We start from the raw sequence: 140,502 nt of genomic DNA, 5'->3' as shown, positions 1-140,502 counted from the left end.
GCTGCTTCTCCTACTGCTACCTGTCGAGAATGCCCCTCCGTCCCACCCTCTCTGAGGCCGGGGCTGGGGCTGGCCTCCCTAAGCCTGGTACCTCCTCACTGCCCAGCAATAGGGCTGGAGCCCCTCCCAGGAGACAGCTCAACTAAGACCCAGCCAGAGGCTCTCTGCCTACCCCCCTGCCTCCAGCCAGTCCCCAGAGAGGCCCGTCTTGGGCTCCAGGTGTCCAGCCTGGGATCCCAGCCCCACTGTGGGGAAGCTCTGGGGAAACCTGCTCACTACATGGGCTCAAGGAGAGACCAGGGCAGAGGCACCAGTGGCCCAGGCTAGGGCAGGCCCCCGTCTGCAGAAAGCAGGGAGAGGGCAGGGCAAGGGTGGCGAGTGGGCAGGTAGCTAAGGGAACCAACTGCCTGCCCATCCAGGGAGCAGCAGTACCTGCAGCCTCTCCTGCTGGCCTGCCTGGAGGCTGGCATTCTACCCACAGACACTGGACTTATTCTGTTTTACCCTGGTCATCCCAAAGCAAGGGCTGCGGGACCACCCTGGGGTGGGCTGACCCCCAAGTGCACTTCTTGGTGACCAGTCCGCCAGGTGGCCAGATTCGTTCCTCCTGGCCTCTCCAGGCCTCTGCTCCCATGTTCCCCTTTCCAACAGTCCCAGCTACTCCTCTTTCAAGGTCACTGCTCTACAGAGAGAGGACCCCGCATGTCTGGAGGCAGAGGAGCTTCAGATGGTGGAGGTCGGTGTGCCTGCCTTTCCCACTCCCAACCTGGGGTGCACCCTCCCCCTCCTTCCACACTCTCCCCCTCACCCCCGCTAAGCCAGTCCAAGAATCCCAGAAAAGCAGAGTTGGAGGCCTCACATGTGATACTTCTGGGGACTCAGAGAAGCCAGGTTGGGTCCTGAGGACACATGCAAGGGGTGGGACCTGTTTACTGGGAAACCTCCTACCAGTAGGCCTCCATCGTGACAGGAATGCCTCCCAGTCCTGAGAGGGGCCCAGGGGCCTCTGGGGAGCTGCCCACTCAGGGCCCAGTGAATCCCAGTCCCTGAGAGTTCCCACCCCAGGCCTCTAGCCCTGAGTCCCCTGCCAGGAGCTACCCACCCCACCACCCCCAGGAGCTTAAAGGGACCACCCTGCCTGGGTGCAGCTGCAGCAGCTAGGAGACCTAGCCCAGTGGGCAGGCAGGCAGCCTCACTCGCAGCAGGGCCTGGAGGTCAGGGAAGGGCTGGGCCCCTATAGGAATGCGCATCTATCCATGCTTAGTGGGCTGTAGGCCTGGGAGGGTCAGGGGGTGAACTCCAGGATCACCCCCACCCAGACTCCAGACCCTTCTCAGGTGCAGATCCCTACAGTCTTTCCAGGGAGCGAGACTTCCCCTCCCGGCTATGGTCCTGCCAGAGATCAACAACACATCCCGTCCACACCCTGGACCACCTCGCATCTGTGCTAATGGAGGGGCAGGAGCAGAAGGGAAGGTCACTCTCCCCCTCCCTCCTTGGGTATTGAATTATTAAAGGAGCCAGGCAGCTGGATGAAGGGGGGGGGGCAGAGAAGCCTCTGCTGTGCCCCACCAAAGGCAGCTCAGATGGGCCCACTCCCAGCCTCCTTCCTTCTGCATGTCTGGGAAAAGCAGGAAACAGACAGCCCGGAGCATCGCAGGTGTCTACCCCGGAACTGTCTGGAGCAAGGGGTCTGGCCTCCCTCCCCTGACCACTGCGGGTCAGCCGAATTCAGGGTGGGGGTATCACCATCCCTACCAAGGAGCTCCTAGGTGGCTGTACAAGGAATGAATTCTTCTCTCCCTGTCCCCCAGCTCCAGCTGTTACTAAACATGACTTGCTATCACTACCAGATATGCAGGTCCAGGAGGAGAAAGGGGCCGGGTTGGGCTGTGGGGCCCTGCTTTCTGTGTCTCCCACCATGGCTGTCTGGACAAGCACAATCCTAGATGACGCAAAGGACAAACAGGGTCAAATGTGGAAAGTCAAGAGCAAGCCTCAGGGAGACAGGGGGTTACCACCCACAAGCCGTGGGCCTAGGTTTTCTAACAGACCCAGCACAGGCCTCAGGAACTGTCCTAAATACCTGGTCAGGGACAGGGCAGGGCCTAAGTGGCTGGGAGGGAGCAGGTGGCCAGGAAGGAGGGAAGACGAAAAGGCCAACCTCCAGCCCTAGGGACTAGGTCATGGACTGCTATTTGCAGAGGACCTACTGTGTGCAGTGGGCCCTGGGCTAAAAGCTCCACCTGCAAAGCTCATTTAATCTAGACAGCTGGGCTCCCAGGGACAGCCTGTTCCAGCCCAGTGAGGAACCTCAGTTCGGTCCAAATGCTCTGGCGGCTACCTGATTGCCCTGGAAGCCAGGCCACTGGCCTTCGTATTCCCACAAGGAAAGCACTGGCAATTGGGGCCCCAGGGACACCACGTGGATTATACAGGACAGGCCCATCACAGCCCAAGGACAACCCAGACCGGCCTTCTCAGAGCCCACAGTTCATCACCTGAGACCGAAGGAGGGGACAGGCCAGGCTCGGGCTGACGGCAGCTGAGGCAGGTGGGGATGGGCAGAGTATGCGGGTTCAGTAGACAGCACAGCACACGGCCTGAGAGCTGAGGTCTCTTCCTGTCTCCATGTCCTGTCTTAGTAAGACCAATCGGAATGCCTCTCTGGCATCGGCCTCGCTTTCTCCAATCCCCTGTCGGCTGTGGTTGTGAGATAATTGAGTTTGCTACTTGGAGCCAGAAATCTGAAAGCTGACCTCTTTTGCACATGCACTTCTCAATCTAGAATCCTCCACCAAGACGCTCCATCTTTCCCAGGAGCCACGGGATCCATCTAGAAGGTGGGACGAAGGGATGGGTCCATTTATGGTCCAGCCTCTCCCAAGACGGGAAGAAGCCCAGCCCAGACCAAGGAAATGTGTCCTTAAACACGGGGGTGAAAAGACCGGGGGGCTATGAAAAATCATCGCAGAAATAACCCCCACCCACCCACCACCAAATCGGGGCAACTCTGAATCCGAGCACGGAAATCCTGTATCTGAAGCCAGTGGGGGCTGCAGACAACAGGACACAGTTAACAGAATGAAAGTTCATGGAAAACTCTGCTCCAGTGAGTCAGAATGCCAGCACCAAGTTTCCTGGCAATTTGGAAGAAGGCTCACCTACTCGGGCAGATTTTGGGAAAAAAAAAAAAAAAAAAAAAACAAAGAAAAGAAAAAAAAATATTTATGATTGACTTAATCGTGGTCTGATTTAGGTACAATGCAGTGAACCCGTTTAAGGTACAGTGGACAATCTGAGACACATGTAGGTATGCTCACGTCCTCACCAAACCAGTACGTGGAATGTCGGCGTCCTCCCCCAAAGAAGAATTCTATCACCCCCCCACACAAGAATTTCGTAGTGCCCCTCCCCCCCAGAGCACCCAGGACCTCACCCCCAGCCCTGCCTGCAGCCTTGGAGACCACTCCTCTCGGCTTCAGCCACTCCAGGTTACGCAGGACAGACAGCTTCCTGGGCCCATTCCTACACCATGTCAGCCAGGACTCTGAGGGACAAGCAGCAGAAACCCAGTCTAATCCAGTTTGGCCTGGGGGTGGGGAGGGGGTGGGTGTTGCAGCAAGTTCACAGCTTCACCTACCAGGGAAGCGCCACAAGCCATTTCCAGCACACGCACCTCTTTCCCACGGACAATTCTCAATGCTCCCACCTGAACGGGTACTTGTATTACACACTCTCCTCTCCCCCACAGGACTGAGCCCAGGACCCGTGGGCTGCTCGCATCTCCGTCCATCCGACCCAGAGATACGTCGCCCAGAACCGGTTCCCTATGACCAGGGATGGCCGCTGTCAAGACTCACCATTCACAGTGGAATAATCGTGGTTCCGTAAAAATCCCGCGTGGGAAAGGAGAGCACGGCAAGCACTTGGACGCGGCCCACGGCATCTTCCATCCTGGGCGGGAGGCGGCGAGGACCAGCTGTGCACGGCGGGTGTGGCTCAGCCGGTCCACCTGGCAGCCGGAACCCAAGACGCTGCCCCGGCCTCCACCTCCCGGCGATCACAGCCGCCTGCCTAGTCCCGGACCGCAGGCTGGCCTGGACCAGGACGCGGGCTTCTACCCACAGAAAGGAGAAGCACTGAGGCTGCACGAGACCGGGATTCCACAGTGCCACCGACGGTCCCGCTCGCGGGCTTTCCTGAACCAGCTGCCACGCTGAGATGCCAATCCAGAGCCGCCCCGAGGGCAAGGAGCTGAGGGCGGCTTCTGGCCACAGCCTGCAGGGAACGCAAGCCCTCGGGCCGCGGTCTGGAGGAGCCCAATCCTGCCAACACCGCCCTGAGCCGTGGGAGCGCAAGCAGAGCCGACCTGCCTCCTGACGCCCGCGGCCTGAGGCGGCGAGTGGGGTCGGCCGGTCCTCGCCGAGTCCCCACCCGGACCCAGCAGGCGCACGCGTGCGCGCAGCGTTCCCTACTCCTCTCTTCCGGGGACCAGGCGCCCCTGTGGTTAGGCTTCCGGGCTGCAGGTGGCGGAATCCCCACGGAAGCGCACACGCGCAAAACTCATGCACGTACCACGCAGGCGCACGCAGGAACTCACGCACGGACGAGCACGATCTCACGTGCGCACGTGACCAGCCAGCAAGTACACACTAACAAACGCTCGCACGTAGGCACCCACACGTACTAACACACGCACGCACACGCACCAACTCGCGCACACACGTACACACAAGAAGTCACACTGTAACAGGGCTGGCTCGTGTCACCGAGAAGTCCACGTGTGGAAGGGGTCCGGGAACAGCTGGACCTGGGCCCCTGGATCCAGAGACTGTCAATCAACTGTGATTAGTCAGGAAATGTGAGCATCTGGACCTGCCAGGCCCCGTACTAGGCACAGAAGGTACAAGAATGTGAGAATTCCTACTTCTGGAAGCTCGTGCCTTTCTGGGTCGCTTGTCTGTATCTCTGGGCCTGAGGCCGAGTCTGTGTCCCTGCCCTTTTCGGACTCAGTGTTACCTCCCAGAGGTAAGCCCTCCACCACCTCCCAGCTCAGCAAGCCCAGAATGAGAGCCTGGGACAGTCAGAGCTGCTCCTGTGAAATGGGGACTGCCCGTGTCCCCTGGGACATCCATGAGCACAATGGAGTCTCTGTGCTAAGTCATCTGTTACTGACATAGGGCGTTGGAGACACTTTCAGCAGCGGAATCCATGCCTCTCCTCTCCTCACTCACATTTCCTTGCAAAGCTGAGGCCCGAAGTCTCCCACACCGAGCTCTCCTTCTCCTCCAGGGCGTGGCAGCGAGGGTTAGCACCACAGCGCCAGACCCCAGCCAACAGCCAACGTGTGCAGGCCCTGGAGCAGCCACCAAGTCCAGTGGGCGCCTGGCACGCCAGTCTGCACCGGTATGAGGTCGGCCTCCACCTGAGTCTGTCCTAGAGGGGACTCAGTTTTAGGGTGATTCTTCACTTACCGGACAGGAAACTGTGTACAGCCAACGTGGGGAAAGGTCACCAATCAGGGCCGAGATGATCCCCTGTCTCTTGCCTTGGGTAGAATATGCAATTTACTGAGAGAGGCCAGAAGAGATTCCATGAATTTCAGTAAACATTTGGATGCTCAGAGGGGTCACCTAAACCACATAGTTCCTGAGCTAATAAGCGGCAAAACTCAGACTTGAAATGGGGTCCTCGACTCCAAGTCCGTGCTCCTTCCTTTCCACCCCTCAGCATGCAGATCCCCGGGCAGGTCCATTAGCCAGAGCGTCTCTCCATGCACAGGGTCAGGTGGACATAATGGCCTCTCCCAAACCCACAAGAGCCCCTATTCCATGCACAGCCCAACATTAACTTCGAGATGATGGGGTCTACTAATGTTCTGAGGTCTCCTTGGCTGTCCCCAAAGGCCTTCAGGAAGGGAAGCATTGCCAAGATGGCACAGGAGAGGTGTGAACAGCCCCACACCTCCTCAGGGCCCTAACATTATTCTCATTTCCCTGAAAGGCATCCCCCACCCTGAATGGGCAGCCAAAGAGGCTACATCCAGCCAGGCCCATTAGCCCCTAGCCAGCTTGTCTGCAGGTCTCCCAGTGGATAGGGCGGGGACCTTCCTGTACTTATGCCTCAAGCTCCCCTTCCAGCATCTCAAAGGGAGCAGAGTGAAGGTTCCTGGGGCATTCCAGGGACAGGACTCCTATGAAGCCAGGGTGGAAACCAGACAAAGAGAACTCAGAGCAGCCCCGCAGAGCCAGGAGCAGGGACGGGGCAGAAGCAGCTCCAGGGCCTGGGCCACGTGGAGCTGCCTCCAGGCATCAGAACGACACACCAGAACCTGGGCAACCTTCCCTGAAGAACTCAGCACCGCGCCGAGAGCAGGTGAGAGCCTCACGATTGTACTCTCTGGGTGGAGGAGAGCATGCTGGTGACGGGCGATGCCTTGCAACTGCCCGGGGCGAGAGTTCCCATTCTGCCAGGCGCAGCTGGATGGCCAGGGCAAGTGCGACTTCATGAGATGGCATCTTCCAAATAGAAAAGACTACTGAAGCCTAGCTCACAAGCATATTTAAAGGGGTTCATATCAGCCCCGGGGGCCGTCCACATGAGGAGCCCCCATCAGTGGTGACAGCCAGGGCCAGGACACAGGGGCCCTGCAGGTGTCAGGTGAGCACAATGGAAGAAGACATACAGTTTGTTGTGGAAAAAGCACGGGTAATAGGTTTTCATTTCTGTAAAAGCATTATATGGAAATGCACAGAAAAACCCTTCAAGGGTGTAATCCCACCGTGAACAGTGAGACACAGGGGGAGGGCACAGCAAAACCTACGTCCTCTGCCCCTCAGGTCTTTCAAAGTAACACCGTTTTACTATCTCAGGAGGTGACTTTTTAATGTTCAAAGTACAAGGAGAAATGGGCATATTTAGTGCGAAATGACCCATTTCCCTAAGTCTTCAGTGGGGTAGACAAAAATTCAAACAAGGCTTCAGAGGACAGGAATACTAAAGCTAACTCAGCAGATACTTTGTTCTGAACCATCACCATCCTCGAGTCAGCACTGAGCCGTGGCCGCAAGCAGGCATGGGCCAGAGGCTGGGAGGGCAGGGAGGGCATGGAGGGCCTCAAGTCGGAGGCAGGTCTGCCTGAGGGGCTCACAGGCCCAGCGAAACACCAAACAAGCTCAGAGCTCAGGGGCGAGCCCAGAAGAGGGAAGGCAGCTGTGGAGGAGGGGGCTCCAAGTATGTGTTCTCAGAAGGACACTAATCTTACCAGATGAAGCCCCACCCTCCTGAACTCACGTCACCTTAATTACCTCCTACAGACCCATCTCTTAGCATCACACTACTGCTTGGGGCTTCACCAGATCTTTTCAGGGGGACACAATTGCATCCACAGCTGTCAGGAGGAGGTCCCCCCTCCAACCCCCAAATCCCTCCTCTGTTTCCTCAATCCCAATATCTCACCCACTTCTTTCACCAGAAAGAAGGAACCTTCCCGCTTGGGGTCCTGCACCCTTGGCGGGTCCCTGCTTCTCAGTCTCTCCTGGGTGATGCTCAGCTGCCAGCCACCTGCCTGCCCTACCGCCTCTGACCACAGGAGACCCCCTGCAAACGTGGCTTCCCCTGTGCCCTCAGGTTTCCCTCTGCTGAATGGCTGCAGTCCTCAGCCTCCTGGTCCCATTTCTTGACCCACCCCACCAACCTGCCCGTTACAACACCCTTCTAAAGGTCACCCACATCCCTGCCTCCACAGCTGCCTCCTCAAAACATTTTTTGTCTCTACTGCTGAGATCCACCCCTTTGAAAGGGTCTAGGGAGCCACCGCACCTACAACACGCCCCTCCTACCCGGGCGCTCCGTCCCTCCCGCCGGCTCTGCCAGCTGTGAGCATTGGCTACTAAAGCTCCTATCCCAGCAGCTATCAGCACCTCTGCGAGTTACCACACCTGAAGCTGCATATTCGTGCTTGTGCACTGTCTCCCTGAGAGCAGCATCCCCGCGAGGGTCTGGTAGCCCAGGACCCAGAATAGCACTGCCCTGGTCGGCCCTCCGTCCCCTCAGTGGGGTATTTAGTGACTGCTGGGAAGAGCACAGGTGCACTGAGGGCCTCTGGATCCTCGACCAGAGCAGGAGGGACTGGGGTGGGGGGGCTCTACATGCACTCGGAGGTGGGGTGGATCCCGCCCCGACCACACAACAGGTGCATTCCGAGTCCTCCCTCCCTGGGAGCCACACACTCCTTACATAGCATGGGGTTGCCTGGACTCCGCTTCGATGAGCCCAGCACCAGGCAGGGACCAATCACTAGTGACTGAGGAGGGCGGTGTGTACAGGGTTCCTGGCTGGGGAGGGACTAGGGGAGCAGGGTCCCACCCCCTCACAGGGACGCCTCCACCTGGCCTCTCCCAGCCGCCCTCCGACCTCAGTACCTTCCAACCCACCGTCTTGGTTCCCACCTTGTTACACACCCCCCTGGGGGGTAGGGGATAATTGTGTCTACTGTGTATTTCCCGGGCTGGACTGTGAGTTCTGTGAAGATCGGCTGTCTGTCCTGGCCAGTGACGTACATACATCGTGTCTGTATGCACACAGGCTGTGTGCGTGTGAGCACATGTACTGTGTTTCTGTATGTGTCTGTGCTATGTGCACGTGCACCTGTGCTACCACGCGTGGGTGTGTATTTTGTACGTACACAATGCTGCTCTCTGCCCGTGTGCTACATACAAACAGCACTATGCATGTATCTGGCACATAGCATAAGTGAGAAATAGTACTCAACCCTCTGTGGATCCTCAGGGAGGGACTCCTGACTTTGGAGAGCGCAGGGTACCTATGGAGGCTGTGTGGGTCACGGTACCACAGTCCCACTGTGGACGCAGAAATGCGGCATGAAACATAATCCCCCCCACCCGGCCCAGGAGAGGTGGGGAGGGAAATCTCCGGGTGCTGCAAATGAACCTGCAACTAGAGCACGGCCGATGGCCCAGAGAACGTCAGATGGGTACAGGCCCCAGCGGCCAGGTCTTAGGTGGGGCTGGGGTGCGGAAGGGCTGTGGGGCTAGAAAGTACCTTGGAGTTGGAGCGTGAGCAGAGGGAGCTCCCCGAGCCCAGAGCCCAGGAGGTCCCCGCCGCTTAGAGAAGCAGCTTCCTGCACAGAATGCCACAGGAGCTTCTCCCCGTCTGAGACTCTGGGGGGAGGGTGTGTGAGCAGAGTCGGGCATCGACTTCACTAAGTGCAGCCCCAGATTTGCAGTGTCCACAGGTAGAGCCGGAATTTACAAATACCTGCGTGATGCCAACTCTCCAAGCCACGAGCCCCATCACACACCTGCTCCCGCCCCAGTGAAATCTGGTCCTGGCACCTGGACCACACGCCTGCTGACAAATCTAAGTGCTGCAAGTGAAGAGGCCGGGGCCCTGGGTGGCTCAGTCAGTTAAGTGTCTGCCTTTGGCTCAGGTCATGATCCCAGGGCCCTGCGATCCAGCCCCGGATTGGGCTCCGGGCTCAGTGGGGAGTCTGCGTCTCCCCCTCCGTTTGCCTCTCCCCCTAGCAGCTTGTGCTCTATCACTCTCTCTCTCTCACTCACTCTCTCAAATAAATAAATAAATATTAAAAAATAAAATAAAAATGAAGAGGGCCACAACATAAAAGGGACAGTTGATTGGGACACCATGATCCTCTTGGATTTGTACCCACTTAACAAAGATTCAAAAAGCGGAAGAGAAAATGACAAAACTTATTTGTGGCAGATAAAAATATCTGTGTGTTATGAAACGTTATTCTAATTTATTGAAATTTAAATTTTAAATATTTTGAGTGGTTTTCGGTTTTAAAATATTTAGCCATGAACAGCAATGAAGACACTACAACCAAAGGTCATGAAACATCTAAAGAAATACTTAGGAGCACATCTGCAGCCCCAAACACCGGTTAGAAAAAGAACATTTGACAGTTGCCTAAGCGTTCAACACAAGCTGAAAAAACCGTCACAAGGTAAATTCAAAGATACAGACGTAGTGAAGAGAAGGGCCATATGCACCCCAATGTTCATAGCAGCAATATCCACAATAGGTTAACTGTGGAAGTAGCCAAGATGCCCTTCGACAGACAAATGGATAAAGAAAATGTGGTCCATATACACAGTGGAACATTACTCAGCCATCAGAAAGAACGATTACCCAACATTTGCAGCAACATGGACGGGACTGGAGGAGATTATGCCAAGTGAAATAAGTCAAGCAGAGAGAGACAATGATCATATGGTTTCACTCGTTTGTGGAACATAGGGAGTAGCAGGAAGATCAGTAGGAAAAGGAAGGGAAGAATGAAGGGGGAGTAAACAGAAGGGGGAATGAGCCACGAGGGACTATGGACTCTGGGAAACATACTGATGGTTTCAGAGGGGAGTGGTGGGGGATGGGCTAGCCCTGTGATGGGTAGTAAGGAGGGCACGAATTGCATGGTGCACTGGGTGTTCTACGCAAGCAATGAATCATGGAACACGACATCAATAACTAATGATGTACTGTATGGTGACTAACATAACATGATAAAAACGTTAGAAAAGAAAAAAGACAAGGTAAATTCAAACAAAGCAGATGAAGTAAAAGCAACAATCAATGACATTGGCATCAAAGAAACAACAGGGATGGTTAAAAAAAAAACTACTCGAAAAAGCAAACCTCTAGCAAACTGATTTTTTGAAAAGAAGTGAATGCACATATTTATTTTTTTCAAGATTATTTATTTAGTTAGTTAGTTCTCAGAGAGAGAGAAAAAGCACACAAGTAGGGGAGAGGCAGGCATAGGGAGAGAGAGAGAAGCAGACTCCCCTGTGAGCAACGAATCCAATGGGACTCAAGCCCAATGTGGGATCATGACCTCAGTCAAAGGCAAGGGCTTAACCTATTAAGCCAACCAGGCATCCCGGAATGCACAAATTTAAAACGGCAGACTGAATTAGGGCTTTAAAATTATAAGAGAATACTGTGTAGAGTATTTTGAGTATTATACCAATAAAGGTGAAACCAGAAAGCATGAATAATATTCCAGAAAAATAATATCCCTTACTATAACTCAAGAAGAGATTCAAAATCTGAATAAACCTCAAACATTAAATAAATTGCAGTTGTAACTCTCTTTTTACAAAGCCATGCATGTCCACTAACGCTCACATAAAAATTACCAGACGAGATGGTTTTACCTTCTGCCAAATCTTCAAAGAAAGATAATCCTCACATTTTACAAATTGTTCCAGAGGGTAGAGAAAAAATGCAATCTCTCCAAGTCATTTTATGAAACCAGTGTAATCTTACAGCTTTGAAATAAAACACAAACAACAATAGTACCAGAGGGGAATAGTATGGGCTAATTTCACTTATGAACATGGGTCAAAATTTTCTAAGTAATATCAGGACACTGCGTGGGGGTAGGGGGGTTGACCACAGCAAACTAGAAATGGTCTATTCCAAAAATATAAGGATGAATAAAACCCAGAAAACTTACCAGTATATGCACCACATAAATAGACAAAGAAAGAGAAAAAAGAAACTGATTAAGTAGATACAGAAAAAAATTTTTTATAAATTCCATCATTTATGATAAAAACTCTCAGACAACCAGAAAGGGAACTTTCCACCTTAATAAAACATAATACCATGAACGCAGGGTAACTATCACATCCAATAGAGAAACTTTAACATTAGGGAGAAGATAAACATGCCTGATTCCAACCACTGTTCAGCAGACTACTAGATGTGCTGGGCTGTGCTATAGGACATGAAAAAGAAATTAGAGGCATGAGGATAGCACCATAGGAAATCAAAATAGTCCAGAGAAACTAATAGGCATGGTGAAATAAATCAGGACATTTTCATGATTAAGAGAAACTACAAGAATCAACAGTGTTCCTCCACACCAGCAATGATCAAGAGGAAAATACACTAGAGGCATTTCTGTCTCTAGCCACAAGGGAGGTACTGGTACTGGACCAGCACTCACACTGTCAACAACCAGAAAACTGAAAAAAAGAGAAGACTCAACTGTGTTCAGATATTGGGCAAGAGGCATCCAGGAGTGTGAGCTCTAAGAGAAGGGAGATAGACGAGGTGAACCCAGTGATCACCCCGACTTTCCACCTGGAAGTGCTCTCTGGACAGTGCCACGGAAGTGGGGAAAGCCAGGCAGAGCTCGGTGGTCTCGCTGAAGGATGAAACTTCATGAAAGGAGCACAGAACAAGTACTGAGTGGCTGTCAGCCACACAACAACCAGATTCACACAAAACCACATACATATTTTAAATACACACGCACATGAAAACAGTGTGTAGCAACAGAGAAACCAGAACAGAGGGTTTTAAGAGTCCCATATGTAAATGGGAACTTGATAAGTCAACAGGGAAGACTGACTGCGAGACAGTATGGGGAAAACTGGCTCATTATTGTTGGAAAACTCGAGCTGTCTCCTGTCTTTATCTCACATAAAAATAGTTCCAGCTGGACTGAAGACCAAATTCTGGAAGGGAAAAAGTATAAAAGTAATAGAAGAAAATAACAGGGGATATCTTTTTCGTGCAGGGACATGAAATGATCCGAAAGCCACAACATTTCAGGGTGAAAATGTGTGGGAGTTGATTATACCAAGTTGAGCACATCGGTGCACTCAAGTTCACAACAGAGAAAGCGACCGTACTTACGAGCGCTCGCAGAGATGACACCCGCAGTGTCTAAAACCTGCAAGGATTCAGGCGCCAGCAAACCAAGAAGGAACAGACAGGACACCCACATGAAAAGGGGGCAGCCACTGTGAGCAGGTGGTCCAAGAAGGGGAGCCCTGGGGGTGGCGGGTAAATGAACTGATATCAAGCTCGCTGTCAGTGAAATGCAAGTTCAAACATCAGCACAATCCACTCTGCAACCATGAGGTTGGCCAACGTGAGGAGAGTGCATGACAGCAATCATCAGTGAGGGAATGAGGAACGTGACCCTTCCTGTCCCACAGCAGAAGTGAGGCCTGACGCAGCCATCCAGGGAGGGAAGCAGATGAGGGTTAGCGGAGCTAAGCATGCACATGTCCTAGGACCCAGCAATCCCACTCCTGGAACATCCCAGAAAAATCCTGAGCCGAGTCCAATGGGAAAAGGCATGAGGATGTTGGACACAGCATTTCTACAATCCTGGGACTGAAGAACCACTTATGTACATTGTAAAATTGAGACCAACAAACTACTTTTCCATACAGCCACCTGCAAATATCCTTTAAGAAAAACCACACGTTGAGTGAAGAAAAACAGCATCAATTTTAAACCACAACATTTGTGTAAATTAAAAACACTTCTGGGCACCCACCTGTCTGGAGACATGGCTAGATGCCCAAGGATATACGTTAGACAGGCTTGGACAGATGGCGGCAGCGGGGATGGGGATGGAGACGGAAACACACATCCGTGTTTAATCTGGTTTTATTTTTTTTTATTTTTTTTTTTAATGATTTTTTATTATATTATGTTAGTCACCATACAGTACATCCCCGGTTTCCGATGTAAGGCTCGATGATTCATTAGTTGTGTATAACACCCAGTGCACCATGCAATACGTGCCCTCCTTACTACCCATCACCGGTCTATCCCATTCCCCCACCCCCCTCCCCTCTGAAGTCCTCAGTTTGTTTCTCATAGTCCATAGTCTCTCATGTTTCATTCCCCCTTCTGATTACCCCCCCTTTCTTTATCCCTTTCTTCCCCTACTGATCATCCTAGTTCTTATGTTCCATAGATGAGAGAAATCATATGATAGTTGTCTTTCTCTGCTTGACTTATTTCACTTAGCATTATCTCCTCCAGTGCTGTCCATGTTGTAGCAAATGTTGAGAACTCGTTCTTTCTGATAGCTGAGTAATATTCCATTGTATATATGGACCACAACTTCTTAATCCAGTCATCTGTTGAAGGGCATCTCGGCTCCTTCCACGTTAATCTGGTTTTAAACGGCCTGATGGGGGCGCCTGGGTGGCTCAGACCTTAAGCATCTGCCTTTGGCTCAGGGCGTAATCCCGGAGTTCTGGGATCGAGCCCCGCATCAGGATCCTCTGCTGGGAGCCTGCTTCTTCCTCTCCCACTCCCCCTGCTTGTGTTCCCTCTCTCGCTGGCTGTCTTTCTCTCTGTCAAATAAATAAATAAAATCTTTGATAAAATAAAAAAATAAATGCCCTGATGGTCATCGTGGGCTGCAAAGTAAGGGCTGGAGTTAAACCTATTTGCACCCACAGTGCCATTCTAAAAAGTTAATTCACAGGATTTGAGCAGTATCGGAATTGATGCAATGAATACATGTACAGAAAGCCTTTGATGAGAGTCAATACTTCTTCATGATTAAAAAAATAAAACACAAGAGAACCTCTTAACTTGACAAAGGGCACTTAGAACAATGTCAGGTATGTCATGGTGGGGGTGGCAGAGTCAGCAGGCTGTGAGCAAGGGGAGCGGGTCAAGCCTGGTGGTCATGTTTCTTGCAAACAAAACCCAGGTAAGAGCACCAAAGCAGGAGGATTGCAGTGTGGGACCCCAGAACTTCCTCAGGGCCCCAGAAACACAGAATCTTATGCTGATCTATCTTCCCTCCACAGGATGAACAAGACTCTGATACCTAGATGGTTCCGGACATCCACTCAAAAAAGCCCGACAGCAGACACAACAGACACAGCTGCCGAGGTGCTGAGCTCCCTTGCCACGTTCACCTGCGTGTGCGGCATGATGGGCAATGGCCTGGTGATCTGGCTGCTGAGCTGCCGGGGGCAGAGGACCCCGTTCTGCATGTACGTCCTCCACCTGGCCGTAGCTGACTTCCTCTTCCTCCTCTGCACGGCCGTCACGCTCTATCTAGAAACGCCCATGCTGGCCTATGAAGTGATGGAGAGAGTGAGGTCCTTCACCTACACCGCGAGTCTGAGCCTGCTGACGGCCATCAGCTCGCAGCGCTGCCTGTCTGTCCTCTTCCCCATCTGGTACAAGTGTCACCAGCCCCAGTATCTGTCAGCCGTGGTGTGTGCCCTGCTCTGGGCGCTGTCCCTCCTGATGAGCGTGGTGGCCGCACTCTTCTGCAGCGAGTTCTGGCTCGGCGTGGAAAGTCAGTGTTTAACGGTGGACTCCATCTTCAGCTTCCTCGTTATGGGGATCTTCACCCCAGTGATGGTTCTGTCCAGCGTGACCCTCTTCGTGCGTGTGCGGAGGAGCTCACGGCAGTGGGGGCGGCGGCCCACAAGGCTGTACGTGGTTGTCCTGGCCTCCGTCGTGGTGTTCCTTCTCTGCGCCCTGCCCCTCGGCATCAGCTGGTTCTTCCTCTACTGGCTGGACCTGCCCCAGGAGCAGAAGACTCTATTCCGTTACGTGGCATGCCTCTCCTCGGCTCTGAGCAGTAGTGCCAATCCCGTCATCTACTTCGTCGTGGGAAGCCAGGGTCGACGGGGCCTGTGGGAGCCCCTGGGGGCCGTGCTCCACCGGGCGCTGAGGGAGGAGCCTGAGGGGGAGGGGAGGGAGACACCCTCCACCGGCACCAAGGACCTGGGGGCCTGAGAGCTGGGACACCCCCCGGATCTGCATGCCCGCCCTGCCCGGTGCCTGTCTGGCCTGCTCTAACAGCCCCAAAGGCTTACCTCTCTCACTGTCAGGGTCCCTTTCATCTATGGCAAAGGGCCCCCCACCCCCATGGCTCCATGTTACCTGGTTCTCATGATGGGACTCAGCTGGGAAGACAAAATGGAATTTGCTCGTGCATATCAGAGGGCTCCCGTTGGCTTTGAGGCCTGGCCTGTGGAAAGCTGATTCTCTTCCCAGTCCCTGCAGGAGGGTAGCCTGCTTCCATTTGAATGGGAAAGCACCTGCTCCCAGCCTCCTTCTCTCCCTCAGGGACATCTCTGTGCAGAAGGCAAGGTGTGGTTCCTGTGACCTTGTGGCCTGATGCTGGTCCTTGGTCACGTGCCATCAGCTGACCGCCAGGGGGATGCCCCTGGTCTGCCTTTCAGCAGGTGTCCTCTGACCCCCTTCGTGACTGCAGTCCTGGGCCAGCCAACTGTGTCCATCACTGACCAAACTCTCACTGGCTGTATGGCCGTCAGCCAGGAGACTGCCTCGTCCTCCACGTGGCCCAGGACAGCACCTGACCCCTGGCCCATACCCCTTGGGTCGCCGTGCACCACCACACCCGGCAACCATGGCGGGTCTGTTCGCTCTCCTCAGGAGGCTGCCCTGGAACCAGGAGACCCCCACCTGGCATCCTGGAGATGCACAACGGACCTTGATGGGACTGTGCCCGGGAGGCGGGGGCAGCCTGGAGGCAGCTTTGTCCCAGAGACCCGTGTGGCTGACGGAGCAAGTGTCTGCACCCAGATGGATTGCCCCTTCCTCGACTTGCTGGAAACACTTCTCCCCGCCGGGGCCAGAGCCCAACGAGGGAAAATTGGGACATACGTCAGCACGCCTTACTCCCCTCACCTCTCTTTTCTTCCCGCAGTCTCCTGGGTCCAGAGCTAGGAACCATTGGTTTGAAAATGAGAACTGAATTTAACCAGAAGTAATTCATCAAGAGGAAGAGATCATCGTGCAACAAACAGAAGAAATCAAGAGCCTGCTGGATTTCTGATAACCCAGTTAATGAAGAGGGACACATCCCATAACACACTGGGAAATATTCACATTTCGTGCCCATTTGACATCACGGAAGGTAGTTTAAAATCCTAAGTCACCCCGGGCGGCAAGTCCAGTGACAACAAAACAGTTAAGGAACGTCATCAATATGAAGACTATTTCAGATCAATCGCTGTACAAGAAAACTGGACATGGGGCCCCGGGTGGGTCAGTCGGTTAACCGTCTGCCTTTGGCTCAGGTCACGATCCCAGGGTCCTGGGATCAAGCCCACATTGGTCTTTCTGCTCAGCAGGGAGCCCACTTCTCCCTATCTCTCTGCCTGCCATTCCCCCTGCTTGCGTTCACGCGCTTTCTCTGTCAAAAAAATAAAATCTTTTGTAATAGTAAGAAAAAAAAAACTGAACATAACCTTGAAACTTTTCTATCCAGGTATGAAAAACTGCATAGAGATCTTCCCAGAGTAGATAGCAGCCCTAAATAATGTAGGTCATTACCTAGAATGGGTTGTGAAGGGCGCCTGGGTGGCTCAGTCACTTAAGCATCTGCCTTAGGCTCAGGTCTGAGTCCAGAATCCTGAAATCCAGTCCTGCTCAGAGGGGAGTCTGCTTCACCCCCTGACTCTCCCCACTGCTTGTGTGCTCTCTCTCTTGCTCTCTCTCAAATAAATATTTTTTAAAAATGGGATATGAGGCTAAGAAATATCTTTAAACTATTAACAATACAAAACAATTTTTTGAGGCGTGCCTGGTGGCTCAGTCATTAAGCGTCTGCCTTCGGCTCAGGGCGTGAGGATCCAGCCCTGCACCGAGCTCCCTGCTCCACTGGGAGCCTGCTTCTTCCTCTCCCAGTCCCCCTGCTTGTGTTCCCTCTCTCGCTGGCTGTCTCTCTCTCTCTGTGAAATGAATTTAAAAAATTAAACACAATTTTTGATCAACCATGCTAAATAAAGATTGCATGATCTCACGGTTCGATTTATGGATAATATTCAAAACTGTTAACATATGAAAGCTATCAAACAGTGAGCAGCCAGAATGGTACAAAAAATACTGCAGGTACTTTCCTGTATTTTGCATTATTTGTGGTATTTGTCTCTTCTAAAAATCTACAACTTGCTGCGACTTCTTCTCCCGTTCTAAATAAATATTCATCGGTGTATCTAACTTTGTATTTATGATTTTCCTCTTGTTGATAAGCTTTGGTCCCCATAGACTCTGTCCTTCGATGGAGGACAGAGGAATTCCCCAACTCCAGGACGGTCAGCAGGACCTGGGGGGGTGACCACAGGGCTAGTGCCATAGACATCCACGAGGAGCCGGAAGAGCCCCAGGACCACAGGGCAGGGGCTGCTCCCGACAGCCCAGGGTGCCTCACGACAACAGAATGACAACTCAAATCTCTAATCTCTTGTTTTGAGAGTAGGACTGAAATTCAGGGACTCTATGCCACTGTGGAAAGAAATTTTTTTTTTCCTTTGGTAGCCTGGGGCTGAGACTGATTTGGGGAAAAAAAAAAAGAAACTCACAATGGACTTGTGCAATTTGCTCTATGAGGACACCTGTTGAATTCACTTCATTGGTCTGTTATTCATTCGACAAACACTGACGAACACTTACCTTGAGCCAGGCAGTGCTCACAAGACGCTGCACATTCTTCCTTGAAAATGAGACAGGAACAGAGTTCCAAAAGCCAAAGGGCTGTTCTTGGCCCTGAAAAGCCAAACTTGCTGAAACCACCCATGGGCTTCTCCTGCCAACCCTGTGGTGAGCTCCTACCCTTACAGGAAACTATAATCCCCCTGCCCCCACCCACATGGTCACCCCTGCTTGGATCAGATCCCCACCTGAGCCAGGTGGCTGCAGAGAAAAGCAGGAATTCCATTCTATTAGTCAACATCCAGTGACTTCCATGGGAATGCGTTCTGGGGAGCGCTACACCGAGGAGGGCACAAAGTCACTTAAGACCCAGTGGAAGGCGTCCCTGTGCACGCGTTTCTAGAAAACAGACCCTGGCCCACACCTGAGGCCGGGTGTGGTCCTGAGTCTGGGGTGCCACCTAACATGACCCTGAAACTCTCCCAGGCCACCGGTCCGGAGGACACACCGCCCTCTGCTTCATGGAGGTGGGAAGGACCCAAAAGACCTCAAAAACAAAAGGAAGGACTCGAGCATCCCTCCCTCCAGCTGCCACAGCCCCCAGAGAGGACCCAGTGGCGTTCAGACACACTCGGAAAACGCAGCAGCTGGACAACCCAAAATGCTCCACCAGGAGGGGAGGGAGGTTTTGGAAATGTGTGAGTTGGGAAAAGGGCACAGGCAGACCGGCTTGTAGCTGGGGCTGGTCCAACACCCGCTCCCCTTTCGAAAGGAAGCAGAACGTCCTCTGTAGGAATAGCCCCCCAGGCTTCTCTTAGAGGGCGTCCGCCTCGGCTTCCTTAGTGAACATACAACATAGTGACTTGTCCCACACATCGTGAAATGCTTACCACAAGCGAGTCGACACATCTGTCACCTCCCCATAACTACCGCGTGTGGGCACACGTGCGTGTGTGTGTGTGTGTGTGTTGTAACAACACTTGAGAGCTACTCTCTTACAACTTCAAGGACACGATACAGTCCGTTAACTCTATCAGCACGCTGGGCATCCACCCCCTCCCAGAACTTACTCACCTTACAACTGGCCGCGTGGGCCCTCTGACTCCCCCAGCCGCACCTACCACCAGTCCACTCTCTGGTGCTACGCGTTCAACATTCTTGGATTCCACGTGTCGGTGAGACCACACGGCTCTCGTCTTTCTGTGACTGACTTGCTTCACCTGGCGTAATGTCTTCCAGGGTGCAACATGTCACACACGGCAGGATTGCCTTCTTTTCATGGCTGAACCATATTCCCCTGTATGCATATACCTCTCACTTTACCCCCATTCGTCCATCCACGGACACTGGCGCTATCTCCACGTCTCGGCTGCTGTGGGTAACGTGGCAGTGAGCATGGATGCAGATACTGTTTGTCCTTTGGGTGCGTTCCCAGACGTGGCCTTGCTGTGCCTTATGGAAGCTCTATTTTTAATTATTTGAGGAAGTTGCTCGCTGTTTCCCTCAGTGGCTGCCCCAGGCTCCCAGTCCTGGTGGGGGTGGGGTAAATGTGGCATCTTCTGCCCCAGGAACCAAAGGGGCCCCTGCCTGGAAACCCTTCTTTCCATTACCTCACACGACTAAGGGGTGTAGACATGGCCTGCACTGGGTTAAACAGTGTCACCCCAAACAGCTGGGTGCGCCCAGAACGTCAAAACGTAACCTGATGTGAAAATGGCGTCTGCAGACGTCATTACGTAGGATGGGTCATGCCAGACTGGGGTGGGCCCTCAATCCAGTCACTGGTGTCCTTGTAAGAAGGTTGTGTGAGAGTCAAGAGAGACACAGAGAGCAGAGGCCAGGTGACTGTGGAGATAGAGGTGACATGACCACAGCCACAGACGCCAAGGGATGCCTGGGTGCAGGGGGGTCAGCGGCAGCAGGGGGAGGCATCCAGTCGATTCTTCCCCAGCGCCTCCAGAGGGAACCAACCTGACCACACCTTGATTTTGGACTTCTGGCCTCCAGAACCACGAGAAAATGAATTCCTAGCATTTAAAGTCTTGGATTTGTGGTCTTTGCTGTGGTCGTCCCAGGGCACTCACGTGGCCCCACGACGCCCATCACACTCTCGCTCCCGCAGGACTGAGTCTTGAGGTAAGTAACCCTGGGAAGAAGGCGTCCTCGGACACTTCCGCCCTGAGTGGTTCCCAGGCTCTTCCAGCCTGCCTGCCACCTGCCAATAATTCAGCGGTTCCCAGACATGCGTCTAACCAGTGAGTTTCTGTTTCTGTTTTCTCCTTTCTTCCTTAAGTCAGGTGGAGTTGATTATGGCTGTCTCAACCCTAGAACCTCAACAGGCTCATCTTCTTCTTCTTCTTTTCCCCTTTCAAAGGTATCTTTCTAATTTAAATTCAATTAATTAACATATGATGTACTATTTGTTTCAGGGGTAAGGTCTGTGATTCATCAGTCTTACATAATACCCGTGCTCATTACAACACATACCCTCCCCTACTGTTCAGCGCCCAGTTATCCGTCCCCCACCCCCCTCCCCTCCAGCAACCTTCAGTTTGTTTCCTAAGATTGGGAGTCTCTTAAGGTTTGTCTCCCTCTCGTTTTGTCTTGTTTTATTTTTTCCTCTTCCCCTAGGATCCTCTGCTCTGTTTCCTAAATTCCACAAATCAGTGAGATCATATGATAATTGATGACTGGGTAATATTCCGGTGTGTGTCGGTGTGTGTGTGTCGGTGTGTGTGTGTGTCTGTGTCGGTGTGTGTGCGTGTGTGTAGAACATCTTTATCCACTGCTGCTTTAAACATGGGGTGCAGGGGCCCCTTCCAGGAAGGAGTGCAATTGCTGGGTCGGACGGTAGCTCTATTTTCACCTTTTTAAGGAATCTTCATACTATTTCCCAGAGTGGCTGCAGCAGCTTGCATTCCCACCGAGAGTGTAGGAGGGCTCCCCTTTCTCCGCATCCTCGCCAACATCTGCTGTTTCCCGACTTGTTAATTTCAGCCATTGTCATCGGAGTGAGGTGGTAGCTCATTGTGGTTTTGATTTGTATTTGCCGGATACCAAGTGACGTTGAGCATTTTTTCACGTGTCTGTTGCCATTTGAATGTCTCCTTTGGAGAAAGTCTGTTCACATCTGCTGCCCATTTCTTGATTGGATTATTTGTTCTTTGGGTGTTGAGTTTGATAAGTTCTTTATAGATCTTGGATACTAGCCCTTTACCTGATATATCATTGGCTGTAATTGTCTCCCATTCTGACGGTTGTCTTTTGGTTTTGTCGACCGTTTCCTTTGCTGTGCAAAACCTTTTGTCTTGATGAAGTCCCAATACTTCACATTTGCCTTTGTTTCCCTTGTCTTTGCGGACGTGTCTACCAAGAAGTCGCTGTGGCCGAAGTCAAAGAGGTTGCTGCCTGTGTTCTCCTCTAGGATTTTGATGGATTCGTGCCTCACATTTTGGTCTTTCATCCATTTTGATTCTGTTTTTGTGTATAGTGTAAGGAAATGGTCCAGTTTCATTCTTCTGCATGTGGCCGTCAAATTTTCCCAACACCATTTGCTGAAGAGATGTCTATTTTTTCCATAGGCTATTCTCTCCTGCTTCGTTGAAGAGTAGTTGACCATGGAGTTGAGGGTCCATTTCTGGGTTCTCTATTCTGTTCCACTGATCTATGTGTCTGTTTTTGTGCCAGTACCATGCTGTCTTGATGATGACAGCTTTCTAATAGCGCTTGAAGTCCAGAATTGTGATGCCACCTGTTTGGGTTTTCAACATTCCTTTGGCTATTCGGGGTCTTTTCTGGTTCCATACAAATTTGAGGATTCTTTGTTCCAGCTCTGTGAAAAAAAGTTGATGGTATTTTGATAGGGATCGCATTGAATGTGTAGATTGCTCTAGGTAGCATAGACATTTTAACAATATTTGTTCTTCCAATCCGTGAGCATGGAACTGTTTTCCATTTCTTTGCATCTCCCTCAAATTCTTTCATGAGTGTTCTCTAGCCTTCTGAGTACACATCCTTTGCCTCTTTGGTTAGGTTTCTTCCTAGGTATCTTACGGTTTTGGGTGCAATTCTAAATGGATCGACTCCTTAACTTCTCCTTCTTCTGTCCCATTGTTGGTTTATAAACATGCAACTGATTTCTGTGCATTGATTTTATATTCTGCCACTTTACTGAATACTTTTATGAGTTCGAACAATTTTGGGGTGGAGTCTTGGGTTTTCCACATAGAGCATCATGTCATCTGTAAGGAGTGAGCGTTTGACTTCCACTTTGCTGATTCAGATGCCTTTTATTTCTTTTTGTCATCTGATGGCCGAGGCTAGGACTTCTAGTACCATCTTAAACTGCAGTGGTGATAGTGGACATCCCTGAAAAGCTCAGAGCTTTTCCCCGTTCAGAATGGTACTCGCTTTGGGCTCTTCACAGATGGCTTTTAGGATATTGAGGTAAGGACCCTCTATCCTACACTGTGAAGAGTTTTAATCAGGAAAAGATGTTATACTTTGTCAAATGCTTTTTCTGCATCCACTGAGAGGATCCCGTGGTTCTCATTCTTTCTTTTATTTATGTAGTGTATCATATTGTTTGATTTGCAGGTGTTGAACCAACCTTGCAGCGCAGGAATAAATCCTACTTGGTCGTGTTGAATAATCTTTTTAATTTACTATTGGATCCTATCGGCTAGTATTTTGGTGAGAATTTTGCTATCATGTCTCTTCCTGTCTTCATGTCCTGTCTTAGTAAAACCGATCGGAATGCCTCTCTGGCATCGGCCTCGCTTTCTCCAATCCCCTGTCAGCTGTGGTTGTGAGATAATTGAGTTTTCTACTTGGGGCCAGAAATCTGAAACCTGAGAACCTTTTGCACATTCGCTTTTCAGTCTAGAATCCTTCACGAAGATGCTCCATCTTTCCCAGGAGTCACAGGATCCATCTAGAAGGTGGGATGAAGAAATCGGTCCATTTATGCTCCAGCCTCTCCCAAGACGGGAAGAAGCCCAGCCCAGACCAAGGAAATGTGTCCTTAAAAACAGCGGTGAAAAGACCAGGGAGCTATGAAAAATCATCACAGAAATAACCCCCCACCACCCACCACCGAATCGGGGCAATTCCGAATCTGAGCACGGAAATCCTGTATCTGAAGCCAGTGGGGGCTGCAGACAACAACAGGGCACAGTTCACAGAATGAAAGTTCATGGAAAACTCTGCTCCAGTGAGTCAGAATGCCAGCACCAAGTTTCCTGGCAATTTGGAAGAAGGCTCACCTACTCGGGCAGATTTTGTAAAAGCAACAACAACCACAACAACAACAACAAAACAACTTTGTGATTGACTTAATTGTGGTCTGATTTAAGTACAATACAGTGAACCCGTCGATAATCTGAGACACATGTAGGTATGCTCACGTCCTCACCAAACCAGTAGCTAAAATGTCTTCCTCCTCCCTTAAAGAACATTTCCATCACCCCCCCACAAGAATTTCCTAGTGTCACCCCCCCCCCCAGCACCCAGGACCTCACCCCCAGCCCTGCCTGCAGCCTTGGAGACCACTCCTCTCGGCTTCAGCCACTCCAGGTTACACAGACAGACAGCTTCCTGGGCCCATTCCTACACCATGTCAGACAGGACTCTCAGGGACAAGGAGCAGAAACCCAGTCTGATCCAGTTTGGCCTGGGGGTGGGGAGGGGGTGAAGTTCACAGCTACCAGGGAAGCGTCACAAGCCATTTCCAGCACACGCACCTCTTTCCCACGGACGATTCTCAATGCTCCCACCTGAACGGGTACTTGTATTACACACTCTCCTCTCCCCCACAGGACTGAGCCCAGGACCCGTGGGCTGCTCGCATCTCCGTCCATCCGACCCAGAGATTCGTCGCCCAGAACCGGTTCTCTATGACCAGGGATGGCCGCTGTCAAGACTCACCATTCACAGTGGAATAACCGTGGTTCCGTAAAAATCCCGCGTGGGAAAGGAGAGCACGGCAAGCACTCGGGCGCGGCCCACGGCATCTTCCATCCTGGGCGGGAGGCGGCGAGGACCAGCTGTGCACGGCGGGTGTGGCTCAGCCCGTCCACCTGGCAGCCGGAACCCAAGACGCTGCCCCGGCCTCCACCTCCCGGCGCTCACAGCCGCCTGCCTAGTCCCGGACCGCAGGCTGGCCTGGACCAGGACGCGGGCTTCTACCCACAGAAAGGAGAAGCACTGAGGCTGCACGAGACCGGGATTCCACAGTGCCACCGAAGGTCCCGCTCGCGGGCTTTCCTGAACCAGCTGCCACGCCGAGATGCCAATCCAGCGCCGCCCCGAGGGCAAGGAGCTGAGGGCGGCTTCTGGCCACAGCCTGCAGGGAACGCAAGCCCTCGGGCCACGGTCTGGAGGAGCCCAATCCTGCCAACACCGCCCTGAGCCGTGGGAGCGCAAGCAGAGCCGACCTGCCTCCTGACGCCCGCGGCCTGAGGCAGCGAGTGGGGTCGGCCCGTCCTCGCCGAGTCCCCACCCGGACCCAGCAGGCGCGCGCGTGCGCGCAGCGTTCCCTACTCCTCTCTTCCGGGAACCAGGCGCCCCTGTGGTTAGGCTTCCGGGCTGCAGGTGGCAGAATCCCCACGGAAGCGTGCACGCGCAAAACTCATGCACGTACCACGCAGGCGCACGCAGGAACTCACGCACGGACGTGCACGATCTCACGTGCGCACGTGACCAACCAACAAATGCACACTAACAAACGCTCGCACACAGGAACACAGCACGCACGTAACGAACTCACACACACGCACGCACGAAGTCACACTGTAACAGGGCTGGCTCGTGTCACTGAGAAGTCCACGTGTGGAAGGGGTCCGGGAACGCTGGATCTGGGCACCTGGATCCAGAGACTGTCAATCAACTGTGATTAGTCAGGAAATGTGAGCATCTGGACCTGCCAGGCCCCGTACTAGGCACAGAAGATACGAGAATGTGAGAATTCCTACTTCTGGAAGCTCGTGCCTTCCTGCATCGCTTGTCTGTGGCTCTGGGCCTGAGGTCGAGTCTGTGTCCCTGCTCTTTTCAGACTCAGTGTTACCTCCTGGAGGTAAGCCGTCCACCACCTCCCAGCTCAGCAAGCCCAGAATGAGAGCCTGGGACAGTCAGAGCTGTTCCTGTAAAATGGGGATGGTCCGTGTCCCCTGGGACATCCATGAGCACAATGGAGTCTCTGCTAAGTCACCTGTTACTGACATAGGGCGTTGGAGACACTTTCAGCAGCGGAATCCGTGCCTCTCCTCTCCTCACTCACATTTCCTTGCAAAGCTGAGGCCCGAAGTCTCCCACACCGAGCTCTCCTTCTCCTCCAGGGCGTGGCAGCGAGGGTTAGCACCACAGCGCCAGACCCCAGCCAACAGCCAACGTGTGCAGGCCCTGGAGCAGCCACCAAGTCCGGTGGGCGCCTGGCACGCCAGTCTGCACCGGTATGAGGTCTGCCTCCATCTGCCCTGGAGGGGACTCGATTTTAGGGTGATTCTTCACTTACCAGGCAAGAAGGTGTGTACACCCAACGTGGGGAAAGGTCACCAATCAGGGCCGAGATGATCCCCTGTCTCTTGCCTTGGGTAGTATTCGCAATTTACTGAGAGAGGCCAGAAGAGATTCCATGAATTTCAGTGAACACTTGGATGCTCAGAAGGGTCATCTAAACCACATAGTTCCTGAGCTAATAAGCGGCAAAACTCAGACTTGAAATGGGGTCCTCGACTCCAAGTCCGTGCTCCTTCCTTTCCACCTCTCAGCATGCAGATCCCCGGGCAGGTCCATTAGCCAGAGCGTCTCTCCATGCACAGGGTTGGGTGGATATAATGGCCTCTCCCAACTCACAAGAGCCCCATTTCTATGCACAGCCCAACATTAACTCCAAGATGATGGGGCCTGCTAATGCTCGGAGGTCTCCTTGGCTGTCCCCAAAGGCCTTCAGGAAGGGAGGCATTGCCAGGATGGCACAGGAGAGGTGTGAAAGCCCCACACTTCCTCAGGGCCCCAGCCTTATTCTCATTTCCCTGAAAGGCATCCCCCACCCTGAATGGGCAGCCAAAGAGGCTACATCCAGCCAGGCCCATTAGCCCCTAGCCAGCTTGTCTGCAGGCCTCCCCGTGGATGGGGCGTGGCCTTCCTGTACTTATCCCTCAAGCACCCCTTCCAGCATCTCAAAGGGAGCAGAGTGAAGGTGCTTGGGGCATCCCAGGGACAGGACTCCTATGAGATCTGGGTGAGGACCAGCCAAGGAAAGCTCAGAGCAGCCCTAGACAGCCGGGAGCAGGGACGGAGCAGGAGCAGCTCCAGGGCCTGGGCCACGTGGAGCTGCCTCTGGGCATCAGAACTACACACCAGAACCTTGGCACTCTTTCCTGAAGAACTCAGCACCACGCCGAGAGCAGGTGAGAGCCTCATGATTGCACTCTGGGTGGAGGAGAGCATGCTGGTGACGGACAATGCCTTGCAACTGCCCGGGGCGAGAGTCCCCGTTCTGCCAGGCGCAGCTGGATGGCCGGGGCAAGTGCCTCGACTTCATGAGCTGGCATCTTCCAAATAGAAAAGACTACTGAAACCTAGCTCACAAGCATATTTAAAGGGGTTCATATCAGCCCCGGGGGCCGTCCACATGAGGAGCCCCCATCAGTGGTGACAGCCAGGGCCAGGACACAGGGGCCCTGTAGGTGTCAGGTGAGCACAATGGAAGAAGACATACAGTTCGTTGTGGGAAAAGCACGGGTAATAGGTTTTCATTTCTGTAAAAGCATTATATGGAAATGCACAGAAAAACCCTTCAAGGGTGTAATCCTACCGTGAACAGTGAGACACAGGGGGAGGGCACAGCAAAACCTACGTCCTCTTGCCCCTCAGGTCTTTCAAAGTAACACCGTTTTACTATCTCAGGAGGTGACTTTTTAATGTTTAAAGTACAAGGAGAAATGGGCATATTTAGTGCGAAATGACTCATTTCCCTAAGTCTTCAGTGGGGTAGACAAAAATTCAAACAAGGCTTCAGAGGACAGGAATACTAAAGCTAACTCAGCAGATACTTTGTTCTGAACCATCACCATCCTCGAGTCAGCACTGAGCCGTGGCCGCGAGCAGGCATGGGCCAGAGGCTGGGAGGGCAGGGAGGGCATGGAGGGCCTCAAGTCGGAGGCAGGTCTGCCCGAGGGGCTCACAGGCCCAGCGACACACCAACGGAGCTTGGAGCTCGGGGCGAGCCCAGAAGAGGGAAGGCAGCTGTGGAGGAGGGGGCTCCAAGTATGTGTTCTCAGAAGGACACTAATCTTACCAGATGAAGCCCCACCCTCCTGAACTCACGTCACCTTAATTACCTCCTACAGACCCATCTCTTAGCATCACACTACTGCTTGGGGCTTCACCAGATCTTTTCAGGGGGACACAATTGCATCCACAGCTGTCAGGAGGAGGTCCCCCCTCCACCCCCCAAATCCCTCCTCTGTTTCCTCAATCCCAATATCTCACCCACTTCTTCTTTCACCAGAAAGAAGAAACCTTCCCACCTGGGCTAACGCATCCTTGGTGGGTTCCCCACTTCTAGCTTCTCTCCTGGGTGATGCCCAGCTCCCAGCCGCCTGCCTGCCCTCCTGCCTCTGACCCCAGGAGTACCCTTGCAGCCGAGGCCTCACCTGTGCCCTCAGGTTTCCCTCTGCTGAGTGCCTCATGTCCTCAGCCTCCCGGTCCCATTTCTCTACCTTCCCCACCAACCTGCCCATTACAACACTCCTTCAAAAGGTCACCCACTCTCCCTATTTCCACAGCTGCCTCCTCAACCCATTTGGGGTCTCTACTGCTGAGATCCACCCCTTTGAAGGCGTCTAGGGAGCCACCGCACCTACAACACGCCCCTCCTACCCGGGCGCTCTGTCCCTCCCGCCGGCTCTGCCAGCTGTGAGCATTGGCTACTAAAGCTCCTATCCCAGCAGCTATCAGCACCTCTGCGAGTTACCACACCTGAAGCTGCATATTCGTGCTTGTGCACTGTCTCCCTGAGAGCAGCATCCCCGCGAGGGTCTGGTAGCCCAGGACCCAGAATAGCACTGGCCTGGTCGGCCCTCCGCCCCTCAGCGGGGTATCTAGTGACTGCTGGGAAGAGCACAGGTGCACTGAAGGCCCCTGGATCCCGACGAGAGCAGGATGGACTGGGGTGGGGGGACTCTACATGCACTCGGAGGTGGGGTGGGGCACTGGACTGGGGGCCCAGTCGGCCTGCAGGGCGGCCTTGTGCATCCCGCCCCGCCCACACAACAGGTGCATTCCGAGTCCTCCCTCCCTGGGAGCCACACACTCCTTACATAGCATGGGGTTGCCTGGACTCCGCTTCGATGAGCCCAGCACCAGGCAGGGACCAATCACTAGTGACTGAGGAGGGCGGTGTGTACAGGGTTCCTGGCTGGGGAGGGGCCAGGGGAGCAGGGTCCCACCCCCTCGCAGGGACGCTTCCACCTGGCCTCTCCCAGCCGCCCTCCAACCTCAATACCTTCCAACCCACCGTCTTGGTTCCCACCTTGTTACACACCCCCCTGGGGGGTAGGGGATAATTGTGTCTACTGTGTATTTCCCGGGCTGGACTGTGAGTTCTGTGAGGATCGGCTGTTTGTCCTGGCCAGTGATGTACATACATCGTGTCTATATGCACGCGGGCTGTGTGCGTGTGAGCACATGTACTGTGTTTCTGTATGTGTCTGTGCTATGTGCACGTGCACCTGTGCTACCACGCGTGGGTGTGTATTTTGTACGTGTACAATGCTGCTCTCTGCCCGTGTGCTACATACATACAGCACTATGCAGGTATCTGGCACATAGCATAAGTGAGAAATAGTACTCAACCCTCTGTGGATCCCAGGGAGGGACCCCTGACTTTGGAGAGCGCAGGGTACCTATGGAGGCTGTGTGGGTCACGGTACCACAGTCCCACTGTGGACGCAGAAATGCGGCATGAAACATAATCCCCCCCCACCCGGCCCAGGAGAGGTGGGGAGGGAAATCTCCGGGTGCTGCAAATGAACCTGCAACTAGAGCACGGCCGATGGCCCAGAGAACGTCAGATGGGTACAGGCCCCAGCGGCCAGGTCTTAGGTGGGGCTGGGGTGCGGAAGGGCTGTGGGGCTAGAAAGTACCTTGGAGTTGGAGCGTGAGCAGAGGGAGCTCCCCGAGCCCAGAGCCCAGGAGGTCCCCGCCGCTTAGAGAAGCAGCTTCCTGCACAGAATGCCACAGGAGCTTCTCCCCGTCTGAGACTCTGGGGGGAGGGTGTGTGAGCAGAGTCGGGCATCGACTTCACTAAGTGCAGCCCCAGATTTGCAGCGTCCACAGGTAGAGCCGGAATTTACAAATACCTGCGTGATGCCAACTCTCCAAGCCACGAGCCCCATCACACACCTGCTCCCGCCCCAGTGAAATCTGGTCCTGGCACCTGGACCACACGCCTGCTGACAAATCTAAGTGCTGCAAGTGAAGAGGCCGGGGTCCTGGGTGGCTCAGTCAGTTAAGTGTCTGCCTTTGGCTCAGGTCATGATCCCAGGGCCCTGGGATCCAGCCCCGGATTGGGCTCTGGGCTCAGTGGGGAGTCTGCATCTCCCCTCTGTTTGCCTCTCCCCCCAGCAGCTTGTGCTCTCTCTCTCTCTCTCTCACTCACTCAAATAAATAAAGATTAAAAAATAAAATAAAAATGAAGAGGGCCACAACATAAAAGGGACAGTTGATGGGGACACCATGATCCTCTTGGATTTGTACCCACTTAACAAAGATTCAAAAAGCGGAAGAGAAAATGACAAAACTTATTTGTGGCAGATAAAAATATCTGTGTGTTATGAAATGTTATTCTAATTTATTGAAATTTAAATTTTAAATATTTTGAGTGGTTTTCGATTTTAAAAGATTTAGCCATGAACAGCAATGAAGACACTACAACCAAAGGTCATGAAACATCTAAAGAAATACTTAGGAGCACATCTGCAGCCCCAAATACCGGTTAGAAAAAGAACGTCTGACAGTTGCCTAAGCGTTCAACACAAGAAGCTGAAAAAACAATCACAAGGTAAATCCAAAGAAAGTGGAAGAAGTAAAAGCACCACCTAAGAAAACTGGAAGCAAGAAACAATAGAGATGATTAAAAAAAAAAAAAATGGGTACTCCAAAAAGCAAACCTCTGGCAAACTGATCTTTTAAAGAAGAACTGAACACACAAATTTAAAATGGCAGATTGAATTAGGGTTTTAAAAATTATAAGAGAGGGGCGCCTGCGTGGCACAGCGGTTGGGCGTCTGCCTTCGGCTCAGGGCGTGATCCCGGCGTTACGGGATCGAGCCCCACGTCAGGCTCCTCCACTATGAGCCTGCTTCTCCCTCTCCCACTCCCCCTGCTTGTGTTCCCTCTCTCGCTGGCTGTCTCTATCTCTGTCGAATAAATAAATAAAATCTTTAAAAAATATAAAATAAAATTATAAGAGAATAGCATGTAGAGTATTTAGAGTATTGACCAATAAATGTGAAACCACAAAGCATGAATAATTTTCTAGAAAAATATTATTCCCTGCTCTAACTCAAGAACAGAGTCAAACTCTAAGTAAAACTAAAACATTAAATAAATTGCAGTTGTAATTCTCTCTTTACAAACCCATGCATGTCCACTAACGATCATATAAAAATTACCAGACCAGATGGTTTTACCTTCTGCCAAATCTTCAAAGAAAGATAACCCTTACGTGCCACAAATTGTTCCAGAGGGTAGAGAAAAAAGGCAATCTCTCCAAGTCATTTTATGAAACCAGTGTAATCTTACAGCTTTGAAATAAAAACAGACAAGGGTAGTACCAAAGGGGAAAAACATGTGCTGATTTCATTTATGAACATGGGTGAAAATTTTCTAAATAATATCAGGACACCCGGGCGGGGGCGGGGGGAGGGGGTGAGGACCAGAGCAAACTTACCACTATATATCCACCATGTAAATAACAAACAGAGGGGAAAAGAGAAAGTGATTAAGTAGATGCAGGAAAAAAAATTGTGATGAATTCCATCATTTATGATAAAAATTCTCAGGGGGGCCTTGGTGGCTCAGTCCTTAATCCTCTGCCTTCAGCTAGGGGCATGATAGCAGGGTCCTGGGATCGAGCCCCGTATCGGGCTCCCTGCTCCACTGGAAGCCTGCTTCTTCCTCTCCCATTCCCCCTGCTTGTGTTCCCTTTCTCGCTGGCTGTCTCTCTCTCCGACAAATAAATAAAATATTTTTAAAAAAACCTCTCAGACAACCAGAAAGGGAACTTTCTAACCTTAATAAAACATAATACCACGAACGCAGGGTAACCATCACATCCAATAGAGAAACTTTAACATTAGGGAGAAGATAAACATGCCTGATTCCAACCACTGTTCAGCAGACTACTAGATGTGCTGGGCTGTGCTACAGGACATGAAAAAGAAATTAGAGGCATGAGGATAGCACCATAGGAAATCAAAATAGTCCAGAGAAACTAATAGGCATGGTGAAATAAATCAGGACATTTCATGATTAAGAAAAACTACAAGAATCAACAGTGTTCCTCCACACCAGTAATGATCAAGAGGAAAATACACTAGAGGCATTTCTGACTCTAGCCACAAGGGAGGAACTGGTACTGGACCAGCGCTCCCACTGTCAACAACCAGAAAACTGAAGAAAAGAGAAGACTCAACTGTGTTCAGATATTGGGCAAGAGGCATCCTGGGAGTGTGAGCTCTGAGAGAAGGGAGATAGAAGACTTGAGCCCAGTGATCACCCGGCTTTCCACATGGAGGTGCTCTCCGGACAGTGGCACGGAGGTGAGGAAAGCCAGGCAGAGCCTAGTGGTCTCCCTGAAGGATGAAACTTCATGAAAGGAGCACAGAACAAGTACTGAGTGGCTGTCAGCCACACCACACCAGATTCACATGAAGCCATATATATATTTTAAACACACACACACATGAAAACAGCGTGTAGCAACAGAGAAACCAGAACAGAGGGCTTTAAGAGTCCCATATGTAAATGGGAACTTGATAAGTCAACAGGGAAAAGACAGGCTATCTTGGAGACAATTTGGGAAAAAATGGCTCATAATATGGAGGAAAACGCAAGCTGTATCCTGTCTTTATCTCACATAAAAACAGTTCTAGCTGGACTCGAGACCAAATTCTGGAAGGGAATAAGTATAAAAGTAACAGAAGAAAATAAGAGGGGATATGTTTTTCACCCAGGGATGTGGAATGATCCGAAAGCCACATTTCAGGGTGAAAATGTGTGGGAGTTGATTATAGCAAGTTGAGCATATCTGTGCACTCAAGTTCACAACACAGAAAGTGACCGTACTTACAAGCGCTCGCAGAGATGACACCCGCAGTGTCTAAAACCTGCAAGGATTCAGGCGCCAGCAAACCAAGAAGGAACAGACAGGAGACATGAAAAGGGGGCAGCCACTGTGAGCAGGTGGTCCAAGAAGGGGAGCCCTGGGGGTTGTGGGTAAATGAACTGATATCAAGCTCGCTGTCATCAGTGAAATGCAAGTTCAAACATCAGCACAATCCACTCTGCAACCATGAGGTTGGCCAACGTGAGGAGAGTGCATGACAGCAATCATCAGTGAGGGAATGAGGAACGTGACCCTTCCTGTCCCACAGCAGAAGTGAGGCCTGACACAGCCATCCAGGAGGGAAGCAGATGAGGGTTAGTGGAGCTAAGCATGCACATGTCCTAGCACCCAGCAATCCCACTCCTGGAACATCCCAGAAAAATCCTGAGCCGAGTCCAGTGAGGACAGGCATGAGGATGTTGGACACAGCATTTCTACGATCCTGGGACTGAAGAACCACTTATGTACATTGTAAAATTAAGACCAACAAACTACTTTTCCATACAGCCACCTGCAAATATCCTTTAAGAAAAACCACACGCTGAGTGAAGAAAAATAGCATAAATTCTAAATCACAACATTTGTGTAAATTAAAAACACTTCTGAGAAGCCACCTGTTTGGAGAGAGGGCTAGTTAGACAGGGTAGTACAGCTGGCGGGGGGGCTGGGATGGGGATGGAGATGGAAACACACACCCGTGTTTAATCTGGTTTTAAATGGCCTGATGGTCATCGTGGCTGTAAAGTGAGGGATGGAGTTAAACCGATTTGCACCCACCGTGCCATCCTAAAAAGTTTATTCACAGGATTTGAGCAGTATCAGGGAATTGATGCAATGAATATATGTACAGAAAACCTTTGCTGACAGTCAATACTTCTTCAAGATTAAAAAAAAAAAAATTAGGGGGCACCTGGGTGGCTCAATCGTTAAGCATCTGCCTTAGGCTCAGGGCGTGTTCCTGGTGTTCTGGGATTGAGCCCCACACCAGGCTCCTCCACTGGAATCCTGCTTCTTCCTCTCCCACTCCCCCTGCTTGTGATCCCTGTCTCGCTGCTGTCTCTCTCTCTGTCAAATAAATAAATAAAAACTTTAAAAAAATTAAAAAAAAATTAACTTAGAACACAAGAGAACCTCTCAACTTGACAAAGGGCGCTTAGAACATCAGGTATGTCATGGTGGGGGTGACCGAGTCAGCAGGCTGGGAACCAGGGGAGCAGGGCACTGGTATAGTCTGGTGGTCATGTTTCTTGCAAACAAAACCCCGGTCAGACCCCTAAAGCAGGAAAGTCAGGGGGTGGGTCCCCCAAAAGTCACACTGGTCCATCTCTCTTCCACAGGATGAATGAGAGTAATAATAGCTGGAACCGGTTTTCCGCCCCAAACAGCTTCACAGTAGACAAGCTAGGCACAGCTGCTGAGGTGCTGAGCTCCCTTGCCACATTCACCTGCATGTGCGGCATGATGGGCAATGGCCTGGTGATCTGGCTGCTGAGCTGCCGGGGGCAGAGGACCCCCTTCTGCACGTACGTCCTCCACCTGGCCGTAGCTGACTTCCTCTTCCTCCTCTGCACGGCTGTCACGCTCTATCTAGAAACGCCCATGCTGGCCTACGAGGTGATGCAGAGAGTGAAGTTCTTCGCCTACACCGCGAGTCTGAGCCTGCTGACAGCCATCAGCACGCAGCGCTGCCTGTCTGTACTCTTCCCCATCTGGTACAAGTGTCACCAGCCCCAGTACCTGTCAGCCGTGGTGTGTGCCCTGCTCTGGGCGCTGTCCCTCCTGATGAGCGTGGTGGCCGCACTCTTCTGCAGCGAGTTCTGGCTCGGCATGGAAAGTCAGTGTTTCATGGTGGACTCCGTCTTCAGCTTCCTCATTATGGGGATCTTCACCCCAGTGATGGTTCTGTCCAGCGTGACCCTCTTCGTGCGTGTGCGGAGGAGCTCACGGCAGTGGGGGCGGCGGCCCACAAGGCTGTACGTGGTCGTCCTGGCCTCCGTCGTGGTGTTCCTCATTTGTGCGCTGCCCCTCGGCATCAGCTGGTACTTCCTCTACTGGCTGGACCTGCCCAAGAGGCAGAAGACTCTAGCCCTCCACGTGGCGTACCTCTCCTCGGCTCTGAGCAGTAGTGCCAATCCCGTCATCTACTTCGTTGTGGGGAGCCAGGGTCTCCGGAGCCTGTGGGAGCCCCTGGGGGCCATGCTCCGCAGGGCGCTGAGGGAGGAGCCTGAGGGGGAGGGGAGGGAGACACCCTCCACCGGCACCAATGACCTGGGGGCCTGAGAGCTGGGACACCCCTTGGATCTGCATGCCCGCCCTGCCCGGTGCCTGTCTGGCCTGCTGTTAACAGCCCCAAAGACTCACCTCTCGATCTATGGGGGTCCCTTTCTTCTATGCCAAAGTTCCCCAGGGTTCAGTGTGTCCTGGTTCTCACAATGGGACTCAGCTGGGAAGACGAAATACAGTTTTTCTGCTCCTGTTTGTCAGAGGGCTCCCCTTGGCTTTGAGGCCTTGGCCTGTGGAAAGCTGATTCTCTTCCCAGTCTCTGTAGGAGGGTAGCCTACTTGCATTTGAATGGGAAAGCACCTGCTCCCAGCCTCCTTCTCTCCCTCCAAGGACATCTTTGTGGAGGAGGCAGGGTGTGGTTCCTGTGACCTTGTGGCCTGATGCTGGTCTTTGGGCACGTGCTGGTGCCATCAGCTGACTGCCGCGGGGGCGCCACTGGTCTGCCCTTCAGCAGGTGTCCTGCTGACCCCTCCGTGACTGCTGTCCTCGTCCATCCATCTATGTCCATCACTGACCAAACTCTCACTGGCTATATGGCCCTCAGCAATGACACTCCCTCGTCCTCCACGCAGCCCAGGACAACACTTGACCCCTGGCCCATACCCTTGGGTCGCCGTGCACCACCATACCCAGCAACCATGGCAGGTCTGTTTACTTTCCTTGGGAAGCCACCCTGAAACCAGGAGACCCCTACCTGGCCTACTGGAGATGCACAACGGACCTTGATGGGACTGTGCCCAGGAGGCAGGGGCAGCCTGGAGGCAGCTTTGTCCCAGAGACCCGTGTGGCTGACGGAGCAAGCGTCTGTACCCAGATGGATTGCCCTTTCCTCGACTTGCTAGAAACACTTCTCCCCGCCGGGGCCAGTGCCCAACGAGGGAAAATTGGGACATACGTCAGCACGCCTTCCTCCCCTCACCTCTCTTTTCTTCCCACAGTCTCCTGGGTCCAGAGCTAGGAACCATTGGTTTGAAAATGAGAACTGAATTTAACCAGAAGTAATTCATCAAGAGGAAGAGATCATCGTGCAACAAACAGAAGAAATCAAGAGCCTGCTGGATTTCTGATAACCCAGTTAATGAAGAGGGACACATCCCGTAACACACTGGGAAATATTTACATTTCGTGCCCATTTGACATCACGGAAGGTAGTTTAAAATCCTAAGCCAACACAGCGGCAAGGCCAGTGACAACAAAAAAGTTAAGGAACGTCATCAATATGAAGACTATTTCAGATTAATCGCTATACAAGAAAACTGGACATGAGGCCCCGGGTGGGTCAGTCGGTTAAGCGTCTGCCTTCAGCTCAGGTCACGATCCCAGGGTTCTGGGATCAAGCCCTGCTCCCTAGGGAGTCTGCTTTTCCTTCCCTCTGCCCCTCCCCGCTGTTTGTGAGTGCTCTCTTTTTTTCTCTCTCTGAAATAAATAAAATTTTTTTAAAAATGGGATATGAAGCTAAGAAATACTTTGAACTATTAATACAATTTGTGATCAATCTTGCTAAAAAAGATGGCATTATTTCTCAGTTCTCTTTATGGTAAATATTAAAACTCTTGACATATGAAAATGGTATCAAAGAGCGAGCAGCCAGAATGGTAGAAAAAATATTGCAGATGTTTTCCTGTATTTTGCATTAATTGTGGCATTTGTCTCTTCTAAAAATCTACAAATTGCTGCGATTTCTTGTCCCGTTCCAAATGAATATTCATCAGTGTATCTAACTTTGTGTTTATGATTTTGTGTTCTGATCCTTAAGGAGCATCCCCCTCTTGTTGATAAGCTTTGGTCCCCACGGAATCTGTCCTTGGATGGAGGACAGAGGAGTTCCCCAACTCCAGGACGGTCAGCAGGACCCGGGGGGGTGACCACAGGGCTAGTGCCATAGACATCCATGAGGAGCTGGAGGAGCCCCAGGACCACAGGGCAGGGGCTGCTCCCGACAGCCCAGGGTGCCTCACGACAACAGAATGACAAATCTCTAATCTCTTGTTTTGAGAGTAGGACTGAAATTCAGGGACTCAATGCCACTGTGGAAAGAAATTTTTTTTTTCCTTTGGTAGGCTGGGGCTGAGACTGATTTGGGGGGAAAAAAAAAAAGAAACTCACAATGGACTTGTGCAATTTGCTCTATGAGGACACCTGTTGAATTCACTTCATTGGTCTGTTGTTCATTCGACAAACACTGACGAACACTTACCTTGAGCCAGGCATTGCTCACAAGACGCTGCACATTTTCCCTTGAAAATGAGACAGGAAGAGGGTTCCAAAAGCCAAAGGGCTGTTCTTGACCCTGAAAAGCCAAACTTGCTGAAACCACCCATGGGCTTCTCCTGCCAACCCTGTGGTGAGCTCCTACCCTTACAGGAAACTATAATCCCCCTGCCCCACCCACATGGTCACCCCTGCTTGGATCAGATCCCCACCTGAGCCAGGTGGCTGCAGAGAAAAGCAGGAATTCCATTCTATTAGTCAACATCCAGTGACTTCCATGGGAATGCGTTCTGGGGAGCGCTACACCGAGGACGGCAAAAAGTCACTTAAGACCCAGTGGAAGGCGTCCCTGTGCACGCGTTTCTAGAAAACAGACCCTGGCCCACACCTGAGGCCGGGTGTGGTCCTGAGTCTGGGGTGCCACCTAACATGACCCTGAAACTCTCCCAGGCCACCGGTCCGGAGGACACACCGCCCTCTGCTTCATGGAGGTGGGAAGGACCCAAAAGACCTCAAAAACAAAAGGAAGGACTCGAGCATCCCTCCCTCCAGCTGCCACAGCCCCCAGAGAGGACCCAGTGGCGTTCAGACACACTCGGAAAACGCAGCAGCTGGACAACCCAAAATGCTCCACCAGGAGGGGAGGGAGGTTTTGGAAATGTGTGAGTTGGGAAAAGGGCACAGGCAGACCGGCTTGTAGCTGGGGCTGGTCCAACACCCGCTCCCCTTTCGAAAGGAAGCAGAACGTCCTCTGTAGGAATAGCCCCCCAGGCTTCTCTTAGAGGGCGTCCGCCTCGGCTTCCTTAGTGAACATACAACATAGTGACTTGTCCCACACATCGTGAAATGCTTACCACAAGCGAGTCGACACATCTGTCACCTCCCCATAACTACCGCGTGTGGGCACACGTGCGTGTGTGTGTGTGTGTGTGTGTGTGTTGTAACAACACTTGAGAGCTACTCTCTTACAACTTCAAGGACACGATACAGTCCGTTAACTCTATCAGCACGCTGGGCATCCACCCCCTCCCAGAACTTACTCACCTTACAACTGGCCGCGTGGGCCCTCTGACTCCCCCAGCCGCACCTACCACCAGTCCACTCTCTGGTGCTACGCGTTCAACATTCTTGGATTCCACGTGTCGGTGAGACCACACGGCTCTCGTCTTTCTGTGACTGACTTGCTTCACCTGGCGTAATGTCTTCCAGGGTGCAACATGTCACACACGGCAGGATTGCCTTCTTTTCATGGCTGAACCATATTCCCCTGTATGCATATACCTCTCACTTTACCCCCATTCGTCCATCCACGGACACTGGCGCTATCTCCACGTCTCGGCTGCTGTGGGTAACGTGGCAGTGAGCATGGATGCAGATACTGTTTGTCCTTTGGGTGCGTTCCCAGACGTGGCCTTGCTGTGCCTTATGGAAGCTCTATTTTTAATTATTTGAGGAAGTTGCTCGCTGTTTCCCTCAGTGGCTGCCCCAGGCTCCCAGTCCTGGTGGGGGTGGGGTAAATGTGGCATCTTCTGCCCCAGGAACCAAAGGGGCCCCTGCCTGGAAACCCTTCTTTCCATTACCTCACACGACTAAGGGGTGTAGACATGGCCTGCACTGGGTTAAACAGTGTCACCCCAAACAGCTGGGTGCGCCCAGAACGTCAAAACGTAACCTGATGTGAAAATGGCGTCTGCAGACGTCATTACGTAGGATGGGTCATGCCAGACTGGGGTGGGCCCTCAATCCAGTCACTGGTGTCCTTGTAAGAAGGTTGTGTGAGAGTCAAGAGAGACACAGAGAGCAGAGGCCAGGTGACTGTGGAGATAGAGGTGACATGACCACAGCCACAGACGCCAAGGGATGCCTGGGTGCAGGGGGGTCAGCGGCAGCAGGGGGAGGCATCCAGTCGATTCTTCCCCAGCGCCTCCAGAGGGAACCAACCTGACCACACCTTGATTTTGGACTTCTGGCCTCCAGAACCACGAGAAAATGAATTCCTAGCATTTAAAGTCTTGGATTTGTGGTCTTTGCTGTGGTCGTCCCAGGGCACTCACGTGGCCCCACGACGCCCATCACACTCTCGCTCCCGCAGGACTGAGTCTTGAGGTAAGTAACCCTGGGAAGAAGGCGTCCTCGGACACTTCCGCCCTGAGTGGTTCCCAGGCTCTTCCAGCCTGCCTGCCACCTGCCAATAATTCAGCGGTTCCCAGACATGCGTCTAACCAGTGAGTTTCTGTTTCTGTTTTCTCCTTTCTTCCTTAAGTCAGGTGGAGTTGATTATGGCTGTCTCAACCCTAGAACCTCAACAGGCTCATCTTCTTCTTCTTCTTTTCCCCTTTCAAAGGTATCTTTCTAATTTAAATTCAATTAATTAACATATAATGTACTATTTGTTTCAGGGGTAAGGTCTGTGATTCATCAGTCTTACATAATACCCGTGCTCATTACAACACATACCCTCCCCTACTGTTCAGCGCCCAGTTATCCGTCCCCCACCCCCCTCCCCTCCAGCAACCTTCAGTTTGTTTCCTAAGATTGGGAGTCTCTTAAGGTTTGTCTCCCTCTCGTTTTGTCTTGTTTTATTTTTTCCTCTTCCCCTAGGATCCTCTGCTCTGTTTCCTAAATTCCACAAATCAGTGAGATCATATGATAATTGATGACTGGGTAATATTCCGGTGTGTGTCGGTGTGTGTGTGTCGGTGTGTGTGTGTGTCTGTGTCGGTGTGTGTGTGTCGGTGTGTGTGTGTGTGTGTAGAACATCTTTATCCACTGCTGCTTTAAACATGGGGTGCAGGGGCCCCTTCCAGGAAGGAGTGCAATTGCTGGGTCGGACGGTAGCTCTATTTTCACCTTTTTAAGGAATCTTCATACTATTTCCCAGAGTGGCTGCAGCAGCTTGCATTCCCACCGAGAGTGTAGGAGGGCTCCCCTTTCTCCGCATCCTCGCCAACATCTGCTGTTTCCCGACTTGTTAATTTCAGCCATTGTCATCGGAGTGAGGTGGTAGCTCATTGTGGTTTTGATTTGTATTTGCCGGATACCAAGTGACGTTGAGCATTTTTTCACGTGTCTGTTGCCATTTGAATGTCTCCTTTGGAGAAAGTCTGTTCACATCTGCTGCCCATTTCTTGATTGGATTATTTGTTCTTTGGGTGTTGAGTTTGATAAGTTCTTTATAGATCTTGGATACTAGCCCTTTACCTGATATATCATTGGCTGTAATTGTCTCCCATTCTGACGGTTGTCTTTTGGTTTTGTCGACCGTTTCCTTTGCTGTGCAAAACCTTTTGTCTTGATGAAGTCCCAATACTTCACATTTGCCTTTGTTTCCCTTGTCTTTGCGGACGTGTCTACCAAGAAGTCGCTGTGGCCGAAGTCAAAGAGGTTGCTGCCTGTGTTCTCCTCTAGGATTTTGATGGATTCGTGCCTCACATTTTGGTCTTTCATCCATTTTGATTCTGTTTTTGTGTATAGTGTAAGGAAATGGTCCAGTTTCATTCTTCTGCATGTGGCCGTCAAATTTTCCCAACACCATTTGCTGAAGAGATGTCTATTTTTTCCATAGGCTATTCTCTCCTGCTTCGTTGAAGAGTAGTTGACCATGGAGTTGAGGGTCCATTTCTGGGTTCTCTATTCTGTTCCACTGATCTATGTGTCTGTTTTTGTGCCAGTACCATGCTGTCTTGATGATGACAGCTTTCTAATAGCGCTTGAAGTCCAGAATTGTGATGCCACCTGTTTGGGTTTTCAACATTCCTTTGGCTATTCGGGGTCTTTTCTGGTTCCATACAAATTTGAGGATTCTTTGTTCCAGCTCTGTGAAAAAAAGTTGATGGTATTTTGATAGGGATCGCATTGAATGTGTAGATTGCTCTAGGTAGCATAGACATTTTAACAATATTTGTTCTTCCAATCCGTGAGCATGGAACTGTTTTCCATTTCTTTGCATCTCCCTCAAATTCTTTCATGAGTGTTCTCTAGCCTTCTGAGTACACATCCTTTGCCTCTTTGGTTAGGTTTCTTCCTAGGTATCTTACGGTTTTGGGTGCAATTCTAAATGGATCGACTCCTTAACTTCTCCTTCTTCTGTCCCATTGTTGGTTTATAAACATGCAACTGATTTCTGTGCATTGATTTTATATTCTGCCACTTTACTGAATACTTTTATGAGTTCGAACAATTTTGGGGTGGAGTCTTGGGTTTTCCACATAGAGCATCATGTCATCTGTAAGGAGTGAGCGTTTGACTTCCACTTTGCTGATTCAGATGCCTTTTATTTCTTTTTGTCATCTGATGGCCGAGGCTAGGACTTCTAGTACCATCTTAAACTGCAGTGGTGATAGTGGACATCCCTGAAAAGCTCAGAGCTTTTCCCCGTTCAGAATGGTACTCGCTTTGGGCTCTTCACAGATGGCTTTTAGGATATTGAGGTAAGGACCCTCTATCCTACACTGTGAAGAGTTTTAATCAGGAAAAGATGTTATACTTTGTCAAATGCTTTTTCTGCATCCACTGAGAGGATCCCGTGGTTCTCATTCTTTCTTTTATTTATGTAGTGTATCATATTGTTTGATTTGCAGGTGTTGAACCAACCTTGCAGCGCAGGAATAAATCCTACTTGGTCGTGTTGAATAATCTTTTTAATTTACTATTGGATCCTATCGGCTAGTATTTTGGTGAGAATTTTGGCATCGACGTTGGTCTGTAACTCTCCCTTTTGGTATGGTCTTACTCTGGTTTTAGGATCAAGGTAATGCTGGCCTCATAGAAAGAATTTAGAAGTTTTCCTTCCATTTTGATTTTTTTGAAACAGCTTCAGAAGAATAGGTATTAATTCCCCTTTAAATGTTTGGTCAAATTCCCCTGGCAAGTCGTCTTAACCTGGGCTCTGGTTTGTTGGGAAATTTTTAATCACTGCTTCATGTTCCTTGCTGTTTATGGGTCTGTTCATTTCTTAAAGATTGCCTAATTTGTTGGCATATAGTTGCTCATCATATGTTCTTATAATTGTATTTCCTCAGTGTTGGTTATGTTCTCTCCTCTTTCATTCATGATTTTATTTATTTGGGTCCTTTCTCTTTCCTTTTTGATAAGTCTGGCCAGAGGTTTATCAATCTTATTCCTTCTCTCAAAGAACCAGCTCTTAGTTTCTTTGATCTGTTCTACTCTTCTTTTGGTTTCTATTTCATTGATTTCTGCTCTAATCTTTGCTTCTCTTTTCCTGCTGGGTTTAGTCTTTATTTGCTCTTCTTTCTCCAGCTCCTTTAGGTGTAGGTTTAGGTTGTGTATTTGAGACCTTTCTTATTTCTTGAAAAAGGCTTGTAGTGCTATATACTTCCCTCTTAAGACCACCTTTGCTGCATCCCAAAGATTTTGCACAGTTGTCTTTTCATTTTCATTTGATTCCATGAATTTTTAAAATTCTTCTTTAATTTCCTGGTTGGCCCATTCGATCTTTAGTAGGATGCTCTTTAGCCTCCACATATGTGAATTCTTTCCAAATTTCCTCTTGTGATTGCATTCCTGTTTCAAAGGATTGTTGTCCGAAAATGTGCAGGGAATCATTGCAATCTTTTGGTACCGCTTGAGACCTGATTTGTGACCCAGGATGTGATCCATTCTGGAGAATGTTCCGTGTGCACTAGAGAGGAATATGTATTCTGTTGCTTTAGAATGGAATGTTCTGAATATATCTGTTAAGTCCATCTGGTCCTGTGTGTCATTCAAAGCCCTTATTTCCTTGTTAACCTTCTGTTTAGATGATCTGTCCATTGCAGGGAGGGGGTTGTTAAAGTCCCCTAGTATCATTACATTATTTTCTATGTGTTTCTTTGATTTTGTTATTAACTGGCTTATATAATTTGCTGCTCCCATGTTAGGGGGATAAATATTTACAACTGTTAGATCTTGTTGGATAGACCCTTTAAGTATCATATAGTGTCCCTCTACATCTCTTACCACAGTCTTTGGTTTCAAATCTAATTTGTCTGATAGAAGGATTACCATCCCAGCTTTCTTTTGATGTCCATTAGTATAATAAATGGTTTTCTACCCCCTCACTTTCAATCTGGAGGTATCTTTGGGTCAAAATGAGTCTCCTGCAGACAGCCTAGCATTAGGTCTTGCTCTTTTATCCAATCTGATACCCTGTGTCTTTTGATTGGGGACTTTAGCCCATTTACATTCAGAATAACTACTGAAAGGCAGAAATTTAGTGCCATTATATTGCCTGTAAAGTGACTGTTACTCTATATTGTCTCTGTTCCTCTCTGGTCTATGTTACTTTGGGGCTCTCCTTTGCTTAGAGGACTCCTTTTAATATTTCTTGAAGGGCTGATTTACTGATCACAAATTCTTTTAGTTTCTGCTAGTCCTGGAAGCTTATCACTCCTTCTATTTTGAATGACATCCTATCTGGATAAAGTATTCTTGGCTGCACATTTTTCTCGTTTAACACCTTGAATATATCATGCCAGTCCTTTATGGCCTGCCAGGTCTCTGTGGATAGGTCTGCTGCCAATCTAATATTTGTACCCTTGTAGGTTACAGATCTCTTGTCCTGAGCTGCTATCAGGATTTTCTCTTTGTCTCTGAGATTTGTAAGTTTCACTAGTATCTGTCGGGGTGTTGACCTATTTTTACTGATTTTGAGGTGGGTTCTCTGTGCCTCCTGGATTTTGATGCCTGTCTCCTTCCCCAGATTAGGGAAGTTCTCTGCTATAATTTGCTCCAATATACCTTCTGCCCTTCTCTCTCTTTCCTCTTCTTCTGGAATTCCAATTACTCTAATATTGTTCTGTTTTATGGTATCACTTATGTCTTGAATACTCCCTTCGTGATCCAGTAGTTGTTTACCTCCCTTTTTCTCAACTTCTTTATTCTCCATCATTTGGTCTTCTGTATCACTAATTCTCTCTTCTGCCTCTTTTATCCTAGCAGTTAGAACCTCCATTTTTTTATTGCATCTCATTAATAGCTTTATTTATTTCAACTTGGTTAGATTTTAGTTCTTTTATTTCTGCAGAAAGGGATTCTCTAGTGTCTTCTATGCTTTTTTCAAGCCCAGCTAGTATCCTTATAATCATTATTCTGAACTCTAGTTCCGACATCCTACCTATGTCCATACTGATTAGGTCCCTGGCAGTCAGTACTACCTCTCGTTCTCTTTTTTGAGGTGAGTTTTTCCATCTTGTCATTCTGTACAAAGAAGAATAGATGAACAAGAGAACAAAATACTAAAACGGCAACAATGACCCCAGAGAAATATACACTAAACAAATCAGAAGAGACCCAAAAACGGGGGAGGGCGGGGGAGGAAAAAAAGAGGGAAAAAAAGAAAAAAAGGAAAAAAAAAAAGAATATAATCAGACAGGTGAGTAGAATAGAGCAACACACTCGATTTTGGGTGTATTTTGGTCTGTTTTTTAAAAAACTAGAGCCCAAAATTGTAAAGAAGGAAAAACTCATGTATGTACAAAATAAAATTAAATACATTGAAAGGATAGAATGTAACTATAAATGAAAATTGAAAAATACTTTAACGAAACAAAAAAACAAAAAAAAAGGAAGAAGAAAATAAAGACAGAGAGAGAATATGATCAGAACGGAGACTAGAACCATACACCAGATTTGGGGTATATTTTGGTCTGTTAGAAAAAACTGCATCCCAAAATTGTAAAGAAAAAAAGTTGCATATATACAAAAAATAAGATTAAGTACAATGAAGGGATAGAAGGTAACTGTAAAAATGAAAATTAAAAAAGATTTTAAAGAGTTGATAAAATAAAAAATTCGTTGAAACAGGAACGAAGAGAAATTTTTAAGAAAAAAAGAAAAAGAATAAAAAAGTTGAAAGACTAAAGCATCATGGGGAAAAAGCCATGCGTTCTATGTGCTGTATTCCCCTAGTGAGGGAGTTTTGCACTTCTCATTGATGAGGAAATTTGGCCTAGACTGGATATTCTTGCTGATCTTGTTGGGGGGGAAGGTGGGAGGGGGGAGCTGTTGCATCGATTTTCAGGTGTCTTTGTTTGAGGCGGAATTTCAAGGCCCTTCCCAGCAGCCAGGCTAAGTAATCCGCTCTGGTTCACTCACTGTAGCTTTTGTTCACTTTAAGTAGGCTTTCCGTCCACTTTAGAGGATGAGACAGAAAACGGCCACCTCCCAGTCTTCGGACATGGAGCCAAAAGCTCGGTTCCCCACTCCTCAGTGAGCCCTCAGAGGAAAGCAGTGCATCCCTCCTGTCCCCCTGGTCTCCGGCCTTACTCCGTGCTCACCCGGCCTGTGACCGAGCACTTCGATCTCAGGCACGTGACCCCAACTGGAGTCACCAAACCCCGCAGACTCCTGTGATGTGCTCCCGTGCCACTCCTCCCGGGGGAGGGAGGGGGTCTCCCCAGTTCTACTACTTGTTGGCCCCCTGCTCAGAGGGCAGTCGCCCCACCGAGCCATGGCTCCCAGATTACGGCAACCCCGAGCTGAGAGCCCACTCCTTGGCTCACTCTCTGAGGCCGGCTTCCCCACTCCGATGTCCGGAAGCCCTGCTGCACTCAAGCACCCCCGGTCTTCCTGCGCACTCTCGGACCCTGTGCCCCTGTCCCACCTAAGGTTCCCTCCCTTTCAGGCAGGAGCAGACTCTAAATGTCCCTGTTTTATGCTCCGCAGCTCTATCACTTGCCAGTACCAGCTGACAGAGGCTCTCCCGCCCCGCGGTCCTTCTTCCCACACATCGCCTTGGATTCACTTCTCTGCACTTCCTACCTTGCAGAAAGTACTCAGTGTTCTACTGGTAGAGTTGCAGCTGTTTTTTTCTTTGTCCTCTGGTTGAGTTCACAGGTGTTCAGAATGACTGGATAGCTATCTAGCTGAATTCCTGGAACCAGCAGAAATTAAGATCTCCTACTCCTCCACCATCTTGGACTCCTTCCTCCAGGCTCTTACTCTTGTCATTCCAGAATCTGCATAAGTAAAGATGCTTGAGGCTGCCTGAACAAAACTGAAGTCAAACTGCATCAAAGGGAAAAGGAAGTCAGTGGCTCTTGTAACTAAAAACTTGAAAAAATATCATGGCTTCAGGCACAGTGGATCTGGGTGTCATCGGGACCTTGACATTGACTCTGAACTTTCCCCTCTGCCAGCTCTCCCCTTGGCCGACAAAGTGGGTCTCACTTCTCAGACTTCCATTCTGCCTCTTCTGCACCCCACAAAGAGAGGGCTTTCTCCAGTGTTCCCCATCAAACTCCTGGAACTGACTCTTCTTGGATAAATTAGATCTAGTCTTACTGAACTAGAGTCATGCGCTTCTTCCCAAACTAATCACATAGCTGAGAGGATGGAATATGCTGACTCTCCCAGTCAGGAGAGTATTACACTCCTATGGAGCCAGATGTGCGGCCAGAATTCCCCACTGAGAAACACCTGGGGCTCGTCTTGGTGAGAGCACATGGATCCTGGCCAGCCAGGCCTGGGATCTGGCAGGCCACCAACTCCCTTAAAAGCGGGGTTGCCTCATGGAGTACACACATTCCATCAACTCCTTGGGTTCAAATCAAAGCCAAGTTGTGGCCCTTGGGCTGACCCACAGACTGTGATGCCCATCCCCTCCCTAACTCTCAGCTTCCAGCCTGCATCCAGCTCTGACCCCTTCAGTATTTGGGGGTGGGGTGCAGTGGAGAGGTGGGGGGCGGCTGGGGCATGTCAAAGAATGTAACTAGGGTCCCACCACCACAGGAGGAACAGAGAGCTATTAAGGGTCAGGACGTCCCAGCAAATCCAATGGCACCACTCACACGAGTGCAAGAGGTGCCAAATGTTTGCTCAAAGTAGGGTGATGGGTAATGGTCTCAGCTTGAGCTCCATATAAACAGAGCTGGAAATTCACACTAGCCCTGGGGATACTCGGGGACACTTGCCCACTTTCTGGATTCTGTGGTGGTGGTGGTAGTGGTGTTTCCTCAATAATAAAATCCGCTACTGCTGTAGTTATGAACTGGTGAGCACCCTTGGGACCTGATTTCTATTTCCCTGACAGGGCTCACCTGGCCTGTCCCATCCCCAGGTCACAGCTGAGGGCAGATAGTGTTACATGTGAATTCATGAATCTACCTGAAACACAGAGAGAAGGAGAAAGTCAGGTGGTCTTCTCAGAGGAAGAGGGAATTCATGCTGAGCAGAAATAAGAAACAGATGTCCCCCAGTGACTGGGGTGACCTGGAGCATTACCTGAAGTCCCAGCTCTTCCTTCTCCACACATGTTCTCTTCAATGCTCACCACCCCCCCCTTACTGCCACCTGGTGTCAGCATGCTCCCCACTCTCCCATTCCTGTCCCTTCTGCAGCTGTGGACCAGGATCAGGAGAATTCCTACCCACACAACTTCAAGGATCTCAATCACTGACAGGCCAGTGATATCAGGATTTTGAATGCTATTAGTTTTCTGTGGCTCCTGTAACATATGACCACAAACTCAGTGGCTTAAATCAACGCAAATCTATTATTTTATGGCTCTGGAGGTCACAAGTGGGAAACAGGTCTTCAGGGCTACAATCAAAGGCTGAGTTCCTGGGGGAGGCTCTAGGGGAGTGTTCACTTCCTTGTCTTTTCTAGCTTCTTAAGGTGCCCCCATTCATTCCCTGGCTGGGGGCGCTGTGTCACTCTGACCTCTGCTCTGTGCCCGCTATCTCCCTCCCTGCCTCTGACCCTCTTGCTTCCCTCTCATAAGGATCCCTGTGATTCCAGTTAGGGTGCACCTGGATCATCCCCCACCCCCTAGGTCTCAATTTACTAGGCCCTGCAAAGTCCCTCCTGCCATGTAAGAGTACATAGTCACGGGATCTGCAACCCAGGACACTGTATGAGCTTCCTAGGGCCGCCATAACAAAGTACAGAAACCTGGTGGCTTAAAAAGCTGAAAGGTATTGCCTCGCCGTTCTGGAGGCAGGAGTCAGAAGCGGGCGGGTCAGCAGGACCATGCTCCTGGCCGGGCAATAGGAGAGAGCCGCCCAGGCCTCTGGCAGCTTCTGGGGTCTGACTGTGATCTTCTGTGTTCCTGAGCTTGTAGACGCATCACGTCCTCTTCCTCTGGTGGGAGTGTGGGTCCAAACCTCCCATTTTTATAAGGACAACGATCGCACTGGATCAGGGCCCACCCTCCTGACCTCATCTTCACTTGCTCACATCTACAAAAACCCTATTTCTAAATAAGCTCCCATTCGGAGGACCTAGGCATTAGGACCCCAATACATATATTATTTTGGGGGACATGATTCTAACAGATGAGGACATCTCTAGGGGTCATGATTCTGCCTCTTCCACCCACCCATAGAACTGTCCACGGACAGGAGCCGATGGAGCTGGTGCTCGAGGCAGGCCTGCCTCCCTGCACCTCCCAACTATGTGCACGTTTGTACCTCGCACCCCTTTTCCTACTTCTGGGAAGACAAGGATCCTGATCTCAGTGAGAGGACTTCCAGGAGCATCAGGAGACCACTCCCCAAGCCGGCCCTGCCCAGGGTTGCAGCAACGGGCAGGGGCTGAGTTCCTGGGCGACCGGACACTGTAGCCCAAGGACAGGACACTATAGCCAGCAGCATGGGGGAGGACACAAAGTGGGAGGCAGGGTCATACAGGGCTTAGGAACACACCATAGGCCCGGCTTCGACACTGCACTTGGCCACTCACTCATCCTCAGGTGACCCTGGCTGCTCCTCTGACCTCGCTAGTGTCTCCTTTCCCTTCTGCCTATGGGGACAACCACTGGCGTCTCCCCTGGGGACCACTCTCCACCTCATCCTTCAATATTGAATTATTAAAGGGGTCAGGGAGCTGGATGCGGGGTGGGGGGGGAAGATGCCTCTGCTGTCCCCCACCAAAGACAGCTCAGATGGGCCCACCCCCAGCTTCCTTCCTTTTGGGTGTCTAGAAAAAGCAGGAAGTAGACAGCCCGGAGCATCGCAGGTGTCTCCCCCGGAACTGTCTGGAGCAAGGGATCTGGCCTCCCTCCCCTGACCACTGTGGGTCAGCCGAATTCAGGGAGTGGGTATCACCATCCCTACCAAGGAGCTCCTAGGTGGCCACACAAGGAACGAACGCTTGTCTCACTGCGGCTGCAGTTACTCCTAGGCGCGACTAGCTACTACTACCCGATATGGAGGCTGAGCAGGGAAAAGGGGCCGGGATGGGCTGCGGGGCCCTGCTTTCTGTGTCTCCCACCATGGCTGTCTGGACAAGCACAATCCTAGATGACGCAAAGGACAAACAGGGTCAAATGTGGAAAGTCAAGAGCAAGCCTCAGGGAGACAGGGGGCTGCCACCCATAAGCCATGGGCCTGGGTTTTCTCACAGACCCAGCACAGGGCTTGGGAGCTGTCCTAAATACCTGGTCAGGCACGGGGCAGGGCCTAGGAGGCCGGGAGGGAGGAGGTGGACAGGAAGGAGGGAGGAAGAAGGAACCAAACCCAAGCCCCTGGGACTAAGGCACTGACTGCTATTTGCAGAGGACCTACTGCGTGCAGTGGGCCCTGGGCTAAAAGCTCCACCTGCAAAGCTCATTAAATCTGTGCAGCTGGGCTCCCAGGGACAGCCTGTTCCAGCCCAGTGAGGAACCGCAGTTCGGTCCAAACACTCTGGTGGCCGCCCGATTGCCCTGGAAGCCAGGACGCTGGCCTTCGTGTTCCCACCAGGAAAGCACTGGCAGTTGGGGCCCCAGGGACACCACGTGGAGTAGACAGGACAGGCCCATCGCAGCCCAAGGACGACCCAGACTGGCATTCTGGGAGCCCACACTCCGTCGCCTGAGACCGAAGGTGGAGACAGACTGGTTTCGGGGTGACAGAGGCTGAGGCGGGTAGGGACGGGCAGGGTACGTGGGTTCAGTAGACAGCACAGCACACGGCCTGAGAGCTGAGGCCTCCTCCTGTCTCCATGTTCTGTCTTACTAAGACCAATTGGAATGCCTCTCTGGCATCAGCCTCACTTTCTCCAAATTCCCTGCCAGCTGTGGTTGTGAGATAATTGAGTTTGCTACTTGGAGCCAAAAATCTGAAAGCTGACCTCTTTTGCACATGCACTTCTCAATCTAGAATCCTCCACCAAGACGCTCCATCTTTCCCAGGAGCCACGGGATCCATCTAGAAGGTGGGACGAAGGGATGGGTCCATTTATGGTCCAGCCTCTCCCAAGACGGGAAGAAGCCCAGCCCAGACCAAGGAAATGTGTCCTTAAACATGGGGGTGAAAAGACCGGGGAGCTATGAAAAATCATCGCAGAAATAACCTCCCACCCCTCACCACCAAATCGGGGCAACTCCGAATCCGAGCACGGAAATCCTGTATCTGAAGCCAGTGGGGGCTGCAGACAACAACAGGACACAGTTAACAGAATGAAAGCTCATGGAAAACTCTGCTCCAGTGAGTCAGAATGCCAGCACCAAGTTTCCAGGCAATTTGGCAGAAGACTCACCTACTCGGGCAGATTTAAAAAAACAAAAACAAAACAAAACAAAACAAAAAAAAAACACAACTTTGTGATTGACTTAATCGTGGTCTGATTTAGGTACAATGCAGTGAACCCGTTTAAGGTACAGTGGACAATCTGAGACACATGTAGGTATGCTCACGTCCTCACCAAACCAGTATGTGGAATGTCTGCGTCCTCCCCCAAAGAAGAATCCATCACTCCCCCCACAAGAATTTCCTACTGCCCCAGAGCACCCAGGACCTCACCCCCAGCCCTGCCTGCAGCCTTGGAGACCACTCCTCTCGGCTTCAGCCACTCCAGGTTACACAGGACAGACTGCTTCCTGGGCCCATTCCTACACCATGTCAGCCAGGACTCTCAAGGACAAGCAGCAGAAACCCAGTCTAATCCAGTTTGGCCTGGGGGTGGGGAGGGGGTGGGTGTTGCAGCAAGTTCACAGCTTCACCTACCAGGGAAGCGAAACAAGCCATTTCCAGCACACGCACCTCTTTCCCACGGACGATTCTCAATGCTCCCACCTGAACGGGTACTTGTATTACACACTCTCCTCTCCCCCACAGGACTGAGCCCAGGACCCGTGGGCTGCTCGCATCTCCGTCCATCCGACCCAGAGATTCGTCGCCCAGAACCGGTTCCCTATGACCAGGGATGGCCGCTGTCAAGACTCACCATTCACAGTGGAATAGCCGTGGTTCCGTAAAAATCCCGCGTGGGAAAGGAGAGCACGGCAAGCACTCGGGCGCGGCCCACGGCATCTTCCATCCTGGGCGGGAGGCGGCGAGGACCAGCTGCGCACAGCGGGTGTGGCTCAGCCCGTCCACCTGGCAGCCGGAACCCAAGACGCCGCCCCGGCCTCCACCTCCCGGCGATCACAGCCGCCTGCCTAGTCCCGGACCGCAGGCTGGCCTGGACCAGGACGCGGGCTTCTACCCACAGAAAGGAGAAGCACTGAGGCTGCACGAGACCGGGATTCCACGGTGCCACCGACGGTCCCGCTCGCGGGCTTTCCTGAACCAGCTGCCACGCCGAGATGCCAATCCAGAGCCGCCCCGAGGGCAAGGAGCTGAGGGCGGCTTCTGGCCACAGCCTGCACGGAACGCAAGCCCTCGGGCCACGGTCTGGAGGAGCCCAATCCTGCCAACACCGCCCTGAGCCGTGGGAGCGCAAGCAGAGCCGACCTGCCTCCTGACGCCCGCGGCCTGAGGCGGCGAGTGGGGTCGGCCGGTCCTCGTGGGGTCGGCCGGTCCTCGTGGAGTTGGCCGGTCCTCGTGGAGTTGGCCGGTCCTCGTGGAGTCCCCACAGAGGCCCAGCAGGCACACGCGTGCGCGCAACGTTCACTACTCATCTCTTCCGGGGACCAGGCGCCCCTGTGGTTAGGCTTCCGGGCTGCAGGTGGCGGAATCCCCACGGAAGCGCGCACGCGCAAAACTCATGCACGTACCACGCAGGCGCACGCAGGAACTCACGCACGGACGTGCACGATCTCACGTGCGCACGTGACCAACCAACAAATGCACACTAACAAACGCTCGCACGCAGGAACACACGCACCCGCACGCACTAACACAGCACGCACATAACGAACTCACACACACGCACGCACGAAGTCACACTGTAACAGGGCTGGCTCGTGTCACCGAGAAGTCCACGTGTGGAAGGGGTCCGGGAACGCTGGATCTGGGCCCCTGGATCCAGAGACTGTCAATCAACTGTGATTAGTCAGGAAATGTGAGCATCTGGACCTGCCAGGCCCCGTACTAGGCACAGAAGATACGAGAATGTGAGAATTCCTACTTCTGGAAGCTCGTGCCTTCCTGCGTCGCTTGTCTGTGTCTCTGGGCCTGAGCCCAGGTCTGTGTCCCGCCCCTTCTCAGGCTCCGTGTTACCTCCTGGAGGTAAGCCGTCCACCACCTCCCAGCTCAGCAAACCCAGAATGAGAGCCTGGGACAGTCAGAGCTGTTCCTGTAAAATGGGGATGGTCCGTGTCCCCTTGACATCCATGAGCACAATGGAGCCTCTCTGCTAAGTCACCTGTTACTGACATAGGGCATTGGAGACACTTTCAGCAGAGGAGCTCTGTGCCTCTCCTCTCCTCACTCACATTTCCTTGCAAAGCTGAGGCCCGAAGTCTCCGACACTGAGCTCTCCTCTCCAGGGCGTGGCAGCGAGGGTTAGCACCACAGCGCCAGACCCCAGCCAACGTGTGCAGGCCCCAGAAAAGCCACCAAGCCCAGTGGGCACACCACGCTGCAACAGTATGAGGTCAGCCTCCATCTGTCCTGGAGGGGACGCGGTTTTAGGGTGATTCTTCACTTACCAGGCAGGAAAGTGTGTACAGCCAATGTGGGGAAAGGTCACCAATCAAGGCCAAAATGATCCCCCCCCCTTGCGTTGGGTAGTATACGCAAGTTACTGAGAGAGGCCAGAAGGGATTCCATGAATTTCAGTGAACACTTGGATGCTCAGAGGGGTCACCTAAGCCACATAGTTCCTGAGCTAATAAATGGCAAAACTCAGACTTGAAATGGGATCCTGGACTCCAAGTCCGTGCTCCTTCCTTTCCACCTCTCAGCATGCAGAGCCCTTGGCAGGTCCATTAGCCAGAGCGTCTCTCCATGCACAGGGCTGGGTGGATATAATGGCCTCTCCCAACTCACAAGAGCCCCATTTCTATGCACAGGCCAACATTAACTCCAAGATGATGGGGCCTGCTAATGCTCTGAGGTCTCCTTGGCTGTCCCCAAAGGCCTTCAGGAAGGGAGGCATTGCCAGGATGGCACAGGAGAGGCGTGAACACCCCCACACCTCCTCAGGGCCCCAGCCTTATTCTCATTTCCCTGAAAGGCATCCCCCACCCTGAATGGGCAGCCAGAGAGGCTACATCCAGCCAGGCCCATTAGCCCCTAGCCAGCTTGTCTGCAGGCCTCCCCGTGGATGGGGCGTGGCCTTCCTGTACTTATGCCTCAAGCTCCCCTTCCAGCATCTCAAAGGGAGCAGAGTGAAGGTGCTTGGGGCAACCCAGGGACAGGACACCTATGAGATCGGGGTGGGGACCAGCTAAGGAGAACTCAGAGCAACCGTGCAGAGCCGGGAGCAGGGACGGAGCAGGAGCAGCTCCAGGGCCTGGCCACGTGGAGCTGCCTCCAGGCATCAGAACCACGCACCAGAACCTTGGCGCCCTTCCCTGAAGAACTCAGCACCGCGCCGGGAGCAGGTGAGAGCCTCACGATTGTACTCTCTGGGTGGAGGAGAGCATGGTGGTGACGGACAATGCCTTGCAACTGCCCGGGGCAAGAGTCCCTGTTCTGCCAGGCACAGCTGGATGGCCGGGGCAAGTGCCTCGACTTCATAAGATGGCATCTTCCAAACAGAAAAGACTACTGAAGCCTAGCTCACAACCATATATTTTTTTAAAGATTTTATTTATTTATTTATTTGACAGAGAGAGACAGCCAGCGAGAGAGGAAACACAAGCAGGGGGAATGAAAGAGGAAGAAGCAGGCTCCTAGTGGAGAAGCCTGATGTGGGGCTCGATCCCAGAACGCTGGGATCACGCCCTGAGCTGAAGGCAGACGCTTAACGACTGCGCCACCCAGGCGCCCCTCACAACCATATTTAAAGGGGTTCATATCAGCCCTGGGGGCCGTCCACATGAGGAGCCCCCATCAGTGGTGACAGCCGGGGCCAGGACACAGGGGCCCTGCAGGTGTCAGGTGAGCACAATGGAAGAAGACATACAGTTTGTTGCGGGAAAAGCACAGGTAATAGGTTTTCATTTCTGTAAAAGCATTATATGGAAATGCACAGAAAAACCCTTCAAGGGTGTAATCCCACCGTGAACAGTGAGACACAGGGGGAGCTCACAGCAAAACCTATGTCCTCTTGCCCCTCAGGTCTTTCAAAGTAACACCGTTTTACTATCTCACTAGGTGACTTTTTAATGTTCAAAGTACAAGGAGAAATGGGCATATTTAGTGCTAAATAACCCATTTCCCTAAGTCTTCAGTGGGGTAGACAAAAATTCAAACAAGGCTTCAGAGGACAGGAATACTAAAGCTAACTCAGCAGATACTATGTTCTGAACCATCACCATCCTCGAGTCAGCACTGAGCCGTGGCCGCGAGCAGGCATGGGCCAGAGGCTGGGAGGGCAGGGAGGGCATGGAGGGCCTCAAGTCGGAGGCAGGTCGGCCCGAGGGGCTCACAGGCCCAGCGACACACCAACGGAGCTTGGAGCTTGGGGGCGAGCCCAGAAGAGGGAAGGCAGCTGTGGAGGAGGGGGGCTCCAAGTATGTGTTCTCAGAAGGACACTAATCTTACCAGATGAAGCCCCACCCTCCTGAACTCACGTCACCTTAATTACCTCCTACAGACCCATCTCTTAGCATCACACTACTGCTTGGGGCTTCACCAGATCTTTTCAGGGGGACACAATTGCATCCACAGCTGTCAGGAGGAGGTCCCCCCTCCACCCCCCAAATCCCTCCTCTGTTTCCTCAATCCCAATATCTCACCCACTTCTTCTTTCACCAGAAAGAAGGAACCTTCCCACCTGGGCTAATGCATCCTTGGTGGGTTCCCCACTTCTAGCTTCTCTCCTGGGTGATGCCCAGCTCCCAGCCGCCTGCCTGCCCTCCTGCCTCTGACCCCAGGAGTCCCCTTGCAGCCGAGGCCTCACCTGTGCCCTTAGGTTTCCCTCTGGTGAGTGCCTCATGTCCTCAGCCTCCCGGTCCCATTTCTCTACCCTCCCCACCAACCTGCCCGTTACAACACTCCTACAAAAGGTCACCCACTCTCCCTGCTTCCACAGCTGCCTCCTCAACCCATTTGGGGTCTCTACTGCTGAGATCCACCCCTTTGAAGGCGTCTAGGGAGCCACCACACCTACAAATTGCCCCTCCTACCCGGGCGCTCCATCCCTCCTGCCGGCTCTGCCAGCTGTGAGCATTGGCTACTAAAGCTCCTATCCCAGCAGCTATCAGCACCTCTGTGAGTTACCACACCTGAAGCTGCATATTCGTGCTTGTGCACTGTCTCCCTGAGAGCAGCATCCCCGCGAGGGTCTGGTAGCCCAGGACGCAGAATAGCACTGGCCTGGTCGGCCCTCCGTCCCTTCAGCGGGGTATCTAGTGACTGCTGGGAAAAGCACCGGTGCACTGAAGGCCCCTGGATCCCGACCAGAGCAGGAAGGACTGGGGTGGGGGGGCTCTACATGCACTCGGAGGTGGGGTGGGGCACTGGACTGGGGGCCCAGTCGGCCTGCAGGGCGGCCTTGTGCATCCCGCCCCGCCCACACAACAGGTGCATTCTGAGTCCTCCCTCCCTGGGAGCCACACACTCCTTACATAGCATGGGGTTGCCTGGACTCCGCTTCGATGAGCCCAGCACCAGGCAGGGACCAATCACTAGTGACTGAGGAGGGCGGTGTGTACAGGGTTCCTGGCTGGGGAGGGACTAGGGGAGCAGGGTCCCACCCCCTCACAGGGACGCCTCCACCTGGCCTCTCCCAGCCGCCCTCCGACCTCAGTACCTTCCAACCCACCGTCTTGGTTCCCACCTTGTTACACACCCCCCTGGGGGGTAGGGGATAATTGTGTCTACTGTGTATTTCCCGGGCTGGACTGTGAGTTCTGTGAGGATCGGCTGTCTGTCCTGGCCCGTGATGTACATACATCGTGTCTGTATGCACGCGGGCTGTGTGCGTGTGTGCACATGTACTGTGTTTCTGTATGTGTCTGTGCTATGTGCACGTGCACCTGTGCTACCACGCGTGGGTGTGTATTTTGTACGTGTACAATGCTGCTATCTGCCCGTGTGCTACATACATACAGCACTATGCATGTATCTGGCACATAGCGTAAGTGAGAAATAGTACTCAACCTTCCGTGGATCCTCAGGGAGGGACTCCTGACTTTGGAGAGCGCAGGGTACCTATGGAGGCTGTGTGGGTCACGTACCACAGTCCCACTGTGGACGCAGAAATGCGGCATGAAACATAATCCCCCCCACCCGGCCCAGGAGAGGTGGGGAGGGAAATCTCCGGGTGCTGCAAATGAACCTGCAACTAGAGCACGGCCGATGGCCCAGAGAACGTCAGATGGGTACAGGCCCCAGGGGCCAGGGCTTAGGTGGGGCTGGGGTGTGGAAGGGCTGTGGGGCTAGAAAGTACCTTGGAGTTGGAGCGTGAGCAGAGGGAGCTCCACGAGCCCAGAGCCCAGGAGGTCCCCGCCAATTAGAGAAGCAGCTTCCTGCACAGAATGCCACAGGAGCTTCTCCCCGTCTGAGACTCTGGGGGGAGGGTGTGTGAGCAGAGTCGGGCATCGACTTCACTAAGTGCAGCCCCAGATTTGCAGCGTCCACAGGTAGAGCCGGAATTTACAAATACCTGCGTCATGCCAACTCTCCAAGCCACGAGCCCCATCACACACCTGCTCCCGCCCCAGTGAAATCTGGTCCTGGCACCTGGACCAGACGCCTGCTGACAAATCTAAGTGCTGCAAGTGAAGAGGCCGGGGCCCTGGGTGGCTCAGTCAGTTAAGTGTCTGCCTTTGGCTCAGGTCATGATCCCAGGGCCCTGGGATCCAGCCCCGGATTGGGCTCCGGGCTCAGTGGAGAGTCTGCGTCTCCCCTCTGTTTGCCTCTCCCCCCAGCAGCTTGTGCGCTCTCTCTCTCTCTCTCTCACTCACTCTCTCAAATAAATAAATAAAGATAGGGGCGCCTGGGTGGCACAGCGGTTAAGCGTCTGCCTTCGGCTCAGGGCGTGATCCCGGCGTTATGGGATCGAGCCCCACATCAGGCTCTTCTGCTATGAGCCTGCTTCTTCCTCTCCCACTCCCCCTGCTTGTGTTCCCTCTCTCGCTGGCTGTCTCTATCTCTGTCAAATAAATAAATAAAATCTTTAAAATAAATAAAATAAATAAATAAATAAATAAATAAAGATAAAAAAATAAAATAAAAATGAACAGGGCCACGACATAAAAGGGACACTTGACCGGCACACCATGATCCTCTTGGATTTGTACCCACTTAACAAAGATTCAAAAAGCGGAAGAGAGGGGCACCTGGGTGGCACAGTGGTTAAGCATCTGCCTTTGGCTCAGGGCGTGATCCCGGCGTTACGGGATCGAGCCCCACATCAGGCTCCTCCGCTATGAGCCTGCTTCTTCCTCTCCCACTCCCCCTGCTTGTGTTCCCTCTCTCGCTGGTTGTCTCTATCTCTGTCGAATAAATAAATAAAATCTTTAAAAAAAAAAAAAGCGGAAGAGAAAATGACAACTTATTTGTGGCCGATAAAAATATTTGTAGTGTTATGAAATGTATTTCTAAGCAATTTATGGAAATTTAAATTTTAAATATTTTGAGTGGTTTTCAATTTTAAAATATTTAGGCATAAACAACAATGAAGACACTATAAACCAAAGGTCATAAAACATCTACAGAAATACTTAGGAGCATATCTCCAACCTGTTAGAGAAAGAACGTTTGACAGTTGCCTAAGCGTTCAAAACAAGAACGTGAAAAAACAATCACAAGGTAAATCCAAAGAAAGTGGAAGAAGTAAAAGCACCAAGTAAGGAAACTGGAAGCAAGAAACAATAGACATGATTTTAAAAAATAGTTCTTGGAAAAGCAAACCTCTGGCAAACTGATTTTTAAAAAATAAGTCAACATACAAATTTAAAATGGCAGATTGACTCAGGGCTTTAAAAATTTAAGAAAATATCGTGTAGAGTATTTAGAGTATTATACCAATAAATGTGAAACCAGAACGCATGAATAATATTTCAGAAAAATAATATTCCTTACTCTAACTCAAGAAGCGATTCACTGGGTGTTATACGCAACTAACGAATCATTGAACTTTACATCAGAAACCAGGAGTGTACTGTACGGTGACTAACATAATAAAAAAACATTAAAATAAAAAATAAATAAATAAAATTTAAAAAAGAAGAGATTCAAAATCTGAATAAATCTAAAACATTAAATTGCAGTTGTAATTTTCTTTTTAAAACGCCATGCAGGTCCAGTCATGGTCACATAAAAATTACCACACCAGATGAATTTACCTTCTGCCAAATCTTCAAGAAAGATAATTCTTACATGTTACAAATTGTTCCAGAGGGTAGAGAAAAAAGGCAATCTCTCCAAGTCATTTTACGAAACCAGTATCATCTTACAGCTTTGAAATAAAAAGCAAACAAGGATAGTACCAGAGGGGAAAATTATGGGCTAATTTCACTTATGAGCATGGGTGAAAAGTTTCTAAATAATATCAGGACATTGTGCGTGTCTGGGGGGGGGGGGGTTGACCACAGCAAACTAGAAAGGGTCTATAAGGGGCGCCTGGGTGGCGCAGTCAGTAAGCATCTGCCTTCGGCTCAGGGCGTGATCGCAGCGTTCTGGGATCGAGCCCCACATCAGGCTCCTCTGCTATGAGCCTGCTTCTTCCTCTCCCACTCCCCCTGCTTGTGTTCCCTCTCTCACTGGCTGTCTCTCTCTCTGTCAAATAAATAAATAAAATCGGAAGGAAGGAAGGAAGGAAGGAAGGAAGGAAGGAAGGAAGAAGAAAGAAAGAAAGAAAGAAAGAAAGAAAGAAAGAAAGAAAGAAAGAAAGAAAGAAAGAGTCTATCCCCAAAATACAAGGATGAATAAATTCCAGTGTATGCAACACATAAATAGACAGTTGGGAGGAAAAAGGAAAGTGATTAAGTAGATGCAGGAAAAACAACTGAGATAAATTCCAAATTTATGATAAAAACTCTCAGACAACCAGAAAGGGAATTTTCTTACCTTGATAAAAGATAATACCATGAACCCAGAATAACCATCACATCCAATAAAGAAACTTTAAGATTAGGGAGAAGATAAACATGCCTGATTCCAACCACTGCTCAGCAGACTACTAGATGTGCTGGGCTGTGCTATAGGACATGCAAAAGAAATCAGAGGCATGAGGATAGCACCATAGGAAATCAAAATAGTCCAGAGAAACTAATAGGCATGGTGAAATAAATCAGGATATTTTCCTGATTCATAAAAACTACAAGAATCAACAGTGTTCCTCCACACCAGCAATGATCAAGAGGAAAATACACTAGAGGCATTTCTGACTCTAGCCACAAGGGAGGAACTGGTACTGGACCAGCACTCCCACTGTCAACAACCAGAAAACTGAAGAAAAGAGAAGACTCAACTGTGTTCAGATATTGGGCAAGAGGCATCCTGGGAGTGTGAGCTCTGAGAGAAAGGAGATAGAAGATGTGAACCCTGTGATCACCCCAGCTTGCAGCCTGCAGGTGCTCTCTGGACAGTGGCACGGAAGTGAGGAAAGCCAGGCAGAGCTCAGTGGTCTCCCTGAAGGATGAAACTTCATGAAAGGAGCACAGAACAAGTACTGAGTGGCTGTCAGCCACACAACACGAGATTCACACAAAGCCACATACATATTTTAGACACACACACACACATGAAAACAGTGTGTAGCAACAGAGAAACCAGAACAGAGAGTTTTAAGAGTCCCATATGTAAACGGGAATTTGATAAGTCAACAGGGAAAAGACAGGCTGTCCTGGAGACAGTTTTGGGAAAACTGGCTCATAATATGGAGGAAAACCCAAGCTGTCTCCTGTCTTTATCTCACATAAAAACAGTTCTAGCTGGACTCAAGACCAAATTCTGGAAGGGAAAAAGTATAAAAGTAACAGAAGAAAATAACGGGATATCTTTTTCACCCAGGGACGTGGAATGATCCGAAAGCCACAACATTTCAGGGTGAAAATGTGTGGGAGTTGATTATACCAAGTTGAGCATATCTGTGCACTCAAGTTCACAACAGAGAAAGCGACCGTACTTACGAGCGCTCGCAGAGATGACACCCGCAGTGTGTAAAACCTGCAAGGATTCAGGCGCCGGCAAATCAAGAAGGAACAGACAGGACACCCACGTGAAAAGGGGGCAGCCACTGTGAGCAGGCGGTCCAAGAAGGGGAGCCCTGGGGGTGGCAGGTAAATGAACTGATATCAAGCTCACTGTCAGTGAAATGTAAGTTCAAACATCAGCAGAATCCACTCTGCAACCATGAGGTTGGCCAACGTGAGGAGAGTGCATGACAGCAATCATCAGAGAGGGAATGAGGAACGTGACCCTTCCTGTCCCACAGCAGAAGTGAGGCCTGACGCAGCCATCCAGGGAGGGAAGCAGACGAGGGTTAGTGGAGCTAAGCATGCACATGTCCTAGCACCCAGCAATCCCACTCCTGGAACATCCCAGAAAAATCCTGAGCCGAGTCCAATGGGAACAGGCATGAGGATGTTGGACACAGCATTTCTACAATCCTGGGACTGAAGAACCACTTATGTACATTGTAAAATCGAGACCAACAAACTACTTTTCCATACAGCCACCTGAAAATATCCTTTAAGAAAAACCACACGCTGAGTGAAGAAAAACAGCATAAATTCTAAATCACAACAACGTTTGTGTAAATTAAAAACACTTCTGAGCACCCACCTGTTTGGAGAGAGGGCTAGTTAGACAGGGTAGGACAGCTGGCGGGGGGGCTGGGATGGGGATGGAGACGGAAACACACACCCGTGTTTAAGCTGGTTTTAAATGGCCTAGTGGTCATCCTGTGCTGCAAAGTGAGGGCTGGAGCTAACCCTATTAGCACCAAGGTGCCATCCTAAAAAGTTAATTCAGGGATTTGAGCAGTATTGGGGAATTGATGCAATGAATACATGAACAGAAAACCTTTGATGAGAGTCAGTACTTCTTCATGATTAAAAACATAAACTCAGAACACAAGAGAACCTCTCAACTTGACAAAGGGCACTTAGAACAACATCGGGTATGTCATAGTGGGGTTGGCCAAGTCAGTGGGTTGGGAACCAGGGGAGCAGGGCACTAGTCAAGGCTGGTGGTCATGGTTCTTGCAAACAAAACCCAGGTCACAGCCCCAGGGCAGGAAAGTCAGGGGGAGGGGCCCTCAGAAGTCCCTCGGGACCCCAGCAACACAGAATCTCATGCTGGTCTATCTTCCTTCCACAGGATGAACCAGAGTATGTCTAGCCCCTGGGTCCCAGTATTAATCCAAAGCAGCCCCCCAGTAGTAGACACCCTGGACACAGCTCCCGAGGTGCTAAGGTCCTTGGCCACGTTCACCTGCGTGTGTGGCATGATGGGCAATGGCCTGGTGATCTGGCTGCTGAGCTGCCGGGGGCAGAGGACCCCCTTCTGCACGTACGTCCTCCACCTGGCCGTAGCTGACTTCCTCTTCCTCCTCTGCACGGCCGTCACGCTCTATCTAGAAACGCCCCTGCTGGTCTCCGAGGTGATGGAGAGAGTGAAGTTCTTCGCCTACACCGCGAGTCTGAGCCTACTGACGGCCATCAGCACACAGCGCTGCCTGTCTGTCCTCTTCCCCATCTGGTACAAGTGTCACCGGCCCCAGTACCTGTCAGCCGTGGTGTGTGTCCTGCTCTGGGCGCTGTCCCTCCTGATGAGCGTGGTGGCCGCACTCTTCTGCAGCGAGCTCTGGCTCGGCGTGGAAAGTCAGTGTTTAACGGTGGACTCTGTCTTCAGCTTCCTCGTTATGGGGATCTTCACCCCAGTGATGGTTCTGTCCAGCGTGACCCTCTTCGTGCGTGTGCGGCAGAGCTCACGGCAGTGGGGGCGGCGGCCCACAAGGCTGTACGTGGTCGTCCTGGCCTCCGTCGTGGTGTTCCTTCTCTGCGCCCTGCCCATTGGCATCAGCTGGTTCTTCCTCTACTGGCTGGACCTGCCCCAGGAGCAGAAGACTCTATTCCGTTACGTGGCGTGCCTCTCCTCGGCTCTGAGCAGTAGTGCCAATCCCGTCATCTACTTCGTCGTGGGCAGCCAGTGTCGCCGGAGCCTGCGGGAGCCCCTGGGGGCCATGCTCCGCAGGGCACTGAGGGAGGAGCCTGAGGGGGAGGGGAGGGAGACGCCTTCCACCGGCACCAGCGACCTGGGGGCCTGAGAGCTGGGACACCCCCAGATTTGCATGCCCGCCCTGCCCGGTGCCTGTCTGGCCTGCTGTTAACAGCCCCAAAGACTCACCTCTCTCCCTGTCGGGGTCCCTTTCATCTGTGACAAATCCCTCCCATAGCTCAGTGTGTCCTGGTTCTCACAATGGGACTCAGCTGGGAAAACGAAATGCAATGTGCTCCTTCGAGTCAGAGGGCTCCCGTTGGCTTTGAGGCCTGGCCTGTGGAAAGCTGATTCTCTTCCCAGTCCCTGCAGGAGGGTAGCCTGCTTCCATTTGAATGGGAAAGCACCTGCTCCCAGCCTCCTTGCCTCCCCCCAGGGACATCTTTGTGCAGGAGGCAGGGTGTGGTTCCTGTGACCTTGTGGTCTGATGCTGGTCCTTGGGCACATGCCATCAGCTGACCGCCAGGGGGATGCCCCTGGTCTGCCTTTCAGCAGGTGTCCTGCTAACCCCTCCGTGACTGGGGTCCTCGGCCAGCCAACTGTGTCCATCACTGACCAAACTCTCACTGGCCATATGGCCGTCAGCCAGGAGACTGTCTCGTCCTCCACGTGGCCCAGGACAGCACTTGACCCCTGGCCCATACCATCGGGTCGCCATGGACCCCCACACCTGGCAACCATGGTGGGTCTGTTCGCTTTCCTCAGGGGGCCGCCCTGGAACGAGGAGAGCCCCTGCCTGGCCTCCCTGGAGATGCACAATGGACCTTGATGGGACTGTGCCCGGGAGGCGGGGGCAGCCTGGCAGCTTCGTCCCAGAGACCCGTGTGGCTGACGGAGCAAGCGTCTGTACCCAGATGGATTGCCCTTTCCTTGACTTGCTGGAAACACTTCTCCCCACCGGGGCCAGTGCCCAACGAGGGAAAATTGGGACATACGTCAGCATGCCTTGCTCCCCTCATCTCTCTTTTCTTCCCGCAGTCTCCTGGGTCCAGAACAAGGAGCCATTGGTTTGAAAATGAGAACTGAATTTAACCAGAAGTAATTCATCAAGAGGAAGAGATCATTGTGGAACAGAAGAAATCAAGAGCCTGTTGGATTTCTGATAATCCAGTTAATGAGGTGGGACGCATTCCCACAAGACACTGGGAAATATTTGCATTTTTTGCCCATTTGACATCAGGGAAGCAGCTTAAGATCGTAAGTCATCATGGCAGCAAGGGCAGTGACAACAAAACAGTTAATAAGTGTCATCAATTCAAAGACTATTTCAGATTAATCGCTGTACAAGAAAACTAGACGTGGGGCCCCTGGGTGGCTCAGTCGGTTGGGTGTCTGCCTTCTGCTCAGGTCATGATCCCAGGGTCTTGGGATGGAGGCCCACTCAGGCTCCCTGCTCAGTGGGGAGCTTGCTTCTCTCTCCCCCTCTGCCAGCCACTCCCCCTAGTTGTGCTCGCTCGCATTTTCGTCTCTAATAAGTAGAATCTTTAAAAAAAAAAGAAAAGAAAACTACAGTGCCCTGAAACCTTCTACCCAGGCATGAAAAACCAGACAGAGATCTTCCCAGACTTGATAATAGTCTTGAAAATGTGTATGATGTCACCAACATTACCAAGAATGGGTTGTGAAGGGTGTCTTGGCGGCTCAGTGGGTGATACGTCTGCCTTCATCTCAGGTCATGATACCAGGGTCCTGGGATCAAGTCCAACGTTGGGTCCCTGCTCAGTGGGGAGCCTGCTTCTCCCTCTGCCTCTGCACCACCCCCTGCTCATGCATACCCTCTCTCTCTCTTGCTCTCTCTTAAATAAATAAAATCATTAAAAACAAACAACAAAAAAGAATGTTTTGTGAAGCTAAGAAATATCTTTAAACTATTAACAATACAAAAGAATTTTTGATCAACCATGCTAAATAAAGATTGCATTATCTCTCGGTTCTCTTTATGGAAAATATTCAAAACTCTTGACATATGAAAATGCTATCAAAGAGTAAGCAGCAAGAATGGCAGGAAAAATATTGCAGATGTTTTCCTGTATTTTGCATTATTTGTGGTATTTGTCGCTTCTAAAAATCTACAATTTGCTGCGATTTCTTGTCCCATTCTAAATAAATATTCATCAGTGTATCTAACTTTGTATTTATGATTTTGTGTTTTGATCCTTAAGGAGCATCCCCTTCTTGTTGATAAGCTTTGGTCCCCACGGAATCTGTCCTTGGATGGAGGATAGAGGAGTTCCCCAACTCCAGGACGGTCAGCAGGACCCGGGGGGGTGACCACAGGGCTAGTGCCATAGACATCCACGAGGAGTTGGAGGAGCCCCAGGACCACAGGGCAGGGGGCTGCTTCTGACAGCCCAGGATACCTCACATGAACAGAATGACAACTCAAATCTCTAATCTCTTGTTTTGAGATTAAGGGTTGAAATTCAGGGACTCTCTATACCAGTGTGGAAAGAAATCTATGAGTATGAGTATGAGTGTGTCTTCAGTACACAAGTCACACCTTCCACAGCTCGCGCCAGCCACTAGTCTCCAGCTATTTCATGACTCTGTGATTTTTTTTTTCCTCCCCTCTGCAGGGCAAACTCCCTGTAAGGAGGGCCTGACTCTTTTCAGCCTTGCCCAAGGCTAATAGCAAAGCCTGAAGTCTTTTTAAAAAAAAAATTGACTTCCACAATGAAAAAACAAGTCCATGTCAGAGCTACTACTTTGCTTTATGTATTTTGAGACTATGTTATTAGGAGCATACAAATTTAGGAGTGTTATATCACCCTGGGGAGTTGGAGCTTTGGTGATAAATTATGAAGTTACTGTCATTGATCCTAGTCATGTTATTCCTTACAACCTATTTTGTCTGATATTAACTTGCCTCCACCAGCTTTCTTTTGGTTGGCACTTGTATCTTCTTGCCTTCTTTGACTTTCAACCTTTTGGAATTCTTATCGGTTAGACCTATCACTTTTAAACAATTGAGAATTGGGTTGAGTTGCACCTTTGAAAATTTAACCCACCAATACAGTGAGCAGGCTTGTGATCCCCCATCCCACCCAGGAGTCAGTTCTAAAGAGTTGTACAGGTGAGCAGGTGGGAAGGCTCAGCCCTCACTAAGCTGTTATAGTGATCAAGGGAAAGGACTAGCTCTGGCTTTAACCCTGGCTCCATCACGACTGTCCTGGCTGCCCTTGGGCCCATCTTGCACCCTCCCCGAGCTGTCTTCTCATCTGCACGATGGGGACAATCACCTCCCTCCTCTACCAATCTTTTATGTGAGAAGGACACACAGGCACTGCATCCATCCATCAGTGGGCACTGAGAAGTACTATCCCAAAGTGGAACCCTGGGCCCTTCCAGCAAGGGGCCTGTGGTGGGTTAGAGCTATAAGGGCACAGCCCTGCCCTGTCTGAACTATTCTAGGCCCCCTTCATCCTGTCCCAGGGCCACCAGGGTCAGGTAAAAGATCTCAGCCCAAGGGGACTTGCAGGCTCCCAGAGGACGAGCTCTCCTCTCAAATAAGGGCATGGCGTATTTGGCTCTTGCATCTATGTTTCATTTTCTGTGGCAGGGCTGTACTCCATCCTTCACTGGGGAATTCACCTTCAAACTTGGAGAGCCCAGGGCCTACTCAGGGAGAGTAAACAGAGGGAAGTCAGGATGGCCAGGGGCACCAGGATGACCAAGAGAGGTCAAGATGACCGGTGGAGGCCAAGATGACAGAAACAGCCATGTTGATAATACACAACCTCCCCTCCAGTCCACTCTGCTGCCAAGGTCCTCTCTCCTCAGAGGCTCTCTCACCTCCTTTCTGCCAAAGGGAACATTTGCCTTTTCCAGACCTGATTCACTACAACCTACCTGGGGCACAGCCAGGAGCATGAAGAAGAGGGAAACGCAGAGAGAAAAAGAGAAATGGCCTGTCACCTCACTAAGCCTTCCTCCCTTCCCAAACTCCTCTCCCTTCTCAAGCATCGATGAGGGAGTAGGGAGAAGGGGTAAAGGGCCACTTAAGAGAGACCCAAGACCCTGCAACAGGTATAGATAAGCATCTCTGGCCCCAAGAAAGAGGCACACAGGGTGCCCTGGCACAGTGACCAACCCTCAGAGTGCTCAGCCGTCCGAGAGTGACCTGAGGCTGCCTCTCCTCTGGGCCAGGCTGTTCATCCTGCACAAATAAAAACTGATCGCCAGAAGAGGGATACGAATCAGGACCCTGGGCAAGCCCATGCATGCCACCAAGGTACAGCCCTGGCCCCACCCAGACAAGCCCCATCCCAAGCCCAGCACCCACCCCATCGGGCCCCTCCATTTAAGCCATGCCCCAGGCTCCAGCTGCCCCCACTCACACACAAGCTCCAGCTCTGCCCGCGGTAGGCCCTTCCAGGCCACACCACAGTCCCACCCCCAGTCCAGCTTTGCCAATCAAGCTCCCCAAGTAACATTCCAAGAACAGCCCATCCAAGCTCCAGCTGTGCCCCGCCCCGACCCTCCGCCTCCTAAAAAGGATGCCCCCAGCAAGGGTTGGAGGGTCTTGCCTGGGTGAAGAAGAGCAGCCCTACCCGGAGCAGAAGGGGCAAATACCAAGGGGCCCTTGAAGCTCAAAAGCCTCCTGCTGGAGTCCCCCTCATGCAAACTGCCTCCAGCAGTCACATCCCTACCCTGGATTCCCTGGTCCCTGAGCCTTGGATCCCAGGGGCTCCTGAGACAGCCTCCCCTTACCCAGACTGGTCAGGGAAGCTGTGTGCTAAGTAAAGGCTCCCCTGCATTAAGACCACAACCACCCCCATCCCCATCCCCAGCTGCAACACTGACCCGGGAATTCCCATTCCAGGGAATTTCTCCTAGGGAAAGAATTCACTAAATCAACACTATAGGGTTACAATGAAGATTAAATGTGATAAAGCAGGGGCAGGACTGCGTAATGCCAGGCACATAATACAGACTCGACATGTGAATATGACTCGCAGGCAGGCAGTCTACATGGGCCAGGTGCCATTCTCAGCACTGTACAGCCATGAACCCTCTCAGTCCCCCACTGCACTGGGAGGTGTTCCTGTCAGCACCCTCCTTTACAGCTGAAGCAACTCAGGTGGGAAAGGGCTGAGGGGCTCGTCACAAAACCAGGAGGCAGCAAAAGTGGATGCTGAGGCCAGGTACTTAGCTCCAGAGTCCATGAGCTCAACCCATATGCTATTCTGCCTCTAGAGGGTAGACACCAGCATGGGAAAGTGAGTCTCCATATTTCACACTCTTCAGCAAACTCAGAACCCAGCATACATTCACATTGGTAAACACCAAGAAAATGACAATTGCTTAGTATTCTCCAAAGTAAAACAAACCAACCTCAGGTTCTATCCAACAACAAGACCAAGACCAGGAATGAGGTGCCACTCTGAAAAGGAGAAAAAGTGAAAACACACACTGGTCAGAGCAGAGACACCAACCCCCCAGCTCCTTGGGCAGAAGGTGGGAGGGTCCTTTACTGGGTGTGTTAGATGCCTGTGGCTGCTGTAACAAAGGACCACAAGCTTCGTGGCTTCAAACAATACAAATTCAGTATCTTACAGTTTGGGAGGTCTGAAGGCTAAAATGGATCAGCAGGGCTGAGTTCTTTCTGGGAGCTGTAGAAGAGAAGCTGTTTCCCTGCCTTTTCCAGGTCTAGAGGCCATCTGCATTGGCTTGCGGCCCCTCCTCCATCTTCAAAGCCAGCCAGCTACCACGTTCAAATCACTCTCTCTGCTCCATCACATCACCTTTTCTATCTCTCACATGCCTGCCTCCCTCTTTTAAGGATTTATTAAGCCCACCCAGACAATCCAAAATCTCCCTGTCTCAAGATTCTTCATTATATCTGCAAAATCCCTTTCACCATTAAGGTCACTCACATATACAAGGCCTAGGAGATGAGGACACAAACATCCTTGGAGGACCATTATTGTGTCTACCATGCTGCAAAATGACCTACCCAAGAAATAAGACCTACAGACTGTGTGTAGTGTTTTCTCATTGAAACCAATGGTCCTTTCTCTATAAACTTATAGTGAAACCAGTAATCAACTCACCCTGCCCCCACCCACAGAGTTTTCCATCAGCTCTTAGTACTGCACTCTTAAATAAAAATAGAGTCAAAGATCTCCAGGGAAAGTTTGAACATGAAAGACTAGGTGCCAGAACAAAATGGAGAAAGGAACTCAGAGGAAAGACACCATGCAGGGTGCTGAAGGAAGAAGCAAAGCAGAAGATAGTGACTTCTAATGTCAGGGTGAAAACGATCTTCAACCTAGGATCCAACCATCAATCCAAGTCTGAGACCAGATAAAGAAAAGTTCTCAAAAAAAAAAAAAAATCTACCTTTCCTTCACTCTTTCTCAGAAAGCCACTAATAGCAAAGAACAAGAAAGAGGGGTTTTTAGTTTTGTGAGAGTGTTTGAGGCTGTGCATAGGAAGTGCATAGAAAATTAAGCAAATGAGAAAAACAAGGCAATTAATAACTAGTAAAAACAAAAAGTTGTCCAAGAAAGGAAATGTAACCAGCGTTTATCGTATTTATTTCCTCTATCGCGATTTGTCCTCCTGCATGAGCCCGTCCAGTCCCATGGCCTAATAGCATTATAGAACCAGTGATACCTCTGTCCCCTATTGTATCCCACCACCCACCTGCCTATTGAGCTTTCAACTTTCATATCAACCTGGCTTCTTAAAAATCTCTCCTTGGACGTCTCATAGGCTCCACAAAGTTAACACATCATCAGCAGAGTCCTTGCAGTCCTGTGCAGATCCTGGCTCCAAAACTCCATTTCTCTCCCAGTCTGCTCTATCTCAGGAATTATAACCACATCCACCCAGCTGCCTAAGCCAAAAACTGAGGAGGTATCTTCACCGCTCTCTTCAACCCCTTATCTCCCACATCCTTTCAGCAATCCTGCAAGTTCCAACCCCCAAAATATCCTGCATCCACTCAATTCTCTCCATCAACCCTGCACTCTCTCTGCCCCTGCAGTCCATTTCCTCCAAGCGTGGGGGTCTGCCAAGGACCCTCATACAGGGTGGTTCTAAGTAAAATCCATGCTCCCTTCCATGGCCTCTGAGGTCCCACCCACCTGGACCCTCCAATAACTCTCTGTCCCACTCACACTTACCTCCTACTGACTCCTCAACAGTGACCGTTGGGTTCCTGTCTCAGAGCATTTGCACTTACTCGTTTTCTCCCAGTCTGACTGAGAAATAATTGACATACATCACTACATAAGTTTAAGGCCTACAGCATGATGGTTTGATTTACAGATATTCTGAAGTGATTACCCTAATCAGTTTGACTAACATTGCACTCACTCCCCTCTTGACCCAGAACGTCCTTCACCACAGTCTTTGCATGGCTGCCCCTTCTTAACATTCAGATCTCAGTTCCAACGTCACTTCCTGGGTGTCACCTCCTTGGAGAGGCCTTCCTAGACCCCACAACCTTCCACTGGCCACTCTCTGAGACGATCTTATTTCACTGTCCCTCTCCCCACCCCACCCAACATCACTTCCAGAACATACCAGTCCCACAAGCTCAGGAACCCTGAATGCTTTGTTCACTCCACGCCCCACTGTACACCAGAGTTAGACAGCATCTGCCACTTCACAAAATATTTTGAAGAAATAAAGAACCAAAGAAAATTGTAAATAATCTTAATCAAGAGTGAGCAAACTTCTGTCAAGGACCGACAGGAAACATTTTAGTCTCTGAGGACGACACAGTCCTCACAGTTACTTGACACAGCCATTTCAGCCAAATGCAGCCATAGATAATGGTAAGCAAATGGGCGGGGCTGGGTTGCAATAAAACTTTACTAACAGACATTGAAATTTGTATTTAATACCATTATCGTATGTCTTCTTTTGATTTTTTTTCCAACCTTATAAAAGTAAAACCCATTCTTAGCTTGTGGGCCATACAAAAAAGGTGGTGGGCCAGATTTGGCTTGCAGGCTCTATGTGCCAATTCCTGATCTAAATAACGAACACTAGGGAAATGGTTTACTAAATTATGGAGAACCCCACGATGCAATACTGTGAGGCTATTTAAAATGACAGTTGTGACAAATACGAAAAACATGGGAAACATTTGTGACTCATTCAGTGAGAAATAGCAGAACACACAAGGGTCTGAACAGTTCGATGGCAACTATGCAAAACTATGCAAGCATATGGAGGATAATCTGCAAAATATTAAAATAGCTGTGCTGAGTTAGCATATCATGAGGAGTTTTTATCATTATTTCTTCACATTTTTTCTTCAAGAAGAACCAATATAATAAGTCACGGCTCCTGTCGCAAAATGAAATTTGGGAGGCTGGGGGAAGCAATGTAGCCAGTGATTAAAATCCTAACTTTTGGCTATAAACGGATTTGAACCCAGGTCTGGTCCTGAATCATCCTGGGGCCTTGACTTGGCTAAGCCTCAGCTCCCTCTTCGGGGACTGCTGCGAGCAGGCAGTGGGCACGTGCACCCAGCATCTGGTAGGTTCCCAGTGCGTGGGCACTACTGGTATTACCCACGCAGAGAGGCCTCTCCCACAGGGAGCCTTCCTCTGTGCCTCAGCTGCAGCCCGTGGTGTCCTCAGTCCCTCACGGGCACCTCCGGACGACAGTTTCCTGTGTCTTCGGGTCAGCAAGTGCTCCGCACACACGTCCCCAGCCTGCCAGCAAGGCCGCCCCAGCCCACACAGGCAGTAGCCACGCTCCTAGCTCAGAGGGAGGCAGCCTCACAGCCACAGAGCCGGGGCATGGAGGCCAGACTGGCCAGTGGCAGTCAGCAAGTCTTCTCACTGTCCTGTGCCTCAGTTTCCTCACCTGAGAAATGGAGCTAGCGAGCACACGTCCCTCACAGAGGAGAGGAAGGGCCAAAGGACATGAGAGTTACAAAGAGCCTGGCTGACAGGGCAGGCTGGAAGTCTTGTGTGCTTTCCAAGAAGTCCAGAGGAGGGGCGCCTGGGTGGCGCAAATGGCTGAGCATCCAACTCTTGGTTTCGGTTCAGGTCCTGATCTCGGGGCTGTGAGACTGAGCCCCCCATTGGGCTCCGTGCCCAGCACAGAGTCTGCTTAAGACTCTCTCTCCCTCTCCATCTGCCCCTCCCCTCCTCTCTAAAATAAATAAACCAATCTTTAAAAAAGAAAAGAAAGAGAGAAATTCAGAGGACCCAGACTGACCACCCAAGAGAAGTGAAAACACATTCACATAAAAACTTGTACACGAATGTCCACGGCGGCGCTACTCACAACAGCCAAAAAGTGGAAAAAACCCAAAGTCTACCAACTGAATAGATAACTATGAATGGAGAATAAAGTGTGGTCCAGCCGTACGATGAAATCGTATTAAGACACAAGAGGAATGAAACCCTGACACATGGATGAACCTTGAAAACACCCTGCTAAGTGAAAGTAACCGGGCCCAAAAGGCCACAGAGCGTAGGAGTCCGTATACGGGAGGGTGGTGAGAACGTTCTGGAGCTAGAGACAACAGCTGTACCACTTAACGAATGCCACCAAACTGCTCACCTTATGATGGTTAGTTTTATGTTATATGAATTTTACCTCCATAGAAAAAGAAGAGCCCAGGGAGCTGGCCTGGGGGTGGAAAGGCCACTGCAAAGTGCTGTCAAGAACAACGCCAGCTGTCCTACCCAGCACCCCACACAAGTATATACACGGGTTCTTCCATCCAATAAACACGTACCGGCACCCCCCCGTGAGGCCGGCCCGGGTCAGCGAGAGGAAGGGCTCATTGCTGTCCAGCCGACCTGGGGACGCCTCCCCAAAGAGGACAAAGAGCTCCCGGGAAGCTCCACTCCCACCGGGCGCTGCAGCCTTCCCTGCATCTGTCCCTGGCCCAGTGCTGCCCACACTGAGAACCGGAGGGACCCCCGCAGAGCAGACTGCTAGCAGATGGTCCAGAACTCCTCATACACACACATTCCCGAGTGCACGGAACTTCTGGGCAGCACATGGGAATTAAAAGCAAAAGAAATACATTATTGCTAAGAACACTGGGGCGGCCCTTCCTGAACCACTCGCCCGTCACCTGGGCCAGAAACATGAAGATCCTCCCTGTCCTCCATGCCCACAGCGGGTCAGCCAGTGAGCTCTGATGACTGAACCCTCGAATGTTCTGCAGTTGGGCCCCACTGCCCGGCCCAGAGCCTCTGCAAACTCTTTCTGCCCTGCCAGCAGGCCCTTCCTCTGCGATTCCCGCCCACCTCCGGAACCCACTCCTCATGGCCTCCCCAAAGTGATTTTCCTACAACACAACTGAGGCCTGTCTCCTCCTCCCCGCCACCTGCCTTCACCTCCTCCCACCCGTGTGACACCCAGAGTCACAGTCACCGGGCCACACAGGGCCCCGGATGGAGAAGGTGCGTGAGTATCCCAGACCCAGCAGCAATCCGCCAGCCCTTGCTTGTGAGCCATTCCACTGACTGGCCGCAAAACCAGCCAACAGGAGTCGTTCTGTTCCGATGACAAAACCAGTGTTTTCACCATCGGTGAAAACTTGAAGGAGGCAGAGAAGTACAAACAAGATAGTAAGAACACGCCAAACCCCAAAGGCGACAGACGCTCACACTTTGGCCTTACGCCTTTTCACCCTTTTCGTGCACAGATAGGTGTCCTGAATAAGTTGGAGACACTGAATGTATAGTTTTATATCCTACTTTTATCATTAAACGTTAACATTCGTGATTATGTGTTGTGATTATAAAACGATTCTACTTGTTGACTTTACAAAGTATCTGCAAAAAGAAGAATTCTTGGGGCGCCTGGGTGGCTCAGCGGTTAAGCGTCTGCCTTCGGCTCAGGGCGTGATCCCGGCGTTCTGGGATCGAGCCCCACATCAGGCTCCTCCGCTAGGAGCCTGCTTCTTCCTCTCCCACTCCCCCTGCTTGTGTTCCCTCTCTCGCTGGCTGTCTCTGTCTCTGTCAAATAAATAAATAAAATCTTTAAAAAAAAAAAAAAGAATTCTTTAATGTCACAGAGGAGCTTCTGGGTACAGAAGGAGGACTGAACTCCCACATCAACAGAGGTTCGCAGAACAGGCGCACAGCACGCACTCCTCGAAGGCTCAGGAATGGGGAGCCCGGGGCCCGGGGGACGGGGTGCAGTGGCATGAAGAGAGGGAGGGCGGACAGAAGTCCTTTAGAGCAGCAGTCAGTCACGGAGACAGAAGGCAGAACCAGGGCCCGCGGAGGGAGGGACGGGAGATGGTGTTTCACGCTCACAGTTCCCACCCGGGAAGGTGGAGCAGCTCTGGGAGTGGACGGTGGGGACGGCTGCACGACAGTGGGAGTGTGCTTGCTGCCACGGAGCTGCGCTTCTAAAATGGTTAAAATGGCAAATTTTACGTTGTCTATTTTACCACAATTAAAAAAAAAAAGAAAGGAAGAAAGAAAGAAAAGCAATCAGATCCTCCAACCCTCTGCTCCTCGGGGAAGCCTCTGGCCAGTCTCAGGGAAGACTACACGCACGTCTCCCTGTGCAGCGGGGAACACGGGCGCCTCTGCTCCGGGGCCCGGAGAGCAGTGGGGCGCTGTGGATTCCACACAAACACAAGGGCGTTTGGTGGAGGCACCAACAGCAGCTGTGGAGACCCTGCTGCACCCCGACTCGGCCCCCAGAGCGCCTCGGGTCTGACAAGTCCAAGGGGAAAGACGGCACTGGGCTCCGACCTGCCCCAGGACCACCGCTGGACGGCTGACTTGGTGGCAGAGCCCGTGGTCACCGAGGCCCGTGCGCGCCCAGAGTCCAGTCCCTCACTGCGCCCGAGCGCGCGACTCCCTGGTACCTGAGCACAGCCTCGTGCCAACGGCAGACAGAAGGAATCTGGAATAAAAACAAGGCAGGAAGAAGCGGACGTCAAACAACACACCGACAACACCGCACGCGAGGAACGAGAAGACAGGGACCAAAGAGAGGGCGCTACACCAGGGGAACACAAAGAAACAGTCCTTCGACCGTAAAAACGTGGGCAAATGTATGTTTATAACCTAAGCAGAGGCCATATTAACAGAATAGAGGACAAATCCCACACGGCCATCTCAACGGGTGCAAAACACCTTTGATGAAGTCCCAAGTCTATTCATGATTAAAAAAATAAAAAGTCTAATAACAAATGTATAAACAAGTCAATAGGGGCGCCTGGGTGGCTCAGTCGGTGAAGCGTCTGCCTTCAGCTCAAGTCAGGATCCCGGATCCTGGGATCGAGCCCCGCCTCGCGTCAGGCTCCCTGCTCAGCGAGGTGCCTGCTTCTCCCTCTGCCCCTCCCTCCTCCCCCCTGCTCATGCTCGCTCTCTCTCAAATAAATACATAAAACCTTAAAAAAAATTAAAAAGAGGAGAGGAATTGGCACAACGGTTGCAGAAAATGTCCCTGGACAGAAGCACGAAGAGGCACCACCCTAGATGCAGAGGTAAGGACCTGAGTCGCGCACTCGACAAGTGATGCCTGGAAAGCGCCATGAGGCGGACGCCCCCGCCCCGGGGGTCACAGAAAGAGCCGCATGGGCACGTGTGTGCGCAGACCCTGCAGAGGTCTCACCCCACAGGGCTTCCCTGCACGTGTCTGTTCGCTCCGATCGCTCCTGCACACCTTATTCTAGTCCATTCCTTTCACTTTGGCTACAACCCTGGTCACACCACCCATCACGCGGACCTCACGGCCCGCCACTGGGAAAGGGAAAACAGAGCACGAAGCTGGCAGCATGGGCAGACATGTACGGGCGGTTGTCATAGTTCTGTGTTCCATCCGGCTAACTCCAGAGACCCCGTTTGTCGGTGTGACAGGCAGCCGAGCAGTAGGACCCCTCTGACTGCCTGGTTGAGAATAAAGGCAGGAGGCTGGAAGGCCAGGGTATCGGCCGGGATCTGGTCAGGAACAAGGGAAGCCACAGTGGGTGCCTCAAACTGCGGGATCTGATCTGGGACGCTGAGTTCACAGAGAAAATAACCACGGGAAGCAGCCATCACCTTTAGCACGGGGAGGACAGGCGGGAACAGAGAAGGTGTCCAGAACTCAGGAGCTCACAGGACAGGCCCCACAGAACTCGGGGGGACCAGGTGGCCTCTGAGGTCGGGCAAGAGACTGGTTTGGAAAGTACTGGAAGAGGCCTGGACAGGAGGCAGCTGCCACTGTGGGGGGGACACCAGGAGGGACAGGGAAGTACAGGACCCCAGTCCCTCCTCCCAGCTCCCAGTCCCTCTGGAGCACCAGCCAAGAGTCAGAGAGCAGAGGGGGAAAGGTGGATCTGGAGCAGAAGTATGCGGTGGAAACAGCCAGCGGCCCCGTGGGGACAAGCACGTGAAGGTGAGGGGGCAGAGCTGGGATCTGGGGGTCAGGTGAGCACATTTTGAGGGCCGAGCAAAGAGGAGCTGCTGGCAGATCGGTGTGGGGTGTAGGAGAGAGGTATACAGAAGTGCTACAGGAATTTGGGGGCCTGGTAGATGAAGCTGCAGATTTGGAAGGTGTGGGACTATCCGGTGGCGGCCGTGACAAAGGACCACAAACCTGGTGGCTGAAAACAACAAAAAATTATTCGCTCGTGGTTTCTGGAAGTCCAAAATCAAGATGTGGGCACGCTCCTTCCAAAGGCTCTGGGCGGGGTCGGGGGGGGTCCTTCCTGCCTTTTCCAGCTTTTGGGGGCCCCAGGTGCTCTGTGGCCTCTGCCTTTGACATCACACGGTCATCTCCTGTTGTGTGTCTGCCCTCTGTGTGTCTCTTAGAAGGGACACCTGTCATTGGATTTAGGGCCCACCGGTCCCCAGGACGGTCTCATCTCAAGATCCTTAGCTGCCTCTGCAGACCCTCTTCCCAGATAAGCTCACTCCCAGGTTCTGGGTATTAGAGGACGCAGACATATCTTTTGGGGGTCACCATTCAGCCCACTACCGAGGGGCAGATTAGGCCGCTCAGATTCGGACACGGTGAGTTTGAGATGCCTCTTAAATACTTAAGTGGAGATGTGAGTAGGCGATCACTCGGAGTTGGGGGAACACAGCGAAGCAGATGGTAAGTGGGGAGCCCTCAGCGAGTACGGAGCATTTAGAGCCCCGAGGCTGCACGGAGGGGGTCAGGCCTGGTTTGTGGGATACGAGCCTGGGACCAGACTCCGGTGTGCAGGGTTTATTGGGAGAGGCCACTGGGGAGGAGAAGGAGGGAAGCAGGGTGGGCTCAGGGCAAGTTAGGCGAAGGCACAATCTTGGCTGGAGACCAGGGTTGTCAGCCTGACCCACAGCAGCTCCTCTTGCCGCCCCCCCTCCCCGCCCCGAGGCAAAGAGCTGGCTCTGAAGTCAGCCCTGTCCAAACTCCCGAGCCCCAGAACCCACAAGCATGGTCACTGTTGCTCATACACAGTTTCGGGTAAGTGTACCATGCAGCCATGGTAACGGGAACAGCCCTTGCTCCTCTGATGAATCAGGAAGTCCTGCCCCGGCTTCTAGTTCCAGAGTGGGAACCTGGCTCCAATCCCGCCTGAGAATCGGCTCTGTCCCTCCCTGTCAGCCATGGAAAAGCACCTCGCAGGCCCACGGTGTCCACACCTCTGACTGCCCTGTTGGGTTTCTGGAAAACTGGGTTGTCTATCTTCTTTGGAGTGTGGCTCCAGGTTTTTAAAACTTTTTCCATTTTGTGTATCACTGCTGAGTGTCGGGTCAGATGGGGGCGGGGGGGGCGGTGCAGCTCAGCATAAACCTGCCATGTCACCTTGACCTCCTACAAAACAGGCTACCCTCCAGGCTGGGGGCTGGGGAACGCCGCCCATGGGGCCTGAGCCTCCCGCTGCCTCACCGTTCAGGAATGAAGACCACGAACGCACGACCGTCCTCAAGCAGGCCGTGGCCTGGAAGACAGCTGCATGTCGGCTCGGTGGAAGGGAGAGGCAGGGTCATTCCCGGCTCCCAGGGCCCTCCCTGCTCAACGACCTGCTGGCCGCCTGCATGAACGTGTTTTCCCATACATTCAGAGAGCGAGCTAGCGTGCTGGAGGGGGTTTGCTGGGGCTCAGCCCCGTAGAGCTCAGTGAGGAGGGCACGGGGGAGGACAGGGAGGCGGAAGCCACGAGCTCTGTCCTCTCGACTGGAGGAATGAGTGTAAGAGACACCAGGACGCTCCTGCATTCACTACAGAGAACGGAGCAGAAACTCCCTGCACACGGTGGGCTGTGTGATCTCGCCCAGCACCCCCACTCCCGCCCACGGCCAGGGCCGCCAGCAGCCCCAGCAGCGCCGCTGTGCAAGCCAGAGCTGGTATCCCTTCCTCTGAGTTGAAGGAGAACTGCAGCCCCAACTCACCCCCAAAGCCCACCCCACAGGGCCGGACGTGGGGGCCTGCATCGGTCCGCCCCCGAGACCGCCTGACGCTGATGGTGCGTGCTCAGGGTGAGGGCTAACACGTGCGCGTTACCACCGAGGATAGTCTGTGCTCAGCGGGGAACAAGGGGCATGAGAAACCCTTCAGGGGCTCTGTTTCTCCAAGTCCTGAGATCCCAGTCTCATTTCACGAAAAGAGCCCAAGCACAGCTGCCCCGCAGATGGGGAGTCACTTCTGATTTGGGGCAGAAACCCAAAACGACGGTTCGCAAATACTCCCGACCACACACCCCTATCAGCATATACATAAATTAAACGCCATGACCAGGTGGGATTTATCCAGGATTCAAGGTTGGTTTAACATTCAAAAATCAATTAATGCAGGCCGTTAAGCATCTGACTTCAGTTCAGGTCATGATTTTAGGGTTGTGGGATCAGCCCCACATCGGGCTCCCTCCTCAGCAGGGAGTCTGCTTCTCCCTCTGCCTCTGTGTGTTCTCTCTCTCTCAAACAAATCAATAAAATCTTTTAAAGAAAAGCAAATAACGCACCAGAGGCCATATTAACAGAATAAAGGACAAATCCTACATGACCATCTCAAAGGGCGCAAAAAAACCTTTGATGAAGTTCCAAGTCTATTCATGATTTAAAAAATAAAAAGTCTAATAAAAATTGTATAAACAAGTAAATAGGGGCTCCTGGGTGGCTCAGTGGGTGAAGCGTCTGCCTTCGGCTCCGGTCATGATCTCAGGATCTTGGGATCGAGCCCCGCGTCGGGCTCCCTGCTCGGCGGAGAGCCTGCTTCTCCCTCTCTCTCTGCCCCCCACTCATGCTCTCTATCTCAAAAAAAATTAATTAAAAAAAAAATCTTTAAAAAAAAAAGTAAATGACTAAATGCACAAATAAACTCTCAGCAAACGAAGGACGAAAGGGAAGGTGCCAGCTTGATGACCACAGCCGGCTACGAGGGAGCCGGGAGGGGCGAAGGCTGGAGAGCCCTCGGCATCCCCCAAAGCGCACTGTGTCCCTCACGCCTGCAGGGGGTGGATTTTATTATCTGGCCACTGCACCTCAGGAGAGCTGCACAACACAACAGCGCACCGGCCATCGAGGGCAGGGCAGAGAGCCGGGCGGCCAGGCAGCCACACACAGAAGGGAGCAAAACTTCCTCACGCTGGACACCGCGTCCCAGCACAATTACAGATCTGCCCTCCCCGATGAGAAGCCTGCTTACTCGTTCCCCTTTTCCTCCAAGCAAAGAAGTTTCCAGACCAAATAAGGCTGCAGCTTTTGCAATGCTCCTGGCACACACCACAGTTCCTTTTAAGTGCCAGGTTATAACTTGGGCCTAAAACATCCCAAAGCAGCATGGTGCCCATCAGCCCCCTGGTCCCTCTGGGTAACGCTGTAAACAACCCAGGTAAACACAGAGCTGGGCTGGCCCGGCAGCTGTCCTTGGCCCACCGGCAGGGGGTGAGGGTGAGCCCTGTTCTTCCCAAGGAAGCCTGGCGTGCCCACGCAGAGCTGTACCAGCAACTCCTGCCGGCAGCTGACCAGCTCCTGGGGCCCCAGGCCGCCTCCCCTTCCCCCTGAGCGGGAAAGACTGTGTGTCAAACCTGCACGAGGCGCCCCTCCTGATGTCTGCAGCTTCTCGGACATTCCCTGAGCAAGAAGCGCCAGGCACGGTTTCAGGGGCCCTGTGACCTTAAAGCATTTTATCTGCACAGTAACCCTGGGAGACAGGTCCTGTTATTTACCCACTTTACAGATGGGGAAACAGAGGCACGAGCCACACAGCCCATATGGGGTGAATCTTGAATGAACCCCCGGGCTGACACGGCCCAAGCTGGGGCTCTATCCTCTGCCATGTTGCCCCCTCGCCCCAAAAGACAGGGCTCCCCGTTCAGTGACCACGCGGAAGGGAACCCTCAGCCCTGGGCGGCTCCTCCAGGAAGGGCTGCGGCCAGCAGGTTGCTAGCAAGAGCACCCTCACTGCCTCAGAAGATGTTTGGCTTGGCATGTTTTTTCCCTTTTTTTGGGCTACCCGGTCCAGGCCAAATGTAGGACATAGTTCAAGCAACCAGTTACAAACATTGTCCTAACAAGGTCTCGCTGGGATGAGAAACGGAAACTTTTTATGTTCCAACGGTCAACTCTGACATTTTAACGATGCACCAAAACCAGCCTGAATGGAGGTCAGCGGGGGAGGGTGAAGGCTCCATGCAGGGGCAGGTGGGCGTGGCAGCCACAGCAAAGCCCGTGCCGGGCACTGCCACAGAGCCTGCTAACCCAGACCCAGGGCTTAGAACACTGCCCACGGATCATTCTGGGGACTTGTCCACACAGCTGGCCAGGTGAAGACTGCTCTCAAGCCCGTCACTGATGAGCAGACGAGCTGGGGAGACGGGCACTTGCTGAAGCCACATTCCAGGGCCTTCTGATTCCGGAGGCTTCCCTCGAGCTGAGCTGCCTTCCTTCCCCTACTTCACGCTCTTCCTGGCAAGATGGCCCATGGGAAGAGCACGTGGATGAAGGTGCAGGCCCTTCAGAGGTGTCCTGATTCGGTACTGCCGCCCTGCTGGGGGTGGGTCTGCCCAATAAGATGTACAAAGGCACAACCAGACCAGCAAAGATCATTCTAGCTGCAAGTGATGGAAACCCAAGGCAGACTTTCTTCAGCTAAAAAAGGACACTAGTTCAGGATACTGTGAAGAACGGGGTGGGGGTCAGGTGTGGCTGGATCCAGGTGTTCAAACAATGTGATTGTGCTATTTCCCTACCCCTAGTGTTGGCTATTTTTGTGTTGGCCTCCTTCCCTCCTACAGACAGGCTTCCTCTGCCAGCCACTCTCAGGAAAAAAAGCAAACATCTTTATTTCAGCATCTGTGTGTGGACCCAGGCTAGCACCCTGATAGGCCCTGTTTGGACTCTGGCCCATCCCTGAACCAGCCCTTGCTGTGGCCAGAGGATCAGAGTTTATTATCACAAAGACAGGGAGAAAAAGCAAGCATTCTCAGCAAGACAGCTGCCACTGTGTCCCTCAATGCCGGTGAAACACTGCTTTGTGGGCACGGATCTCACTCCCTCGCCATCTTGTTTCCCACGGGCCACGGGCTGCTGGGGGCAGTGAGAACTGCAGCTAGCCATCTGGGACGCTATGCGTGGCTCCTGCAGGAGCAGCACCCCGTGCCGACACGAACCACCCAGTGGACCACGTGTGGCCCTCAAACACACACTGCCGTGGGCTCCCCTCCATGTCCCCTTCCTGCACTATTCAGTCCTAAAGCCAGCTGCCAGGAGCAAGAAAGGCGTCTGTGTAAGGGGGAGGTGGGGGTCCACAGTGGCAGAGAGGGCATCTGCCCTGGGCAGGCAGCGGGCTGTCCCCAGGAGAGGGTGCCCCAGCACTGGCGAAAGCAAAGCAGTCCAAGTGCACAGGCCTGGCGCCAAAGACACAGTCAATAAACGTGCTGAATAAATGACATTTGGGGGCCAGTGGCAGAAGTGTAAGATAGAGGAGGCTCCTAAGAACTTTTTTTAAAGGATTTTATTTATTTGTCTGAGACAGAGAAGGAGAGAGAAAACACAAGCAGGGGGAGCGGCAGGCAGAGGGAGAAGCAGGCTCCCCCACTGAGCTGGGAGCCGATGCAGGACTCGATCCCAGGAGACCGGGATCATGACCTGAGCTGAAGGCAGACACCTAACTGAGCGACCCAGGTGTCCCAGGACAACACAGACACCTTGATTGCCTGGTCAGGGAGGCTGAGATCATAGGGACACAAATAGCATTTAGGGTCAGCAGGTGCAAGGTCTGCGTGAGGGGGTCTGAGGGGGATGGAGGACGTTACAAGCCGACGGAGAGTGGGTGGTCAGACCCTGGGCCACGGATGTGAGGCAGAGGCAGATCGGAGGCCCCAGGGAGGCCTCCGTCTCTGCCACCGGCCTCTTTCTTCCCTGGGGCGGCAGCCTCTCTCCCACGATCTCCCCACAGAGGCTGGCCTGGTTTGTATCAGTTTACAACTCCAGCCTTCCTGGCTTCAAACTTCTGTTCTAACTGGTAGAAAAGCCAAGGATTTTTTCGTCCCCTTTGTCATCTGTGAATGGGGACAAGGCCCCCACAGGGCCCCTGCACACCCACCTCCTTGCTCTGGGTGTTGCCAGCGCCTTCCAGACGCCGAGCACTTGGAGCAAACGTGGGTTCGCCCTGAGCTCCAGGCCACTCCGGGAAAGGGACAGGGAGCAAAAAGGGGAAGGCGCGTTCACCGCAGACACATAACAAACACAGCGGGCGGTGTGCATAGATCTTTATTTTACTCTTAAATAAATTTATATGCCATTTAAACAAATAAAGCTCTGAAACTAAAATATGACATCCGTCTGAGGTTCTCCTCAGTAGAGCAGCTGGCAGAGAAGGCCCTGGCTTTGTCAGCAGTGCCGCCCTCTGGGACAGCTCTTTCCCACGACCGTCACCCGCGAAGGGCTTGCTCGGGCCACACGCCTCAGGGGAACCTCCAGACCTCGCAGGAGCAGGAGCAGCCTGAGCTGTGTCTGCCGCCCTGCACGACCAGGACAGGTCACCACAGCCGGCAGGGAACAGGACACAGATGGAAACTGGCCTCATGAAGTCACAGCTGCGCGGGGACGCACAGGAGAGGCACCTGGCATTCTCAGACACACGAGCTGACTTTTCAAGTGCTCTCCTTTCTTCTGGGGGCCTGAAAGCTGGCTGGCCCCCCACAGTGGGAATTTCCTTATACGAAGCTTGAGAGGGCATCGGGCTGGGGCAGAGGGACACCATTTGAGGGGACCCTCATGGCAACACCCCAAGATTCAGATGGTGGGATTTCCGTTCTGACTGGAAGGAAGGAAGAGACCAGGAAATGGTCCAGGGCAGAAGGGGGACAGGGCACGCCCGGACCGACCTACACCAAGCCGAGAGAGAGGGCCATGTGGCAATGACCGCATGCTCCAGGCACCCTCCTCCGAGAGCGGTCAAGTTGGAAGAGCTCATCTCCAGGGTCCAAAACCCCACCCTTCGCCCATAGACACGGTGCCCCACCTGGCTCTGGGACAGGCAGGTGGGTCAGGTTGCACAGCTACAAAAAAGCAGAAAGCAGCCCTGCTCGCCCTCAGGGTTTTTTCCAGACAGAAGCTCTGGAGCTGTGTGTGAAGAGCTGGCCCATCACTTCTCCTTCCGTTTACTCTTCCTCTGGCTCGTCAGCTCATCCAGCTTCTTATCCAGCCTCCTCTGGAGCTGGGCCCTCTTGGCCGGGTCCAGGGACCTGTCCTTGGTCCCACTGCCGGCATAGAGGACTCCTTCCCGGCTGATCCTCTGCCGGGCGTGGGCACGAGCCCTCTCCCCACAGCCATGGATCTGCGGGGACACAGCCGTCAGTGCGGAGCCCAACAGGGACAGAGGCCCTGCAGTGCCGCCCACCGCAGAGCTCGGGGACCATGAGGCCCCAGCACGAGGTCTTGGAGGGGCTCCCTACTCTTCCTGCAGCCAGACGCCTCAGCAGCAGGCTGCCGGGGTGGGGGGCGGCGCGCAAGGGAACACCCACACCCTACCTGCCAGCCCTGCCCTCAGCTCGGCCCGAACCGTCCTCTGAGCACATGCTGGCGCACGGCCGGATCCCCACGACCTCCCTGGGCGGGGGGGGGGGGGGGGGGGGGGGGACGCGCACACACACGCGGCCCCCGGCAGAACGTGAACACGCTCCCCTTCCGTGAGCATGCAGCTGAAGGGCAACCACCGTCCCCTCTGGGCAGAAAGCTGCGCTCTTTAATCTGCACCCAGTGCTAGGCCTGTTGAGGGAGCTCTGAAACGTGCCTGAGCTGACGAAGTGTCCCTGTGTTCCCAGGAAACTCACATAACTCCTTCTGTTTTTGAAAGAAAAGGAAGAAAAACGAAAGGAAACCCTCCGAGCACTTCTCAGCGGCAGGCGCTACAGCCAGTGTGCGCCTCACGGGTTCCTTCTAGAAAGTCTGTGCTTCCCTGCTGCGCTGACCAACAGTGTTCCCTTGGGAACTGCCATGTGGGACCCAGTTTGGACCTCGCTCGTCGCGCCCCCAGCCCTGTGTGCAGCTCACCGAGACCCCTGCGGGGGGCCTGCCACCCACGCAGTGCCTGCCCCCCTCCCTCCCTCCCTCCCTCACTGCCCCTCCCTCACCTCACTGTCCTCACCCCTGCCCCTTCCCCTTCTGGGTGGCCCTAGGCCCACGGGCTGCCCACCACGACTCTCCCAGAGACAGCCGTGTGGCGCCATCCCCTCCACGTGGCCCAGGACCCCACACCCAGTGTCCCCCGCTCTTCGCCACCCCTGGGCCAGAGGGTGAGGGCTGAGGCACACTGCCCACTGCATGTGTGGGGAGAGCGGCTCAGGGCAGAGGCAGAGTTCACTTGCCCACGTCACAAGGGGAGCGGGTGACAGAGCTGCTGTTTGCGGCCCAGTCCCTGCCACCCAGCCCTGTGCCATTTCTGCACAACGCCCCCCCCCCCCCCCCCGAGAACATCTCAGAGCAGGGGGACCTGTCAGACGGGACACGGCGCTGGTGGCCCCCACGACACTTCCACCAGCTGCATGGGGAATGTGTGCTCTTGGGGGCCAGGAGCTGCTCCTGCAGTGGGAGCTGCCTGGGAGCTGGCCCCTCCCACACAGGCTGTGCCAGTAACCCAAGCTGGTCACTCAAACCTTGCACTTAACGATTTCTAAACGTTCTAGACAAACGGCTTTCTAAAACACCACATGGTTTGTCAACAGGCAGGAATACAGACCGTGCACACACGCACGTGTGTGAGGAAGGGAAAGCGTGTGCATGCACGTGAGTGAAGGGGGAGGGGGAGGGAGAGGAGCCCCTGCCCGGGAGGAGGACTTCTTTAGGTTCGGAGGTAGCGGAGCTCCCTGTGGGCAAGCAGCTGCACTCCCTGGCCCAGGGTGGGACACCACCAGGACCCCCATGCAGCTCGTCCAGGATGGTGACACCCCAGGTGCCACAGGCCCTCCCCCACACCTGCCACTTCCCATGGGCCCAAACCAGAAACCCAAGGGCCCCTCTGGGTCCTCCTTCCCCTTCCCATCATGACCCACAACCCGTTCAGGGTCCACGCCCACCCCTCTGCGTTCTCCACAACCTCCCAGCCTCGCCCTGAGCCTTCCCTGTGCTGCAGCTAGGGTTCTGGCATCATGGCGGTGCTGAACCCCCCAGTGCTCCCTCCAGTCTCAGGAACCAGGGCTCAACTGCTCGGGGTCAGGCTTCTCAGCCTCCATTCCATCACCCTGCTTCCCGCTCTGCTCCCAGCTGCACAAAGGCACCCCCTCCCTGGGGCCTTCACACATGCCCTCCCCAGCCCTGCTCCCCACCTTTCACCTGCACTCTGGCAGCCCCCACCTCTGCTGCCCACTTGGCACCGGGTCCTCCCTCCACACGGTCAGCACGTGGTAACGGCTGTGGCCTCACACCCGGGCCCCCATAGGTCCCCGCCCCCCAGGGCAGAGGAAGCCTGCTCCGGCCCCCGCTCCCCACGCCTGGCAGAGCGTCCCATCCAAACGAGCTCAAGAAACGAATGAAAAAGACGCCGGGCAGCCAGCCCGTCTCAGACCGGGGGCCTCCCACCTCCCACCTCCCCATGCTAACCCACGGATGGACCCCAAAGACACTGGAACAAAATCCTCTCTGCCCAGAATTCCTACCAACGTGGCTGCAACTCGGCAAGTGTGCCGTTTTACCCCCCCACACCCCGATGCATCCAGAACGGAGCACGGGCCCATGTCCGTTCAGAAATGCCTAGTGCTCCCGCCCAGCTACCATTTGCGCGTGGAGCACGTCTGCCCAGAGCCCCGGAGACACAGCCCGCCCCCTCCCTGCCGGCTGTACCTCGGGCAGGTGGTGGCTGAGGCAGAAGCGGCGGCCGCAGTGCAGACAGAGCTGGCCCAGAGTCACGACGCTGGCCGTGCACTTCGCGAGGCCACAGCTGTTATCAGCCTTGATGGCGGCCGCGACCAGGGCATCGAAGTCCTCCTCGCCGGGCAAATCTACGGCCGCGTGTCCTAGGGGAAGAAAAGGGTCACTCAAACAGGGAAGAACGTGGATGTCAGACCCACGGCTGCCCCCTTTCGGGTCACAGTGAACAGGCAAATGACCCTCAGTCAAGCTTGGTGTCCATCCAGCCAAGAGCAGCCCTCCCTCAGTGAGCTAATAACCGGTCCCTGCCACGACATGTGGGCAGCACACGGACTTCCTGGAAGGGGCTGGCAGTGCATGGAAACTGGCCCTGAAAAGTCCATCCTCTTTAATCAAGAAAACATTTAAACACAAGGACGTTCCGCACAACGCTAACCGTACCAGGGAAACTACAGCGTGTTCAGACAACCCACAGCGTATCCGCAGCTCACAATGTTAGGGGACCTCAGCGTTCCTGACCAGGTACGTAGAAATCTTTTGAAGTTATCAGAAAACGCTCACGAGTGGAAAAGAAACAAAAGATCACGTATGACTGTAGTTCTGTGGAACACACACGTACTCCACACACACGTGCACAGACACAGACACGCAGGTAACACGAGGAAGGTATCCGCCAGGCGGCCGCCACTGATGACCTGGGGCACGGGCACAGACAAGATGCTCCGGCACGCCATTTCCCTGAGTTAACTCTTGAGACTCGGCATGCCGCAGCACCACACACCCGCGTCGGGATGGCCGGCCGTGGACTGCACGTGCCTCAGGGGGCCGCAGCCGCATCAGTCCTTCCGTGCAGGTTCGACTCTGCCACGGTCCCCTGCAAATGGGGGGGTGTCCCCAGCCCGCCCCCCACCCCGACGGGCTGCGGAGCTGCCAGGCTCTCCTGCACTCACTCGTGCCAGCCGGCTGGGCCCCCAAGGGCAGGGGAGGGACAGACGTGCTGAGGCCCAGGAGCAGCAGCAGGAGGCTTGGAGAAGGCCTCACAAGGTTCCCCCCCCCGTCTTCAGGAAACAGACAAGACGCAGGGGAGCGCCTGGCGTTCCCCCAACCCTCCCGAGTGGCAGGCAGCCCTTGATGAGTTCAGCAGCACCCTTCCTTGAGGGCCCTCCAGCCACGGCCCCAGGGGCCTGCTCACACTGGCCTGTTTCTCAGCTGCGGGGACCTTGGCAGAGTCTGGGGACAACGGCACAGGTTATACTAGGAGCCTGAGTGGCAAGATGAACTCTGAAGGTAGCTGCTTGAAAACACACTTCAAAACTAGGCGGTGCTACCATCCCCTAAACGGGGTGAAGTCTCCCCAGGATACTCTGTCAAGTGAGCACACCCTTCTCCTCCCAGAAGGCAGGCCAGGTCCTCCCGTCACAGTGTCCTGGGACTAACCATCTTCTCAATGGGGTTTAGAAAGGCATTTGACACTTCTTTCCTTTGCCAGAACGTCTGATCCTGGAGAGCAGGGCTGATCTTACTCCCCAGAACGAAGCTGGGCACGTAGGAGCCACTCGCTGAATCCCACAGAACCACTCAGCTACAGCCTCAGGCCTGGAGGCTGCTTTCAAAGACCGGGAGTCATGCGTGTGCAGCTTTGCTCACAAGAACTTAATGAAAAACAGAGGACGTGAATGGCTTCGTGGTCTCGCTGAGAGACCAACCACGGCTGGAATAAAAGATTACCCAGAGGCCTGCACAAAACCCAGGTCTTCAAGCTCAGTGCCCACGGATACTTAGTCACAGTGCAGGACGGGGGGAAGAGCAGAGAGATGCACGGGGCACGCCAGCGCACGGCCGCCGCAGCGCAGGCTGGGAGCCGGCAGGCCAGCGGGTGCGCGAGCCCGCTCGGGTCCCAGTGAAACAAGGCCGTCACCCAGCACGGAGCTCTGCAATTGCCCGAGGGCTCCTGTCCACTGTCCTCGTCTCCTCCTGCAGTAAGTGCACCCGAGGGCCTGCTACCTGCCAGGCCTTGCCTGAGGATCTGGGAACGCGAAGGTCACCAATCACTGCCCTCAGGGAGCTCACACCAAACCAGTTGAACGTAAGGTGCAAGACGCAGTATCAGGGCCGTAGCACCGAGAGGAAGTCCTAAGCCCTTCTGAGGGTGACAGGCGGGCCTCAAGTGGGGCAAACACCCCAGTTAAGGGGACACCAAGCCTGTATTCCTATTAGGTGAACCCACTTACCTTTCGCTTCCTTCTTTTTCTTCTTCTCTGGTAACGTGCGCAGCCCGGAGCGCGAGGCCTGCTGCCCCTCCTTGGCTGGCCCCTCCTTGGCTGGCCGCTCCTGCCTGCTCTTCTCTCTCTGCAGCCTTTCCAGGTGCAGGGCCTTCAGATTCAGGGGGTCCTGGCTGCTTGGCTCCCCAAGAGGAGGATCGGTCTGTGTGGGGCCAGGGGCCCTGGGACCGACAGGGGTTTGGCTGCCGGCCCCTGCTGGTGGCGGTGGGGCCGGTGGGGCGGGTGGGGCTCTCTTGCTCACGGTGATGAACCTCTTCTTCCCTTCCCCGGTGCTGTCGTGCCTCAGCCCATGCTCTTCGGCTATCTGGTGGATCCACATCCTGTCGTGGGAGTTCAGGGAAGCAGGAAACTCCAACTGAGTTTTCTCACTCGCCACAAACTCAGCAATCTTGGCCCTGAAGCGCTCTGCACGGTCTCTGCTCCCTGCTCCCTCTGGGCTGCCTCCGTTGAGGGTGGGCTGAGAAGGGACCTCAGGGCCCGAGGGCTTCCCACCCGGCCTCTTCTGCTCCAGCCCGGCAGCTGCTCTGGCCCCCTGGGCCCCCTCCTGCGGCCGGCCTCCGGGAGGCTTCCTGGCCAGCGCCGCAGAGCCGTGGGGCTTTGCACCAGTTTGGCCGTGGCCCTGGGAACTCTCATGGGAGTAGTTTTCAGGGATGATGTCATCAAGATACTCAAAGGCTGTGCGTACTTCCCCGTGCTCTGTGAAGTGATCTACCAGGGTCTTCAAAAAGGCATGGTTGTTAACAGTGCGAGAATCACACACAACTGCCACATGGCGCCGAGCGCGGGTGACAGCAACGTTGATCCGCCGGTCCTCGGCAAGGAAGCCCACTTCACCTAGAAACGAGCCGGGGTAAGTGAGACCCAAGACTAAGAAACGGGAAATGGACTCTTGCCCCCGAGCAGTAATGATCACCAAGGGAATCACCCAACACCCCTCCTTCACCGACCAGCAGCCCACCCCACACAGCCGCCTGCGCAGACGTCCTGCTGCCCACGCATGGCTTCCCAAGTCTGGCTCCACTGCACATGGTCCAGACGTGGCAGCTACCAAACCACAGCTCATCTCCAAGTACGACCTCCTCCCTCAGCCCAGCCCAGAGAGTGACTGCAGCCGGCAGCGGGGAAAGCGCAAGGGACGCTCCAGTACCTTGGCTGCCCCCGCCACCCCACTCTCTCATCTGTCCTCAGCCTTCCACTGAAAGTGCCTTACAAAGCCCAGACAGGCCATTTCTGGGTAAAACACCAAATGGAATAGCCAAACCGTAGCAGCATAAAAGCCGGGCCCTGAGGCTAACTGCACCTTGATGCCAAAAACCAAGCTCTGTGCTTCAGGGGCCTCCCCGTCCCGGGCAGGGCATCCAGGCGGTCCCCCAGAGCACCCGCACATCCGTGCTGCTCAGCTCACGCTCCGTTCCCTCTGTCGGGAGCACCAGCCCCCACCCCCGCAGCCCCCTGGGACCACTCCCGCCCCATGCGGCACTGGCCCTGGGTGGGCTCCGGTCAGGGCCCCACTGCCCCCCACTCCCTGCCCGCTCTCTCACCTGCCTCTCGCCCAGCGGCCAGCTCACAGAGGCCACACTCTCACCGCCCCGCAGAGCCCCTAGCAGAAACCCAGTCGGCCCTCTGCTGCCCCAGAGGACTCTGCTGAGCCCGACGTACCTTTCCTATTGGATCTGACGAAGGACAGGACCACAGCCTCCTTCTCTCGGCCTTGGAAGCCATCGACTGACTTAATTTCAAGCTCGGGGTGCCTGTGGGCAAGGCTCTGCCTGAGCAGGTCCACCTGGAACACCAAGTAAGGCCACGTCCTCAGCTCAGCTCAGGCCAGGGTGGCCCCGACACTCTGCCCTTAGACTCAGCAGAGGGCCTCATGTTGTTCTGAGCCACCCGTGAACACACGAAGCAGCATGTGAGCAGGTCAGACGTGGCCCCACACCCCAGCACTGACATTGTGTCATTTCTTTCGGCTTGTGACAGCCACCTCCCTCAGACGTCCCTTTGGGTGATGGCTGTGAACCAGGATGGGGTGGCAACGATCTCACGATATTCTGCCGCAGCTGCGTTTTCCCACCAAGAAAGACAAGCTTTACTGATAAGCACAGAGGCACCGAGAGAGAAAGCATGAGAGACCCCAAAAAGAAAGGAGCAGGCGATGGTTGTTCCCGCTGACCCAGAAATGGGCAAGGACCCCGCTCCGGCTACGGCAACCAGCTCAGGGATGGGGACCTGAGCCAGACTTGTCAGATTCAAAGCTGAGAGCCTGTGGGAGATGCCGTGAAGGGACAAGTGGTCCCCAGGGCTGCCCTGTAAGGATGGCGCCAGCCCACGGCAGACAGGGCCACCTGAGCCGGTGACCAGAAAACGAAGCCAACCAGGGAAGCAGGAGCATGGCAGAGCAAGTACAAGGGACAGACGGACAGAGATGCTGAATCATGTGTGATCCAGTCATCAGGTGGTCGATTCCACCTGGACTTTACGGTCACAGAGACACTAAGTGACCTCTGTCTTTCAGGCACCTGGGGGGTGACTGCGCCCCACCAACAAAGTGGCCCCCCGCACCTGGAGGTTGTACGGTGTGATGACGGCGATGTCACTCGCTTGGACACCAGCATCCACCAGGGCCTGGATGTGCAGACTGACGAGGCGCACTTCACCTGGAGGGCAGCAAGCAGGCTGTCGGTCCAGGTCACCCCACGCGGACCCCCGTCATTCGTGCTAGTTTCTTCAGCCCTTCACCCAATTCGACAACCGGATCTTACACTGTGCCTGGGGTAATGCCCTGAGCCGCAGGATTATAGATCTAGCCAATGAAGATGCAGGCCACGTAGCTGAGCCTCAGTTTACCCCGTAGCACTGAGTGTGCAACCTGCAGGCTGGTATCATGGGTGAGCAAGGATCTCGCCCAAGGCTGAGCAGGCAGAGCTCAGCCACTTTGTGCTCCCAGCCCTACTCCTGCCCCCAAACCAGTGCTGCCCACCGAGAAGGGTGCCACGAGTGCTCCTGTCTGGCTCCCCAGCTCACCGGGGACGAGCTCCGAGCACCACACCCCCCCACTCAGCCCCTCTGAGGTCGGCAACTACAGGCACTCTGGTTTCTACAAAGAGAAGCCTGGGGTCTGTGTAAGCCAGGAAGCTGGCCCTGTCTGAGCAAGCTCACCAGGGTTCCCCTTAGACTGGTCGTCCTCCTCTTCAAGTTCAAACAGCCCGCAGCCAGCCGTGTCCACGAGCAGCAGGGGGATGCCCGTCTCCTCCGTCGCAGCCACTCCTGGGAGGTCCCTGCACACAGGGGGAGACTGAATGCGTGAGGCCAGGGCAATAAAGCAGAGCTGAGGTCCTAACAACAGAACTCCGATCTCCCTTCACTCCCTCGTGCACGGGCTCTTCCCACGGGAGAACGGGGCTGCTCCACAGGGAATACGAGGGGCGTGGAGAACATCAGAGACTAAGCACCCCGCTCCAGCTCTCCAGGGCAAGGCCCCTCTCCCCTCCTGAAAACCAGCCTCAGAGGTGACTTTGACTCTAAAATCTCTACTGAACGAGGTCCGGGGGACCCAGGGGACTCAGGGCAGGCCAGGCGGGGCAGAACCAAGTCACTCACCGCAGGAGGTGCCCAGCCACGGAAGGGTGGGCTGTGAGCTGCCCGTGGTACAGGGCGTCCGAGGCCCACTGCATGATGGCCCGGTGCATGCGGTACTGCACCGTCAGCGTCCGCACCACCCGCGCGCCGTGCTCCTCCGCCAGGCGCTCCATCAGGCTCAGCGACAGCCCCGCCAGGGCAGCCCTGCGCCAAGACAGCAACCGGGAAGGGGAGCCTGAGTCCCCGAGTCCAGCCTGAAACCAGGGGCCAGGGAGGAAGGCAGTGCTCAAGCCTCAGAATCAACCCCCCCACCCAAGTTCTGACCTAAAATTAAGGGTGTGGTCACCCCAGAGATGCCCATGTCCTCATTCTGGAACCTGCGAACATGGGACCTGACGTGTGTGTGAAGTTAAGCTAGGCCCAAAGCAATCAAGGGGTCCTTCTAAGAGGGAGGCAGGAGGGTCAGGGTCAGGGAAGAAGACATGACCAGACGGAGAGCTGAAGATGCCGCCTCCTGGCTTTGCAGATGGAGGAGGCGCCCAAGCAAAGGAGTGAGGCACCTCCAGAAGCTGGAAAAGGTTAAGAAACGAACCCTCCTCTGGAGCTTCCTTGCCAACACCTTGACTTTACCCAGGGAGACAGAGTTTGGACTCCTGACGTCCAGAACCGCAGACCATAAATGCTGGAGTTGGTGATGGTTTGTTACAGAAGCAATAGCAAACCACTACAGGTAAACGGTTTAAAACTGCAACATACTTCAGCCACGAGTAATCGCTCAGCTCACAACGGCAGCTCGTGTTTGCTCGGCCCTTCCCGTGACCTACTCTTCACACTTCACCCCATTAACTCACTGGAGCCTCCCAGAACCTTAGGACCTAGTGAGGGTCATGCTTCCCACTTCCCCTGGAGGAGAGTGAGACACAGAGAGGCTGAGTGACCAGCCCAAGGCCACCCAGCCGGTAAGCTGCAGAGCCACAAGCACTCCTTCACCATGGAGACACACCGTCTCCCGTGATACTAAAACCAAGGGGAAGTTCCTAGTCGTAAGCTTGTAAGACCCCGCGGTCAACCTCTTCCAGTACGGACACCTACTGAAAACAACTCATGTCAGTAATATAGGCGAAGCGGCCGCCAGGCCCAACTGCACGTGGAGAACTAGCCGGCACGCATCCCCCCAACAGGGGAGGGGGCATCCCTGCTCTGAGGCACAGCTCTCCACACAAAGGTCTGTGGAGGACAAAGCCCTCTTTCAAGGTCCCCTGGGACCCCGGAACAAGTCGCTGAATAGCGCCCAGGGAGCCCCTGCCCCGGAGGCTCCACGCCGACTCCCACCCTGGGGGCGGTTCTGTCAGGACAAACTTCCCAAACACAGCCCCCCATTTCCACCTGCACTGCACCCGCTCTGAGGAACCAGGTTTGGGTGCTCTCCTTCTCTGAGGGATCCTGAACAAAGGCCCCTCCGCCTGGGGGCCCCACTCCCCTCTGGCAGGGTTCCACCCAACACATGCTGGGGAGTCTCCACTTCTGGCCCTCAGAGAACAACAAGGGAGCATTCCGAGGTCCACTGCAGCTTGTCCATACTCACGGCAAAAGGGAGGACCGTCTCAGGTGGCAGCGGGACAAGAATACAGCCACCTGCACAGGAAGGAGTTCCTGCCTCAGGGATGGCAGGCGGCCCCAGGCGCACAGACACAAGGCCAGCCCTGGCCCCAGCCCCACGTGACTAACATCCTAGTTGGGATGACCAGGGAAACGACAGACCAACACGCACCACTGTGAGGGACCGATGAGCGCTCAGAGACACTGAGAAGCTGTGACAAGGGATGTGCTGAGACAGGGTGGTCACGGGGGCGGCCCATAGAGGAGGCCCACCTGAGAGAGTACTGAATGGAGGAGGGCAAGGCCACCCCGTGTCCAGGAAGGAGCCATCCAGACAGGGACGGCAGAGGACGCCAGTGTGGCCAGAGCAGCGGGTGAGGGGAGCAGCGGGAACAAGGTGAGGAGGGGGCTGGGGGCGGCTAGCTCGCTCACACCACTAGGGACCGCCGCGGCATCTGTGGCACACAGGGTCGGCGCCTACAGAGTCGCCCCTGCGGCCTAGGTCACAGAATGTGCCTCCAGGTCAGGACTCAAAGACTCCACACCAGGCCAGGAGCTGATCGACCCAGAGGCCAGTCGGCCCGCCCACAGCAGCAACAGTGTCTCAGATCCCACCCGGCGGAAAGGGGCACATCGATCTGCTGGCCTCGCCAAGGAAACTCCATTCAACCGCCCGGACTGGGCACGGAGCCAGGTGCTGAGACTACAGAGACGCACGTGGCGGCTACGACCCCTGAGCTCGAGTGCGAGGCCTGACACACCTGACACCTGAACCAGTGTGTGCAAAAAAACAGGCAGGAAATGTGCAAGGAGGGCACGTCGGGGCTTCTCAGCCGCCACGCCCCAGGTCGGACCGCAGGGTTGGTGGGTGAGGGCAGAGAAGCACACTGCAGGCAAGGCTCTTACTTGTGAGAGACCGTGGTGGGGGGCAGCTGCTTGTGATCTCCAGCCAGGATGCACTTCCTGGACTTCAGCAGGGGGATCCAGCAGCTGGCTTCCAGGGCCTGGGCGCACTCGTCGATGACCGCCACGTCGAAGTGGCTGTCGGGCAGCAGCTTCAGAGGGCCGTCAGAAGAAGCACCTGGTGAAAGCGGAACCGTAAGCTTTTACCGAAGGTGCCGGCTGCGTCCCAGCAACTGCGACCTCAGCGAAAGAGACCCCAACAGGCCGGTCGTTGAGAATCCAGTCTGGCGTTAAGACTGTGTAAGAAGTGGGGCGCCTGGGTGGCGCAGTCATTAAGCATCTGCCTTCGGCTCAGGGCGTGATCCCAGCGTTCTGGGATCGAGCCCCACATCAGGCTTCTCTGCTAGGAGCCTGCTTCTTCCTCTCCCACCCCCCCCCCCCCGCTTGTGTTCCCTCTCTCGCTGGCTGACTATCAAATAAATAAATAAAATCTTAAAAAAAAAAAAAACTGTGTAAGAAGTGTGCATCTGGGGGGGGGCGCCTGGGTGGCGCAGTCGTTAAGCGTCTGCCTTTGGCTCAGGGCATGATCCCGGCGTTATGGGATCAAGCCCCCACATCAGGCTCCTCCGCTATGAGCCTGCTTCTTCCTCTCCCACTCCCCCTGCTTGTGTTCCCTCTCTCGCTGGCTGTCTATCTCTCTCTGTCAAATAAATAAATAAAATCTTAAAAAAAAAAAAAAAAGTGTGCATCTGGGAATAAACACTCAGGAAGAACATTAAGAACATTTGTTCCAGCCCACCTGTGTTTCAGTGTGGGGCAGTGTGCTCCGAGGCAGGGCCACCCCAACATTCCAAGCACCAGAATCAATCACCCCTTGGCGCTGGGACCAAGGCCTTGGAAGGGTGTCTGATTTCTAAATATTATTTCCATACCATTTTCTGAATCTAGAGCTTAATTAATTCCCCTCCAAGACGTTCTCTTGGACACACAGAACAATTAACCCAGCATCAGTCTGGGGCGGAGGGGAGGAGCCCCCGTGTACTTGACAACACAAAAACCACGGCCCCAGCCCCTCCTTGGAACAGTTGCGCCGTGGCAAGAGCTCACGTGTAAGCAAGACCCCGGCCCCACACAAGCCTCATAACCAGCAGTGGGCCCGGGAAGGCCACCCGCCCTGAGCCTGTTCCTCATCTACAAACGTGGGCACCACTTGAAACTCACAGGGCCATTACGATGACCGAACCCTAACATGCTACATACGTACTAACACAAAGTACGAAAGTGCCCGCCACAGGGAGCGAGGTTTTAACAAATGACTTTGAGACTCAGACTGTATCCTGATGAACCCCGAGGGATGGAGTTAGCAGGGATGGCTGGAGAGGATGCTGTAGGAGGCAGAACTTGGCCGGTTCAGAGTATGATGCGACTTCACAGTGCAAAGAGAAGCACATCCAGGAGACCCATCCTAGCTCCCCACTCAACACGACGGAAGGACTTAAGAGGCCACAAGTTGACCCTGCCGAGTTGGGGGGAGGCTGCATTGTGATTTCCAGCAAGCACCACATTTGAAGATTTGGTCCGGTGGAGGACCTCCGGAAACCCTCTCCCTCCGCTAAAGCAACGAGAACACTGGTAGCATTGTCAGAATCAACTTTCTCAGAGCTCTAGAAATTAGCTAAAGGCTTGCAGCAACCCAGGGAGTGTTTGTTTTCAAAGATGTGGCTCTCAGGGCGCCTGGGTGGTTGAGTCAGTTAAGTGTCAGCCTTCGGCTCAGGTCACGATCTCAGGGTCCTGGGATCGAGCCCCGCATCAGGCTCTCCCTCCAGCATGGAGTCTGCTTCTCCCTGTCACTCTCAAATAAATAAAATCTTATTTAAAAAAAAAAAAAAAAAGATGTGGCTCAACCTGGGCCAGAACGGCGAGCTCTGCAGTGTTCCTAGGAAAGGCCCTGCCTGTGCCCCGGTTCTGTGGGAGCCTTGAAACCAACGGCTGGCAACCGTGGGGAAAACCTGCAGCGAGGAGGCTGAACTCGTGGGGAAAACCTGCAGCGAGGAGGCTGAACTCCCTTGAAGCCCCGTTCCCAGAGAAACGCCACGACTGGGGCTGTCTGCCAGCTCCCAGGAAGAACCCAGTCTCAGGACTGTCTCTATTTCCCCCAACTTGGAGCTCACCCGATGCAGATAGCCCTTTCCCCGGACGTTTGCCCAAAACCATCAGAGTCTCTGAGGCAGCTGGAGCAAGCAAGAGGTAACCAGAAAGCTTTCAAGGAAGAGTCGGGGAGCAAGATGTCCACAGGGGCTTAGGAAAGCTCCAGTCTGCCCCCAGAGACCCGGAGGGCCATACACACGTCGGGCTGTGTGCAGGCACGTACAAGACGCAAGGAGGCCCCAAGCACTCACAGCTGGCTCACCCCTGGCTGCCTACCAACAGGAGGTGAGGCCTAAGAGTTGTAAAAGGCACTCCCCAACACACACACAGAGCCCCTCGGCCAAGACCGGCAGACATGCTGCTTCTGGAGCAGGAGGACTCTGTGCAATCCTTCCTGCCCCCTAAGCTGGCAGGCTTCAGCAGCTGCACGGGACCACAATACAGGCCTTTCAGAATCAGCTCAGCAAAGTCACTGAACAAACAGGACAGTATCAGCAAGCTCCAGGGAGTGGGGAACACCTGATTTCAAGATCCCCGATCCAGGAATGAAAGCAGCGACATCGTTATAGACGCCACAGGCGTCTTCACAATAAAGGGATGATATGAACAACTTTAGACCTGTGCATTCAATCAGTTAGATTAAACGAACAAATTCCACGAAGACAGCAGCTCGCTCAAAAAGAGGAAACCCAAATATCCCTGTATCGGTATCAACGAAACAAACGGAGGCTGTCGCTGAAAACCTCCTCACAAGGAAAACTCACGAGTGGATCCCACCCACCGTTTGCAGACAGCTCTACACAGCTCCCCACCAAGAAGCTGCGGAAGGGAGAGCACCATCCGGCCCCTCCAGCGGCCACGGTGGGCGCGGACCCGCTCCCCTCACCTGTGTTTGTTGCCAGCACCACCGCAGCCGACGTGAGGCTCTCCAGCATCGCGGCCTCCTCCCTCTCCTTCAGCTCCTTCCTCAACAGCTTGATTTCACTCCAAACGCTACTCTTCTCTCTCTTATCCTGGGTCTGCCTGTTCTTCGCCTATGAAGGAAAACCAAGAGCACAAACACTTGCACACGACTCCGCACCTACTTCGCTCTTGTGCGCCTTTCGTGCTTGTTTATAACCAGCTGGTCCACTTCATGAAGTTTCTTGAAAGGCACTAAAATGTCCAAAACCTGTCTTGAAGGAGCAACAGACACACACAGGTGAAGAAGCGCCCGACAGCCCGTGTGGCCCCCAGCGTCACCCGAGTCCAGGCGCTCGACACGCACGGCGTTCTGAACTGTTAACGCAGACGAAACCAGAAACTAGACGGCACCCCACCCTGAGCAGAGTCACCGCACCTGCTCTGGGAAGGAAGGAGCACCTGCCCTCCCAGGATCTGGGTTTTGGCTGCTTCTAGGTGAGAGGCTATGCTTCAGCCGTGACTCCACACTCGCCAAGAGAATAACAAATTTTCTTCAACCTATAAAACACTCACCTGAGCCTCCACTTTCTGCAATACTAAAAAAGACACCCTTCCTCACTGTGATTTCTGCTTTCGAGGGCGGAGTGTGGCAGGGTTCACTGGAAGGGTCTTCCTGCGCCTCCCTTACGGAGAAGACGACCCTGAAGAGCACTGAGTCAACAGGAACAAGAAATGACGTCACCCGCACCTGCGCTGGAGGCAACACTGTCTGTGCGCACTGCTACACCACGTCCACCCTCGAACGACACGCCTCATGCTATCCCCACCTCTGCTGGGCCCACACCGGCATCTGGAGTGCCACCCACGACTCCAAGCCCACGGGAAGGAGGACTCAGGGCCCCGGCCCTCTGGGGCCAGGACACGGAGGGGCACCACCGTGAGGCTGTGAGACCAGCTGACAGAGAACAAACGGAGTGTAAATCAGAGAACACCGGGCACCACAGTACCCCACTGCAAGATAAAACACATCTCCAATTAACCTGTCACCCGCTGCCTCTCTTCCACAGGGAGAGTGTGAAATGGACCAAAAATTGGCGAGATGAATTTCTGAATTTTTATTCTCAGGCTGCTGGGTTTTTTCTGCCAACAATTACCCAGCCAACAGGACCAGATCCAGGAGATGCATGAAGAAACATCCTCTTTAAGACGATCCCTAACCTACTCACAAAACTACATTGAAAACAGCTGAGTCCCTATTACATGCTGAGTATAAGTTTCTATCAAAAGTGGACAGTCCTTTATTTCTTAATAAAACTGGGGAAAACATTTTTTTTAACGGGCAGCCCTGACGTTTGAAATTCTTTTTTTTTTTTTTTTAAAGTAGGCTCAACGACAACGTGCAGCCCAACGCAGGGCCTGAACTCCTGACCCTGAGATCAAAACCTGAGCTGAGATCAAGAGTTGGATGCTTATGGGGCGTCTGCCTTCAGCTCAGGGCGTGATCCCGGAGTCCTGGGATCGAGCCCCGCATCGGGCTCCTCCGCTCGGAGCCTGCTTCTTCCTCTCCCACTCCCCCTGCTTGTGTTCCCTCTCTCGCTGGCTGTCTCTGTCAAATAAATAAATAAAATCTTTAAAAAAAAAAAAAAAAAAGAGTTCAACGCTTAACAAACTGAGCCACCCAGGTGCCCCCTGATGTTTGAAATTCTTATAACTGACGGAGACCAAAGAAAAGCGAGAGGAGCACAGACAGAAGTGACTTGAGGAAAGACTGCAGATCAGAAACCACGCAGAGCGCTCGCTGGTAGGAGGTACATACGAAGGCCTGATCGATGTCCTTTCTGATGTCTGCGACGATCTGGGCGTTGTCACTCCGCGCTAACACCGCGTCCAGGGAATGCTGCTGAATGGACTCCAGCAGGCGGGCAGGGTGCCCGAGGCGCAGGACCCTCTGCTTACACCGAGCCAGACGCTCTACCAGGTTGTCCACGGCAATGTTAGAGGGAGCACAGCACAGAACCTGGGGGAGCAAACCTCAAGTTCGGTGACTTCTTTAGTTAACCACTTAGGTTCACGCTAAAACAAAGAGGAAGTCTTGAAGGTAAAGAGAGGAGGGCAGTGTTCACAAGTGGTCATGTCAGAGTGCAAACTTGCAGCTGGCGGGAGGTGGGCGCGGCCTGCAGACCCTATAGGATCTGAACTCGGGTCTTAAGGACGCCTAGTCACCGAAGCACCAGAAATGTTAAATAATTTGCAACTAGGGGAAAAAGGACTCGAAGATTAAAGCGTGCCCTAAAATTATCAGGACTGAAGAATCCAGCTCACCACCAAAGAAATCACTTTGTCACCTGACAAAGTGGAACCAGGGAAAATCTCTCAATCTTGCTCCTAAAACTATTTTCTGTAGTGATTTCAATCAGAAGAGAAAAACCCGAAGTTCCACTATCAGAAGCAGGTGACAGCTGGCAGACAGGCGGGGTGGAGAGCCCCCGCACACACAAGCCTCAGAAACAGGAGGCCACAGCCATTCCTCCCCATGTCCCGAGGGCCTGCGTGGGAATAGGGGTGTGTTCTGTCTCACCGTTTACGCAAACAGAAGGCATCCAGTCAAACCCCAAATCAGACCTGCCTCCCGCTACTGAGTCATCACTTAATTAAGTTTTCAAATGCCTATGCCAAGTCACTCGTTTGCAGCAAACTCTTGGACGGTTTCGTGACCAGGTGACAGATGCCCTTCAGTTCGCAGCAGCAGCAGCTCTGCCTGCAGAGGAGGCTCGGCTCAGAGCAAGGGCCCTGGAGAGCATGTCTGCCAGAGTTCAGACCCTGGCCCCGCCCCCCACTGCTCACGACTGGGGCGCGGGACCTGAGCTGTGTCCTCTGGAAACAGGGGCACCAGCAGTCCCCAGCACCCAGGGTTTCTGTGAGGACTGCCTGAGTGAGTCATGGAGAACGCTCAGAAAGATAACTGTTTGGTAAAAGAGTTCCAAATGCTCAGAACTGACTCGTGTTGATGCAGATGAGGGTAAAAGACCCTTTCTCAGCCATTAAGAATCTAAATGAACAGTAACATATAACACTCCACGTCTCGGAACATCAGTCATCTGTGCACAGCACACAGGCAGGAGTGTTCCTGACCAGGCTAGGACCCAGCCGAGCACCTGCGAGCCCGGCACGGGGAGCTCATGCGTGTTGACAGGGCCCACCTTTAAGCCCTGCCTCACAGCCTGAAGAATGATCTCGACCACGGTGGTGGTCTTCCCGGTGCCAGGAGGCCCATGGATGATGGCCAGCTCTTTCTGGGACAGCGCGAAGGAGACCGCTTCCTTCTGGGAGGCATCCAGGGAAGCGTTACAGAACAGCGGTGGCTCTGCGGGAGAGGCGACAGTGTTAGGCTCCGGCTCGCCGCCCCCGGCGCTTCCTCCTGGCAGACAGCGCTGACAGAAGGAAGAGCCGCCCACGGGGCTCCGGGACCTCCCCGGAAGCCAGGTGGCCAACACAAGCTCAATCTGCTTGGTCTTCCGACGCTCCTCCCAGGACAGGAAGTGGCAGACTATGGACCACAGGCCCAATGCAGCCCGCTGCCTGTTTTCCTGAGTCCAGTTTCCCTGGGACCCAGCCATGCCGCTCACTGACGTGCTGTCTCTTGACTACTACATCGGCCCACAAAGCCTAAAATATTTATAATCCATTCCTTTATTTAAAAAGTTTGCCAACCCACGCTCCAAAATAACAGACCTTTCTGAAGTAAATGTTCCTTGGAATGTATTTCTACTTGGGGCGCCTGGGTGGCTCAGTTGGTTAAGCATCCAACTACTGATTTCAGCCCAGGTCATGATCTCAAGGTCATGAGATCAACAAGTCCTCTGCCAGGCCCCATGCTCAGCCGGGAGTCTGCTTAGGATTCTCTCTCCCTCTCTGCTCCTCCCCTCCACGTGCACTCACTCTCTCACTCTCTCAAAAAATAAAAATGGGGCGGCTGGGTGGCTTAGTCGTTAAGCGTCTGCCTTCGGCTCAGGGCGTGATCCCGGCGTTCTGGGATGGAGCCCTACATCAGGCTCCTCCGCTATGAGCCTGCTTCTTCCTCTCCCACTCCCCCTGCTTGTGCTCCCTCTCTCGCTGGCTGTCTCTCTCTGTCAAATAAATAAATAAAATCTTTAAAAAATAAATAAATAAAATAAAAATAAAAATAAAATAAAAATGAAATAAAAATTAAAATAAGTTATTTATTTCTACCACGTTGCCCCTTTTTAAGTGACCATAAAATGACAAGAACAAATGACAAAAAGGAATAGAGAGCAAATTTCGGAATCATGTTTCTCCACTGACTTTTCCATGATGAAGACCCGTATCTGCCTCCTGTGCTCTGTGCTCCGAGAGCAGCTACCGTGTGTCCAGCTCTGCAGGGCACCTGTCTGTGGAGACACCCAATCCGTGAGTGAGCAGAACTCCGGGCACAGCGCCCTGACCTGGGCCAGCCAGAGTGACACAGAGTTGAAAAGCAGCAGCAGACCACCCGACCCAAAGTCCCAGCGCACCCCGCTCTCCACACCGTGTCCCTTTTCCTTAGGTATCCGCCTAACCACAATGTACCATGCTCCCTAAAACACCGTAAATACATTTCTTTTTTTTTTTTTTTATAAAGGTGGTGGAACATTGCCCTCACGCTTTTTTTTTTTTTTTTAAGATTTTATTTATTTATTCGACAGAGATAGAGACAGCCAGCAAGAGAGGGAACACAAGCAGGGGGAGTGGGAGAGGAAGAAGCAGGCTCATAGCGGAGGAGCCTGACGTGGGGCTCGATCCCAGAACGCCAGGATCACCCCCTGAGCCGAAGGCAGACGCTTAACCGCTGTGCCACCCAGGCGCCCCCCGTAAATACATTTCTAATTCAGTTTCCACTGCATTAGTAGCCTCTCAATAAATATCTGGCAGACTAAAACACTGAAATGTGATTGCTTCCAGAACCTGGAGGTACCACCCAGCAGCCCTGTGTTTAAAGCCAACACAACACTGGGTGGTCAGCACAGGCATGACACCATGTGGGCATGGGATCAGCCCCATCACCCCAGGTAGCTGGAGACACCAAAGGCTTCACTGAGGTTGTGCTGGGAAAGTGGCAAAGTCAGAATGTGGAGGATTGTCAAATCACGGCAGCCCCTTCAGGAGACAACATGCTCCTCTCAAAAACTGGGGTTCTCCAAGACCACGGAGGGACAGGAGAAAGCACACAGACAAGGAAGGGGTGCGTGTGTGCACTGTATATGTGAAAGACACAGTTTTCTACGTGAAAAAGACCAGAATGCGCACAAATACTTGGGAGGCTAACTCCAGGCTAACTTCCTGAGTGCTCTGTTTCCCTTGCTAACACGATTCTTTATTTCCAAATATTCTACAACTAACACGTATTATATTACTCTTCTCATCAGAAATAAGCGATCTTCAATTTGAAGGATGCTGAGAAATAATCAAATGCATTTAGAATTGGGACTTTTCAAACACACACAAAAACACTATTAAGCACAGACAGTGCGCAGCCATCCTACCCCCACAGATCTGAGCTAGAACATCCTGACATCTTCGAAGACCGTAGATACATTTGAGAGACTATTGTAAAGTCAACAGAACGAGCTGCTTCCTTGCACTGAGTACATGAGAGTCCAGTCCACATGAGTCACTCAAAGAAATTTATAGAAGAGACGAAGAGAGATGCCTTCTAACTGTGCGTCCTCGAACTCTCACTCAAACACCCTAGCCCCTGCTGTTCTTGGTGTTTCCATAGTGACTTCGATCAGAAAAGAAAACAAAGGTTCTTACGTATCTCACTGGCAGGACTGGGGGCTGATCCACCAAAGAGGACCTCTATGAGCGAGGACGCAGGGCCAGAATGGTACTTCTTTAGGGTGATCAGAGCCCTACCAAGGGAGAAAACTAGAATTAGGATGTTGGTGAAAACCAGACCTTGATTCCCTCCCTGAGACCCTGCCCAGCGTGGCCACCTGCAGCCGCCGTCTCCCATGAGTGCCCCCAAGGTCTCCACACTCAACACAACTGCTCTCTCTGCCCAGCAAGACAAGTGGTCCCGGTGAGTGAGTGGTGTTTGAGGAAAAAGAACGTGTGATTCCCAGTCACACACACCCTTACTTTTTCAGTCGCTTGTAAGTGACATCATTGGCCAGCTTTAACAGTCTGTAGGACTGCTCCCGGTCCAAGCTCAGCTGGAAGTCATGGGACTCATCAAAGGCCACCGTGACCGATCTCTGCGTGATCCGGGTCAGGATCCCCGTGGCCAGCTGACTCCCTTCGTCATACAGACCCACTATATCGCCTGTAGAAACAAAGACTTAAGTTACACAAACATTGAGCAGAGTTAAACCATGAACTATTTTATGTAATAAATTCCAGCATATTTCAAATAGCCTATCTCTACTGCTTTCTTCAGAAATGAAATCAGTAGTGGTACAAGTTTTTTAACCAACACGTAAATTAAATATGAAAATTGACTTGAAATCAATGAACTGTTTAAGACAAACACGCCAGTCAATAAAACACTCAGAGTGCCTACTCACTCTTTGCCAGGCACTACTCTAAGCACCGGTCTGATTAGAAACAAGACATAGATGTCTGCACCAAAGGTCTTAAGGAAAGATAAAGCCCAGGAGGGGATGGAGAGGGACCAGGGCATCATTTTAGAAACAGGATATGGCAAGGGCCCCTTGAGTGGTGACAGGTAAGTGGGATGAACCCTGAGCCAAGTGGGGGCCACAAGCATGTTTAGGGGAGAACATTCCAGGCAGAACGGGAACATCAGTAAAGGAGGGAGGTCATTTGCTGCCCACTCAGCATGATCTCCACACTTCCCATGGTAACTGTTGGGTGATTCACTCACCCGCCAGGTGACCCTGACACCAGGGAAGGAGCCCACAACCAATGCCTGAGCCAGTCACTGCGTCCCACATCCCTGGCCACAGTGACTGTTCAGGAATGAGCACGGGACCAAATGTGCCCCTGAGACAGAGTGAGACTCTTGCTTGGCACCTGGGAAGAGGTCCTCCGTCTGTCTAGCTGCACCAGAAACCTGAGGGCATGTTGGGGCCAGAACTGCTATCATGTGTCACCTGAGAAGGAAGCCAACCCAGAAGAGGGCAAAGCCAGGAAATGGAGAGAAGTTAAGTCCAACCGACTTCCCGTGAGCCCTGAAGCCAACCTTCTAGTATCTCAACCAATGCAATCCTTCTTGCCCAAGCAAGAAGCCAGTTTGGCTTGGTTTTTCTAAAAAAAAAAAAAAAAGTTAAGATTTTTATTTATTTATTTGCCAGAGAGAGAGAGAACAAGCAGGGGCAGCGGCAGGCAGAGGGAGAAGAAGACTCCCCACTGAGCAGAGAGGCTGATGCAGGACTTGATCCCAGGACCCTGAGATCATGACCTGAGCCGAAGGCAGACTCTTAACCATCTGAGCCACCGAAGTGTCCCTGGCTTGGCTTTTCATCACCTGGAACAGAAGACAGTTCTAACCAAAACAGACTCCACTCGAGATAAAGCCAGAGCTACTCACATATTTATACCCCCTCTATTCCGTGTCAGAAAGTATATGCCACGGGTCAACCAGGCACCAGACACGCTCTTAGCCTGGGCTGTTTTTCCTCCAGGCAATGAGTTTCATCTCCACCTTGAACCTTTTCTCTGGCTCCTTCCCCAACTTTATAGAGACAAACAGCAGACAGCAACATTGTCCCTGGGGCAGAGTCCGGTATGCCCACTGGAACCTCCCGACCAACGCCCTGCTTAGGGTCCCGTGTTCCCGAATGGACGTTTCTACGCTGAGCCTTAAAACTGCTCTTCAGAAGATGAAAAAGCAACAGCCCCACCTCAACCTGATCAACAGCCGCAGCGACACATCAGACTTTCAGCCAGATCCTTTCCACAGACATGCCTTCCTGACTTCCTGCCTACGAACCCTTCATCTCTGGGCTCCCAGTCCACAATGCTGGCTAACTGAATATACTACTGAATATATTTTTACTTTCGGTTTTCAGAGTTTACGACCCCCCCCCCCCCAGACATCCGACCCTGACGGCGAAGCAGCAAAGTGCGGCTATAACGCCCCCAGCCCCCATCTAGAGGGCGGGCAGTGAAGCTCACTTAACAAGAACATGTACGACCTGACGCCAACCAGCAGCCCCCCTTCCTCCCCTGTCTCCACATCCAGCCAGTATTCCAACAACTGTGAGCAAGAGTTAGGGAAATCAGAATAAGAAATCAAAAACCCGTCACCACCAAAACACGATGGGGACTTTTCTAGAGCAAGCACGGCACTGGCCGTGCCGCTCTATCCAGGTCTGAGGGTTACACCGGGTACCCCTGGGGCGTGGTTCAGCAGCTTCTCCCAGCTGCTCCCCCTCTCCAGGAGGGCTGGTGCGAGTGTACCCCGAGCGTGCTGGCACGAGAAGCCGGGGGAAGACAGAACCATGCACACCGCACCACAGCGGTCCGAGACAAATACAATGACAGTCACGTGTAGTTTTACACTCTCTAGGAGCCGTAATAAAAAAATTTAAGGGGAGCGTGGCTGGCTCAGTTAGTTAAGTGTTTGCCTTCGGCTCAGCTCATGATCCCAGGGTCCTGGGGTGGGGCCACGTTGGGCTCCCTGCTCAGCGGGGAGCCTGCTTCTTTCTCTACCCTTCCCCCTGCTCATGCTCTGTCTGTCAAATAAATAAATAAAATCTTTAAAAAAATTTGTTTAAGAAACAAGTACATTGATTTTATTTTTTTATTTTTATTTTTTTTTAAGATTTTATTTATTTGACAGAGATAGAGACAGCCAGCGAGAGAGGGAGCACAAGCAGGGGGAGTGGGAGAGGAAGAAGCAGGCTCATAGAGGAGGAGCCTGATGTGGGGCTCGATCCCAGAACGCTGGGATCACGCCCTGAGCCGAAGGCAGACGCTTAACGACTGCACCACCCAGGCGCCCCAGTAAATTGATTTTAATGACAACATATTTTAACCCCATACAGGACAGATACGATTTCAACACGTATCATATTTCCAAAACCATGACTCTGGAGAGAGTCTAAATTTTTCCGTACTCGAGCTTCTGTACTCGAGCACCGCACACACACAGCAATCAGTGCCCGCGGTTCAAGTGCTCTGAACCACCTGCGGCTGCTGGCTGCCATTCCGGACACGCTGACCTACACTACCAAAAAGCCACATAAGTGGTGAACTTCTAATTAAGGGTTCTTCATCGCCATGCTTTATTCTCCAACCAGCCACGTGCACGCCGGTCTTCCCAAGAGTACAAGTCACAGCTTGGAGACCAGCGGTATGCAAGACACGCCTGTGTGGCAAATACACAGACCTGAAGTGAAGCTGTTGCTGGGAAGCACCGGGGCAGACGCACATCTCCTGGGCTCAAAGGTGACCAGCAGCCGCCCATACAGCCCAGTCCGCTGGCTGGACACCTGCAGCTTCAGCAAACACACGCCTCGGCTCTGCAGTTCTTTCGGAGAGATGCTTTCCTGCCAAGACCTAGAAGACACCCAACACCGAGAGTTCAATATTTACACTTTACTAGCTTTTACTTCCACCCACAAGGGACAAATGCAGACAAAGATCTGTGCACAGGCACTAAATAAAACCCAAAGGGGCTCCACATCTGCTGGTCTCTTTACCTGCTCTACTTGCATTCTGCGTCCTGGTGCCCCCGCCTCCGCTGCCCACCATCTGTACCCACATGAATCCACTCGGCCTCTCATCCTTACCACAACTCTGGTTCAAGCCACACCTCTCTTCGTCTGGACCAGACACAGCCTCCTGCCTCCTAACTGCTTGACCTCGGGGGCTTGGCCTGCCCAGTCACAAGCAACAGCACCCATGCAATCCACCTAAAATACAAATCTATCCACTCCCCTTTGAACGTTAATAAAGGGAAACCTCACTAAAGTGGAGTGGGGAGGCCAGAAGGAGGAGCTGCAGCATCCCCGGTCAGTTACAGACCCTGCCGGGACAGGATCCTCAATCACACAACAGGGCAAGATGCACATCGCATACCCTACAAGAAATCCACCGCCCCGCAACGCAGCCAGTGAGCAACGGTCATCACCCTGAACTCCTGCCTTTCTGTAATGGACTTCCATGCAAAACCACCCCGTAAAATAAAGGTCCTCTCCTCCATTTGTCGCACGAGCTTAGAGTCTGCGCCACAGGTTCCTTGGCGGGAACTGCAATTCTCTGCCATTATGAATAAACCCATCTGGCTAGTAAATTAACTGGCTGTTTCATTTTTAAGGTTAACGCCCACCCCCATCCCCCAGCACTTAACCGCGCAGAGAGCCGACCTGTGCGCACGGAATACAACACAAGCTCGCCCACAAGGCCGCTGTCAATCTGAGCACTGCCTACCTCTCCGTGGGTGCTCGCTCTGCTCCGGGTACTGAGCTGAGCGCCTGACAGCAGACCATCTCGTGCTCACTGCAAACCCATGAGGTGGGAATAATCCCACATCACAGGCAAGGGAGCTAAGGCTCAGGGATGTAACCTGCAAAGTCCCATGGCCATACACGGAGCTGGGGTTCTACCCAGGTGGATATGACCGCAAAAGCTCTTAATCTTCGAATCAAAAGCCTCTCACACAAACCCATCCACGTCTGCAGTGCAGTCAGTTAGACTGCCTAGCCTCCACCTGTCACCTTGAGCAAGTCCCTGAACTGCTCGGTGTCACAGTCTCCTCTGGCACAACATCAGAAGAGCACTGAGGGTTAAAGGAACGATCATACAGAAAGAGCCTTTACAGCACTCCATTAAGTGTTCGCTGTTACTGTTTCAGCTAAATGAATATTCACGTTCAGAAGCAAGCAGGGCTGTCTCTGGTGCCCATCTTCCCACACCTCATCCAGGAAGGCTCCTCCACCCACCTCTCCCGTTTTTTTGTGCGCTTGGCACCACCTGTCCCTGAAGCCAGCCTTAGCCTCGCCCTCCCCAGGGAGAACTGGTCTTCCACCATGCCTGCGAGGCCCTTTCTGAGTGCTCGCAAGCACGAGCACACACCCACACACCCACACAGAGGATGAGCACACCCAGCTGGAAGGCACCATTTACAAGGACCCAGGCCCACCCCCTTCCCAGATCCTCTGCCCGCCTCTCTGCCCCGACCCAGGCCCACCCCTGCCCAGGTCCCTTGCCCGGGCCCACCTCTCTGCCCAGGTCCCTTGCCCGGGCCCACCTCTCTGCCCAGGTCCCTTGCCCAGGCCAACCCTGCCCAGGCCCACCCCCGCCCCCGCCCAACTCCAGGCGGCGGCATCCTCGCGCCCTCCCACCGGCCCCGCACCGCAGGAGGGAAAGGGCTGAGGACGCGCTGAGGGCAGAGGCCGGACACAGCGCTGAAAGTTCGGGAGTCGGGGGCTCCAGGCCGAAAAGAAAAGGCTTCTTAAGGGCCCCAAATCGGCACGGACCGCCCGGGAGGCGACAGGGTCCCATCTCCAGCGGCGGCCGAGCCCACAAGCGCCGCGGGCGGGACTCGCGGGGCGGGAGGGCAAATCTCTCCCCGAGGCCGGCCGGGCTGGGGAACTGGCGACCGACCCAGTACCTGCGCTCCTCGACCTCCGCGTCTCTCTCGAGCTCCAGCAGGTCCAACTGCTTGGTCACGAAGCTCTCCACGGCCGCCGTGGCCATGGCCGCCGGCCGACCCGGGCGCTGGGCCTCTGAGTCCAGCTGCAGCGCGAGGCGGAGTTTCCGGGCCGGACCCTATGCGTCGACGCACAAGGCTCGCGCAAGGCTGTTTCCGCTTCCGGCCGAGCCTGCGGAAAGATGGCGGCGGCCGTGACTACCCGGGCCGTGACTACCCGGGCCGTGACGGTCGCCTTCGGGAGACTGGTGTCCGCATGCAGCCGCAGCGGCCTGAGAGCGTCAGGGCCCGGAGCGGGTGAGACCCGGCTGGCGGGGTGAGAAGAGGGAGCGGGGCGAACGGGGCTTGCGGGTCCGTGTCCGCCCCGATGCCTTCGGTGTTGAGCGCTTTTTTCGGTGCCGTGAATATAGTATAGTACTCGCTTTGAAGTCGGGGAAACCCGGGTTCGGATCCTGGTTCTTTTATTTAGCGGCTTCTCTGCTGACATCGGCTCTTCAGCTCGCTACAGTGCCTGTGTTGCCGGGGAGCAAACTGAGGCTCGGTTCAGAAAGCTTAGGTAACTTGCCCAGGGGTCACACGGCAGGGAAGTGGGTCAAGAGTGATTCAGACCGCTCGGTCCGGCTCCAAAGCCTGTGCTGTACCATTGCCCCCAGGCTTCGAGCCGCTCCTTAGACCCTCGTTGTCCTCCTCTGGAAAGTGGTGGTGAACGTCCTTGCCAGATCTTAACCCATTCAGCAAAAGCAGCAGCCGTGTTTTTATGAGGTCCAAAAAAGTTACGTTCGTCAAAGACAGTGTATTTTTCTTGAAATGAGTCGTGTGTATTTGTGTGTGAGAGTAAGTATGTTTTAAAATTAGGTCCAGATGTATATTTGACGATATTAAAGGATTGTTCCCTTTTTTTTTTAGAAGTGATAACTGTGCCTCCATTGTGTGTTTTTTGTAAGAATATTTATTTCTCGTAGAAATATACTGACATCTTTACTGATCAAGCAGTATATCTGTGATTTACTTTATTTTTTTTTAAAGATTTTATTTGTTTATTTGACAGAGAGAGACAGCCAGCGAGAGAGGGAACACAAACAGAGGGAGTGGGAGAGGAAGAAGCAGGCTCCTAGTGGAGAAGCCTGATGTGGGGCTTGATCCCAGAACACTGGGATCAGGCCCTGAGCCGAAGGCAGACGCTTAACAACTGCACCACCCAGGCGCCCCTGTGATTTACGTTAAAATAATTGCAAAGTTGGGCCAGAGGCAGTGTGAATCAAAAAATATTGGTCATGAGTTGGTAACTGTTGAGTCTGGGAAGAGCTGTGAGAGGGCTCTGGGCTCATGATTCTGTCCTCTTTACTTTTGTGTGCTTGACATTTTCCATTAGTAAAACTTGGATTTAAGTGGGGAGGGATGTTTTTACAAAAACAGTGGAAATTACTCCATTCTACTGACGCAAAACCACCTCTGGAATGCTGTGTTCAATTCCAGACTCCCACTTTAAGAAATACAGATAACATGGAGTACAGAGAAGGCAACCCAAATGATAAGCAGATGGGACCTTGAAGAATGAGAGAGGGAAACAGGATGGAGGACACACCACAGTCCTCAGAGAGCTAAAGGATGACCCCATGGGAGAGGAGGGAGCACATTTGTTCCTTCTGGGGTCGAGGGCTAAGGCAATACCATAGCTGAGAGTTACAGAGAAGCAGATCAGGTGCAGAAACTTTCCAGCTGAGCCTTTAACAGTGAGGTGGCTCCCAAGAGAGGCGCTGAGTCCCGTGTCAGGGCGTATTCCAACCAGGCCTTCATGTGCTGATTCAGCAGAGTAGGCTTCATTCATTCACCCACCATGCACCTTTTATGCGTTAAGCACGGATGGGGGGAGGGGTGGAATACATCAGTAATAAACATAAATAATCCTTGTTTTTAACGGAGCTAGCATTTTGATGAGGGAGGGGGTGTGTGGAAAGACAGGCAGTTTTTAAAAATAAATTACATAGTGTGTTAGAAGCTGATAAGTCTTATAGAGAAAAATAAAGCATGAAGTGGGGGGGTCAGTTTTAAATAGGATAGTCAGGGAAGGCCTCTCTACTGAGATGGTGTTTGCGTGGACACCCAGAGAAAATGGGGGAGGGAGGTTCCAGAAGAAAGCAGTGAAGGCACACTCAAGGCTCCGAGGCAGGCGTGTGCTTGGCATGTGTGTGGCATGTTACAGGAATAGCCAGGAAGCCAGAGTGGCAGGTGCAGAACAAACAAGACGTAGCGCGTCAGAGATGGGCTCAGAGGGAGGGGAGATTATGCTGCGCATGCCCTGTAGGCCACTGTAAGGGCTTTGGCTTTTTCTCTGAATTAAATAGGAAGCTCTTGGAGAGTTTCAGCAGAATAGCGACGGGATCTGACCTAAGTTTTCACAGGATCACTCTAGCTGCTGTGCAGAGAAGGGAGGTAATGGGGAGAGCAGGGCATTAGTAATTATTTGGGCAAGAGGTTGTGGCGGCTTGGAGGATGTAAGGGGTCAGAGCCTGGATCTCTTGAAAAGAGAGAGCCAGGAGGATTTGCTGATAGCTCTGAATATGAGAAAGAAAAGGGTCAAGAGTGACTGAGATTTCTGGCCTGAGCACCTGGAAAGATGAAGATGCCATTGTGTTAGATGGGGGGAGAAGCAGGCGTGGGGGGGGGGAATCCGGAGCCTTCGTAGGTTTTGAGATGCCTGTTAGCCTTGCGAGTGGTGATAGCAAATAGACAAGTGGATGGTCAAACCCAGGCTGCAGGTGTAAACCTGGGAGTCACTTGTGTAGACAGATATTTAAGTTCATTCCGCTAGGTGCAATCAGCAGAGGAGTTGTCATAGGAAAAGAAGAGTTAAGGCCCAAGGTCCAAACCCCAGGCACAGCAAGGTAGTAGAGGAGAAACCAGCCCAAGACACCAATAATTGGGAACACCTGCTAACAGGTAGCTATAAAAGGATGAATTTTATGGAATCTAAATTACAGCTCAATATAAAAAAAATACATGCGTGAGTAGATGCAAGAAATAGTTAACAAAATTCAACATCCACTCATAACAAAAACTGTCAAAAAAAATAGATACAGAGGAAATTTTTTTTTTATTTAAGTAGGCTCCACCCCCAACGTGGGGCTCAAGCTCACAACCCCTAGATCAAGGGCTGCATGCTCTGCCAACTGAGCCAGCCAGGAACCCCCACAAAGGAAACTGGAGTAACAGGACATCTTCAGAGAGAAATGAATAAATAAACCCTCAACAGTTACTGAGTTGCTGTCCTCCGCTTTTCACTCCTAAGCTCTGCATTTGATTTCTGGGCCCTTCCCTCAGTAGACTCTGATTGCCGTTGTCCCTTGCCGTATCAGTCATCTACTGCTGCATAACAAGTTACCCCAGAACTTAGCAGCTTAAGATGACCAGCGTTTGTCATGCACACCGTTTCCAACGGTCGGGAGTACAGGGGCAGCTTAGCTGGGTGGTTCTGGTGCTCTCGTCAGCTGGGGCTGGGCACTCTTTCCAAGCTCACCACCTTGGCCATGGGCAGGAGGCCTCCATTCCAGTCTTTTATAACTTAATCTCAGAAATGCTATGCTCTTCCCTCTGCCACATGCCATTGGTCACAGAAACCAGCTCCATTCAGGAGGTGGGCTCTGTGGGCCATCTCGGAGGCACAGAACAGCATCGGAATCCACTGGGCACTTGGTGGTCAAGGAACGGAGTAGTGGTTGAGCGGTTCTGGCATTAGGCCCTCTTCGATGGCGTGATGAGCACAGCTTGACACACACAAGCAGTAACTGTGAGCGATGTTGCACTGACTTTGTTGACCGTGGTTTTCCTGCAGGCGCGTTGTGACCCGGTGCTCTAACTCGGCACCGGGAGGCGTACTGGTGTGTTTCACTTTCTGAAGAGCAGTGGCATTTCTTACTGGTAACGATCCCTGTTTCTTGTTTCCTCAGCTTCCCTGGGGTCCGCTTCCCGAAGGTTCGGTTCGCAGAGCACTTCAGTTCCACAAGGGTAATATCTAAACCTGGGTTTGGGTGACTCGTCGTCTATAGGACTGTCTTTCTAAAGTCAAGACAACACATGCATGTGTTTTCGAGAACATCTAAATTTTCTTTTAACCTTTTTAATAGTATTTTTCTAAAACCTTTGACATAAATGTAGACGGAACGTCAAGCGTCCAAAGACAAATGTGCTCCTAGGCCTTATGCAGCTGTATTTCATTAAGGAAAGCTGTGGCTCCTAATTAGAGACTTGTAACTGCGAAGATGGAATCACAGGAAGGTTGGATCAGAATTTTTAGGAAGAACTTAAATACCATTTGGGAGAAAAAAAATAAGTATCATTTGGAAGAGTTTATTCAGTATTAAAACATATTTAGAGGAAAACTTTTTTTTAAAGATTTTATTTATTTAAGGGTGGGGAGAAGGAGAGAAAGAATCTCAAGCAGACTCATCACTGAGCACGGAGCCTGAACCCGGGGCTCACTCTCACGACCCTGAGATTGTGACCTGAGCCAAAATCATGAGTCAGACGCTTAACCAACTGAGCCACCCAGGCACCCCAGGGGGAAAAAACCTTTAATGTAAACTACAAAAAGTAAATTTGACAAAATCACACCCACTGGGAGGAATATCCAGGAGCAGTAGAGGGTAGCAGTTAAGAATTAGGAAGCTCCTGGGTCCTGTCCTGACCCCACCCCTTGCGGCCCAGGGTTCCTGAGCAAGGTCATCCACTTGCTGAGCTTTGTTTCACCTTCTGCAAAATGGAAGTGGTGTTAGTGCCTCTCAGTGGAGTTCTGTGCGTGTTCAGTCAATGTCTGCACTTAAAGAGCTCAGGACAGTGCCTGGCATACGGTGAGCGGTCAAGAGTACCGGCTGCTCCTGCATCGCAGACTCAGAAGGGGGACATTCAGGGGGCTTGTATGGTTCTCAAAAGGGGAAGTCGAAAACAGAAGCAGGTTATAGAGAGGGATCCTAGGGGGGAATGTCAGTTACTTCGGCTTATTCTTTCTCTTGCCCACGGCGTTCCGGTTTTCTGGCATCTGTTGTTTCACGGTCGGTAGTAGGGGACAGTCAGGCCCAGCGAGGAGGCCAGAGCTCCCACGTCAGACCCCGCTCCTCCTTGTCCATCAGAGGTCACTGCCAGGCCACAGAGCAGGAACGTGTTTCCAGGTGCTCTGAGATGAGCACAGTGGGCAAGCTCAGTTTCATTTTCTTGGCCAGTTGATGCCACAGTGACCAGAATCCCGGCGTAGAGAGCATTTGTCGTACACACCAGTGTGGAGCCCCTGCTGGCTGCCGGCAGCAGCACAGGGGCCTGGGGCCGGCTGCGGAAGCGGCGGCTCTTCCCCAGTGAGCAGGCTTTTTTCCTTGCTGGAGCTCTGCTGCAGAAAGGCTGAGGTCAGGAAAGGTTCCCTCTCTGGTGGCGAACAGCAACAAAAGCTTGAAAACGGTCTGAATAATTGAATTCGATGTGGGCTCTCCCGAGCTCTCCCCTCTTTGAGGACTGCAGGAATTTGAGGCCAAACGAGATCAGAAAGTGGGAAAGACCCTGCCTCCTCCTTTTGCCCGTGGGCTCCCCTCCCTGCACAGCGGCTCATCTCTCCAGGCTGAGCGGGGGGCGGGGCAGATGCCTGGCTGCAGCACGGGACGGACGAGCGACAGCAGTGCCATGGCCCCCGAGCGCTGAGCGCGTCTGCACACTGCCCAGTCCTTCTGGGCACACCGCCCCTCCTGACCCTGCATAGTGCGGAGGCAGACGCTTTTATTCCCATTTGCTCCGTGAAAGAAACTGGAGCCGAGAGTCGCGAGATGCTCCCAAGGTCGTGCTACCCTGGTGGCAGAGGCGGGGTTCAGACCCGGGCCTGCCTGGCTCCTGTCTGGGCATGAAGGCCGAGCGGGCACCCAGCTGGTAGGAGTTGGAGGTTGGGGGGGACCAGCTTGGGGCAGAGCAGGCGGAGGGTTCCTGTCCTGGGAACCCTGCCCGCAGAGCCCTGGAATGCCGGAGTGAGGTGCAGGAGCCCGGCTGGGAGGCAGAGAACGTGCCTTCCAGTGGAGTGTTGGGGGCGGAGGAGAGAGAAGGGGGGCGGCGCCGCAGCCCACACCTCTGAGAGCCTGTGTGCCCCGAGGACACTAAGAAGGGCCAGTCTTCACGCATGGGCCACCGGCCCGGGGGGTGGTTATTCCCAAGAGGGGCTCTTCTGGAATAAAATGGTTGGAATTCCCATTTTGATTTTGGAGTGATTAGTGGGTGTTTTCTTGAAATACGCAGCCCTCCTGAGAGGCCGCACGGGAGCCTGTCCTCGGTCCCCCCAGGGGCAGGTCCGTACTGGAGAGTCACGTGTTGGCAGCGCGGCCCCATCTCCCCCAGCCTGAGCACGGCATTTCTTACAGATTCTGAACTGTCTTTTCCCGCGGGCGTGCCACACATGCGTCAACTGTGTCTTACAGATACGTTCCTAAAACATCGCTGAGTTCACCACCTTGGCCAGAAACCGTCCTGCCAGACCCCGCTGAGGAGACCAGACACCATGCAGGTAACAGAGGCAGGAACTGGAGGGCGGTGCCCCCTCCTCCCCGCACCGAGGTGGTCCCCTGGCCACAGGACAGGAGCGCACATTTCCGTATGCCCTGAGACGAGACCCAGCACGGTGTGAACGCTCAGGCTCATTTTTGCCCCTTGACAGAAAAATTTAAACCCTCGTTCATTGCGCAAATACTCCCAAGCACCCATCGTGGTCAAGGCAGGCCGTGTAAGCGAGGCAGGGGCCCGTGGTCCCTCTGTCTCCCTGCTGTTGGAAGGAACGCAGAGGCAGGGAAGGATTTCTCCCCAGTCAGAGGAGCAGTGGGTGCTGCTGCTGTCCTGCGAGTTGCAGAAATGGTCAGGGTGTCAGGACACGAGGAGGGACAGTGTGGCCGGCCACCGTCGCCATGAGCGAGTGCAGGGTACTATCTTCCTCTCAAGGCTGGAGACGCAGGTCAGAGTGGCGCATCTTCTAGCTTTAAAGTCCTGTTTGAGACAAGGTGTGAAGTCAGCAGTGTTCTGTCCCTTCTCCAGCCGCGGCTCCAGCCTGACTCTGCTTCCGGGGCAGGAAGTGTGTGTTCTTCTCCAAGCCCCCAGCCCCAGGCCAGGCCGACTGGGTCAGGGCTCACAGACATTTATCCCACAGTGAACGGGACAGGATAGAAGGGGGTCTTGAGCTGAGGTGAGGCCATGGGAGCCCAGAGCTGTGTGGGCAGAGACTTCCAGGCAGAATCTAGCACCAGGGGGTGTAATTCTAGCTTTTCCTGGTTTGCAGAAAGGCCTCTCCTCTCACTTTACCAGTCCTCTGGCTTTTTCTTTATAAGGACTGGGAATCCCACAGAGTGAAGGTCTTTCCACCCCAGAGTCAGAGAGACGGAGCCAGGCACATGGCGTGCTCAGATCAGAGAATCACAGGCAGCCGTGGGCCATTCCATGTCTCTAGAAGCGCCACAGGCCCCCCGTGTCGAGGAGCCTGTGCTCCTGGGAATGGCAAGCCGAGTGCCGGCCGTGGGGAGAGGCGTGGCCTTCAACAGTAAGCTCACCTCACCAGGGGTGCCAGCTGCCACACCCGCCACCCCCCCCCCCAGCTGCCACTGGAGCTTCCTGTCCTGCCAGGGGAGAGCAGGGGGCGCGGGGCCTCATATCACTGTCACTGTGGGCCTGGGCTGTGTCGGGCGGCATGGCTGCCAGGCCCGGTGTGAGTAGCTGACCGGCCCACCGCCTGTCCTGACTTTCTCCCCGCAGAGCTCGTAGGGAAGGTGAATGAACTGATCGCCACAGGCCAGTATGGCCGGCTCTTCGCCGTGGTCCACTTCGCCAGCCACCAGTGGAAGGTGACCTCTGAGGACCTGATTTTAATTGACAACGAATTAGACGTTGCGTGTGGAGAGAGGATACGGCTGGAGAAGGTGAGGCCGTCTGTGTATCTGGGGGTCAGTCACCAAACATGCCCTCCTGCCCCCAGGTTCATCACTGCGGAGGCTTCCCGGGGTCAGGAGGCGAAGGCGAGCAGAGCAGAGGGACGGGAGCGTGGGTGTCCCCCCGGGTGTGGCTGGCCGGCTGGCAGGGCGAGGGGGCTGTGCTGGCCCCCCACCTAGGAGACCCCAGAGGAAAATCCGTGTGCTGAGTTGTCTCACGTGTCAGGAACGCTTTCCGTAGAAAAGAGTGAGCATCCCAGTGACAGGCGAGGCGTTTCAGCCGCACGTTGATGGAGAGTTTCAGCGGGAACGCTGCTCTGGCGTTGGTTTGACGGCTGCTGCTTTCAGACAGAGGCTGGCTTTCGAGGCGTTTCCCTGGGACTGGTGTACCTTACCGGCCACTCCACACTGCTTGGTCTGTATTTAGCCTCAGGTTTCTACCCATCACTTACGATTCTTTCTGCTGTTTTGGACAGCCTTCTTTGTTTTTCTCTTATTCTCTTTATAAAAGTATATAAAATCTAAGGTTTCAGGGGCGCCTGGGGGGTGCAGTCAGTTGAGCGTCCAACTCTTGGTTTTGGCTCAGGTCACGGTCTCAGGGTCGTGGGACCGAGCCCCACCCCGGGCGCCACGCTTGACGCAGGGTCTGCTTGGGACTCTCTCTCCCTCTCCCCCCATGCACTCGCTTGAGCGCGCGCGCGCTCTCTCTCTCTCAAATAAATCCTAAAATATATGTATAAATTTCCTATGCTAGTTCTCTGTGCTCCTCCGTTTGTGGTTGCAGAGTGTGTGTGTAGCTACACCAAGGGGAGCACTAAACTCTTTCTAAGACGGTGTTCTCACAGCCTGTGCGCTGCGCTCGGAGCTGAGCTAATTAACCGTGTAGACGGCAGCAGCCAGCAGAGCTCGCTTCTCCTTCGTGACGCAGGGGCTCCGTCGTGAGCCCCCGAGCAAGGGCACGTTTACTCCATAACGTCTAAAATAAGTAGGAGACTTGAGGAGCGTATCTGTGAAGATGTCTAAAAAGACTTTCTTTTTTAAGTTTATTTGCTTTTTTTTTAGTAATCCCTACACCCAACGTGGGGCTCGAACTCACAACCCCAAGATCGAGAGTCACACATTCCACCAGCTGCCTGGCAGGCGCCCCCTAAAAAGGCATTGTTTTGGAACATTTCACATTAACAAAAACATGACAGAAAGCACCCCGAATGCAGATCGTTTTTCCCCCACTTAGGACTCCGTGGCAGAGAACACGTCACCCAGAGAGCAACCGCGAGGCAGCAGTCTGATGGTTTGTCGTCATCAAACATACAGAGTCCGTTGATTATAAAATACGCTTCGTCTTTAAATATTTAAGTTTTATACAGTTGGGTATTTTACTTATCGGTAAAACTTAAGATGGTTCCAGCATCTAAAAACACTGCTGCGCTCGCGATATAAAGACGTCTTCACGCCAGGACGGTCACTGGCACGTCCGCCTGGAATTTCCCCATCGTTAAAAAGACACGCTGGAACCTACGTCCCAGCAGGAGCAGCAGGTATAGACTGCCTCAGAGACAGTGCGGTGCGGCTTCTCCCTGTGTGCGTTACAACTCGCGGGAAAAAGTTAAAAAAAAAAGCCACGGTGTTTTGCACAGACGGACACTCTCTCCGGATGCGCCATCCCGTGCCAGGTGCTCAGGGACGGCAGTCCTGGCTCTGCCATCGGGCCGGTGCGGGAGGCAGCACAGTGGCCCGGCCGGCCCGCATCCCCGCCGGTTCGAACCCCAGGGAACGAAGAGGAAGGTGGCCAGTACTTTCCTCGTGCTCGAGTTTGCGCCGCTGACTTCTTGTCGCTTGTTGGTGACACGCCCATTTCGTTCGCAGGTCCTGCTGGTCGGAGCTGACAACTTCACGTTACTTGGCAAGCCACTCCTTGGGTAACGCGCTCGCTCACGCTGGGCTTTGTCTAGGACCCACGCGGGGCGCACGGGAGGCCGGGCAGAGGACACGTGGGCCAAACCAGTGTTCTGTTATCATTTATGACAGTGGAGGCTTGTAAGATTTGTTGACAGGCTACCCTGTTCTTTTTTTCTGTTTTTAAGTAAACACTACCCCCCCACCTGGGGCTCAAACTTACAACCCCAAGATCAAGAGTCACGTGCTCTTCCAACTGAGACAGCCAAGCGCCCCGTGCTGTTCTTTTTTATTATTACTAAATTATAATTCACATATAATATCATATCCATTTTTCATACTTACGAAGCACAGACCTCCATGGGCCTAGTTACCCTCTGTCACCTCCCAAAGTGATAACAGCCTTATCCACCAGATTCCCTGTGCCGAGTCACATCCCTGTGACGGATTTATTTCATAACTAGAAGTTCACACCACTTAATCCCATCCCCCAGCCTTCTCTTCCTTCTACACTATTCTTGATTACGCTTCTCGGTGGTTTTCAAAGTATCTGCAGGGAGGACGTATTACTCTTATAATAAGCAAAAAAGAAAGTAAAACTTAGTTTTGGAAGTTCTTATATAAAGCATTAGTAAGATTGAAAAATAATCAAGAAGACACGTCATTGATTATCTTTCTTCCTTCTAGAAAGGATCTCGTTCGCGTAGAAGCCACGGTCATTGAAAAGACAGAATCATGGCCAAAAATCAATATGAAATTTAAGAAAAGAAAAAACTTCAAGAGGAAAAAGGGTAAGTTAGAGAAAGCGTGGCGGGCGCCGTGTCCCCACCTGCTCCGTCCGCTGGTCCTGCGGCTTCCGGGGGCCGGCGCCTGCTCTCTGCTGGGGGCCTCTGGAGTGCGGCAGCCACAGACACCGGGGAGAGAGCCCTGCCCCAGTCCCCTGGGTCTGATGGGGAAGGGCAGGTGGAGGTCACTCTTAACCAGGGGTGTGGAGGCAGAGGGCCCCGGGATCCTCGGGCGCTGTCGCCGGACTGCGGCTCAGCCAGTCACCGCGGCAAGGCGAGCATTCACCTCACCACGGCCTGGCGCAGCATGCCCCGCGAGACACGGACAGGGACATCGGCGGCGGCGTCATCCGTGCTAGAAACACCAGATGCAGCTCTCACGTCCCGCACAGAGACTGGACAAAGAAACGGGACGTTGCGGGGGGGGGGGGGGGGTCCTCTCTCAGCAGAACGTTGCCAGCAGCACGCTGAGTAAACTGCCACTACATGAGAACGGGCCCGAAGCTCACACTCTGGTGGGGCCCGAGCAACACCAGACCTTGTGCCTCTGGGCACACGTATATGTCCACATGCACTTACACACGCACACACGTGTGTGATGGAACATGGGAAGGGGTGGAGGGGGAGCCGGTCTGCAGAGTCTCCAGCGGAGCAGGGAGGCCAGAGGATGAGGGCTGTTTGTTGGTAGAGAAGGGAGAGCCGGGGGTGCCGGGCGGATGGGGTGAGGCGTGTGGGTTCGGCGAGCCGGCGCTGGGATGCCTCAGACAGGAGGGCTGTCCTTCCGGCTGGGTCAGCGTGAAGGGTGTGCAGCAGTGTGGCTTGTGGTGAAGGGGGCGTCCATCTGACGGCCTCACTGCTGGGCAGGAAGTCCAGGGGTCTGCTGGGGGTGGGGGCGGGGGGGTGCAGGTGGGAAGGGGTGAGGTCAGCAGTCAAAGAGGTGAAGAAACAAAGCCCACCACAGACGAGAGGGAGCCGCATAGCAAGCTTCTAGCATGTGCAGCGTGAGGGCCATGGGGCAAGGTGGGTGCTGACCGGTGGCGGCCGACCACCTGAACCGTGTATGGAGGGGTGGCCGTGGCGCGGTCTTGGGAGACCCGGACTGGAGCGGCGGCAGCCGTGAGTCTGAGGGGTGACTTCACAGCAGAGGCCTCACCCGTGGGTTCCCTCTGTGCGGGGGCTCATGACCCATGCGTGAGGAAGCAGAGGGGCCCTGGGGTGGACTCAGCAGCCCGTTAACAGGAAGAGGAGAGGAAGCTTCGTTTGGTGGCATTTTGCAGGGGTGTCACAGAAGTGTGTGATGTGAGGGGTCGGGAAGCTGAGGGCATCTCCTGAGTAAGGGCCGGAGCCCCGAGTTTCTCTGCCCAGCCTCCCGGGTTGGGGGCCGGGCTCTACACATCCAGGATGGAGGGCATCAGGGCACATGGGGTCCCAGGAGGCCCCGGGCAGGTCTCAGTCCAGCTGTGACTGCCCATTTTCTGCCCTTCCACCCTGGGGGAGCACCCAGGCCTGGCCTGCACTCTCTCCACTCCTTTTGTCCCCCACATGTTTCCCTTCTTCGTCCCAGTCCTCGGCCACCCACCACTGCCCGGGTAGCCCGGGTAATCCACGAGCGGGAACAGGACCGTCCCTGCAGGAGCTTCCCCTGGAAGTCACCTTGTGGGGGCCCCTCAAGGCTGGGACCCGCAGGCTGTGGCATCCTGTGAGAAACGTGTGGCACCCACAGTCCTGAGCTGCCAGTGGCTGGGAGTTACTAGAATAGCCTGACACAGGCGGCTGGCTCGCCCTCAGGTCAGGTCTGTAGGAGCCTCTCCTCCACCTTCTGCCGCCTCCAGGCAGCCCCGGGTTCGGCCCGTTGGGGCGGTCCACCCCCGGGCAGCCCATAGGTCTCACGGCACCTGCAGAGTGGCATTGAAGACAGTAGTGCTGGCAGGAGAAGAAAGGCCAGGCCAGGCCGCTCCTGGCCTCCAAGCTTCCAGGTGTTACCGCCTCTGCTGCTTCTGACGGGGCTCACGGAGCGCGGGGGTGAGGCGGGCAGCGCCCCCCATGAAGCCCTCATGGCACGTGGCCGGCAGGGCCCACACGGGGCCTGGGTGCCGCCTGGGGAGGGCTGGTGCCAGGCGGACGCCCCATGGGAAGAGCAGGTGGTTCGGCGACAGGGTCTCACCGTAGCTCATGAACGACATCAGATGTGGCCAAGCTGTGACCCTGTTCTCTCTCTTCCAGTTATTGTGAACCCGCAGACTGTCCTCCGGGTAAACACCATCGAGATCGCTCCATGTTTGTGCTGATCCCGAAGCCCATGTTGACGGAACACAAAAATAAACTCCTGTTTTCTGGAGACCGTGTTTCTGAGTTCTTTTCTTTTTTTTTTTTTTTTTTTTTTTCAGATTTTATTTATTTATTCGACAGAGATAGAGCCAGCCAGCGAGAGAGGGAACACAAGCAGGGGGAGTGGGAGAGGAAGAAGCAGGCTCATAGTGGAGGAGCCTGATGTGGGGCTCGATCCCAGAGCACCGGGATCACGCCCTGAGCCGAAGGCAGATGCTTAACCGCTGTGCCACCCAGGCGCCCCTCGTTTCTGAGTTCTGATGTAAAAAGCTTTGCGTTCCTGTGACAGGTGGCTCTAACTTGTGAGCCCAGTTTTGTAAGCAACAGCCTCCCTGACCCACAGCAGCCTGGAATTTGGGAATTACAAGCCCGGCCCTCCCAGGGCTGCAGACTGGAGGCTTGTTTAGGAGGTCTTGGCTGCCCTCCACCCCCACCGAAGGCGGCAGGGCCCGAGGGCGTGGTGTGGGGGTGCAGCGGGGACCCGGGAGCTAACGCCAAGGGAAACTGTGGATTCTGCTTCTGGCGAGGTGGATAAAGCATGAGCAAACCCCATCTCTGCGTGTACCTGTTGCTAGTGATTTGCTCTTTCAAGAAGCTGGGATTCACACCAGTCTGGGCCCAGAGTCCTTATTCTTGTCCTTTGCCCTTGGTCCAGCAGGGAAGGAGGGTCACGGTGCAGGGAGCTGGCACCCTGACCACGGGCAGCACAGCCAGGATGGGGAAGGACGGACAGCGGGGGGCTGTCGGGATGGAGACCTGGTGCCGCATGTTCAGGGAACTGGGTGTGAAGGGACAGTAACAGACAGCAGACTGGCCCGAGGTATTTCAGAGGGGATCCTGAAAACAGCCACCTGTCCTGGGAGGTTTTGGGGCTGCCCAGATCTGTGTGGCATCAGTCAGTAGAGGAGGGACAACAGGTCCTGAACCCAGAGTGGCCCAGGGAACAGGGGAACAGGTCGGGGACGAGGGGCTTTCTGACAGCAAAGCTCTCGGAGCTGTGTCATTCCCAGAGGCAGGACCTTCCTCCCAGAGAATAGTTCGGGCTTGCGAGCCACACAGTCAAACCTTCTGTGGACCCGGAGTGCATGCTTGCTTCTGCAGGAGTCCTCGGAGAGTCCTGTGGGGGCCGTGGAGTCGTCCCTGCAGAGTGGCATCGAAGACAGTGGTGCTGGCAGCCCCTGGAGACACCCCCCTGTAGTGCCCTCCGTGGACGGCAGGGGGCGCAGTCCCGCAGGACAAGGTCACCCAAGTGGGCTGGCGGGGGCTGTGATGCTGGGGTGTGAGGGATGGTAGGACCCAGCCCCGAACGTGGAGTGCTCTCCCCTAAGGCCATGCCATGAACTTCTGCAGGCGTCCCTCATGCTGACCGGAACCACCTCCCATATTCTCTGCGTCTGGCACATCCACATGCTGGAAACATGGAGTCGGTTCTGGAAAGCCTGTTCTGGCCAGCGGTACAGCTCTGGGGCTGCAGGGCAATTCTGGAGCCACACAGACGTGGGCATGAACCCCAGGCCCCTGCGCCCTCGGGCCCGACTGCCTCCTCTGTCAAATGGGGGAGATCCCAGTACCCACCTCACCAGACCGCCTCGAGGACTCCGGGTGATGGGGAGTGCTGGGTCAATGTTCACCGTGCGTGTTACCCAGAAAGCGGCAGAGCCTCTGCATTAATAGGGCTGTTGAGTGAACGTTTACTGCTTTTAAAAACTGGACTGGGCTTGGGGCGCCTGGGGGGCTCTTGATTTAGGCTCAGGTCATGGTCTCAGGGTCGTGGGTTCGAGCCCCACGTCGGGCTCCCCGCTCAGCAGGGAGTCCACTTGTTCCTCGCCCTCTGCCTCCCCAACTCCTATGCACTCTCTCTCTCTCTCTCTCAAATAAATAAATAAAGTCTTAAAAGAAAAAAACAACCTGGACTAGTCTTGTTCACAGTAGCCAAAATGCAGAAAGAATGCACGTGGCAGCAGGTGGGTGGCCCCTAGTACGGTGGGATGTTGTTCAGCCACGAAGACGATGAAGTCCTGAGCGGCTGCCGCACAGATGAACCTTGAACACGTGACGCTGAGTGAAGGAAGCCGGTCACCAAAGGACATGTGCTGTGTGATGGCGCTTGAAATACCTAGAGTTTGCAAATACACAGAGAAAGTAGGCGAGAGGTTCCGGGGCTGCAAGCACTGGGGAATAAGGAGTTACTGCTAGATGTTTGAGGTCACGGAAAAGTCTGCAAGTAGATGGGGGTGATGGTTGCACAACATTGGGAAGGTCATTAATGCCACTGAATTGTCACTTTAAAATGGTTAAGATGAGAGGCGCCCGGGTGGCTCAGTCAGTTGAGCGGCTGTCTTGGTTTCAGCTCGGGCCATGATCTCAGGGTGGAGGGATCGAGCCCCATGTTGGGCTCCTTGCTCAGTTCAGAGTCTGCTTGAGATTTTCTCTCTCCCTCTCCCTACTTCCCTCCCTCTCCCCACCTCCTCTCTCTCTCTCTCAAAAAAATGGTTAAAATGGTAAATTCTATGTTATGTAGATTAGAACGCAATAAAAAAAAGGAAAAAACTGGACTAGGTTAATGACATCACTTGACTTAAAAAAGAAAATGTCCCACGTCTGTATTTCTACAGAGCATGAACGTCGGCTCACAGGTTCTGCCCCACACAGCTGTGCTGTGCTGGCAGCAGACGGTGGACGCGCGGCCCAGGGTTGGCAGGGCGCTCTGGCCCGCACTCCGCTCTGTCCGCATCCCGCTGCCGCCCCGCTCGGCCAGGCCAGCTTTCTGTTCTCTTTTCCACGGGGACGCCTTGCAGCTCCAGTAACAGCATGGGCTTCACCCAAGACCTCCAAGCACCCACCTGCCTCACCTCCTGTTAACCCAGCCCCCTGCACGGCGCACCCACCTTGGCCTGGCCCTCTCTGATCACTGCCCCTCGACCTGGAGCCCCAGTGTGCTCCCCTGGCCTGCAGAGCTCACCCACCCTCTCCAGGCACCGCGAGGCCTCCCAGCTGAACCCAGCTTGTCCGGAAAGCGCAGGGGGGCGGTAGGCATTGTAAGGAGAGCATGGAACCGAAGGTGGGAGGCAGGACAGCACAGAGGTTAGGCACAAGGGCTAGGAGTCCCCTCATCACTAACCCGCACGCCAGGCTGCTGTGGTTGTGAGGCGCCAGCTTGGACGGGGCTGCTGGGACATCCCATCTCAGGAGGACCCTTCCCCAGGTCATTGTCGGCTCCCTGCCTTCTTCCTGGAGTCAGCACATGCGTATTCATTTGTCGCAGATTTCTCGCTGGCCTCCCTCCCTCACTGGACGGCCAGCCCCAGGATGGGCATGAGATTCTGTCCGGCTCACTAGCGAGGCTGACACCCTGGGGTTTTGTGGAAGAGAGCGAGTCCAGTGTCTACCGGAACCGCGGTCAGACAAAGCTCCAGAAGCATTAAAGATGTAAATTGCACAGGTGGGACTCAGCGAGCAGGGCTGCTCCCTCCGTTTGCACGTGGCTCCTGGGAGCCCACAGGAAAGGCTACACGTGGCTGCCACACTGACCTTTCCTCCCAGCCTCCGCACACCCTGGGCCTGGGACTACTGGGGCCCGAGGGCCACTTCCGTCGAGGCGGGGCACAGCCACGTGACTGTAGGAGCTAATTGCCCCACCTGGAAGGTTGGGTGCACTTTGACCCACTTCCTGGGCCACGACACCGCGGGGACTGGAGACGCATTAACCCAGGACGCCTAATGTCCCCTAAAGACACCCTCTGGGTCTCCTCTTTCTTTGCTCCTGCTGAAGGCTGCCAGGAGACGCAGCGCCCCCTTCTCGGCCTGGCCAAGGGTTCGAGGCTCCATGTGCAGGAAAGAATGGTGAGATGGCGGTCTTACCCTGCCCCCCCAGGGCTCCTAATCAAACTTCAGGGCCGGCAGAGTCTATCAGATTGTCTCCAGAAATGATCTCTGAGAGACAGAGCACATCATCAAGGATCATTCTATTTATTTTTATTTTTTAAATTAACATATACTGTATTATTGGTTTCAGAGGTACGGGTCTGTGATTCATCAGTCGTATGTAACACCCAGTGCTCATGACCTCACGCACCCTCCCCAATGCCCATCACCCAGTTACCCCATCCCCCACCTCCTCTCCACCCATCTCCCCTCCAGCAACCCTCAATTTGTTTCCTATGATTAGGATTCTCTTATGGTTTGTCCCTCTCTGGTTTCGTCTTGTTTTGTTTTATTTTATTTTAAGGATTTTAGTCATTTGTCAGAGAGAGAGAGCACAAGCAGGGGGAACGGCAGGCAGAGGGAGAAGCAGGCTCCCCCCTGAGCAGGGAGCCCGATGCAGGACTCAATCCCAGGACCCTGGGATCATGACCCAAGCCGAAGGCAGACGCTTCACCGACTGAGACACCCTGGCATCCCTCCTCTTGTTTTACTTTCTCCTCTCTTCCCCTATGATCCTCTGCCTTGTTTCTTAAATTCCGCCTATCAGCAAGATTATACGATAATTGTCTTTCACGGGGGTTTCTGAATCGTTCCAAGCAGAGAGTCTGTCGGTCTGAGAGGCCAGCCTCCATGCCCGGAGTGAGCTCATGAGTCCCCTTGGTTTCCTGTCTGTGACAGGGGGACAGGCACAGCACCTGCCTGGCCTCGCACCGGTGCCTGTGCAGGGGGAAACATCGTCATTGTCACGGGGGTGGCTAATTGCTGACGCACACGGTTCCCCCAGCATCTGGCCTTTCAGAAGAGTTCTCCCGGGATGTTGCGGTGCACGCTAATGGGAACTCCTCATGGGCCCATCCCTTCGAGGAAAGACTCTACTGAATTGTCGAGCCCAAACTTTGAAAAGAGACTCGTATTTCCACCGGCAAGGAATGTTTTCCTTGAGGAAAACTTCTAAGTCTCTGAAGGCACCAAAGGGAACCTGTTTTTTTTTTAAGATTTTATTTATTCATTTGACAGAGAGAGAGAGAGAGACAGCCAGTGAGAGAGGGAACACAAGCAGGGGGAGTGGGAGAGGAAGAAGCAGGCTCCCAGCAGAAGAGCCTGATGTGGGGCTCGATCCCAGAACCCCAGGATCATGCCCTGAGCCAAAGGCAGATGCTTAACGACTGAGCCACCCAGGCGCTCCCCGAAGGGAACCTGTTGTCCTGGACAGCCTGAGGCTGAACGTGGGAGCCAAGTGTGTCTTCGGATGGTCCCCCTTCTGCAAACACCCCCAGGCCCCTCCTCCGTCTGCTGCCTGGAACTTTCTGGAGCTCAGCTAAGGCTTGCAGAGTTTTCTGTCCCGGAATGTTTGCACTGGGATGAGAAGCCCTAGGGTGGCTCCGTCCGTGAAGCGTCCAACTCTTGATCTGAGCTCAGATCATGACCTAGAGTCATGAGTTTGAGCCCCACACTGGGCTCCGCGCTGGGCTGCGGAGTCTCCTTAAAAAACAAAACAAATCAAAAAACCTAGGAGGCTCAGAGAGAGTCTCAAAGTGGGGCCATTTCAAGGGGCAGGATTTGAGGTCTGGGCTCAGAGCCCTCTATCACCCCAGAAAATTACCTTCCCCCACTGCACCCCCCGTTCCTGCCCCCGTCCCCCGCAGTTACCACAGTTTTAATGTTACCGTATGAACAACCCACAGCATTGATGAGTTTGCCGTGCTCACAATGCAGGGTCTGGGTGGGGTTCTCTCGGTGGGATTCCTTCACCGCTCAGGGCAGGTGACCCCGTTCCAAGTCCCAGTTCTGACGGGCAGGTAAGTCTCTTCCTGAGCCTCCTCCTTGGCCAGATGGGGCCGTAGGTTATTTGCTTCAGGGAGGCATTTGGCCTGAGCCATCAGTCTGTGTCCAGAAGGACACAATGAGCCCTCCCCCAGCCATTCCGTACTCCTGCCCGGGACCTCAGGGCACGTGCCGGGCGGCCACCTGGGCGAGCACCTCCTTCTCCTGGCTGGCAGGGAGCTGCGTCCCCGTGTCTCGTTTTATTTTACTTTACTTTGTTTGGCATATGGTGTAAATCTCTTATAACTGATTTTGCTAAATGATACATCACATTTTCTGTGTAATAAAATATGCAGACAGAATTCTAGGGAGCAAAACGCATTCTTCTTCAAGCGGCCTCTTCTCTCCGGTTGTGGAGTGCATTGTCTCAGTCTCGAGGTCCGTTTCTGGGATGTTCGGGAAGATCTGATAGTTACCTGGTTGTGTTCACGGGACGAGACAGGCCCAGGGCCCTACTCTGCCCCCACCTCCCTCCCCTCTTCTGCGTCCCTCTGTTTCAAAACATAGGTTGGGGTTTTTTTTTAAGTTTTTTTTAAGTTTTTGTTTTTAATTTGAGAGCGAGCACAAGCAGGGGGAGGCGCAAAGGGAGAGGGAGAAGCAGATTCCCCACTGAGCAGGGAGCTCGACACGGAACTTGATCCCAGGACCCCAGGATCCTGACCAGAGTCAAAGGCAGATGCTTCACCGACGGAGTCCTCCAGGTGCCCCAGAATTATTGAATTATTGAAGTCACTCAGGTACAGTGAGGCCGACAGGTCAGGAGTCTGCTGCCCCTGAAAATACGGTGTGTTACTCACAGATCCCGAGAGGAGGGGGCCCACCGCGCCGCGGGGGCCACATGGGAAGGCACCAGGGCCGGTCAGGAGGCAGAGGGAGCGGGAAATGTGGGCAGAGGTCTCCACTGTGGTTTCTGCAGGACAGACGGACGGCCAGAATAAACAGGCTGAGGCTTGGCTAATCTGGATAATTTCAGGGGATCGAGGACCCAGGGGCTGTCCCTGGCTGTCTGGGGCCTGCCCTGGACCGATCACGGCAGGAGACAGAGGTCCTGAGCGCGAGAGCCCAGTAAGACAGGTGGGGGGTGAGGGCTCCTAAGTGGGCTTCTCGGCATTTGAAAGTCCCCCTCTCGGGCTAGTTATTTGCCGTCTCTTGGAATCGCTAACCCAGGGAGGGGCAGTCCCTCCAGAGTCAGCCGGAGCTCCAGAAACACAGTAGACAAGAGACACAGTTGACACACGCGGGCCAACAGCACGGACACCTTGTGAGCCTCTCTTCCCTACACGCCAATCAGAGCAAACAACCCCCTCACCGGCCGGGCAAATCCAAATCAATCACATGTGCGATGACGCTCCGGGCAGGGCAAAGACCTGTCCACGCCGCCTTCTCCCGGGGCGGCCCCTCACGCTCACACACACACGTGCACATGCACACGCATGTACACACATGCACGTGCACACACGCACACACACGCACACACACCAGCCGGGAGACTCCCCCATGTCTCAAGTCCTCGCTGGGACCCAGAGTCACGCAGGAGGCCCAGGCTGGGGACGATACAGTCACCTGGGCAACTGGCCGACCCATCGACCCGCAAGGTAGGGGTAGCACGTGGCCAGGAGAGGACCCCCCCAGCTGGAGGGCCAGGCAGGCCTCGGTGCAGAGCGGACACTGACCGTGATGCCACTCAGGAACTAAACAGCACCCACCTCACAGTGCCCTGGAGGAGGGAAAAAGCTTGAAGGTTCTGGGAACTGTCCATCTGGTGGTCATTGCGGAGGAGAGGAAGAGGGTGCGAGAGGCCAAGAGACGCCATCACGGAAAGCTGGCCTGGGTAGAATAAATTGCTTTGTGGTCAGGTGGGGTCCCTGGGTGGCTCAGTCGGTGAAGCGTCTGCCTTTGGCTCAGGTCATGATCCCGGGGTCCTGGGATCGAGCCCCATCCCATGTCAGGCTCTGCAGGGAGCCCGCTTCTCCCTCTGCCTCTGCTGCTCTCTCTACCACTATCTTTCTCTCTCTCAAATAAATAAAATCTTTTTTTAAAAAAAGAGTAAATAAGGGCTTTGCTGCAAGTGCATTTCGGCGCATCTCACGCTGTTTCTCTACTTCGGGTAACGTCTGAGCCGCGCTGTGCCCCGTGTCAAACCCCTTGCAGCCTGGGGCCAGCTTCCCAGAGCACAGCCTTGACCCACAGGAGGAAGGCCACCCGTATGTACACGGTTCTCAGACTGCACGCTCTGCTTCTGCTCCTGAGGGGCCCAGGCATCCTAGCATCACGCGGGGCCAAGTCCGGGGCCTCTGGCTACCCAGGGGTGGGGGGGGAGGCCAAAGTCCAAGCTTAAGCAGTCTGGGGCCTCCCAGTCCACCCCTGAGCACGCACACACGTGCATACTGCCACCAGGGCCAACACGGAGAAGGGAGGCAGCCCCATCAGGTGGTCGTGATGGGTTGAATTATGTCCCCCAAAATTCGTATATTGGACTCCTCACCCCCGGCACCGTGGAATGTGGCCTTCCTTGGACACAGTGTCATTGCAGATGTGACCCGTTCAGATGAGGTCACACTGGACTAGGGTGGGTCCTGATCCAATGTGACCGGTGTCCTGTGGAAAAGGGGCAACGCGGACACACACACTAGGAGGACACCCTGTGATGTGGGGAGCGACACAGCCATAACAGGGGAGCTCCCAGAAGTCAGGGGAGAGGCCCGGGGCAGCCCCGCCCGGCGCCTGCAGTGGAGCCCGGCCCTACCCACCCAGTGATCTGACTCCCAGCCTCCAGCACCCCGCGACTGCAAACGCCCGATGCGTGAGCCCCTGGGTCTGGAGGACCTTCATCCAGCAGCCCCAGGGAACGAGGACAGTGGTGAAGATGGGGGATGAACACATCCTTGAATCGGCCCTGAACTCCGATTCCCGTCTGATGTCCCACTGGCTCCCAGCGTGCGGCTCTGCCCAGGTCTCACCATGGACTTGATACACAGGTTCTTCATTTTCCTTCAGAAGCCAAGCCAGCCTCCCAGAGACCTGGTTCTCCCTTGCCCTGGTGGCCTGTGCCCCTCCGGAGACTGCCCAGCATGAGCTGGCTGGACTCATGGATAAGCAAATCCATCAGCCCCAAAGGCCCATCCGCCAGCCTGTCCGCTCTTAACCTGGATGAGATGTGGCCCTGACCAGCCCAACTGCTAAGAGGTAACCTAAATCACCACGTGTCAGACCCCCTGGGGCAGTTAAGAGCAAAGACTCTAGTCCCAACCACTTCTCTTTCCTTCCGACTCCCATCCCTGCTGATCCCTTAACCCCAAATGCAGCCACAAAACCCAGGGGTTTCCCAAATAGAACCCAGTGGGTGTGTGTTTGAATCCATTGTAGGACATTCCTTGGTAATGAAAGGTCACCGTTCAATTGTGGGGACATAGGGCCAGTGCCCAGGGATGTGTAGGGAGATCAGGAGTTCTTTTAGGAATCGCTCTAGGACCATGGCCCGGGACGCCAGCCGTGTGTTCTTCCAGGAACCCAGCCAGGACCCGGCACACCCCTCCTCCTCCTTGAACCAACCGGTCATGCATTCTGCCTCTCGATCCTTCACAGCGGCGCTTGGATGGGTCCTCCCAGATCTGCTCCCTGTGGCCGCACAGCGGTGACCTGACGTCTAGGTCACTGCAAAAGCCTCCAGGCCAGCCTCCATCCCTCCGTGTTTGTCCTTCCCTCCAAATGCAGCCCACAGCCCACGCACTCAGAATCTCACCAAGTCTTTTTATTTATCCCCCAGGGAGGCAGAGCAACCTGCAAACAATGACAATATAATCACCTGAGCCCCACACCGGTGACACACTCTTCCCTGACCCCTGGGTCGCTGGAGCCTGGTGCTGTATGTCTCCACCAGCCACGGAGCCTACCCGTGCGGTCAGCAGCCCAACTCTGCCCCTGTAAGCCGGGAGCGCAGACAAAGTTGCTTAACCTGTCTCTGCAAAATGGGCAAAATAACCGTGGGTAAGGCACTGAGTTGTTTGTTTGAAGTAGGCTCTACACCCAATGGGGGGGCTCGAACCTACGACCCCGGGATCAGAGTCACATGCTCTTACCCACTGAGGCAGCCATGTGCCCCAGTAAAGCACCTAGAGTCGTATGAAGGATTTACAACAAGATATAATGTTGGGGCACCTAGCTGGCTCAGTCGGTAGGACATGCAACTCTTTTTTTTTTTTTTTAAGATTTTATGTATTTATTTGACAGAAAGAGAGCACGCAAGCAGGGGGAGTGGCAGACAGAGGGAGAAGCAGGCTCCCCTCTGAGCAAGGAGCCCGATGTGGGGCTCGATCTCACCACCCTGAGATCAGAACCTGAGCCAAAATCAAGAGTCGGGCGCTTAACCGACTGGGCCCCCCCAGGCGCCCCTCTTGCTGGTTGTTTTTATTGCCACCGACAGACAGGGGAATATTTGGGAACCGAAGCCAAGCTTGAGGAGAGGGTCTGTCTTGATCTCTCATCACCGAAGAACATATTTGCAATGGGTTCAGACACCCACGCACTCGGTTCCGTAGGGGAAGCTGCTGCCGTCTGCTGCTTCATTCAGGGTTAAGGGCTTTGAGTTACAACAGGACACTTGCTCCTCGAGGGGCTCCCAATCCCGTCTGGCCGGGTCTCGTCTAGTTATCAGTAAATACTTATTCACAATGAACGAGCTATCTTAAGACACCATTTCACTTGGGCAAAAATTGCAGAAAAGTACATGTTTGTCAAACCATGGAGTATCTCTGGAAGTTTACACCCGAAACTGGCACGAGTGTGTCCCTTCAGAGCGGGGAGCAGGGAGACCAGGGGACCGGGAGGCGTGCTTTCCGTATATCCGCTTCTGCACCTGTGGGATTTGGGCCACGGGCAGGTCATGACCTGCGCGAACTCATCCAGAACAGCCCCGGTGAAGCTCCAGCTTCACGACTTCGCATTCACAGGGTCTCTGCGTGGAGGCGCACGCGCGGCGCGGGGAAGAATCAAGGGCGAACAATCCCCACCTCGCATCCAGAACTTAGCGCCGGCCCGTCGGCGAGTTATCACTCACCCACCCGAGTGCGGGTTCTCCAGAGAATCAGCACCAGCAGGGTAGACAGAGGTAGACGGGGAGAGATGTACGGTCAGAGATCGGCGCACACAGCTAGGAAGTGGAGATGTCCCACCACGTGCCGCGTGCAAGCTTGAGACCCAGGAGGGTGTGATTCCGGGCAAGCCTGAGGCCTGAGCCCCACGCCCAGGGCAGAAGACCGAGGCCCCAGCCCAAGCAGAGAGGGCAAACTCACCCTCCCTCTGCCGGTTTGCTCCATCCAGGCCCCCAAGGATGGGCCAGTGCCAGGCCCCAACGCTGGGGATGAGGGCGACCCTTTACCTTCAGGCCCTCCCGTCAAAGGCTAATCTCTTCTGGAAATGTCCTCGAAGACAAGCCCCGAAACTGTGTTTTCCCAGCTCTCCTGGATGTCCCCCAGCCGGCTCAGGCTGATGTAAAATCAGCCATCCCACCGTGCGTTTCCCACAGTCATCCTGCAAGGTGGGTTTCAGGATCCCTGCCTCGCAGGTGGCGGGCCTGAAGCTTAGAGATGTTGGGGGACACACTGCCCAGTGGAGGCGCCTGGATTTGAGGCCTACCTGGGGAGGTAACAAAAACGCAACCGAGCAAATGTAACGACCTAATGGGCTTTATTCAGTGATTCGTGAACCCGGCAGCAGCCCAGCTAGAGGGTAGAGGGGACTCCCGGGATCTGTACGGAATGGATGGGTTGATTTTATAGGCGGGAACAGGACGCCACAAGGAGGTTATTAGCAAAAAAGCAGAAAGGATTGTTTTAGGCAAGGTCACCTCCCTTTGGGGGTGCGGGGGAGGGGAGGGCCTAGCAAGCGGATGACCTCACCGGCCCCGGGAGAGGCTGCAACTACAGTTAGGTTACGAAGGAAGTCTCGGTGGGGCCTAGTGACAGTGAGTGGAAGGGACTCCACTCTGGGTCTGTTGTTTCTTTCCTTCTCTTTTTTTTTTAGTACGATTTTATTTATTTCTTAGAGAGAGAGAGAGAGCATGAGGGGGGGAGCAGAGAAGCAGACTCCCCAACATGGGGCTTGATCCCAGGACCCCAAGATCACGACCTGAGCCAAAGTCAGACACTTAACCGACAGAGCCACCCAGGTGCCCCTCTTTTTTTTTTTTTTAAGAAAATATCCCTTTTATTCCCATTACCCAAATGCTACATCCTTCTCAAGAAGTAACAGTTGATGGCAAAACCTTCTGAACTTATTTCAACCCATTTATCTCTATTAAGTGTTATATAATGTAGTATATATTTTATTTATTTATTTTTATTTTAGAGAGTGAGAGAGAGCACGAGGGGGGGAGTGGGGCAGAGGGCGAGAGAGAATCCTAAGCAGGCTCCAAACCCAGCCCAAGGCAGGGCTCGACCTCACAACCCTGGGATCGTGACCTGAGCCCAAAGCTTAACCGACTGCGCCACCCAGGCGCCCACATTTTCTTTTTTTAAACAATGCCTGTAGGGGAGGGAAAAAATCTTTTCCTCCACCCGTGGGTTGTGCAATTGGGGCCCTGTGAGTGAGATTGCCAAAGACAGAGGCAGGAGAGGAAATCAAACAGAAGTTTATTAACACGCACATCGCCTGTGGCCACATGGGAGGAGCGACCAGTGCGGTGGTTAGATTTTGGGCTTAAGGGGCGCCTGGGTGGCACAGCGGTTAAGCGTCTGCCTTCGGCTCAGGGCGTGATCCTGGCGTTCTGGGATCGAGCCCCACATCAGGCTCCTCCGCTATGAGCCTGCTTCTTCCTCTCCCACTCCCCCTGCTTGTGTTCCCTCTCTCGCTGGCTGTCTCTCTCTCTGTCAAATAAATAAATAAAATCTTTAAAAATAAATAAATAAAAATTAAAAAAAAAGAATTTGGGCTTAAATATACCATCTTATAATAACCTTTAAGAGCCACCGAGGTTAAAATTAAGGGGAAGGGGATTTGGGCTGCAGGGTGGAGGACAGGTCGCAGGAAAGTGGGGGGGGGAAGAACGGTAATCGATGTGCGTTAAGCAGATTGGAGTCCCGGCCTTCCCCACTGATTTGCGTGGGGAGCCCTCCACTTCCTGTGTGAGAGCAAGAGACTCTTTACAAATGGAAATTACCTTTATAAATGTAAATTTCCTTTACAAAAAAACCCCTTGTGCCCTGTTTTTAGAGCTTTTCCTGAATCTGCTGGTTTTCAATGGCTATTTTGAGCTAAACAGACTCAAAATAACCCAAAGGCCAAAGAGGCCTATTTTGGGGTGGCATGTGCTGGTGACCCAACCCTGCGTCCGCCCCCCCCCCGCCCCCCCCCCCCATGCCTGGGAACTGCTCCCAGGACCCTGCTCCGAGGATTCTGCGCCTACACAAGTTGACCCAAGGTGTTGATCTCACCACCCTTGATGTAGAGTGTCCAGGGTTCTGTGGGGTCGTGTGTGGCTGACGGAGGGCTGTTGGGGCCAGAGCAGCCTGCTCTGGGCTGGACTCCATCAAGACACAGGGTGACTTAGGGGCTCTGGGAAAAGGCAATCCCATCAGATGTTAATGTTTGTTTCTTTCTCAGCCGCGAAAGTACCTCTCCACAAACAGCCAGCCCTCACTCCAAGCAGAAACAGCTGAACTTGGAGAGGTTGCTCTGTGTGTGAGTGTGTGTGTGTGTGTGTGTGTGTGTGTGTGTGTGTGTGTTAAAAAGAGTCAACTTTTTGGAAAGAAAATCAAATGCAAAGTGAATGTCATACTTCGCAAGCCTTATGGGGAGGATTTGGCAAATTGCTTCAAAAGTATTAGCATTCACAAACTTTGGTCTGGTTCTATCAGTTCTAGGAATTTGTCTTGAGAGGGGCACCTGGGTGGCTCAGTCTGTTAAGTGTCTGCCTTCGACTCAGGTCCTGATCCCGGGGTCCTGGGATCAAGTCCTACGTTGGGCTCCCTGCTCAGCGGGGAGTCTGCTTCTCCCTCTGCCCCTTCCCCCTTGCTTGCGTGTGCGTGTGTGTGTGTGTGTGTGTGTGTGTACACTCACTCTCAAAAACACATAATAAAATAAAATCTTTTTAAAACAGAAGATAATCAGACACATGCGGATGTATGTGTGTCCCAGGACGTGCACCATAGCTGGATTCATACATCATGAAAATGGGACAAATGTGGACCCCCAAGGGTAGAGGGTTGCCCAAGTAATTACATGACGGCCATAGGGGACCCTGTGCGGTTACCAAAGAGCACATTGATCCCTGCCTGGGGATGGACGGGGAGACACCCACGCCGGTCCCTGGGCTCTCCGACGGACAGAAATTGACAAGAGGCCAAATGGTTTCCGGCAAGGCTTTATTGGGGCTTACGCTCCAGCACAGGGGAGGTGCACAGAGGAAAGGATCCCCAGGCAGACTCCCCACGGAGAGTTTTTTAAAGAAACCCAGGAGAGAAAAGGGCCGCATGGAAGGATGTGGGGGTGTGACTTACTAGCACCTGCACACTTAAAGATCCTGCGTCTGTCGTGTGGCGTGTCTAATCGGCACATTCAATCTCCACTCCCTGGGCGTGGTGTTTGGTGTTACAGGGAGAGGAAAAGTCGGTGAAAGGTCAACACCGGGGTTCATCTTGGCGCAGACTAGTTTGGCCCGGTCTCTGCCAGGCTTCGTGGCAAGCATCCCCCCTCCCTCTGAATTTCTGCGAGCTAAGCTATGCAAGAGGCGTAGAGCCTTAGCTCGCTCTTCTCCTTACGGAGACAGCCAAGGATTTTTCAGTCAGGGCGAGGGGACCCATGTCCAGCTCCCGCTCTGTCTCAGGGGCAGGGACCACCAAGGGGAAGAGGAACTTTTGGAGGGTGATGGATACATTCACTGCAGATTGTGGTGATGGTTTCCCAGGGGTACACGTGTGTCAAAACTTTCTGAACCGTATGCTCTAAGTATGTGTGGCTTATTGTATGTGGGTTACACCCCAATAAAGATGTTTTTTTAAAAGAACCATTAAAAAAAAAAGAACCATGCATTCCTTAAACCATGTTCCAAAAATATTTAATTAAGCGGCACATGGTATTGAAATAACAAAATGAAGGGGGAGGGGGAATAATTTTGTACGGCCTTTTCAGAGAGTAATTTGGTGATTTGCTGAAAAATGTGAAGTGCCTTAACCTAGAAAGTTTCCTTTCTTGGTGTTGTCTTCCCAAGGAAATGGTTGGAATGATCTTACCTGCAGCAGTCCAGTGCTGTGATACCCAAAACAAAATCTCACTTCAGAGTTACCTACAAGCCTCTCCATGACCTGGCCTCCCACCACCTGCAGGACGCTGGTCTTGCTGTTCTTAGAACCTGCCAAGCTTCTTCCCACCTTCAGACCTCTATGCTTGCAGCTCCCTTTATCTGCAATGCGTGCTGTTGGGGGTGGCCCCTTTCCTCATCCCATTCAGGCCTCCGTGCAAATGTCCTCTTCTCACGCCTGGCTTCCTGCTCAAAACCCCTCCCTGTGCCAGGACGCGGCATGTGTCTGGAAAAAGGAAAGAAGTTGATGTATATTTCACATCATTTACCAGAATAAGATCCAAATGGAGCGAAGTTTTATTTATTGTTTAAAAGATTTTATTTATTTATTTGTTGGGGGGGGCACAAGCAGGGGGAGCGGCAGGCAGAGGGAGAAGCAGACTCCCCGCTGAGCAGGGAGCCCGATGCGGGACTCAATCCCAGGACCTTGAGATCATGACCTGAGCAGAAGGCAGACGCTTAACCGACTGAGCCACCCAGGCATCCCGCCCAAGTTTTATTTTATTTTTTTTGAAGATTCTATTCATTTATTTGATGGGGGCAGGGGGTTACAAGCAGGGGGCAAACAGACTCCTGGCTGAGCAAGGAGCCCAACGTGGGACTGGATCCCAGGACCCCGGGGATCACAGCCTGAGCCGAACGCAGACACTTAACCGACTGAGCCACCCAGGTGCCCCCCACCCAAGTTTTAAATATAAAATCTGAAAGCATACAAGTGCTAGAAGAGAGTATAGGAAAATTTCTTCATATAATCCTACAGTGGGGGCAATTTTCTCCATGAATCAATATTCGGAAGCCATAAGAGAAAATAGATTTAACTATAGAAAACAAATCTTCATTAAAAAAATCAGTCAAAAGTTAAACTGGTTAGCCATCTGAAATAATCAAATCAAAACCATGATGAGATATTCCTTTGTCCCCACAAGGATGGTGTTAAAAAGCAAAATTCAACCGAGTAGATTCGAAGATCTAATTGGCTTTGTTAATGATTCCTGAATTGGGCAGCAACCCACCAGCAAAGAGAAAGGAACTCGGAGAAGCTGTACAAAATGCGAGGCTTTTACAGGAAGAAGGGGGCAGAAAAAAGAAGTTTCTAGCAAAGAGTGGCTTGCTTCAGACAAGGTTACCTTCCTTTGGGGGAAGGCAGGGCCTATCAGGCAGATGACCTCTCTAGTACTGATCTGGAAATTCTAGACAGATTTGTTTAAAATTCCGCTTCTGGGAGGGGCTGAAACTGCTGTTAGGAGCTAAGGTCTTGGTTTGCTGATGTGGGGATTAGCATAAGCAACTCCATTTGGGGGACTGTCATGTCTTTTTTTTTTTTTTTAATGTATTTATTCACTTTAGAGAGAGAGCATGAGAGTGGGAACGGGCAGAGGGAGAAGGAGAGAGAAACTTTAGCAGACTCCTCACTGAGCTTGGAGCCCCATGCAGGGCTCAATCTCACGACCCTGAGATCACGACCTGAGCCTACACCAAGAGTCGGACGCTCGACTGCGCCACCCAGGGGTTCCAGGGGGCCCTGTCATGTCTTTTTTAACAATGGCTATACTCAAAGCTATAGGTCATGACAAGTGTTTGTGAGGATGTGGAGAAAGGGGAACCCTCGTGCACCGCTGTTGGGACTGTAAAATGGGGCTTAGCCGAAAAGAGGAAAGAAGCTAAACATTTCTCAATAAAAGAACGCATAAACAAAATGTGGTCTATTCATATATTGGGACATTAATCAGTCATAAAAAAGGAATTAAGAACTGATATATTACAGCAGAGATGAGCATCTAAAACACGTTAAATGGAAGAAGGCGGACATAAAAGGCCACGTAGCGGATGATCCGATTTGTGTGAAATGTCCAGGACAGGCAAATCCACGCAGACCAAAAGGACATTAGTGGTTGCTTAGGCCTGGGAACGTTCGAGGGAAATGACAAGTGACTTTCCTGGTAATGAAATGTTTCTGAAATTGTGCTGATTGTTGCACAGTTCTGTAAATATACTAAAAACCATTGAAATATACACTTTAAAGATATATATATACTTTAGATGGATGAATTGTGTCATATAGAATTTTATTTTGATAATGCTCATTATAAAAAGACATGCTGGTTAAAAAGTTATTTTTTTCAGTTTAATCGACCAAAAGGTCAACAACCCAGCAGAAAAAATAGGCAAAGTCTATGAGCAGTACACCGAAAAGAAATACAAACGTTGCCCCAAGTTCCTGAAAAGATACTCAGCCTTACTCAAAATGGAAAAAAAAAAAGGGGGGGCCTATTGAAACTGCTTTAAGACATAATTTTTCACTTGTCAGACTGGGGAACAGCCAACATTTTGACAGACACTTTTGGGGAGACCTGGAGAAACACTGCTCTCATCTCTCACGGCGAGCACAGGGGAGAGCAAACCAGGACAGCTGCAAGGAGGGTGTGAGGGTTAATTTCATTTGTCAACTTGACAAGGGGGGGGCAGATATTTGGTCAAACATGATTCTGGGTGTGTCTGTGAGGATGCTTCCAGATGAATATTTGAATCAGTGGATTGGGTAAAGCCCTTCTCTAACGTGGGTGGGTCTCATCAATCCTTGGGCCTCATCAATCCGTTAAGGCTTGAAAGGATGAATTTGCCCCGAATTAGAGGGAACTCCGAACTGCCTGAAGGAGAACTAAGTGCCTTGGAAGTGGGGCACTGATTGTGTCCCGTCCCCCCCGCTTCAGACTCAAATAGAAACATTGGCTCCTCCTCGCTCTTGAGCCTGCTGGCGTTCCCACTCTGGAACCCTACGTTCAGCTCTCCTGGGTTTCCAGCGGAGCCTTCCTACACCGTTGAGCACTTGTCGGTCTCCCTAGTGGAAGGAGCAAATTCCTCACAATAAATCTCCATCTTACATTACGGTGTATGTACAATATCCTGTGGGTTCTGTGTCTCTGGGGAACCCTGTAACTAATACAGCGGGCAGTTCAGGGATATCCATCAACAGTGCACACACATGGCCTGGGCCCAGCTATCGCACTTCTGAGGATCCAACCTAAAAGGGAACCATGCCCGCGGGAGAATGGACCTTTGTGCAGTCGTTCATCGCCGCAAAGTTTATAAAGCAAACGAGAGGAAACTAAATGTCACAGCGCACAAATAAATCATAGTAAGATAAACTATATGACGGAACACTGTGTACCTTCAAACAATCTATAAAATTAAAGGAAGCTCTCTATGCAATTACAGGAAAATAATACCAGGACATATTTAAAAAGGCAAACAGGTCTACAGCAAGCCACAGCAAGCTTCCTTTTACACGAGAAAGAACAGAGGGATGCCTGGGTGGCTCAGTCGGCTAAGCCTCTGCCTTCAGCTCAGCTCGAGTCATAATCCCAGAGTCCTGGGACCAAGCCCCACATCCGGCTCCCCGCTCAGTGGGGGGCCTGCTTCTCCCTCTCCCTCTGCTTGTGCTCTCTTTCTCTCTCTCTCTGTCAAATAAATAAAATCTTTTAAAAAGAGAGAGAAGGGAAATATGCATACTTTCTCATTTTTTTGTTGTTTTTCCTGATCTTTAAAAGTTTTTACTTAAATTCCAGTTAACATACAGTGTATTAGTTTCAGGTGTACAATATAGCGATTCAACACTTCCCTACATCACCTGGTGCTCATCACAACAGGTGCCCCCCTTCATCCCAGCACCTGTTTCCCCCATGCCCCACCCACCTCCCCTCTGGTGACCATCAGTGTGTT

The 140,502-nt window shown here is 53.1% G+C and overlaps 5 protein-coding genes and 1 long non-coding RNA gene across 6 annotated transcripts; 4 read left to right on the top strand and 2 right to left on the bottom strand.

Moving 5' to 3' along the window:
• The first annotated feature begins 3,759 nt into the window (after positions 1-3,759).
• On the top strand, positions 3,760-17,794 carry LOC125282583 (mas-related G-protein coupled receptor member D-like). The gene is made up of 2 exons (XM_048217673.2): positions 3,760-6,378; positions 14,622-17,794. The coding sequence occupies exon 2, from the start codon at positions 14,623-14,625 to the stop codon at positions 15,565-15,567; it is 945 nt and encodes a 314-aa protein (XP_048073630.1). The 5' UTR covers positions 3,760-6,378; position 14,622; the 3' UTR covers positions 15,568-17,794.
• Positions 17,795-24,135: 6,341 nt separating this feature from the next.
• On the top strand, positions 24,136-34,903 carry LOC113249768 (mas-related G-protein coupled receptor member D-like). The gene is made up of 4 exons (XM_026491234.3): positions 24,136-24,585; positions 25,283-25,303; positions 25,522-25,679; positions 33,961-34,903. Exons 1-4 carry the CDS (start codon positions 24,136-24,138, stop codon positions 34,901-34,903), a joined length of 1,572 nt encoding a protein of 523 aa, XP_026347019.2.
• Positions 34,904-61,642: 26,739 nt separating this feature from the next.
• MRGPRD (MAS related GPR family member D) lies at positions 61,643-62,590 on the top strand. The gene has a single exon (XM_026482991.3). The coding sequence runs from the start codon at positions 61,643-61,645 to the stop codon at positions 62,588-62,590; it is 948 nt and encodes a 315-aa protein (XP_026338776.3).
• A 19,565-nt stretch (positions 62,591-82,155) lies between these two features.
• IGHMBP2 (immunoglobulin mu DNA binding protein 2) lies at positions 82,156-108,917 on the bottom strand. Its single transcript, XM_026482992.4, has 15 exons — positions 108,758-108,917; positions 106,532-106,701; positions 103,318-103,501; positions 102,991-103,088; positions 100,380-100,543; positions 98,996-99,196; positions 97,163-97,310; positions 94,132-94,306; positions 91,648-91,830; positions 91,207-91,325; positions 90,610-90,704; positions 89,710-89,833; positions 88,000-88,884; positions 85,742-85,914; positions 82,156-83,240 (listed from the first exon to the last, which is right to left on the bottom strand). The coding sequence occupies exons 1-15, from the start codon at positions 108,841-108,843 to the stop codon at positions 83,049-83,051; spliced, it is 2,997 nt and encodes a 998-aa protein (XP_026338777.3). The 5' UTR covers positions 108,844-108,917; the 3' UTR covers positions 82,156-83,048.
• Positions 108,918-108,947: 30 nt separating this feature from the next.
• MRPL21 (mitochondrial ribosomal protein L21) lies at positions 108,948-121,749 on the top strand. Its single transcript, XM_026482994.4, has 7 exons — positions 108,948-109,093; positions 112,744-112,801; positions 115,240-115,325; positions 116,558-116,721; positions 118,597-118,649; positions 119,314-119,417; positions 121,635-121,749. The coding sequence occupies exons 1-7, from the start codon at positions 108,979-108,981 to the stop codon at positions 121,697-121,699; spliced, it is 645 nt and encodes a 214-aa protein (XP_026338779.2). The 5' UTR covers positions 108,948-108,978; the 3' UTR covers positions 121,700-121,749.
• On the bottom strand, positions 121,741-125,280 carry LOC130544649 (uncharacterized). Its single transcript, XR_008961077.1, has 2 exons — positions 124,861-125,280; positions 121,741-123,855 (listed from the first exon to the last, which is right to left on the bottom strand). It is a non-coding gene; the product is annotated as an uncharacterized LOC130544649 (long non-coding RNA).
• Positions 125,281-140,502: the final 15,222 nt, after the last annotated feature.

Source organism: Ursus arctos, unplaced genomic scaffold (assembly GCF_023065955.2).
Source record: "Ursus arctos isolate Adak ecotype North America unplaced genomic scaffold, UrsArc2.0 scaffold_23, whole genome shotgun sequence".
Lineage (NCBI taxonomy): Eukaryota > Metazoa > Chordata > Mammalia > Carnivora > Ursidae > Ursus > Ursus arctos.
This window is presented reverse-complemented; position numbering and strand designations above follow the sequence as displayed.

Coding starts and splice junctions, on each gene's coding strand:
- LOC125282583 (XM_048217673.2), top strand. CDS start 14,623: ATGAACAAGACTCTGATACCTAGATGGTTCCGGACATCCACTCAAAAA.
- LOC113249768 (XM_026491234.3), top strand. CDS start 24,136: ATGGCCGCTGTCAAGACTCACCATTCACAGTGGAATAACCGTGGTTCC. Junction 24,586..25,282: donor GGCCACAGCCTGCAGGGAAC/GCAAGCCCTCGG, acceptor TGCTCTTTTCAG/ACTCAGTGTTACCTCCTGGA. Junction 25,680..33,960: donor TGGCACGCCAGTCTGCACCG/GTATGAGGTCTG, acceptor TCTCTTCCACAG/GATGAATGAGAGTAATAATA.
- MRGPRD (XM_026482991.3), top strand. CDS start 61,643: ATGAACCAGAGTATGTCTAGCCCCTGGGTCCCAGTATTAATCCAAAGC.
- IGHMBP2 (XM_026482992.4), bottom strand. CDS start 108,843: ATGGCCACGGCGGCCGTGGAGAGCTTCGTGACCAAGCAGTTGGACCTG. Junction 106,702..108,757: donor GCGGAGGTCGAGGAGCGCAG/GTACTGGGTCGG, acceptor GGTGTCTTCTAG/GTCTTGGCAGGAAAGCATCT. Junction 85,915..87,999: donor GAAAAAGAAGGAAGCGAAAG/GTAAGTGGGTTC, acceptor TTCTTCCCCTAG/GACACGCGGCCGTAGATTTG.
- MRPL21 (XM_026482994.4), top strand. CDS start 108,979: ATGGCGGCGGCCGTGACTACCCGGGCCGTGACTACCCGGGCCGTGACG. Junction 115,326..116,557: donor GGAGACCAGACACCATGCAG/GTAACAGAGGCA, acceptor TTCTCCCCGCAG/AGCTCGTAGGGAAGGTGAAT. Junction 116,722..118,596: donor AGAGGATACGGCTGGAGAAG/GTGAGGCCGTCT, acceptor TTTCGTTCGCAG/GTCCTGCTGGTCGGAGCTGA.